Here is a 144,179-nt window from a genome sequence, read left to right as displayed (position 1 = left end):
AGAAGCTTTTCATCCTCTCTACAAGTCAGTAGCTACCTGCAGAAAATTCCAGTCTCTTTGGGCCCAGTGACCACGTTTACAATGTAGCAAGAAGTCAATGCCAGTCAATTGTATATATGTGAATTATATATCAACAAAGCCAATTTTTTAAGTCAATGACACAAATTGGTAGGGGAGGGGGCTGACATACTAAGCATCTAAGTGGAATTCCTCCCAAAAGACCCCTGAAGATTTTCCCAGACCCCTTTCCCACTCCTTATGTATGTTGAAACTGAGAATGGAATTCTCTACTACCAAAACATCCATCTATTGTGGTGTGTTTTTCTCCAGATTTATTTGCAGTTGGAACATATGTGCCCAGACCACCTTCTTTATCTAATCTTCTTCCACCTACAATAAATTTATTAAGAGAAAACTTAAATTACAATATGGATAACTCTCACATAACATTTAACTAATGAAGACAGAGGTAATATAGTGTGTTCTGTCTTATTCCGTTTATATAAAGTTGAAATAGGCAAAACTAATCTATGCTGTTAGACACTGGCATAAGAGTTACCTCTAGGAATCTAATGCTGGAAGGAGTACAAAAAGGGCTTCTTGGATCTTGGTAATCTGTTTCTCAGTCAGAGTGCTGTTACATGGCTGTATTAACCTTGCAAAATCTATTGAGGCAGAGGAGGAGTCAACATGGCGAAGTGAGGGGAGGGGGCGCGGAGATCCCTCTCCCTCAAACACAGCAGTATTGAGGCCAGAAGACTTGGAATTCTAGGAACCTGGGCTACAGACTGACAGAAACATTTCCAGGGGCCCGCAGGGACAGCTTGGCCAGCCATAGGTGCATGAATGCAAATTGGTAGAGATAAAATGGGTCTCATAGGCACGGAGGGGAAGGATCCCCTTCTGTGGAGAGACAAAAGTAAGAGAAAGAGAAGCCATGGAAGTGTAGGATTGTATTTGGACAAGAGAAAAACATCTCTGGACCATGGACAGGGAACAGACAAAATGGAGAGAGAGCCAGTCTCTAACTTACAAATAGTCTTAGGAGTGACGATGCAGGGTTGCAGGACTCCCTCCAGACTGGGGCCTGCCACCCTGTACACAGGCCTGGAGGGGAGAAGGATCCGGCGTCAGGCTTGGTAGCTAGCTCAGAGGTTTGTTGGGAGAGCAGTCCCTTCCCTCAAGTGCTGTGGGAAGGTACATTGCCACTTCAAAGACAAAAGATCCTGCAGGGGCCCACCAGCCAGAGGCCCTTTGTCAGCTGGGCAGAGTGGCACTACCCTAGAACCAAGGCACACAAGCAGGATCCTTTGACAGCAGGGTCTGAATCCCAGCTGAGCACCCAAGAGGCCCATGACACTGTGGAACGAGACAAACTGGCCCGCTCCCGCCCTCATGGTACTGTGAGGACTGCTTGAACAGTGTGGCTTGAGACATCTGGTCAGGGGAGGAGAGACTGGGGTGTCACCATTTTTCTCCCCATCACCAAAAAGGTGGCGCTTCAGGGAACAGGGCAGTGGGCCCACAGTGGAGGCAGGGCTGCTTACACCAAACCCCACCCCTCCGTGCCTGGTAACTGCTCTGCCAGACCGAGACTGACACTGACCAAACCAGAGGGCCCCTCCTCCAGAACCAGCACAGCCACTGGTTCTGTCATCAGACATCCGTCCAGCGGTTTTGCATTTTCTGACTTGATTCTTGGTGAATTCTTATTTTATATTTATACATATTTTTTCTTTTCTTTCTCTTATTTCTTCCCTTCTCTATTCTGATTGTTGGTTTGTTTAAGCAGACATTTTTAACCTATTCTTTTTACGCCTCTTCTTTATCTCCTTCTTCCTTATTTTCCTCTCTCTCTCTCTCTCTCTCTCTGGATTAAGCTGTATAGTTTCTCTAATTCTCTGCCTGGTCAATTTCTTTTCCTTCTCCTTGCCCCTGTCATTTCTCTCTTTGTATGGGATAAGGCTTCTTCCACCACCACCCCCCTTTTAAATTTTTTCCAGAGTTACTTCAACAAACAAATCAAAGCACACCTGGTGGAAGGTCCAAACCACCATTACAAGTAGGGAGATAAAGCAAACAGAATCACAACAACAGACAGCACGCAACACACTCCCTTCCTCTGGAAAGGCCAGGCCATAGACAGTGTATGACCCCTTTTTAATATAGTAGTGTTCACAGGTGCAGGACACATAACAAGCTATTAAAACAAATAAAGGACAGAAAACTGGGGCGCCTGGGTGGCGCAGTCGGTTAAGCGCCCAACTTCAGCCAGGTCATGATCTCGCGGTCCGTGAGTTCGAGCCCCGCGTCAGGCTCTGGGCTGATGGCTCGGAGCCTGGAGCCTGTTTCCGATTCTGTGTCTCCCTCTCTCTGACCCTCCCCCGTTCATGCTCTGTCTCTCTCTGTCCCAAAAATAAATAAACGTTGAAAAAAAAAATTAAAAAAAAAAAAAAGGACAGAAAACTAGCCAAAATGATGAAACCAAAAAATTCTCCTCAAAAGAAACTCCAGGAAGAAATGACAGCCAGAGAATTGCTCAAAACATATATAAACAATATATCTGATCAAGAATTTAGAGTAATAGTCATAAGACTAATAACTGGACTTGAAAAAAGCGAAGATAGAAGATAGCAGAGAATCTATTGCTACAGAGATCAAAGAACCAAGAGATACTCATGACAAATTAAGAAATGCCATAAATGGGGCCGTCTGGGTGGCTCAGTCAGTTAAGCATCTGACTTCGGCTTAGGTCATGACCTTCACAGTTCACGAGTTCAAGCCCCACGTCAGGCTCTGTGCTGACAGCTCAGAACATACAGCCTGCTTCAGATTCTGTGTATATGTGTCTCTCTCTCTCTGCCCCTCCCACACTCATGCTCTGTCTCTCTCTCAAAAATAAATAAACATTAAAACAAATTCTTTTAGGGGCACCTGGGTGGCTCAGTCAGTTAAGCATCCAACTCTTGGTTTCAGCTCAGGTCATGATCTCACAGTTCATGAGAATTCTCTCTTCCTCTCTCTCTGCCCCTCCTCCACTCTGTCTCTCAAAATAAAATAAACTTTAAGAAGAATTTTTTTTAATTTTTTTAAAAAGAAATGCTATAAATGAGATGCAAAATAAACTAGATGCAGTGACAGAAAGGATGGAGGAAGCAGAGGGGACAATAAGTGAAAGAGAAGATAAAATTATGGAAAATGATGAAGCCAAGAAAAAAAGAGATAAGAAAATGCTACACCATGAGGGGTAAATTAGAGACCTAAGTGATTCAATGAAATGTAATAACATTTGTATCATAGAAGTTCCAGAAGAAGAAAGAAAGAAAGTTTATTTGAACAAATTATAGTTGAGAACTTCCCTATCTGGGGAAGGAAGCAGATATCCAAATCCAGGAGGCACAGAGAAGTACCTTTAGAAAAAACAAGAATAGGTCATCACTAAGGCCTATCATAGTGAAACTGGCAAAATACAAAGATAAAGATAGAATTCTGAAAGCAGCTAGGAACAAACAGCCTTTAACTTACAAGGGTAAACACATAAGGGCAGTAGCAGACCTGTCTACTGAAACTTGGCAGGCCAGAAGGGAGTGGCAGGAAATATTCAATGTGCTGAACAGGAAAAATATGCAGCCAAGAATCCTTTATCCAGCAAGGCTATCATTCAGAATAGACAGAGAGATAAAGGCTTTCCCAGACAAACAAAAACTAAAGGAATTCATGATCACTAAACCAGTCCTGGAGGAGATCCTACGGGGGACTCTGTGAGTGGAAGGCTACAAAGACTACAAAGGACCAGAGACATCACCACAAGCATGAAACCTACAGATAACACAGTGAAACTAAACCCATGTCTTTCAATAATCACTCTGAATGTAAATGAACTAAATGCTCCAATCAAAAGACATGGAGTATCAGAATAGATAAAAAACCAAGATCCATCTATATGCTGCCTACAAGAGATTCATTTTACACCTGAGGACACCTGCAAATTTAAAGTGAGGAGATGGAGAACCATCTAGCATGCTACTGGAAGTCAAAAGAAAGCTGGAGTAGCCATACTTATATTAAGAAAAACTAGATTATAAACTAAAGATTGTAACAAGAGATGAATAAGGGCACTATATCATAATTCAGGGGTCCATTCATCAAGAAGAGCTAACAATTGTAAATGTTTATGCCCCCAAGTTGGAAGAGCCCAGACATATATATCAATTAATCACAAACATAAGCAATCTTATTGATAATAATATGGTAATTGTAAGTGACTTTAATACTCCACTTACAACAATGGACAGATCATATCAGCAGAAAATCAACAAAGAAACAATGGCTTTGAATGATACACTGGACCAGATGGACTTGACAGATATATTCAGACTTTTCATCCAAAAGTAGAATACACAGTCTTCTGGATTGTATGGAACATTCTCCAAAATAGAGATCACATACTGGGTCACAAAATGGCCCTCAATAAATATAAAAGAACGGAGATCATACCATGCATATTTTCAGGTCATAACGCTATGAAACTTGAAATCAACCACAAAAAAAAACTTGGAAAGCTTCCAAATACATGGAGATTAAAGAACATCCTACTAAAGAATGAATGGGTCAACCAGGCAATTAAAGGAGAAATTTTAAAATATATAGAAGCAAATGAAAATGAAACACGATGGTCTAAAACAGCAAAGGCACTCCTAAGAGGAAAATACATTGCAATCCAGCCTATCTCAAGAAATAAGAAAAATTCCAAATACAAAACCTAACCTCACACCTAAAGGAACTAGAAGCAGAGCAACAACAACAACAAAAACAAAAAATGAACAAACAAGCCTCAAAACCAGAAGAGAAATAATAAAGGTTAGAGCAGAAATAAACAATACAGAATTAAAAAGAAAAAAAAAAAAAACAGAACAGATCAATGAATCTAACAGCTGGTTTTTTGAAAGAATATACAAAACTGATAAACCCCTGGCCAGACTTCTCCAAAAAGAGAGAGAGAGAAGACCCAAATAGATAAAATCATGAATTAAAGAGGAGAGATTACAACCAACACCCCAGAAATAAAAACAATGATTAGAGAATATGACAAAAAATTATATACCAACAAACTGGACAACCTGGAAGAAATGGACAAATTCCTAGACACCCACACACTACCAAAACTCAAACAGGAAGAAATAGAAAATTTGAACAGACCCATAATCAGTGAGGAAATTGAATCAGTTATCAAAAATCTCCCAACAAATAAGAGTCCTGGGCCAGATGCCTTTGTAGGGGAATTCGACCAGACATTTAAAGCAGAGTTAATACCTATACTTCTCACATTGTTCCAAAAAATAGAAATGGAAGGAAAGCTTCCAGACTCATTCTATGAAGCCAGCATTACCTTGATTCCCAAACCAGACAGACACCCCACTAAAAAGGAGAATTACAGGCCAATATCCCTGATGAATATTGATGCAAAAATTCTCAATAAGATACTAGCAAATCAAATTCAACAGTATATTAAGACAATTACTCACCATGATCAAGTGGGATTCATTCCTGGGTTACAGAGCTGGTTCAGTATTTGCAAATCAATCAATGTGATACATCACATTAATAGAAGAAAGGATAAGAACATATGACCCTGTCAATAGATACAGAAAAAGCATTTGACAAAATACAGCATCCTTTGTTAATAAAAACTCTCAAGAAATCTGGGATAAAAGGAACATACCTTAACATCATAAAAGCCATATTTGAAAGGCCCACAGATAATATAATCCTCAACAGGGAAAAACTGAGAGCTTTCCCCCCGAGATCAGGAACATTGAGGGTTGTCCACTCTCACCACTGTTGTTTAACACAGTGTTGGAAGTGATAGCCTCAGCAATCAGACAACAAAACAAAATAAAAAGCATCCAAATTGGCAAAGAAGAAGTCAAACTTTCACTCTTCATACATGACATGATACTCTACATGGAAAACCAAAATGCTCCACCAAAAAGCTGCTAGAACTGATAGATAAGTTCAGCAAAGTCACAGGATATAAAATCAATGTACAGAAATCGGTTGCATTTATGTACACCAATAATAAAGCAATAGAAAGAGAAATCAAGGAATTGATCCCAATTACAATTGCACCAAGAACCATAAAATACGTAGGAACAAATCTAACCAAAGATTATAAAAGATCTGTATGCTGAAAACTATAGAAAATTTATGAAAGAAATTGAAGAAGACACAAAAAAAATGGGAAAACATCCCTGCTCATGGATTGGAAGAACAAATATTGTTAAAATGTTAATACTACCCAACGCAATGAAAGAAATTGAAGAAGACACACAAAAAAATGGAAAAGCATTCTATGCTCATGAATTGAAAGAACAAATATTGTTAAAATGTCAATACTATCCAAAGCAATCTACACATTCAATGCAATCCAAATCAAAATTGCACCAGCATTCTTCGCAGAGCTAAAACAAATGATCCTAAAATTTGTATGGAACCACAAAAGACCCCAAATAGCCAAAATAATGTTGAAAAAGAAAACGAGAGCAGGAGGCATCACAATGCCAGACTTTAGCCTGTATTACAAAGCTGTAATCATCAAGACAGCATGGTATTGGCACAAAAACAGACACATAGACCAACGGAATAGAATAGAGAACCCAGAATTGGACCCATAAATGTATGGCCAACTAATCTTTGACAAAGCAGGAAAGAATATCCAATGGAAAAAAGACAGTCTCTTTAGCATATGTTGCTAGAAGAACTGGACAGCAATATGCAGAAGAATGAACTTGGACCACTTTCTTACACCATACACAAAAATAAGTTCAAAATGGATGAAAGACTTAAATGTGAAACAGGAAATCATCAAAACCCTAGAGTAGAAAACAGGCAACAATTTCTTTGGCCTCAGACGCAGCAACTTCTTACTTGACATGTCTCCGAAGGCAAGGGAAATAAATGCAAAAATGAACTATTGGGACCTCATCAAGATAAAAATCTTCTGCACAGCAAAGGAAACAATCAACAAAACTAAAAAGCAATCTATTGAATGGAAGAAGATATTTGAAAATGACATATTGGATAAAGGGTTAGTATCCAAAATCTATAAAGAAGTTATCAAACTCAACACCTGAAAAACAAATAACCAGTGAAGCAACGGGCAGAATATATGAATACACACTTTTCCAAAGAAGACATCCAGATGACAAACAGATGCCTGAAAAGATGCTTAAAGTCGCTCATCATGAGGGAAATAAATCAAAACCACATTAAGATACCACCTCACACCTGTCAGAGTAGCTAAAATTAACAACACAGGAAACAATAGATGTTCCAAGGATGTGGAGAAATGGGAACCCTCTTGCACTGTTGGCAGGAATGCAAACTGATGCAGCTGCTCTAGAAAACAATGTGGAGCTTCCTCAAAAAATTAAACATAGAATTACCCTACGACCCAGAAATTGTACTACTAGGAATTTATCCAAAGGACACAAAAATGCTGAATCAAAGGGGCACATGCACCCCAGTGTTTATAGCAGCACTATCAACAACAGCCAAATTACAATAGCCCAAATGTCCATGAACTGATGAATGGATAAAGGAGATATGGTACACACACACACGCACGCACACGTGCGCACGCACACACCACACACACAATATTACTCAGTGATCAAAAAGATGAAATCTTGCCATTTGCAACAACATGGCTGGAAATAGAATGTACTATGCTAAGCTAAATAAGTCAGTCAGAGAAAGACAAATATCATATGATTTCACTCATATGTGGAATTTAAGAAACAAAACAGATGTACATAAGGGAAAGGAAAGGAAAAATAAGATAAAAACAGAAAGGGAGGCAAACCATAAGAGACTCTTAAATACAGAGAATAATCTGAGGATTGCTGGAGGGGGTGAGTGGGGGGGATGGGCTAAATGGGTGATGGCCATTAAGGAGGGCACTTGTTGGGATGAGCATTGGGTGTTATATGTAAGTGATGAATCACTAAATTCTTCTGAAACCAATACTACACATATGTTAACTAACTTGAATTTAAATAAATACATATTTTTATATATGTTATTGAGTGTGTGTGTGTGTGTGTGTGTGTGCGTGTGTGTGCGTGGAAACGAAACAAAAATACATCAAGAATGGTTCCTATGTTTATTTCTGGTATAAGCAGCTGAAATAGAAACCATGGCATCTTAGTTTTGAGATTCAAGTATGATTCACTTCTAATCACATATCACTTTGATTCACTTATCACTTTGATAAGCTTAAATTACTTGTGTTATATTCCTAAAACTAGATCCTATCGCCTCCATGTTCAAAACCCTTAAATAGCTCTCTTGTACTTATAATAAAAAATGTCAAAATCTATAACATGAGGGGCGCCTGGGTGGCTCAGTCCGTTAAGCGTCCAACTTCGCCTCATGTCATGATCTCGCGGTCCCTGAGTTCAAGCCCCGCGTCGGGCTCTGTGCTGACAGCTCAGAGCCTGGAGCCTGTTTCAGATTCTGTGTCTCCCTCTCTCTCTGACCCTCCCCCATTCATGCTCTGTCTCTCTCTGTCTCAAAAATAAATAAACGTTAAAAAAAATCTGTAACATGATCTATAGGCCATCTATGATTTGGCTCCCACCTATCCCGTATCATTTTCTCACAACACTCTGCCTCCTACTGACAACACATACAGTTGTATAGTTTTCTTTAGTTCTATAAAATGTCAAGATCTTAGCCACAAAGGGTCTCCTGCATGATGTTCCTTCTGTATAAAATTTTAATTTCCTTCCCCACTCTCCACTTCTTTATCTTTTAGTACTCAAATTATATATCATTGTAACAAACATATCTTCAATGACTCCCCATCCCCAACTTCCATTAGGTCCCCTGGTTAGTCTTCATATCTTACCTGTGATAATATATTTAAGTTTACATGTTTGTCTCTCTCCCACTCTAGACTGAGTTAGTCTAGATTAACTAGACTAACTAACAGTGATGTCATTTATTTAATTCCTAAGATATATCTAGTACCTAGTACAATGTATAGTGTACTCAAATACTGAATGAATGAATGAATGAATGAATGCATACAGGAAGAAGAGCAGATGTGAGGGGAGAGAGATTTCAGGTTGGATATTTTTTTATGTTTATTTACATATTTTGATGGGGGGCCGGCCAGAGAGACAGGGAGATAAAGAATCTTAGGCAGCCTCCATGCTGTCAGTGCAGAGCCTCATGCAGGGCTCGATCTCACAACCCTGAGATCACGACCTAAGCCAAAATCAAGAGTTGGACACTCAACTGACTGAGCCACCCAGGAGCCCCAGGTTGGATATTTCTAATGTGAAATATCTATGCAATAGCCAAGGAGAAATGCTAGGCCAACAGATAGAACTATCTGGATTTCAGAAGAAAGATTTAGGATAGAAAGATTGATTTGGGAGTAATCAACAAGTCTATGGTAACTTAAGTCACCCAAAGGTATGAGAATATATAGACAGAATGAATTTTAAACATTTTTTAATGTTTATTCATTTTTGAGAGACAGAGAGAGAGAGAGACAGAGAGTGCGTGTGTGTGTGTGTGTGTGTGTAGCGTAGGGGCAGAGAGAGAGGGAGACACAGGACCAAAGCAGGCTCCAGGTTCTGAGCTTAGAAGAAATTTTAAACAGAAGGGGAAGGGAGGCTAAAACTAAAAGGACAATCAAACTTTTATTCAACATAGTACTGGAAGTCCTTACCAGACCAATTAGGCAGGAAAAAAAAAAATAAAAGCCATTCCAAATTGGGAAGGAAAAAATAAAACTGCTGCTATTTGCAGACAAATGATTTCATATATAGAAAACCCTAAAGACGCCATACACAAAAAACTATTAGAACGAATAAATGAATTCAGTAAAGTTACAAGGTATGAAACTAACATAAAAATCTGTTTCACTTTTATATACTAACAATAAACTATCAGAAAGAGAAATTAAGGATAATCCCATTTATAACTGCATCAAAAAGAATAAAATACTTAGGAATAAAATTAACAAAGCAGATGAAAGACCTGTACACTGAAAACTGTAAGATACTGATAAAAGACACTGAAGATATAACTAAATAGAAAGATATTCCTTTCCCATGGACTGGAAGAATTAATACTGTTAAAATGCCCTATATTACCAAAGCAATTTACAATTTCTTTTTTTTTTTTAACGTTTATTTATTTTTGAGACAGAGAGAGAGAGACAGAGCATGAACGGGGGAGGGGCAGAGAGAGAGGGAGACACAGAATCGGAAGCAGGCTCCAGGCTCTGAGCCATCAGCCCAGAGCCCGACGTGGGGCTCGAACTCACGGACCGTGAGATTGTGACCTGAGCTGAAGTCGGACGCTCAACCGACTGAGCCACCCAGGCGCCCCGCAATCTACCATTTCAATGCAGTTTCTATCAAAACTCCAATGGCACTTTCCGCAGAAAAAGAACAATCCTAAAATTTGGATGGAAGCACAAAAGATCTCAAATACTCAAAGCAATCTTGAGAATTGACAACAAAATTAGAGGTATCATGCTCCCTGATTTCAAACTTTATTACAAAGCTACAGTAATCAAAACACTGTGTTATTGGCATAAGAACAAACACATAGATCAATGGAACAGAATAGAGAGCCAAAAAATAAATCCATGCATATATGATCAATTAATTAAAGACAAAGGAGGCAAGAATATACAAAAGAGAAAGGACAGTTTTTTCCATAAATGGCATTGACAAAACTGAACTGTTATACACAAAAGAACTTATACACCACTACCTTACAGTATACACAAAAATTAACTCAAAATGGATTAAAGACTTGAATGTAAGACCTGAACCCATAAAACTAGAAGAAAACATAGGCAGTAAACTCCCTAATATTGATTTTGGTGATGACTTTTTGGACCTGACTCCAAAGGCAAGGTCAACAAAAGCAAACAAATGGAACTACATCAAACTAAACAGCTTCTGCACAAAGCAAACCATCAAGAAAATGAAAAGCAAACCTACCTAATGGGAGAAGATAATTATAAACAATACTTCAAATTAGGGGTTAATATCCAAAATATATAAAGAATTCATCCAACTCAATAACAATAATAACAATAAACAATCCAATTAAAAAACTATGGAGGATCTGAATGAACATTTTTTCAAAGAAGACATACAGATGGCCAACACTTACATGAAAAGATGCCCAATATCTAATCAGGTAAAAGCAAATCAACATGACAATGAGATATTACCTCATACCTGTCAGAATGGCTATTATCAAAACAAAACAAAACAAAAAATAACAAACATTGGCCAGGATGTGAAGAAAAGGAACCCTCGTGCACTATTGATGGGAATGTAAATTGGTGCGGCCACTATGGAAAACAGCATGGCAGTTCCTCAAAAAATTACAAACAAAACTACCATATGATCCAGCAATTCCACTTCTAAGCATTTATCTGAGGAAAATGAAAACACTATGTCAAGAAATAAAGGAGTAAACATGAATTCCCATGTTTATTGCAGCATTATTTACAATAGCCAAGATAGGGAAACAACCTAAGTGTCCACTGATGAATGAATGAATAAAGAAGATATGGTATATATACTTATGAGATGTGGTTATAATATAATACATAGTATATATATATATATATATATGTATATATATATATATGTATATATATATATATACATATATATATATAATGAAATACTACTCACCCATTAAAAAAAAAAACGTGAAATCTTGCTATTTGCATGTGACAACCTAGATGGACTTTAAGGGTTGAAGGTATTATGCTAAGTTAAGTCAGACAAAAACAAATACTGATTGATTTCACTTATATGTGAAATATAAAAACAAATGAAACAAACTCATAGACACAGAGAACGGATTGGCAGTTGCAGGGATGTGCAAAGAGGATCAAAGTACAAAATTCCAGCTGTAAATAAGTCTTGAGGATATTATGTATAGCATGGTGACCATAGTCAATAATATTGTATTGCATATTTGAAAGTTGCTAAGAAAGTAGACCTTCAGGGGCGCCTGGGTGGCTCAGTCGGTTAAGCATCCGACTTCAGCTCAGGTCACGATCTCGCGGTCCGTGAGTTCGAGCCCTGCGTCGGGCTCTGGGCTGATGGCTCAGAGCCTGGAGCCTGCTTCCAATCTGTGTCTCCCTCTCTCTCTGCCCCTCCCCCGTTCATGCTCTGTCTCTCTCTGTCCCAAAAATAAATAAAATGTCAAAAAAAATATTTAAAAAAAAGAAAGTAGACCTTCAAACTTCTCATCATAAGAAAAAAAATGTATGACTCTTACGGTGATAAATGGTACCATTGGATGGTTCCATCCATTGGCTTCCATCCAAATGGTACCATTACTGTGGTATCATTTCACAAAGTATACAATATTAAATCATTATGTTGTACAACTAAAACTAATATGTTATATGTCAATTATATTTCAATTAAAAAAGGAACATCAAATTGATAGGAGATAAATAAAAAGTGTGTGTTACTATAACTGTGTGATACCATTAAGGAGATTATAGGCACATCTCATTTTACTGTGCTTCAAGTTATTTTGCTTTCTCAGATACTGCATTTTTTTATAAACTGAAGGTTTGTGGCAACCCTGCATCAAGCAAGTCTATCAGCACCATTTTTCCAAAAGCATTTGCTCACTTCGTGTTTCTGTGCCATATTTTGCTAATCCTCACAACATTTGAAACTTTTTCATTATTATCACATCTGTTATGGTCATCTATGATCAGTGATCTTTGATGTTACTATTGTAATTGTTTTGGGGTGCCATGAACCATATCCATATAAGATGGAAAAGTTAATCGATAAATGTTGTGTGCTCCACTGATTAGCTTTTCCCCCATTTCTCTTCCCCATTCTCTTGGTCCTCCCTATTTTCTGACACACAACAGTATTTAAATCAGGCCAGTTAATAACCCTAAAATGGGTTCTAAGTGTTCAAGTGAAAGGAAGAGTTGCACATCTCTCACTTCATATCAAAAGCTAGAAATGATTTAACTTAGTGAGGAAGGCATATTGAAAGCTGAGATAGGCCAAAAGCTATGCTTCTTGCACCAGGTAGCCAAGTTACAAATGCAAAGGAAAAGTTTTTGAAGAAAATTAACAGTGCTACTTCAGTAAACACACAAATGATGAGAAAGCAAAACAGCCTTATTGCTGATACAGAGAAAGGTTTTTTGTTTTGTTTTGTTTGGGGCTTTTTTTTCTTTCCTAATTTTTATTTAAATTCTAGTTAGTTAACATATAGTATAATATTATTTGCAAGAGTAGAATTTAGTGATTCATCACTTACATATTACACCCTGTACTCAACACAAGTGCCCTCCTTAATACCCATCACCCATTTAGCCCATCCCACACCCAACTCCCTCCATCAACCCTCATTTTGTTCTCCATCATAAAAAGTCTCTTATGGGTTGATTTCCTCTCTCTTTTCCCTCCTTCTTGTATGTTCATGAGTTTTATTTCTTAAAACTCCACTTATAAGTGAAATCATATGGTATTTGTCTTTCTCTGCCTGACTTAATTTGCTGGGTATAATACTATCTAGCTCCATCCACATCATTGCAAATGGTAAGATTTCATTCCTTTTGATGGCTGAGTAATATCCCATTGTATATACATACGACATCTTCTTTATCTATTCATCAGTTGATGGACATTTGGGTTCTTCCCATAGTTTGGCTATTGCTGATAATGCTACTATAAACATCAGAGAACATGTGACCCCTTCAAATCTGTATTTTTGTATCTGTTGGGTAAATACCTAATAGTGCAATTGTTGGATGGTAGGGTAGTTCTCTTTTTAACTTTTTTAAGAACCTCCATACTGTTCTCCAGAGTGGCTGCACCAGTTTGCATTCCCACCACCAGTACAAGAGGGCTTCCCTTTCTCCACATCCTCACCAACACTTGTTTCTTGCATTGTTAATTGTAGCCATTCTAACAGGTGTGAGGTAATATCTCATCATGGTTTTGATTTGTATTTCCCTGATGATGAATGATGTTGAGCATCTGTTCATGTGTTTGTTAGCCATCTGGATGTTTTCCAAAAAATGTCTATTCATGTCTTCTGCCCATTTCTTCACTAGATTGTTTTTTAGGTGTTGAGTTTGGTAAGTTCTTTATAGATTTTGGATACTAACATTTTATCAGATATGTCATTTGCAAATATATTCTCCCAATCCATAGGCTGCCTTTTAGTTTTGTTGATTGTTCCTTTCATTATGCAGAAACTTGATAAAGTCCCAATAGTTCATTTTTCCTTTTGTTTCCCTTGCCTCCAGAAATGTGTATAGTAAGAAGTTGCTATGGCCAAGGTCAGAAATTGCTGCCAATGTTCTCTTGATGGTTTTCTGTCTCACATTTAGGTATTTCATCTATTTTGAGGTTATTTTTGTGTATGGTGTAAGGAAGTGGTCCAGTTTCATTCTTCTGCATGTTGCCGTCCAGTTTTCCCAACACCATTTGTTAAAGAGACTGCCTTTTGTCCATTGGATTTTTTCCCATGTTTTGTGAAAGACTAATTGACCATATAGTTGAAGCTCCATTTCTGGGTTTTCTACTCCATTACATTGATCTGTATGTCTGTTTTTCTGTCGCCAGTACTATACCGTCTTGATGACTACAGCTTTGTAATATAGCTTGAAGTGTGGAATTGTGATGCCTCTAGCTTTGCTTTTCTTTTTCAAGACTGCTTTGGCTACTTGGGGACTTTTGTGGTTCCTTACAAATTTTAGGATTGTTTGAGCTCTGTGAAAAACGCTCGTGGTGTTTTAATAGAGATTGCATTAAATGTGTAGATTGCTTTTGTAGTATAGACATTTTTTTTTAATTTTTTTTTCAACGTTTATTTATTTTTGGGACAGAGAGAGACAGAGCATGAACGGGGGAGGGGCAGAGAGAGAGGGAGACACAGAATCTGAAACAGGCTCCAGGCTCTGAGCCATCAGCCCAGAGCCTGACGCGGGGCTCGAACTCACAGACCGCGAGATCGTGACCTGGCTGAAGTCGGACGCTCAACCGACTGCGCCACCCAGGCGCCCCTGTAGTATAGACATTTTAAAAATGTTTGTTCTTCCAATCCATGAGCATGGAATGTTTTTCCATTTCTTTGTGCCATCTTCAATTTCGTTCATTAAGTGTTTTATAGTTTTCAAAGTACAGATCTTTTATCTCTTTGGTTATGTTTATCCTTGATATCTTATGGGTTTTGGTGCAATTGTAAATGGAATTGATTCCTTGATTTCACTTTCTGCTACTTCATTATTGGTGTATAGAGATGCAACAGATTTCTGCATGTTGATTTTGTACCTATTTGCTGAACTCATGTATCATTTCCAGAAATTTTTGGTGGAGTCTTTTGGGTTTTCTATATGAATATCATGTCATCTGAGAATACTGAAAATCTGACTTCTTCCTTGCCAATTTGGATGCCTTTTGTTTCTTTTTGTTGTCTGATTGCTGAGGCTAAGACTTCCAGTTCTGTTAAATAGTAATGGTGAAAATGGACATCCCTGTCTTGTTCATGACTATGGAGGAAAAGCTCTTAGTTTTTTTCCTTTGAGGATATTAGCTGTGCGTCTTTCATATATGGCCTTTATGATGTTGAGGTATGCCTCTATGCCTTCTTTGTTGAGGGTTTTTATCAAGAATGGATGCTGTATTTTGTAAAATGATTTTTCTGCATCTATTGAGAGGATCATATAGTTATTTTCCTTTCTTTTATTAATGTGGTGTATCACATTGACTGATTTGTGAATATTGAACCACCCTTGCAGCTCAGAAATAAATACCACTTGATTGTGGTGAATGATTCTTTTAATGCACTGTTGGATTTGATTTGCTAGTATCTTGGTGAGAATTGTTGCATCCATGTTCATCAGGGATATTGGCCTGTAATTCTCCTTTTTATAGTGGGGTCTTTGTCTGGTTTTGGAATCAAGGTAATGCTGGTCTCATAGAATGAATTTTGAAGTTTTCCTTCCATTTCTATTTTTTGGAACAGTTTGAGAAGAATCAGTGTTATTTCTTCTTCTTTAAATGTCTGGGAGAATTCCCCTTGGAAGCCATCTAACCCTGGACTTTTGTTTGTTGGGAGATGTTTGATTGAGTCAATCTCTTCGCTGGTTATGTGTCTGTTCAAATTATCTATTTCTTCCTGTTTGTTTTGGTAGTTTGTGAGTTTGCAGGAATTCATCCACTTCTTCCTGATTTCCCATTTTTTTGGCATATAATTTTTCACAATATTCACTTGTAATTGTTTGTATTTCTTTGGTGTTGGTTGTGATCTTTCTTTCATTCGTGATTTTATTTTGGGGGTCCTTTCTCTTTTCTTTTTGATAAGTCTGGCGAGGGGGTTATCAAATTTATTAATTCTTTTAAAAAAATCTCTTAGTCTCATTGATCTGTCTTAATGTGGTTTGTTTGTTTCTGTATTACTTCTGGTGTTATCTTTATTATTTCCCTTCTTCTCTTGGCTTCAGGTTTTATTTGCTGTTCCTTTTCTAGCTCTACTAGGTATAAGGTTGAGTTGTATATTTGAGACTTTTCTTATTTCTTCATGTAGACTTGTATTGCAATATACTTGCCTCTTAGGACTGCCTTTGCTGCATCTGAGAGGTTTTGGACTATTGTGTTTTCATTTGCTTCCATGTATTTTTTTTTTAATTTCTTCTTTAATTTCCTGGTTAACCCATTCATTTTTTAGATGTTCTTTAATCTCCATGTATTTATGGTTTTGCTAATCTTTTCTTGTGGTTGTCTTCAAGTTTTATAGTGTTGTAGTTCTGAAAATAAACATGGTATGATCCCAATCTTTTTGTATTTGCTGAGGCTGATTTGTGATCCAGTATGTAATTTATTCTGGAAAATGTTCCATGTGCACTTGAGAAGAATGTGTATTCTGCTGCTTTAGGATGAAATGTTCTGAATAGATGTTAAATCCATCCAGTCTAGCGTGTCATTCAAAGCCATTGTTTCCTTGTTGATTTCCTGTGTCGATGATCTGTCCAATGCTGTAATTGGGGTGTTAAAGTCCCAAACTATTATTGTATTATTATCAATGAGTTTCTTTATGTTTGTGATTAATTGGTTTATATATTTGCATGCTCTTGTATTGGGGACATAAATATTTACAATTGTTAGCTCCTTAATGGATAGACCCCTTAATTGTGATGTAATGCCCTTTTTCAACTCTTGTTACAGTCTTTGGTTTAAAAATCTAGTTTGTCTGATGTAAGTATGGCTTCTTTGACTTTCTTTTGACGTCCTGGCATGATAGATGGTTCACCATTCCTTCACTTTCAATATGCAGGTGTCTTTAGCTCTAAAATGAATCTCTTGTAGGAGTATATAGATAGGTCTTGGTTTTTTATCCATTCTGATAGCCTATAACTTTGGATTGGAGCATTCAGTCCATTCACATTCAGTGTGATTATTGATTGATAGATATTAATTTAGTGCCTTTGTGTTACCTACAAAATTGGTGTTTCTGGTGATGTTCTCTGTTCCTTTCTAGTCTTTGCTGGTTTTCGTCCTTTTTTCCCCAAAAAGTATCCTTTAATATTTCTTGCAGAGCTAGTATAGTGGTCATGAACTCCTTTAATTTTTGTTTGTCTGGGAAACTCTTTATCTTTCCTTCTATTCTGAATGATAGATCCCAAAGATCTAGCTAACATAATTTATGAAGGTGACTACACTAAACAAGATTCTCAAGGTAGACTAAATAGCTTTCTATTGGAGAACATGCCATCTGGAATTTTCACAGCTTTCAAAGCTTCAAAGAATAGGCTGACTCTTCCCTTGTTAGGGACTAATAGACCTGGTGACTTTAAATTGAAGCCAAGGCTCACTTACCATTCTCAAAATCCTAGGGCACTTAAGAATTATGCTAAACCCACTCTGTCCATGCTCTATTCTATAAATGAAACAAAACCTGTATGACAGCACATTTGTTTACAAGATGGTTTATTTTACTAAATATTTTAAGCCCACTGTTGAGCTCTACCACTCAGTAATATTTCAAAGTATTACTACTCATTGCATGCTACAGAGAAATCACTTGTGAAAGAGTCAATCAGTGAGGCAAACTTCACTGTTGTCTTATTTTAAGAAATTGCCACAGCCACCCTAACCTTCATCAATCACTACTCTGATCATTCAGCAGCCATTGATATTGAAGCAAGACCCTCCACAAACAAAAGATTATGACTCACTGAAAGCTTAAATGATGGTTAGTATTTTTTAACAATCACGTATCTTTTAATTAAGGCTTATAAACTGTATTTTTAGACATAATGCTATAGCACACTTAACAGACTACAGTGTAATGTTAACATAACTTTTACATGCACTAGGAAACCAAAAAAAATGACTCTCTTTATTGTAGTGGTCTGGAACCAAAACCCACAATATCTCCAAGGTATGCTTATACACTTAGCTATAATCAAAACACATTGTGTCCATGAATCAAAATTTGGCAGCAGATCTAGAAGCCATTAAGGGGAACCAGTGAACAGTGAGTAAGTTGAGAACTACTTGTCTCTGAGAGTTAGACTCACCTCAGAGCATACCATATTCTTCTGATTCCCTCTTAATTCATAATTAATGGAGAGTTAACCACATTTTCGCTTTCTATCTCAGGCCCACTCTGCCTATGCTCAACAAAGCCTGCATGATAGCATGGTTTACTGAGTATTTTAAGCCCACTGTTAAGAATTATTGCTCAGAAAAAAATTCCTTTCAAAATATTACAGCTCATTGACAATGCCCCTGGTCACCCACAGCTTGGATGGAGATGTACAAGGAGATTACTGCTTTTATGCCTGCTAACAGAATATCCCATCCATACTGCAGCCCATGGATCAAGGAGTAATTTTGACTTTCAAGTCATTATTTAATAAATACACAACACAAGGCTACAGTTGCAATAGATAGTGATTCCTCTGATGAATCTGGGCAAAGTAAATGAAAACTTTCTGGAAGGTATTCACTATTCTAGATGCCATTAACAACATTCATGATTTACAGGAAGAGGTCAAATATCAACATTCACAGGAGTTGTGAAGTTGATTCCAACCCTAATGGATGACTTTGAGGGGTGCAAGACTTCAGTGGAGCAAGAAACTGAAGATGTGGTGGAAATAGCAAGAGAACTAGCATTAAAAGTAGAACCTGAAGATGTGACTGAATTGCTACAACTCTCGATGACCTTTTAACAGATGAGGAGTTGTTTCTTACGGAGAGGCAAAGAAAGTAGTTTCTTGAGATGGAATCTACTGCGGGTGAAGATGCTGTGAAAACTGTTAAAAAGACAACAACAACAAGACTATTACATAAACTTCACTGATAAAGCAGTGGCAGGGTTAGAGAAGAATGACTCCAATTTTGAAAGAAGTTCCACTGTGAGCAAAATGCTGTCAAACAGCATCACATACTACAGAGAAATCATGAAAGAAAGTGCCAATCATTGGGGCAAACTGCAGTGTTGTCTTTTTAGAAACTGCTCCTGCCACTGTAAACTTCAGCAACCAGCACCCTGGTCAGCAGCCATTCAATACCTGAGGCAAGATCCTCCTCGCCAACAGATTTTGACTTGCTGAGAGTTGAGATGATAGTTAGCTTTTTTTTTCCTGCAGTATTTTTTAAATTATGTACACTGTTTTTTAAGATGTAATACTATTGAATACTTAATAAACTACAGTGAAGTGTAAACATAAATTTTATATGAGCCAGGAAATCAGAATATTCATTTGACTCACTTTATTGTGATGGTCTGGAACCAAACCCCTAGTATCTATCTCTGATGTATGCCTGTATTTCAAAAACAGACTAAATAATATCAAATACTGCAAGAAGATAAGGACTAAAAACTGTCTACGAGATTTAGTGACAAAACCACTGACTTATGATAGCAGTATCAATGGAATGATAGGAACAGAAATAGATTTTCATTACAGGCTAACATCAGTATATTTTGGCTTTAATTCCAGACCACCACAATAAAGCAAGTATCAGAATAAAGCTACCAAAAACTTGGACACTTATGTTAAAAGAGGGATGTTAGGGCCTTTTCTTCTTTTTTTAAAGGCTGGAAGCTGAGCATATTTAAATTATCTGAGATAGAATCAATAGAGTAAGAAATCAAATTTAGACAACTTCTAGAGCTTTATATCCCAGAGGAAGGATGTAGGACCCAAAGCACAGGCAAAGGGATTCAGCCTTAGAAAGGTAATTCCCCTTCTCTGAACTAAGAGGAAAGATGGGGAGAATTCTGTTACATTTGTAGATGGAGGGGGGGCAACAATTAAGGAACAGTTTCAACTTTCTCTGTGAATTAGAAAATGAGGTAGTCTGCTAAAATTGGGTAGAGAGCTAATAGAATAAAAAGTTCACATATACGAGATTTAAATTAGTCACTACCCTGAAAAGTAAAGGAAAAGAGAAAAAAATTTTAGGAAGCATTGTGGGATTATGAGTATGGAAACAATGAATTTCTAATAGCACTAACCGTGTGATTCTATGATTTCCTCTGCAGCACTTGCCCAAGCCAAAATTGAGGGACTATGACTGATCCATGGTTTGTATTTTGAAGAGTACAATGAACAAAAATAAAATAAAATAAAATAAAATAAAATAAAATAAAATAAAATAAAATAAAATAAAATAAAATAAAATGGCAAATAAGTTAAAGGTATTGGCAATAGAACACTTAAATGAAAGTACACAAGGTGGAAAGGCTGGGTAAGTAAAAAAGAAAAAAATTGCAAGGTCCTAATGGAGAAGAATCGAGTGGAAATCTAACTAATGCCAAGTAAAGGTGTGGTGGGAACAATGTAGTGATAAAGCTGAGTAGAGTGAAGGCTGACATAATGTAGATGACATTTGAGAAGTGATTTTCCCCATTGAAAGGCCTACCCAAATATCATATTGTATGCACTTGTTTATGGATAAATTATAAATAGGATCAATTTTATATACTTATTATTAAATCTTAAATACTTTTAAATAATACTTGATTTATAAAATTTAATTATTAACTCAGGTTACCATTAAAAAATCCAAATGCCCTGTTCACATGGTAAGCCACAAAATACTTCAATAATTACGTATTGATTTGAATAAAGCAAAAAGCTAAAAATTCCTGGTCTAGGTCAACCTGTTAATTTTACAGAAAAGGAAACAGGATTCTAGAAGTGAAGTGATTTACCCAAATTCAGCAACTTGCCATAGCAACAGAACTTTAAAAATAAATGGAACTTTTCAGAAAAATGTTTCCTGTATTGAAAAATAACTCACTCCTTATCCTTCTAAATAGAAATATTTCATAATTATCAACCTTTCTTTTAAGAATCTCAGAATATTTGTCACAAATATTTTATCATGCTTAAAAATTACTGTGTTCATCATGCTTATAAATTAAAATATTACACAACTCATAAGCCCTTGCCTAATACACAATTTCTATGAATTTCTTTGCCAAAAATTATCAAGGAAAAATTGATCTGCTCAGTCAACATAAATGATACATTTTATTTACACTGCTGAAGTTATTTCATTTCTTTTATAATCCTCCTCAACATAGCACTACAGCCATTACTAGAAAAGATGAATTTGGCAAGTGAGATGAACCTATTTGTCTTACAAGCAGTTTAACCACTCAATTGGTATACAAAAAACAAACAAACAAACAAACAAAAAGCTCAGAATATGTGCCAGGCATTGAGTTATGCACTGGAAAAAACAAGATAGGAACTATCTTCCATACATAATAGAGGCTAAGTACCTGGTTATAGGAAGGAGCAATTTCAGTCTTCTGATTAAATATTTTGACTTATCCACTATGCTACACCTAAAGATTAAAAATATTATATGTCACTCTACCTCAAGGAATTTTAAATCTGGTGGTGGAGATGAGACAGACAGGCATTATACATACCCACTAATGAGTTAACTGTATCAGATGCCAGAATTTTATATCCAACTGGATGCTGGCCAATAGACTATTCATCTGGGAAATGGACAGTGAAAGTTCTAATCCACCAATGATATCACTATCAAAATATTTTATAATTTTTGCAGTTTTCCCTGTCAGTTTCACGAAGATCATTACTTTATTATCAAATCTCATTTTAAGTGAAGAAGTGCACTACTTCATTTATTCCAAGTCAAACCCACATTTTTTAAGCTATTCCACAAAAATCCAACCTCAAGGGATGGTTTCTCCAGCCTTACTTCTTCCCAAAAGAACATCCTGCAAATTCTTAAAATTACAAAATAAGAATTTCCAAAATGATTAATAAATGAGAGCAAGACCTCCTCTTAAGAATAATACTTAATCCCCATTATTTGTAGATTCCATGTCTGCAAATTCTCCTACTCACTAAAATTATTTTCAAACTCAAAATCAATGCAACACTTTCACATCATTCACAGACAGAGTGGCAAGAAATTTGAATCATGCAGTGCTGAGGTCGAACAATGACAAGTTCTGCCTTCTTGTTCCAGCTCTCATTCTGGAATACTGTAAATTAATGTCCTTCCCATAGCCTATTTGGTCTCACTTTTTTATAATTTTGTCCTTTTTTGTAGATGAATTCCCTGTTTAAAATGGACCCCATACATAGTGTTTAAATGTTGTGACAAGGCTCACAGGAACCTAATGTGTTATTTCTCCTAGGAGCATTGGTTCCAGATTCACTAATTCAGTGTTCATGGTGACTGTTATATAGAGTATAACTACCCCAAATAACAAATGTGACACTTTCATGCATTGAAAGTTAAATAACGTGACAGGGCAATAGAGTTCACTCATCAAAATGAGCTACCACTTCCCAATACTGAGCATTATTCCATGAGAATAATGTCAAATAAATGGTTCAGAAAATAGGTGCTAGGGTTCTAGAGAAGAGACTCCTTTTTTTTTTAATGAAGTTTATTTTGAGAGAAGTTTATTTTTTTTCTAATGAAGTTTATTTTGAGCACATATGGGGGAAGGGCAGAGAGAGAAAAAGAGAATCCTAAGCAGGTGCTGCAATGTAAGCACAGAGCCAGATGCAGAGCTCAAACTCACGAACCACGAGATCACGACCTGAGCTGAAGCTGGATGCTTAACCAACTAAGCCACCCCAGTGCCCCTAGGGAAAAGACTGTTATTCCTATAGTTCAATAGTTTCCCCAGCCAGGACAAAGGTAGACCAGTCTTCTGTCATTAGCTGTAACGTATACAGGCAGGTATCAGAAGCTTAAGCACAAAATCATCATAGAAAAGAAAAAAGTAAGTTCAAAATGGGCAGCAAGTTCAAACATGGTCTTGGTGAATACAAGAAACCGAAATAGAGCCTGTGTCCTGATGGGTCAGAGTTCTTTAAAGGGCCTAAGAGTGGGTTTGACACGAGTGAAGAGAGAATGTAAACTTAAGTGGGTAAGATTTCAATAAGCCACTGTACTCATACCTTTAAATTTTAAAAGTATCACACCCTTTTCATGGTTTGCTCTGAAAAATTATTTTACCCAATTGTGACAGTTTAATTTTGTGTTAGCTAGGCCACAGTACCCAGATATTTGGCCAAATGCTATTCTCGATGTTTCTGTGAAGGTAATTTTTGGACAGGATTAACATGTAGCTCAGTAGACGTTGACTAAAGCAGATTGCCCTCTATGATGTGCGTAAGCCACATCCAAGCAATTGAAGGCCTTAAGACAAATACTGACTTTTCCTGAGAGTTCAATTTCACCAGCGACTGACTGCAGACTCAAACTGCAACTCTTTCCTGAGTCTCCAGCTTGCCAGAGACTCTCTACCTTGCAGATTTTGGACTTGCTAGCTTCCAAAGCTGTGAACCAATTCCTTCAAATCAATTAATCAATCTCTCACCCTCTCCCTATATATATATATTATATATATATATATATATAATATATATATACACACATACATATACGTATATATATATACACACATACACACACACACACACAAATTGTCGCAGTTTCTCTGGAGAAATATAACACACCAATATAAATTTCAAAATGCAAGTACAATATTGAAGTAATTAGAATGCAAGTCCTCCATGTCCTACAAAGGCAGAGATCTATTTTCGGTTCATTGACCTTGGACAATACCTGGCACATCAACAAATGCAATACTTGCTGAATGAATATTAGTAAACATATATTCTCTTAATAACTTCTATCTATTGATTACTCTGTTTCAGGCACTATGCTAGAAAGTGTCTTATCTTTGTTCAGCGTTTTATTCTCCCACAATATCCCTTCAAGAGACCAATTTTAAGTTCCCATTACATACATAGACAAGGAAACAGTCTCAGAGTTTAGGTCTGTTGCCCACAGTCACAATAATTGGCAAAGTGAGCTAAAATTCAAACAAATGTATATATGATTCTTCAAACCTGACTTACAGAAAATAACAAAATCCATAAATAAGGAGAGGTACAAATAAAGTACAAAGATAATTACTAAATCCCAGGCTGTAGAGGCAAACTTAAGACAAATTAACAAAAAGTTGTATTTATCCCAGTGGAAAGTAAAGTCTGGATCTCACTACTAAAAGGGGCAGTACCAGGGCTGGGTGGCTCAGTGGGTTGAGTATCCAACACTTGATTTCGGTTCATGTCAGGATCACACGGTTGTGGGATCCAGCCCCATGTCAAACTCCATGCTGCGCATGGAGCCTGCCTAAGATTCTCTCTCTCTTCCTCTGCTCCTTTCCCCCTGCTCATGCTGTCTAAATAAAAATAAAATCAGGGTGCATGGCTCAGTCAGTTGAGCATCCGACTCTTAATTTCACTCAGGTCATGATCTCACGGTTCACAACACGATACTCCATGAGGAGCCTGGAGCCTGCTCAGGATTCTCTCTCTCCCTCTCTCTGCCCATCCCCCACTCTCTCTCTTTAAAAACATTTTAAAAACAAGTAAAAATTAAAATAAATAAATGAAGGGGCGCCTGGGTGGCGCAGTCGGTTAAGCGTCCGACTTCAGCCAGGTCACGATCTCGCGGTCGGTGAGTTCGAGCCCCGCGTCGGGCTCTGGGCTGATGGCTCGGAGCCTGGAGCCTGTTTCCGATTCTGTGTCTCCCTCTCTCTCTGCCCCTCCCCCGTTCATGCTCTGTCTCTCTCTGTCCCAAAAATAAATAAACGTTGAAAAAAAAATTAAAAAAAAATAAATAAATAAATGAAGGGGGAAGTACCAATGGAACATTAAAAATAGTAAGAAGAATCATTTAACTTACATTACTTACTGCTACATTATCTAATCTTTTAATGTTGATGCCGCTAGATACGTGCATTCACTCCCATAAAATACACTTGATGGCGTGACCGCCGCCATCCCTGACCTTCTGTTGCCGTTCTTCTTATTCTATTTTTCATCATGAAATTCTCATCAGCTTTCACTGTCAAGAAAATAATCTGAGATCACATACCGTGCATGAATGCTTCAACTTTATTCAACATTTGGAAATGAGTCTACAAACTCATCTGCATGTTACGCACAGTACTAAAAAACTGCAAAATATTTACCAAAAACACACGGTTGTGACCTGAATACCCACAATGGCTGCAGCGTCAGCCCAGCTAAACGCTTTTCCTCCTGTAAGCAAGCCACCGCTTTTTCTGAAAGCTCCTCGGGTGTTAACGCAGCTCCACAGCTTCTTCCACCTACGCTCTTCTGAGGTCGCTCAGATTGCTCAGCACATACCCGCTCGGTGCTAAGAAGGTCGCAAAAACCATCACGAGCGCAACGGCGCTGTCCTGGGAGAGAAGACGAAAAGCGCTGTTAATGCCTGCGGCTCCGCGGGCCAGTCCCTCGCGGCCGAGCAAGATCCGCGTCCACCTGCCGACGAGTGTGGCTGTTCTGTGACGCGGGCCTGACGAGGCCTGAAACAGGACTTCCTTTCCTAGATGACCCAGCTTCAACCTGAGAAGCAAACACCTCTTTCTTCTTCCGCCCCCCCCTCGCCCCCCCACACCCCCCCACCCCCCCCCACTTCCCCACCTCCCCACCTTTCCGACCGCTGCACCCAGAATCGCAGGTGCTGCCCAGGATTCCCCGCGTTGGCGGGCAAGCAGCCGGCGAGACGACGTTCGACGGCGACGGACACCGCGCGGCGCAACGACGGCTCTGCCCGTGCCCTCTGCGCACTCCCCGAGGCCTCCCCCGACCGCCAACGGCCGCCCGTCACCGACGTCCCCCGCTCATCCCCGTCCGTCGCGGCGCTCCCGCCCCGGCTGCGCGCCCCTCGCCCGCCCCCGCCGCCGTGAGGCGTGGGCCGCCACTCACCACAGACGACTTGGGGTGCTGGCGGCGGCGGGACTCCGAGCGGGCCAGGCGGCGGCCGGGTTGGAGCCCCAATTGGGTCACACGGCGGCGGGGAAGTAGGCGAAGAACGAGCAGGCGGGGCATGGCGTCCGGTGAAGCGAAGCGACTGGAGGCTGAGGAGACAGCAAGCGCGAGAAGACGTGAAGCGCGGCCCGACGGCTGGAGCTTCCAGAGGGCTGATTTGCGCAGGCGCCCGGGGCCACAGGGGAGACCTCCCCACCGGCTCCGCCCCGCCCCTGCCCCGCCCCTGCCCCGCCCCTTCCGCGCAGTACTCTACTAGTACTCTACTAGGCCCCGCCCATACGCCCACTCTTTACGCTCAGCCGGTTCTGCTCAACCCCCACCCCCCACACACACACACACGTTCGCTTCAGTCCCTAACCGTTTTCCCGGGCGTTCCACCCGGATTCCCCCTCATCCCTGTGCCCGTGGGCTCAATGTCTCTCACCTGTTCGCCCTGCTCAGCCCCTCCAGCCCCACGTTCAGTGTTTCTCAGTGTTCTTCTGGGTAAGGCGAGACACTCAACCCCCTTCACTTACTTCCCTTTGTTTTTCTGCCCTCTCAATGGGCATTACTTCTCATTGGCAGAGGTTATAACATACTCTGTTCTCTAATGTTAGTTATGTTTTCCATTTATTGTCTGTAAATTAATTCTCAAGAATTATCTCCCTTGTGCTGATAATACAACAAATATTCATGATAGGCTCAAATAGAGCCATCCCAGTAGCAAAGGTGATGTCGTCACTAAACTTGTAGCTCTTGAAGGAAAAATAGAACTTTTTTTTTAATGTAATGCTGTAATAAACCTTTACCCATTCTAAAACGATGCAGTTTCTTCACATATTTTAAGTCTATTACACAACTAGCGTTCAAGGATTTCCTTTAATTGCCCAATTCCTGCAAACTGATTATCTTCCTATTTCTTAGATTCCTATTTCATTTTGCTGTAACACCTCCTTAGGCAGTTCTTCTAGGAGTGGTCTGTAGGTGATAAATTTCTTAAGTCCTTGGACATAAAAAAAAAAAAATCTTTGCTTTGCTCCCCACTTACATGTTAATTTAGCTGGCTATAAAACTCTAAGCTCAAAATCATTGTCCCTCAGAATTTTTAAAGCATTATTCCTTGTGTTCTAGTATAAAGCATAACTGATGAGAAGTGTGATGCCAGTACATTTCTCAACTCTTCATTTTTTTTTTCCTTTGAAATCTTTTTAAGAGTCTTGTCTTTGGGCTTGTGAAGTTTCTCCAAGATATGACTAGATACAGGTCTCTCTTCATTCATATGGATTAGTACTGGGTGAAGACATGGATCTTTGGCTCTGGGAGATGTACTTTTTCTTTACTTTTAATCTGAAACACCTATTAGATGTATGTTGGCTCTTCTTTATGGGTCATCTCTGTCTCAACTTTTCTCTTTTGTTCTCTTGTTTTACATTCTGGGAGAGTCCTTTGATGTTTTTCCTCTAGCCTTTCTGTTGAGATTTTCATTTTAGAGTTACATTTCTAACACTTATTAAGTATTTGGGGTTGTTAGAGTCATCTATTAATATTTTATAGATGCACTGTCTCCTCAAATTTCTCTGAGAATATTAATTTCAACTTTTTTTAAAGTTCACTGCTATCCCATGAACAATTTCTGTTTCTTCTAGGGTGAATTCTTATTCATTTTGGTCCTGAGATTTTGCACAACTCTCTTCTGGCCCATGGTTGTCCTTTTGTGTTGACAAATATGAGGAGCCAGATGAATTACTTGGGTTGTTTTCTATCACCAGTCCCTTTCCAAAATGAAAATGCTGATTACATGATCTATGTGTGCAAGCTGAGTGTCAACTGGTGGGAAGGAAGACTTCCTCTCTCACCCCCATGCCAAAGGAAGGTTCTGCTCTAGGCTTTCCAAGGACATAACATGATTTCTTTAGAAGAATTTCTCTATAGCCACTACCTAGGACACTGCCAAAATATGCACAAAGTTGGGGGAGAAGAAGAGGAACAGCAAACCCACACATCCTTTCCACTCACTGTTTTCCATCAGTTCCCTTGAACTTGTGCCTTTCCTCCCACTCCGGGTCTTTGTAGCTCATCATTTAAGTAGCTGAGATGCTATGGAAAGCATCTCTGTTGTTCCCTGCAGCCTCTTGTGTGCTAAGAGCTATGGCTCCTTCTTCTCTGCTTTACCAATCGATAAGATCACATTTACCTTCAATCTTAGGGAAATTCACCAAAACTACATTGCTGATACAGCCCTGCTCCTCCACCTCTTATTTCACTCATGGATTCATTTCCTCTTGTACTTCTTTACTGTCATTGTAATGGGATTTCAAGAAGAAGGATTGATAGATACAGAAGCTCTTCATCTGCCTCAAAGTGGATGCCCCACTTGAGTCATTGGGATTTACTAAATGTCATAGGAAGCCACTAGAGTTTCTAAGCAGGGACAATGTGAACTGATTTCCATTTTTCAATGATCACTCTGGCTGCTCTGTGGAGAAATATGGAGTGAGAGGTCATTGCAGTCATTGATGCCCACTAACCACATGTGTTATCCAATATGACATCTATCAGGCTTATGTGGCTTCTGAGCCCTTGGAATGTGGCAAACACTGCTGAAGAACTGAATTTTTGGTATTATTTAATTTAATTTTAATTTGAAAACTTGATGACTGATTCAGTTATTGAAGAACTTCTATATTGGGAAAAACTTGGATATTTCAATCTACTTTTTCAGCTATACTTTTTATGAAGTCTAAATATAGATGAAGTGTTTTGGATGAAAACTTAGCATCCAAATTGAATTGTGACTGTAACTGCTAAATACAAAAATTTAGTGCCTTAGTCTGTTCAGGCTGCTATAGCAAAGTACCACAGACTGGGGGGCATTTCTTCCTCATAGTTCTGGAGGCTGGGAAGTCCAGTATCAAGGTATAGGCAGATTTGGTGTCTGGTGAAAAGTCACTTCCTGGTTCAAAGACAGCTGTCTTAACGTGTCCACACATGGTAGAAGGGGCATGGGAGTTCTCTGAGACCTCTTTTAGAAGGACACTAATCCCAAGGAGCTGGGGTGACTCACTGGTTAAGCATCCAACTCTTGGTTTCAGCTCAGGTCACAATCTCACAGTGGTGAGATGGAGCTCTGCATCAGGCTAAGCACTGGACGGGGACCCTGCTGAAGATTCTCCCTCTCCCTTTACCCCTCCCCCGCCCACATGCCTGTGTGTGCCCTCACATGTGCTCTCTCTCTGTCTCTCTCTCTCTCAAAAATAATAAATAAATAAAAATAAAATAGGGGCACTAGTCCCATTGGTGGGGGCTCCACCCTTATAAGCTAATCACCTCCCAGAGGCCCCACCCCAAATACCATCTCGTTAAGAGTCAGAATTTCAACATATGAATTTGGGGGAGGGGAATACAAGCACTGAGTCCATTGCATTTAGTAAGAAAAAAGAATGCAGAATATCTCAGGGCACTTTCAGTGGCTCAGTTGGCTAGGCATCCAACTCTTGATTTAGGCTCAGGTCAAGATCTTATAGTTTTGTGAGTCTGAGCCCCATGTATGTAGGCTGACCATTCAGAGCCTGCTTGGGATCCGCCCCCCCCCGCACCCCTCCCCTGTTCAAGCTTTCTCTGTCTCTCTCAAAATAAACAAATAAACTTAAAAAAAAAAAGAATGCATAATATCTCAGTAATAAAGTTTTTATATTGATTACATATTTTATATGATTTAATTTTAGGTATATTTGGTTTAGAAATACACTATGAATATTAATTACACCCATTTCATTTTATTTCTTTTAACATGGCTATTAGACAGCTTAAAATTACACATATAGTTCACACATGTCTTGGACAGCTCTGCTCTAGAATTTTGTCCTGATCAATTCAGGTCCTGAATGAAAGTGCCTGGCCACTTCCCTAACCTCATCTCGCTATCTCCACTCTCCCCTTTGCTGATAGTGCCCAAGTCACCCTAGCCTCTTATATCCACCTAGCTGTTTCTACCTCGCTTGCTTGTCCCTGCCCAGAAAATCTCCCCCACACATTCTCACAGCTCACTCCCTTACATCATTCAGTCCTTGGACTGCCCTGCAAAAAACAGCTCTGACCCTGCCGCCAACTGCTCTCTTTCCCCTTCTCTGCTTGATTTTCTTCCTGGCCCATAAGGATCATCTGAACGTATACGTTTTGTTTGTTAATTGTGTGTCTCTTTTGCTAGGAGGTGAGTATCACAAGGGCAGGCGTCTTGTCTGACTTGCTTACCAGAACACACTCCAAAGAGCACCTCACACATAGTAGGTACTCAGTAAATCTTTGTTGAATGAATGAATGAATGCTCATACCTCTGTGCTCTCTTTTCCTTTCCCTACTAAAGACACTGTCTGGAGAGAGTGGAGGATTAAATGCTGAGGGGTATTATACCCTCTCCCACACAGCAGAGGCTGACAAAATAGGCAAGGAAGGGACTGGATTGTGAAAAGAGAGAATGAACGCACGTGGGAAATTTAGATAGTGGTCATCTCTTTGTAGCCATGAGACTAACCATGGGAGAGCACGGCTAGACAAAATATATTGATGTATGACTGTTCCCAGATGTTTCTTTCCTTCTACAGACCAAAGAGGACTCTGGTTTTGCCCACTCAATTTCATCCTCTACTTTACCCTCCAAGAAAGGTGTCAGAAATACCTTTTGAAGATATCTTTTGAAGATACTTTTAGGAACAATCTTCCGAAGAGTCGAAAAGAAAGAAGTGTGAAGAGTCCTACTTTGTGAGGAAAGTAGAAAGAAAAATGAAGGAAAATTTTGAGAAGGATTGCTGTAGACTGTGTGTCCCCCTTAGGATAGCTGAAAAAATTGAAATGGAAACTTGTAATTTTGAAATTGTTTCTGGGTCACAAATTCTAGGTCTCAACTGACATATCTGAACCTAGACCACATGGTTGATAACTATAAAAGTTACATACATTTAGATCATTTATATTAAACATAAATAAATGTAATTGATAAAAAGCAAAAGTTGTCAGATTGGATTTTTTTTAAAAAGATCCAACTATATACTGTCTAAAAGAAAAAACCATTTTAGTTTTTAATTTTATTTATTTCGAAGGAGAAAGCGAGCACAAGGGGGGAGAGGCAGAGACAGAGAGAGAGAGAGAGAGATTATCCCAAGCAGGCTCCACGTTGTCAGTGAGGAGCCCGACGTGGGGCTCAATCTCACAAACCGTGAGATCATGACCTGAGCTGAAATCAAGAGCCACACTCTTAACCAACTGAGCCACCCAGGCACCTCAGAAACCCATTTTAAAGATGAAGATAGAGAGAGACTTAAAGTACAATGGTGGAAAGAAATATTGCATGCAAATAGTGCTTACAGAAAACTGGAGTGGCTATACTGTCAAAGTAAATATCAGAGCAGGGGATATAGCACAGATGAAGGGAGAACAATTCATGAGCCCCACATTGGATGCAGAAATTACTTAAAAATAAAATCTTTAAAAAGGAACAATGAGCTATCTCCTTACACCTGTTAAAATGGCTATCATTAAGCACCTATGCAGCTCGGTCAGTTAAACGTCTGACTCTTGATTTTGGCTTAGGTCATGATATCCAGGTCATAGGATCAATCTCTGAGCTGGGTGTGGAACCTGCTTAGGATTTTCTCTCTCCCTTTCCCTCTGCCACCACAGCTCACATGTGTATGCTCTCTCTCCCTCTTTCTCTCAAAAAATAATAATAATTTTAAAAATGGCTACCATCAAAAAGACAAAAGAAAATAAGCATTGGTGATAATGTGAAGAAAAGAGAGCCCTTGTGCACTGGTGGTGGGAATGTGAACTGTTGCAGCCACCATGGAAAACAGTATGGAGGTTCCTGAAAAAAATTAAAACTACAACTACCACATGATCCAGCAATTCTGGGTATTTACCCAAAGGAAATGAGAACAGCAATTTGTAAAGGTCTTTATCTGCACTTCCATTTATTGAAGCATTATTTATAGCAGGCAAAATATGAAAACAACCTAAGTGACTATCAAAGAATGAATGGATAAAGAAGATATGATACACACACACACACACACACACACACACACACACACGTACACACGTACACAATGGAACATTATTCAGCCAATAGAAAGGAGGAAATCCTGCCATTCAGAACAACATGGATTGAGCTGGAGGACATTATGCTTAGTGAGATAAACCAGACAAAGGAAGACAGATACTGTATGATATCACTTACACCTGGAACCTAAAAAAGCTGAACTGGTAGAAACGTAGAATAAAATGGGGGTTACCAGGGGATGAGAGGTAGGGGGGAAAAATTATCCACCACAGTTAAGTGGGATTCATCCCTGGGCTGCATGGCTGGTTCAATATCTGCAAATCAATGTGATACATCCCATTAATAAAAGAAAGGATAAGAACTACATGATCCTCACAATAGATGCAGAAAAAGACATTTGACAAAATACAACATACTCTCTGGATAAAAACCCTCCAGAAAGTAGGGATAGAAGGATCATACCTCAAGATTATAAAGGCCATATTCGAAAGACCCACATATAATATCATCCTCAATGGAAAAAAACCTGAATTCTTTCTCCCTAAGGTCGGGAACACAAGGATGTCCACTCTCACCACTGTTATTCAACATTCTGTTGGAAGTCCTAGCCTCAACAATCAGACAACACAAAGGAATAAGAGGCATCCAAATCAGTAAGGGTGAAGTCAAACTTTCACTCTTTGCAGACATGATACTCTGTGGAAACCCCAAAAGACTCCACCAAAAACTGAGCTAGAACTGATCCATGAATTCAGCCATGTCGCAAGACATAAAATCAGTGTATATAAATCAGTTGCATTTCTACACACCAATAATGAAGGGACAGAAAGAGAAATCAAGGAATCAATCCTTATTTACAACTGCACGAAAACCATAAGATACCTAGGAATAAACCTAATCAAAGAGGTGAAAAATCTATATACTGAAAACTATGGAAAGTTTATGAAAGAAATTGAAGAAGACACAAAGAAATGGAAAAACATTCCATGCTCATGGATTGGAAGAACAAATATTGTTAAAATGCCAATACTATCCAAAGCAATCTATACATTCAATATAATCCCAATCAAAATTGTACCAGTATTCTTCCCAGAGCTAGAACAACTCTAAAATTTGTATGGAACCAGAAAAGACCCCAAATAGCCAAAGCAATCCTGAAAAAGAAAACCAAAGCTGGAGGCATCACAATCCCAGACTTTAGCCTGTATTACAAAGCTGTGGTCATCAAGACAGTATGTTATTGACATAAAAATAGACACATAGATCAATGGAACAGAATAGAGAACCCAGAAGTGGACCCGCAAATGAATTGTCAACTAGTCTTTGACAAAGCAAAAAGAATATTGATAGTCTCTTTAGCATATGGTGATGGGAGAACTGGACAGTAACATCCAGAAGAATAAACCTGGACCACTTTCTTACCCCATACACAAAAATAAACTCAAAATGGATGAAAGACCTAAATGTAAGACAAGAAGCCATCAAAATCCTACAGGAGAAAACAGGCAACAACCTTTCTGACCTTGGCTGCAGCAACTTCTTACTTGACATGTCTCCAGTGGCAAAGGAAACAAAAGCAAAAATGAACTATTGGGACCTCATCAAGATAAAAAGCTTCTGCACAGCAAAAGAAACAATCAGCAAAACTAAAAGGCAGCTGACAGAATGGGAGAAGAAATTTGTAAATGATATTTCAGATAAAGGGTTAGTATCCAAATCTATAAAGAACTTATAAAATTCAACACCCAAAAAAACAAATAATTCAGTGAAGAAATGGGCAGAAGACATGAACATATACTTTTCCAAAGAAGACTTACAGATGGCTAACAGACACGTGAAAAAATGCTCGACATCACTCCTCATCAGGGAAATACAAATCAAAACCACGATGAGATATCACCTCACATCTGTCAGAATGGCTAAAATTAACAACTCAGGCAACAACAGATGTTGGCGAGGATGCAGAGAAAGAGGAACCCTTTTGTACTGCTGGTGGGAATACAAACTACTGCAGCCAGTCTGGAAAAAAGTATCGAAGTTCCTCAAAAAATTAAAAATAGAACTATCCTACGACTTAGCAATTGCACTACTAGGCAATTGCTAGTAGTATCCAAAGGATATAGGAATGCTGATTCGAAGGGGCACATGCACCCCAATATTTACAGCAGCACCATCAACAATAGCCAAGTATGGAAAGAGCCTAAATGTCCATCAACTGATGAATGGATAAAGAAGATGTGATATATATACATACAATGGAATATTTCTTGGAGATGAAAAAGAATGAAATATTGCCATTTGCAACAAAGTGGATGGAACGGGAGTGTATTATACTAAGCAAAATAAGTCAGAGAAAGACAGACATCATATGATTTCACTCATATGTGGAATTTAAAAAACAAAACAGATGAACATAACGGAAGGGAAGCAAAAGTAATATAAAAACAGAGAGGGAGACAAACCATAAGAGACCCTTTTTTTTTAATGTTTATTTTTTTTTGAGAGACAAAGAGACAGAGCACGAGTGGGGCAGGGGCAGAGAGAGAAGGAGACAAAGAATCCGAAGCAGGCTCCAGGCTCTGAGTTGTCAGCATAGAGCCTGATGCGGGGCTCAAACTCCCAAGCCATGAGATCAAGATCTGAGCTGAAGTTGGACGCTTAACCAACTGAGCCACTCAGGTGCTCCAAGAGACTCTTAAATACAGAGAACAAACAGGATTTCTGGCAGGGTATTGGGTGGGGGGATGGGCTAAATGGGTGAGGGGCATTAAGGACACTTGTTGGGATGAGCACTGGGTGCTATATGCAAGTGATGAGTCACTAAATTTTATTCCTGAAATCATTATTACACTTTACGTTACTAACTTGGATTTAAATCAAAAAACTAAAATAAAATAAAATAAAAAAATGTTTAAATATTTATTCACTTAAAAATAACAGTAATAAAAAAAATAAATAACAGTAACAGTTGCCTGACTGGCTTAGTTGGAAGAGCAGGCAACTCTTGATCTTGGGCTCCTGAGTTCAAGCCCCATGTTGGGTGTTGCAATTACTTAAATAAATAAAACTTAAAAACAACAACAACAACAGTAGGGGCACCCGGGTGGCTGAGTCGGTTAAGCGGCCGACTTTGGCTCAGGTCATGATCTCACAGCTCGTGGGTTTGAGCCCCATGTTGGGCTCTGTGCTGACAGGTCAGAGCCTGGAGCCTGCTTTGGATTCTGCACCTGCCTCTCCCTCTGCCACTCCCCTGCTCGCTCACAATCTCTCTCTCTCCCTCTCTCTCAAAAATGAATAAACATTTAAAAAATTTAAAAACAGGGGTGCCTGGGTGGCTCAGCTGGTTAAGCATCCAACTTTGGCTCAGGTCATGATCTCGTGGTTTGTGGGTTCGAGCCCCACTTCGGGCTCTGTGCTGACAGCTTGCTCAGAGCCTGGAGCCTGTTCTGTATTCTGTCTCCCTTTCTCTCTGCCCTTGCCCCGCTCGCACTCTGTCTCTGTCTCTCTTAAAAATAAATAAACATTAAAAAAAATAATAATAAACAAAAAAAAAACAGTAACAGCGGCGCCTGGCTGGCTGGCTTATTCAATACAGCATGAGACTCTTGATCTAGGGCTTGTAAATTCGAGCTGCACACTGGTGTAGAGATCACTTAAAAATGAAATATTAAAAAAAAAAGCAACAAACCCAGCACATACTAACATAAATAACATTACGAAATACAATTTTTTAAATAATGATAAAGGAAATGTTCTACTTAAAAAATTTTTTTTTAATGTTTATTTTTGAGAGGGCGAGAGAGAGAGAGAGAGAGAGAGAGAGCATCAGCAGCGTAGAGGCAGAAAGAGAGGGGGACACAGAATGTGCAGCATGCTCCAGGCTCTGAGCTGTCAGCACAGAGCCCAACGCTGGGCTCAAACCCACAAACCGCAAGATCATGACTTGAGCCGAAATCAGACACTTAACCGACTGAGTCACCCAGGCACCCTGGAAATTATCAATTTTTAATGTTTGCGGGCCCTTCTCCTGGGCCCCCAGGGAAACTATAGTTTAACTTTTACTACAGTCAGAATGACTTCAAAGCTTGAGCTCTGTTTCTGCCCCAAGCACACATTGTACATCTGCTTCGTTAGCAAATAACCTAAAAGAAACATTTCAAACTAAAGATAAGAGTAAAAAATCCCCCTAAGTTCCGTTCCCATACCTCCGAAGCCTGTAACCTTGCACAAACTAAAAGCATAAGATAAAGCCTGTAATTTTCTGGAATGTCCTTCATCATGATGATTTGTAACTCTTGATGTAACAAAAAACATATACAACCCTGTATTAAACATCCCTTCTCTGGAACACTCTCTTCCTTGTGAAGATTGTATATCCTGGGCAGCTGTCCTTACTCCACTCTAAGAAAACTCTCCTCCTCTTGGCACCTGGGTGGCTCAGTCGCTTAAGCGTCCGACTTCAGCTCAGATCATGATCTCACGGGTTCGTGGGTTTGAGCCCCGCATTGGGCTCTGTGCTGACAGCTCAGAGCCTGCAACCTGTTTCAGATTCTGTCTTTGGCTCTCTGACCCTCCCCTGCTTGTGCTCTGTCTCTCTGTCTCTAAAATAAATAAACATTTAAAAAAAAGGAAAACTCTCTTCTTTTTTTTTTAAAGAAATTCTAAAAGGTTTGTTCATCTTGCATCAACGATAGTGACAGAAGAGTGGCATTCTTTTACTTTTTAAAATTTCTTTAAAGTATGACCTAATAGAAGATTTGGCCACATGAATTTTCACATCTGCTTTTGCATTCAGTCTATGCTGATATCCCATGTCACGCAGCCTCTGGAAAATTCCACCATACCCTCTGCAGAGAATGAGTGAAAAGGTCAAATATCTTAGCTTTATTACAAAAATAATTTTTGTTTAATTGGTTTTCATGAAAATTAATTTTGACATCGCAAGACCCCTAAAATGATCCAGGGGACTTCTAAATCCCCATAGTTTGAACACCTGGTTACATAATGAATCCCGTGAGAGCTGATGTAATACAGCCTTGACCCATTTCCTGGTCCCAGTTGATTAGTTTAAAGTTGGGTTCCTGACAAATACCAGGCCAAAGAGCCCTTCTGTAGGGATGTTATGCTTGGGACCAGCATCCTGGAACTCAGACTGCTTTATGTGATGAACAGTCTAAGGAGCCATATTTTGTTTTGTTTTTTTCTACCTACAGAAAAAGCCCTTCCATGGTGAGTTAATAATGAAAGCAGGCCACTGAAAAAGCAGAGAAAAGGGACAGAAGGAACATCCAGACCATATTCAAATTCCTGTTTCTTATTGTTCTTAAAGCTTGGGTGAATGTCTTGTCCTTGAGTTTGGGGCCACTTTATTATTTTTTTTAATGATAAATCCTGTTTTTTTTATTTTATTATTTTTTTTATTTTTTATTTATTTTTTTTTCAACGTTTATTTATTTTGGGGACAGAGAGAGACAGAGCATGGATGGGGGAGGGGCAGAGAGAGAGGGAGACACAGAATCGGAAACAGGCTCCAGGCTCTGAGCCATCAGCCCAGAGCCTGACGCGGGGCTCGAACTCACGGGCCGCAAGATCGTGACCTGGCTGAAGTCGGACGCTTAACCGACTGCGCCACCCAGGCGCCCCAATCCTGTTTTTTTTTAAAGTTATCTCTTCACCCCATGTGGGACTTGAACTCACAACCCCAAGATCAAGAGTCACATGGTCTACCAACTGAGTCAGCCAAGGCTGAATGCTGCTTTTTGGTTCAGATTAGTGGTAGCTGGATTTCTATCACTTGCAACAAAAAGAGTCTTAATGAAGGCAATATTACTCAAGTTTTGTCTTCTTGAGGTTCCCCCCCCCCCGCCTTTTTTTTTTTATTAAAACAGAGTAACAAAAAATGCTGAAGTAAGTTAAAAACGATCTCAATGAACGACAACCCTGACTGAACTAATCCCAATCTTAAAAGTTTAGGCTACAGACAGTGCTGTTGATGTGAGAATCAAGCATTTTAGGTCTTCCTCTGTGACAAAAACTTTAAATTACTTCTGACCTTGTCAGTAAATCTGACTCCAAATTCAGCCACGACACAATTAAGCTCCCCGCCTACCCCTACCCCAGGAGGTGGCACTTTTAGCTTCTCAAATTACAGGTACAAACAACCTTCCTCCGTTTAAATTCTCCAAGTCACAAAAGACTAGCTCTGTTAACTCAAACCTCTACAATTTTCAGGAAAGGCGTTAGCGGGCCCTGGATTCAATATATTCTCGGTGACCTACAATATGGGACATTCCTGCTGCAGTTGTATAAAAGGGCATAATTAGAGCCATAGCCTAGAGATCAGGTTTTTTGATTTGTGAGCTCTACATACAATGGACAAGTAATGCACACTCGCCCACTGGCTTCTTTTTAATGTGATTTTTATAAATGTTCATGCTCTAAAGAAACTGGTGTTAGGGTTCTAGAAAAGTATATAATGAATGAAGGCTGCACCACCTCTGGCCCAAACACCTTGACTTCTTCTCCTTTCTAGAAAAACACATTTAATTGCTATTCAAGGACCAAAGGTCTTCGCAGAATGCAGGGCGTCTCTCTGGATCTATTTGTGACTGTCTTTACAATTGCATGACCTCAAAGACAGAGAAACTCAAGTAAGCAAGAAGCAAAAGCAGAAGAGTTACAGAGGTGGGAAAAACATTCCAGAGTGATGCAATTGGTAACATTAGTAACATACTTTTGAATTGCCAGCACAACTGTAATGAGAGATCCAGTAAAAGCCTTGGTCCATTATGATAAAGAGCCCCGAGAAAGAACTGCTGGATTCTTTTTTCAAAAAAATTACATGTGATGAAAACTATTTTAGTTTTCTTCTCCCACCTTTTAGTTCTTAAATTTGACATTCCTCTTCCTCTCCTGAACCACATCCAGAAATTCTTCAATGGATTTCTGTTATGCTAGAATGGAAAGGCATTGGTAATTGAAGCCAAAATATCAAAGGTCAGACCTTCATACTATCATTTACTAGCTGCAAAGCCCCAAAGTTGGTATAATAATATCTCCCTTAAAATGCTGATGTGGAGATTAAATGAGGTCATGTATGTATTAAGACTACTTTGAATGAGGGGCACCTGGATAGCATCCGACCCTTGATTTTGGCCCAGGTCCTCGTTCATGGGATTGAGCCCCGTGTCAGGTTCTGTGCTGACCGTGTGGAGCCTGCTCTGGCATTCTCTCTCCCTCTCTCTCTGCCCCTCCCCACTCACACTCTCTGCTTCTCTCTCAAAATAAATAAAAATTTTTAAAAAGACTACTTTGAATGAATGTTACAGAAAACCTAATAATAAAATGGATTGGCTCACATAAGTGGAAAGGCCAGAAGAAGGACTAGTTTCAAATAAAGCCTGATTAAGTGTGTCTAATGATGTCACCAGGGTGTCAGTTTTTCTTAAGGAACAAGTTAATATTACCTTAAGGCAGATTTCCCTCAGTTAGCAACATGGTTGTGAACAAATACTGGGACTACATCGTCTTTCAGTCATATTCAATGGAAGAGGGAAAGACCCTTCCAGCATCTTCTGTGGAAGAAGAGATTTTTCTCTTCCAGAAGTCCTAGCGAACATTTCACCACATCCTGGTTCTTGATGGGGTTCCATATCCTCCCTGAACTAATCTTTAAAGTCAGGGGAATAGGGGCGCCTGGGTGGCGCAGTCGGTTAAGCGTCCGACTTCAGCCAGGTCACGATCTCGCGGCCCGTGAGTTCAAGCCCCACGTCAGGCTCTGGGCTGATGGCTCAGAGCCTGGAGCCTGCTTCCAATTCTGTGTCTCCCTCTCTCTCTGCCCCTCCCCCGTTCATGCTCTGTCTCTCTCTGTCCCCAAAATAAATAAACGTTGAAAAAAAAAAAAAATTAAAGTCAGGGGAATAGCATTTGCTAAAAAAATTTAAATCAGGCAACCAGGTACAAAACATGGGATCAATCCAACTCAAACCACTTAATTGGGAAAAATGAGGAATTATGAAGAAGGAGAGTGGGAAATGGATGCAGGGCCGTGACAATGTGGGAGGATGATCCTGGAAGTAAGATGCTGAAGAAACTGAGGCAAATTACATCTCTAGGTTTCATGGGGGAAACATATCCTTCCAAAGGATTAAGAACTGGCTGGCATCCTTGCCAATTAGACCTCCAGAATGTTCCATAGCATCTTAAATACTTGAGATTGTATCACCATTACTCATCCTTGCCTTTCCCTAGAGTTTAGGGTTTCTATATCTATAAACCAAATGGTTTAGCTTTGCCCCCCGCCTTTTTTTAACACAATGTTAAAAAATGTTTTAGATTTATTTATTTATTCATCTCAAACTATACCCAACATGGGGCTCAAACTCATGACCCTGAAATCAAGAGTTGCCTGCTCTTCCATTTCAGCCAGCCAGGTACCCCAAGATTTGCCCGTTTTTTAATTTTATAAAATTTAAGATGCCATTATTTAATGTCTCACTAAGAAAAATATATACATTGAACTAAATCATGAGCCAGTGCTAAGAAGTTATACATTGTAAGATGGGGTGCCTGGCTGGCTTGGTCAGTAGAGCATACAACTCTTGATCTCAGGATTGTGAGTTCAAGCCCTGTTGGGTATAGAAATTACTTAAAAACAAAATCTTTAAAAAAAAAATGTAGGGGCACCTGGGTGGCTCAGCCGGTTAAGTGTCCAACTTCAGGTCAGGTCATGATTTCATGGTTTGTGTGTTCAAGCCCCCACATTGGGCTCTGTCCTGACAGCTTGGAGCCTGCTTCAGATTCCGTGTATCCCTCTCTCTGCTCCTCCCCTGCTCACACTCTGTCTCTCTCTCAAAAATAAATAAACATTAAAAAAAATGTAAGACGGGATGCCTGGGTGGCTCAGTCGGTAAAGCATCCGACTTCAGCTCAGGTTATGATCTCATGGTTTGTAGGTTCAGACCCCATGTCAGGCTCTGCACTGTCAGTGTAGAGCCTCCTCGGGATTCTCTCTCTCTCTCTCCCTCTCTCCATTTCCATCTCCCACCGCTTTCAAAATTAATAAATAACCTTTCTTAAAAAATTGTAAGACAACAAATTTCAGCATTGTTAAAAAATGTAAAAAAAAAGGGGGGGCATCTTAGAAAGGATACAATATATGGTATTATCTTGTATGGTTACTTTGTCTCACTTCTTTTCCCCTAATCTTTAAGTCTCTGATTCTCTATTTCTGGTGATAAGAATTTTTTTTTCTTCCTGGGATCGGGAAGACATCTTTCACATCTTTCAAAGTACCAGTCATTCTCCTGGGCACTTTGACATTTGTGTTTTCATTTCACTTAATATTTTAGACTCTAAGAGATCCAGAAAAACATTTGGAAACAGAATCATTATGAGCAAAGCATAAGAAGAAATAGAATTTTCCCTTTTTTCATTTCAAAAACCTGGCTTCCATACTGTATTCCAGAATGGAGCCTAGGAAGGGTCTTCAATGAATGGTTATGTATGGTAGAAAAAGGAAGGAACAGACTGGAGTAGCAGAAAATAGAAGACAAAGTTTTCAGCATAGGTGTCCAGGTGGATGGGGTACCATTTGCTGATGGAGGGAACAGGAAGAGGAACAGAACATAAATTCAGGACTCTTGATTCCAAGTGACAGAAACCCACTGTTCTTACCCACACCCAACAAGTTTAAGATGTTTAAAAAGGAAAGTAAGGGGCACCTGGTTGGCTCAGTTGTTAGAGCATGGGACCCTTGATCTCAGGGTTGTGAGTTGGAGCCCCAGTTGGGTGTAGAAATTACTTAAAAACAAAATTCCAAGAGTTCAAATGATGTCATGACTCCCCTTTCTGTTAAGTTCTCTGTTTCTTTCTGCATGTGATCTTCCTTCTCTCCTATTCCTCATGGCTTTCTCCTCACAGGTAAAAAAGAAAATCAACATTGTCCTTTAAGGTCATAATCCCAGAGAAACAGATTAAGAGGAAACATATCCTAGGATAGCCTGGCAGAAATTTCCAGAAAGGATTTTGATTGTCCTGGCTTGTAGTCACATACCCACTCAGATCTGTATAAGTCTAGGACTTGTGCTGTTCACCACTACTGAATTATCTCAGCACTAGCCTTCCCCCCTCCAGTCTGTCTTCCTGTTTAGACTCTAAGCTTCTCAAGGGCAAAGAATGATTTATTTTTTTTTAGCCTGAGCATTGGCACTGTGCTTGGCACATGGTATTGAATGCTTTAAAAAAAAAACCTGTTGGACTAAATTGAACTAGACACATCTAGACACAACTAGACACATACAAGGTAGATGAATTATAGGGTGGAAAAAATCGTGGAACACCAATGCTTAGTTTCTGTGAAAGCAAATCATACCCAACTCTAGTCTACTAGAGTTCTCTGAATATGCAGATGGACCAAAGGACAAGGTAGAACCAGCAGACCTTATCTGGTATTTGCAAAAGCCTTTGATAGATTTCCACATCAAAGGCTTTTAGGAAAACTACATTACCCTGGAATTTTAGAGTCCTATTGTTGTTGGTTTTATTTTCATTTGTTTTCAAAATTGTGTCTAGGAAACAGAACCAAAGTCAAAAAAGGACGGTTGGGAATAAGTGAGAAAGTGTAAATGACAGGGACTTAATTTTTTTAAAAAAATGTTTAATGTTTATTTATTTTTGAGAGAGAGAGAGAGACAGAGAGAGAGCTGGGGAGGGGCAGAGAGAGAGGGAGACACAGAATCTGAGGCAGGCTCCAGGCTCTGAGCTGTCAGCACAGAGCCCCACACAGGGATCGAACTCATGAACAGCACAATCATGACCTGAGCTGAAGTCGGAGGCTTAACTGACTGAACCTCGGGGCCTGTGATGGGGACTTATCTTATTTAATATTTCAATAAATTATCAAGAAGTGGTATGGACAATGCAATTTTTAGTACAATATTAATATTTTAATATTAATGCAATATTTAGCTGATTAAGACAAAAATAAACTAATGGAAAATACCTTGCAGCACAGCCACTGGCCTTAGCAGTCTTGAGTCAGAAGAATTCAGCCAGGTGGGGTGTTTTGGAGGTCTGAAGGTCTGCAGGCCCCCCATTCCTTTTTTTCTTCAGTGATGAGCACTCTAGCCACCCCACCTCTTTCACCTCCAAGGTTAAAGAAAAGGATAATGTGGAGCACGCATGGACTTTGACCATGCTTTGCCTCACTGAGGGGGCCAAAGATAAGTGTAATGTGGTAGAAATCGTGGCCTGGTGGGGGTGGGGGAGAGGGGAAAGTGGGTGATGGGCATTGAGGAGGGCACCTGTTGGGATGAGCACTGGGTGTTGTATGGAAACCAATTTGACAATAAATTATATGTAATTAAAAAATAAATAAATAAAATAAAACACATTACTGTATTTACTTCACCACAAAAAAGAAATAAATATTTGAATCCAAAAAAAAAAAAAAAAAAAAAAATGGTGGCCTGGAACCATGACCACCAGGAGACTGCAGTCCTTGTGACCAACCTCAAATTGTCCTGCCAACTCAGTTGGCTGACATCTGGCTCCAATTACCTGTAACCTTCTGCCTGAAGTCAGGTTCTGGTCCTGTCCGGATCACCTGGTGGTACTAGATTATTTTTGTGAGCCATGACATTTCTGAAAAAGAGAGAGAAGAGAGGAGTGAGGAGGTGGAAGCTGAGTTGTGCCCAATTTTACCTGCCAAGAAGCAGGGGGCGGGCCCTAAGCCCTTTTTGGTCAGCTAGCTGCCTGCCACATATGCTATGGACCAGATTCCTGTACAAGTGTCAAGAATTTTAAATGGGTCTTCACTGTTGAAGAGGAGGGTTGCAGGTAGGGGAGGTCTTAGGAGAGAAAGGGGCTCATTTTCCAAAGGACCCTAGTGTTCTTCTAATCCTATACCATGCCTGTGGCTTCCCTTTTCTCCAGGAGTGGAGAACTTCTATCCAGTGAACTTCTTAATTCTTTTTAAAGTTTATTTTTGAGAGAGAGAGAGAGAGAGAGAGAGAGAGAGAGAGAGAGAGAAAACAAGTAGGGGAGGCGCAGAGAGAGAGAGGGAGACACAGGATCCAAAGCTGACTTCAGGCTCCAAGCTATCAGCACAGAGCCCGATGAGGGGCTTGAACCTACGAACTGTGAGATCATGACCTGAGCCAAAGTTGGACACTCAACTGACGAACCATCGAGGTGCCCCTATCCAGTGAACTTCTACCCTGACCCTCTCTTCCCATTTGCTATGAGGTTGGAGGTCAGCATCTGAAGCTCATTTTCAACACTTCTCACATTTTTGGATAAAGGTTGGAATAAAGTGGCATGGGGGTATTTTGTTTTGTGGGACTTTTTTATTTTTGCCAAAAAAAAAAAAAAAGAAAAAGAAAAAGGAAGGAAAAATAATGGTAGGTGGCTTGAATTTAGATAAGGTTCAATTATGCCTTTAGGGTTAAGTATTATAACAGCGTAGGTAATAGGAAGTGGCTGTCAGAGTCTTTGCTTCAATTGGATAGGCCTATTTCCTCTGTATTTTCTCACTTTTCTATGTACTTCTTGTCCATTGCCCACACTTGTATGCTCAGTTGAAGAGAACTTTACCAGCTAAAGGAGAATCTGTTTCAGACGAGGGAATACTACAATCTCCAAACCTTCAAGGATTGGGGTAGGAGAGATGTACGGAGTGAGTGGGGGGAAAATGAAGTAATACAGACTGGAAAGAAATATCTTTTCAAGGAAGTAAAGAGGGGATCAATGAGCACAAGAAAGATATAACAAATCTGAAGAAAGTTCAGAGAAGAGCAACTATAATATTCACAGAGATAAAGTCCTTCCATTGAAGGATGTCAAAAAAACTTAAATCCTACAATCACATATGAAATGTTTGGATAAAATAATAAAGGACCAAGAGACGATTTAAAACACCACAAAATTCAAAACTGCTCTTACTTTTCGAAGCTTAGAGGTGGTTTGAGAACAAAAAGACTGGATGTGACTTAGAGAACTTGTTTTTCAAAGCGTGGGTAGAGATTGAAAATGCAAATACCTTGGGGATCCTGGGCGGCTCAGTCAGTTTAGCATCCTACTTGGGCTCAAGTCACAATCACGGTTGGTGGGTTTGAACCCCACATGGAGCTCTATGGTATGGACATGGAGGCCACTTCAGATCCTCTGTTGCCCCCCCTCCTGCTGATACTCCCACGCCACCAAAGTAAATCAATAAACTATAAAAAATTATAATAAACTTTAGGGGCACCTGGGTGGCTCAGTCCATTAAGCGACCAACTTGGGCTCAGGTCATGAACTCAAGTGAGTTCTTGAGTTTGAGCCCCACAGGTGGCTCTGTGCTGACAGCTCAGAGCCTGGAGCCTGCTTCAGATTCTATGTCTCCCTCTCTCCCTGCCCTTCTGATCACACTCTGTCTCTCTCTCTCAAAAATAAATAAATATTAAAAAAAATTTTTTAAAGAAAAATGCAAATACTTTAAGAGGGTTTTAAATAAATTCCCAGAGGACAAATACATCAGGTATTGCTAAGCTCTACTTGGGAACTGTGAGGAGTGATATACCTGGCGACCAGGGTCAAAGTGTCTGGACTTCTAGTCTGGGCTTGCCCACGTCTACTTATTAATGCTGTCTACTTACTAATGTTGCATGTGTGCCTGGGGGCAAACGACTGAGTATTGCTGAGCCTATTTCTTAGCTATAAAACGGCTATAACCTAATACCTGTCCCGACTACTTCAAAGGGTGGATCGGTGTTCAAACGAAGCCACGTATTTAACGGTGTTTTAAGTACTATAAGATGGTGCAGAAACATAAGGTGTGGTTTTTTGTTTTTGTTTTTTCTTTGTTTGTTTTTTTGTTACTGCATCGCTGGAATTATTGCAAACTCCCAGACAAGGGGCATCTAGGAAAGGGCGATTTGGCTCATCCACGTAGCGATCGTGCGCTTTCATCAGTTCTCGTCCCTCATTCACGGACGTATTTTGTTGAGGAAAACTTTTTTTTTTTAACCTGATATAGCAAGTATCAAAGTGCTGTCTGTAAAAGTACCATGCAGCAGTAGTTAAGATGAAGTGCCAAGAAGCCACCGAAACGCCAAGACTGTCAGAAAGGAGTTTTCCGCGGAAGCGCTGTCTTCTTTCTCTTGGACGCGCATGCAAGATGCGCGATCCGTGGATGCCGGCCACCGAATAGCAACAGGAATTGGTAGACCTGGTCGTCCAGTAACGTAGTTATTATAATTCCATTCTGATACATTTAATGATTTGTCACAATCCCCCAGGGTAAGCAGGATGCTGCAACGAGCTTCAAACTCCGAGCGTCCCGCTCTGTGCTCCGAGGCGTGGAGCGGGAATAATGCGCGCGCACTCGGCTTCGACCGCTCCCGGGGCTCGCGAACGCGCCTCCCTTGCCCGGCCCGGCCTGGCGCTCGCGCGCGCCCGCCGCCGGCCCACGTGACTCTAGGCGCGGCGACGGCGGGGGCGGGTGGGGGCTCGGGCCGGCTCCGCAGCGCCGCGCAGGCGCCCCAGGGCCGCGCCGAGCCGAGCCCCTCCTGCTCCCTCTAGGAGTCAAAATGGCGGCGAGGGAAACCTGGAGCAGCCCCGGAGCCTGAGCCACTGACAGGAGCGGAGAGGGCGGCGGCGGCGGAAGGAGGAGAATGGCCGGGGGTGCTGGCGCCGGTGCGGACGGCGGTGCCGGTGGCGGCGGCGGGGGCGACGGCCGCGGTCCCAGCGGCGGCAGCAGCAGCGGCGGGAGGAGCCTCCGGGGTGAGTGTCCCTTGGTGTCTCTGAGACTGGGAGCCGAGGCTGTGCCCGGCGCAGCGCGGGGCGTCCCGGCAAGGAAGGGGCTGTGTCTAAGAGGTGGGGGCGCCGGGCTGGGGCCCGGCCGCCGCGGGAGGCGCCGCCGGCGGGGAGAGGAGAGGGCAGTCGTCCGTCTGGAGCTGAGGCGGCGGCGGCGGCGGACTGGCCGGTCCCCGTGCGCTCCCAGGGGCGGACTGGGCTGTGCGCCGTCGTCCCGGGGACAGAGGCGCGAGGTGTGGCACTCGGGACGGAGAGAGCGACCCGAGGTGGCCGCGACGACGGCCCGACCAGCTCCGGGCTCCAAGGGGCGGGACCCGCCGCTCCCAGGACGCCGGGAAACCGCTCCCGATACTCGGGCGCGTGTTTACCCGACTGCGGGGCTGCGACCGCCCCGGGGTGGGCGTGAGAGCGGCCGGCCGGAATTGGGGAAGGAGCAGGCCTGCCGACGGCTGCCCCAGGGCGGAGAGAAGTTAGATTGCCCGGGTAAGTTACTGTTCCGGGCTCCAACTGGAATCGTGTTTTGACAGGTTGGGAGGGAGACAATACCGACTGTTTGATAAAGGAGTCTGTGCTTGGAGTACTTGAATGGCCCAAAGCGTGCATTTTCAGTGCCTTATTTGCACAGCTGTTCACTAGCCTTACCCCGAGGATGAGAACTTTCTCGCCGTCTTTTTGGAGAAGCTCTGAGGAGTGTTGCTTCCGCTTTGAACCATGATAGCACCTCCTTACATGCCAGCACGGATAATGAGTACTCTGGATTAGGCCTGATGCACAGCAGTCTTGGTTATCTTTACCAGAGAACTGTTCCCTCTGCCAAAACATCTTACTGTAATGAGGAAATAGGCATTTTTACAGAATTACTTAGTTTTTTCCAACGGACAGAATCTTTGGTCTCTGAATAGCATCCATTTCTTTCAGGTTGCTGAAATACTTGACTTTCTTCTGGAAATGTGGAAGAAGGAGTTGAAATAGCAAGAATTATACATGTTAATGGGATCTGTGATTAAACTTGTCCTGGAATTTTTGGAGTCAGAAAAACCTTGAGAGCTCTGGTGTGTGACTTGTTTTAGAGCGGAGAATCTAGGCCCAGGGAGATGACTGACTTGCCGTGGGTCTTACAGCTGGCCAGGGCTTGGGCCACAACTGGGATCTGAGCCTCGCCGCGCCCCCATTTAGAGAGCTCTTTTGGCTGCACTCCTGAGCCTCTTATTCTTCATTGAGAAATGCATTCTTAACCACCAATACTGGTGCCCATGTCTAGGTCCTTGTGCAATAAAGTTGAAAGCAGAAATGATAGAGAGTGCCTCACTCTGATCTGACATTTCATTTAGAGTTTTCATAGGCCTGTAACTATATTTTCACCCAGTTACAGGCATGGTCCATTCTTGCACGCAGTCAGTAAAACCCGTAGGTCAATATTCTGTCCCACAAAGCCAAACCAGTGTTCTGTGCCCCAACACCAGCATTTAAACAAGTTCTTTATATCAGACTCTCATTTTAAGATTTAAAACACCGGTGTTGCATTTGCTAGATTAATACTGCCTAGTTTCCATCTATTTTCTTGTTGAATTACAAGAGTCGTCTTTGCTGTGTGTCATGGGGTAACCTTCAGAAATGCAACCTCAAATGATTCTGATCACATTCTAGTCAGTGAAACTCAACATATCAAAGTTGTACCTTGTGTTCAATGAATTACACTGTAATTAATTGTAATTATTGAAAGTCTGCTTTGCATTTTGCATTATATTAGTTGCTATAGTAGAAAAGAAAGAAGTGTAGTATATAAACTTTGCCCTCAGGAAAGATAAGGTGTACGCTTACGACTCTAGAAGACAATCTAGTACATTCTATGAATACAGAGAATGCTGTAGGTGTTCTGGTTAGAGGGAGACGAGTGAGACTTAGGAGTCTAAAGAACTTCCTGGAACACTTGGGACTTGAGCTAGCCTGTGAGGGTTTAGATTTACAGAGATACTGGAGCAGTTACTCTGTGAGAGAAAAGCGAGAATATGATGTGGAGATTAGCTGTGGGGGGAGGGGAATAGAGGGAAACTAGGATGAGCTGACAACTGAATTTGGGAGGCTAAAAGGAAAAAAAAATCACGCAGTTGGAAGGATATGTGTAGAAGGGTCTGAGTACTAGTTTGAGGAGATTTGGATTTTTATCCTCTTGCGCAAGATACGGGGAGCCTTTGAAAGGTTGGAAGTCCCATATTAATGCGATAAACCAGCAAGATGGACCTGTCTGTGATCTACAGGTTGAGCTTGAATGAGGACAGAATGGAATGAGCCAGCAATGACAGTAGCTGTTGCAGTTACCCAAATATGAAGAGATGAGACCCCAGACTAGGATAGAGTCAACAGGAAGGATGTGTGGCAGGTGTTTTTGTTTTTATTGTGGTAAAATATACATAAACATAAAATTTGACATTTTAACCGGTTTTAAGTATACAGTTCTCACGATCTCGCGGTCCGGGAGTTCGAGCCCCGAGTCAGGCTCTGGGCTGACGGCTCGGAGCCTGGAGCCTGTTTCCGATTCTGTGTCTCCCTCTCTCTCTGCCCCTCCCCCGTTCATGCTCTGTCTGTCTCTGTCCCAAAAATAAATAAAAAACGTTGAAAAAAATTAAAAAAAAAAAAGTATACAGTTCTGTGGCATTCAGTACATCCACATTGTTGTGGAGCCATCACCACCATCCATCTCCAGAACCTTTTCATCATCCCCTACTGAAACCTTTTACCTATTAAACACTAACTCCTATTTCATTTCCCTTTACTCCCAACCCCCTGGCAACCATCATTCTACTTTTTGTCTCTATGAATTTGATTACTCTATGTACCTCATTTTAGTGGAATCCTATAAAATTTGTCCTTTTGTGACTGGCTTATTTCATTTACATTTTTTTTTTTTTAACGTTTATTTATTTTTGAGACAGAGACAGAGCATGAATGAGGGAGGGTCAGAGAGAGGGAGACACAGAATCTGAAACAGGCTCCAGGCTCTGAGCTGTCAGCACAGAGCCCGACACGGGGCTCAAACCCACGAACTGCGAGATCGTGACCTGAGCCGAAGTCGGACGCTTAACCAAATGAGCCACCCAGGCGCCCCTCATTTAGCATGTTTTTAAGATTCGTTCATGTTGGAGAATTTTTCAGAATTTCCTTCCTTTTTAAGGCTGAATACTATTTCATTGTATGTATGTACAGTATCTGTTTGAGTCCACGCTTTCATTTCTTTGGGGTATAACCCAGAAACTTTCACATTCCCACCAGCAGTGCACAAGGGCTCCAATTTCTCCAATTCTCACCAACACTGGTTGTTTTCTGTTATTTTGATACTAGTCATCCTAATGGGTATGAAGTGATTTGTCATTTTAGGCTTTTTAATTATGATTATTTTTATTTATTTATTTATTTATTTATTTATTTATTTATTTATTTATTTATTTTTAAGTAATCTCTACACCCATCATGGGGCTTGAACTCACAACTCGGAGACCCAGAGTCACATGCTCTACTAACTGAGCCAGTTTGGTGCCCCTGTTGTGGTTTTGATTCCTATTTCTCTAATAATGATTTCTTCTTGTGCTTCTCAGTCTTTTGTATATCTTCTTTGGAGAAACATCTAGTAAATTCTTTTACCATTTTTTAATCTAGTTGTTTGCTTTTTTGTTGTTGAGTTGTAAGAGTTCTTTATATATTCCAGATACCAATTCCTTATCAGACATATGATTTGAAAATATCATCTGCTATTCCGTGGATTACCTTTTCACTCTGTTGAGTGTTCTTTGATGCTCAAAAGTTAAAAAAAATGTTTTTAACGTTTTATTTGTTTTTGAGAGAGCAAGAGAGCATGAGCGGGGGAGGGGCAGAGAGCAAGGGAGACACAGAATCTGAAGCAGGCTCCAGGCTGTCAGCACAGAGCCTGACCCTGGGCTCAAACCCACAAACTGGGAGATCATGACCTGAGCCAAAGTTGGACACTTAACCTACTGAGCCACCCAGGTGCCCCGACGCACAAAAGTTTTTAATTTTGATGAAGCCCAGTTTATATATTTTTTCTTTGTTGCTTATGCTTTTGGTCTTATATGCAAGAAATCATTGTCAGATCCAAAGTTATGAAGCTTTCCCCCTGGAAAAGCCATACATTTAGATCTTTGCATGTGGGTATCCAGTTTTTCTCAGCACCATTTGTTGAAAAGACTGTCTTTTTTCCACTGAATGATTTTGGCACCCTTACTGAAAATGACTTGATTATACTGTGCTTGGCTTTATTTCTGAACTCTCTATTCTGTTGGTCTGTGAGTCTGTCTGTATGCCAATACCACATTGTTTTGATTACCGTAGCTTTATAGTAATTTTGAAATCAGGAAGTGTGAGACCTCCAACATTGTTCTAATTCAAGATTGTTTGGGCTGTTTGTGGTCCCTTGAGATTCCATATGAATTCTAGGATGGGTTTTTTTATTTCTCCAAAATTAAAAAAAAATATGCCATTGAGATTTTTTTGATAGGGACTGCACTGAATCTATAGATTGGAGCAATATTGACATATTGATATTAAATCTTACAGTCCATAAACTCCAGATGTCTTTCAATTTATATGTATCTTTAATTTCTTCCCACAACACTTTGTAGTTTTAAGTGTAAAACTTTTAAGTGTAAAAGTCTTTCATCTCCTTGGTTAAGGTTATTCCTTAGTATTTTATTCTTTTTGAAACTATCATAAATAGGATTGATATTTTAATTTCCTCTTTGGATTGTTCATTATCGGGGGCGCTTGGGTGGCGCAGTCGGTTAAGCATCCGACTTCAGCCAGGTCACGATCTCGCGGTCCGGGAGTTCGAGCCCCGCGTCGGGCTCTGGGCTGATGACTCAGAGCCTGGAGCCTGTTTCCGATTCTGTGTCTCCCTCTCTCTCTGCCTCTCCCCCGTTCATGCTCTGTCTCTCTCTGTCCCAAAAATAAATAAACGTTGGAAAAAAAAAAAAAAAGAAATGGATTGTTCATTATTGATGTTTAGAACACAGCTCATTTTTGTATGTTAATCTTTGCATCCTGCAGCTGTATTGAAAGCATTCATTAGTTCTAACAGGCTTGTGTGTGTGTGTGTAATCTGGTTTTCTACATGTAAGATAGTGTCTTCAACAAAGATAATTTTATTTCTTCCTTCCAGTTTGAATGCCTATTATTTCTTTTTCTTGCCTAATTGTTCTGGCTAGGACTTCCAGCACTATGTATATTGAATAGAAGTGGTGAAAATGTACATCCTTGTCCTGATCTTAGAGAAAAAATGTTCAGTGTTTGACCAATGAGTATGTTGTTAGCTGTGGGTTTTCCTTTATTATGACCTTTATTATGTTGAAATGGTTTCCTTATGTTCCTGGTTTGCTAGAGTGTTTTAGCAGGTATGTTTTAATGAAAAAAAGATTCAGTTATAGGTGCTGAGAGCATCTCTAGCCTGGTGAAAGGGAAAATTCTGCTGTCATTGGCAAAGTAACATATTAATGCCCAGTTGGTGTTTTAGGCATTGTCTCTCTACATTTGCAGTCATGTTTTGGCTTAATTCAGTAGGGAAAAGTGACACTAATCAAATAATCATATAAATATATTCCTGAATATAACTATAGTATAATTTTGCTCACAGCTGTATTCCCAGCATCTAGCATAGTGCCAGGACATAGGTGCTCATTGAAGTTATTAATTGATATAAGCAGAAGACTTAAAATTTAACCACATAAGCTAAAAACTATTTGCTTATAATTTTTTTTTTTTAAAGGCAGAGGAGTGAGAGACAAACCAAGAAATAGACTTTTTTTTTTTTATTTATTTTTTTGAGACAGAGAGAGACAGAGCATGAACGAAGGAGGGTCAGAGAGAGGAAGACACATTTTCCGAAACAGGCTCCAGGCTCTGAGCTGTCAGCACAGAGCCCGATGCGGGTCTCGAACTCATGGACCGCAAGATCATGACCTGAGCTGAAGTCGGCCGCCCAACCGACTGAGCCACCCAGGCGCCCCTGCTTATAATTTTTAATGACAAAGTATTTTTATTTTATCTTATTTTATTTTATCTTATTTTATTTTATTTTATTTTATTTTATTTTATTTTAATTTTATTTTATTTTAAGCCATCTTCCCTGAACCCAGTCTTGGTACAATGGTAACAAAACAAAATCAGACTTCTCTGCTATGAAAAGAAATAGGCAAGTGACTTTTTCTAAAACAAGTGTCTTTAAGAGTGAGGCCAGGGGTGCCTGGTTGGCTCAGTTGGTTAAGCGTTTGACTTCAGCTCAGGTCATGATCTCATGGTCTGTGAGTTCGAGCCCTGAGTCGGGCTCTATGCTGACAGCTCAGAGCCTGGAGCCTGCTTTGGATTCTGTGTCTCCCTCTTTCTGCCCCTCCCCTGCTCACACCTTTGCCTCTCTCTCTCTTTCTCTCAAAAGTACATGAACACTTAAAAAAAAAAAAAAAAAAGGCAACATTTTTCTTTTTAAGTTGATGATAGTGGAAATTGCTTATCAGAATCCAAAGTTTCAAAGGGATGCATAACTTAGAAGAAACTTTTCAGGTGCGTGTTGACTCCAGATTTATAATGAAATTCAAATATTCAGTACCTAGTTTATTTGCAAAACAAGTTCAAAATTCTTTTAATGCAAGCTTCAGTGGTTTTTAGTATCCTTTATTTTTTAATTTTTAAAAATTAATTTAAATTTTAAAATTTGACAGTTTTGGGGCACCTGGGTGGCTCAGTAGGTTAAGTGTCCTACTTTGGCTCAGGTCATGATCTCACGGTTTGTGAGTTTGAGCCCCACGTTGGACTCTGTGCTGACAGCTCAGAGCCTGGAGCCTGCTTTGGATTCTGTGTCTCCCTCTCTCTCTGACCCTCCCCCGCTTGTGCTCTTTCTCTGTCTTTCAAAAATGAATAAACATTAAAATAATTTTTTTATAAAAGATTTTATAATTTTTTATAAAAAATTTATGAAAAAATATTTCTTAATATAGAAATTTCAAAAATATATAATGTACTAAGTTATGTAAATTGATACTGAATATGTGTAGTGAACCTTATGTTAAGGTTGGAATAAATAGGAATCACTTTAATGCAGAACATAGAGCATCCTTTACATCACAGGATTCAAAAAAGTCTTTTGAGCATTGTTGGAGTTTTTAGATATAGTTGTTATGTAAAAGAACATTGGACTAGGAATCAAACCTCCAGTCCGATTCTGACTACTGTTTATAGGTTTGTGATCTTAAGCAAGCCCTTTAACCTGTCTGAGGCTTCATTTTCCTCAAGAGTCTGTGTGTGTGTGTATACACTCACACACGTGCACACATGTACGTCACAGTGTTTCACAAAGCAGCTTTGCCACCTTATGTTTGCTCTTCAGTTGTTTCCCTCCCTGTTACTAGTCTGAACTATTTATTGAACATCTACCAACCAAGTCTCTGCCATTTGTTTTCCCACTGTCCCCCTAATTCTCTATTCTCTATATTGCTACCACACTTATGTTTCTAAAAAACCCAATTGGGGCATGTTACTTCCCTACTTAAAAAACCTGTGTTAACCTCCCATTGCTTATAGGATAAAGTCCAAACTCACAGAGTTTGTGGACTGTGTCCAACCTTCCGTTTCCCATCACTCCAGCCTTACCAAGCTGTTTCTTGTTCCTGTGCTTCTGTATCTCATGTGTTTATCCCAGTGCTTGGAGTTCTTTTTCTTTGTCATCCAGGAAACTCTGAGAAGGTGATTCATCATCCACTGCAGGGGTAGATTTTGATTACTCCAAGCCAGGTCATTTCCCTGTAAACTGTTGATTGAAAGGAAGGAGACATTCTTTTTCTGGGGGACAGGACTTTTTCTCCTGTTGTGTATGAACAAGAGAACATGTGACTCCAGTTGCCACTGGCAGCTGTCTTACAACCCCAAGGGATGATGAAGTGTGCCTGGAAGATGATAGAGCAGAGAGAATGAATGTAGGTCCAAGATAACATAATTTTAGACACATACTGTACTGGGGGTCTGGGCCTTTCCCTGCCATGGGACTTCTCCACCTAACAGATTAATTCCTTATTGTTGAAGCCATTTCTTTGGAGTTATTTGCCATCAAAAATCTCTTGATTGATACAGTTGTGTTTATTCTTCAAGACCCAGTTCAAATATGACCTTGACCAGTAGTCATACACTCATTCCCTGAGTACTTTGGCCCACTCTTCCAGCCCTGTTGCAACTGTACTATAATCATTTGCTTGTATGTCTGACTCCTTCATGTAACTCTGTGTACTTTGAGCCTTGGCTTACAGGATGCAGCACAGTGTCTGCTACATTATAGATATTCGGCAATGCATTGTCAGGATGAAAAAGGGTTTTGTAAACAATTTTTAAATAAACATGAGGTATGTTATTATCTTTAAAGTGAAATGGAGAAATCAATTAGACTAGACATGCAAAATGTTCTTTGCTTGCCTTTAATTATTTTCTAAAAATGTTCACTTAAATAAAAAATTTGACAGCCTCGGGGCGCCTGGGTGGCGCAGTCGGTTAAGCGTCCGACTTCAGCCAGGTCACGATCTCGCGGTCCGTGAGTTCGAGCCCCGCGTCAGGCTCTGGGCTGATGGCTCAGAGCCTGGAGCCTGTTTCCGATTCTGTGTCTCCCTCTCTCTCTGCCCCTCCCCTGCTCATGCTCTGTCTCTCTCTGTCCCAAAAATAAATAAACGTTGAAAAAAAAAAAAAAAAAAAAAAAAAAAAAAAAAAATTTGACAGCCTCTCTGGCCACAGTGCCTTGAATTTTATGAAAAATCTAACTTAAAGTAGGAGTCCTGGAAGGAGCAATAATGAATTGTGTTTTTACCCTGCAACTTCCTTCCTTCCTTCCTTCCTTCCTTCCTTCCTTCCTTCCTTCTTTAGGAGGAGACTTGAATGCCAGAACTAACTTTAAGCATAATATGTGTATTTGTTCCCTATATTTTGAAATTATATTCAGGTCTGTTTTTTCTGGGATTTGTGAATTGTTCTTTAGAGAAAAATTCCATAATATACCTCATAAGAAGACCTAATTATTCTTGCCTTCAGACTTTCCAAAAATATTTCTTGCTTGCTTGAGTATACACCGAACTTTTCTGGTAAGAAGAAAAAAAAAAGCTTTGTGGCAGAACTAGATGAGTTATAGCAAATTTTAGTAATGTCTTATGACAGAGAAATTTCTTTCTTTTTTTTTTTTTTTCAGAGAAATTTCATTATAACCTTAATTACAGAGTCATAGTTCTGTCACATGCTTCAACAATAAAGTCTGACAGAAGAGGAAGGGTGGAAAAGGAGAGTTAAAATTCCTGATTTGGTATACTTCACCATTTGTTGGCTTGAGTCAAATAAATGATAGTTCAACATAGTAAATTGTAGTCACAGTAGCCCTCCTCCCTTATCCATGGGGGGGGGCGGGATATGTTCCCAGACTCTTAGTGGATTCCTGAAAGTGCAGATAGTACTGAACCCTATATATACTAAGATCTTTCCTATATGTACATACCTGGGATGAAGTTTAATTTATAGATTAGGTGCACTAAGAGATTAACAACAATAATAACAAAATAGAAGAATTATAACAATATACTGTACTAAAAGTTATGTGAATGTGGTCTCTCCCTCTCTCAAAATATCTTACTGTGCTGTAAAGTACTTACTGTTATACTGCGTATGTGATGAGGTGAAGTGAAGTCAGTGACCATAGGCGCTGTAACACAGCATTAGGCTGCTGTTGACCTTCTGACTGACAATACGCTGCAGAAAGTGAACCCATGGATAAGGGAGACTGCTATAACTATGCTTAAAAATTGTCTCTAATAACTGAATATCTCTTTTAATTATTCTTTTATTGGTTTTGATTTTCTTAACTTATTTAGAATGGTGATCTACAAAATATCTGTAGTGACTGTTCCTAGGTTGTTCATGACTCCTTAGAGATTATCCTTTTAAAATCATTTAAATAGCTAAAAGATAACAAATTTCAGACCATGTGAAATATACATTTTTTTAAATGTTTATTTATTTCTGAGAGAGAGAGGGTGAGAAAGACAGAGTGTGAGTGGGGGAGGGGCCGAGAGACGGTGAAGAAGACACAGAATCTGAAGCAGGCTCCAGGCTCTGAGCTGTCAGCCCAGAGCCCAACACAGAGCTTGAACTCGGGAACAGAGAGATCATGACCTAGGCCGAAGTCAGACGCTCAACCAACTGAGCCACCCAGGCTCCCCAAGATGTACATTTATAAAGTGGTCATTTTATTTAAGAAGTATTTTTCATAACTAGAAATGTTAAGAGAACACTAAGAATATAATAAATTTGGGGTGCCTGGGTGGCAGAGTCGGTTAAGTGGCTGACTCTTGATCTCTGCTCAGATCATGATCTCACAGTTTGTGAGTTTGAGCCCCACATCAGTCTCTGCCCTGGGATTCTGTCTCTCCTTCTCTCCGCCCCTTCCCCACTTGTGTTCTCTCTCTCTCTCTCTCTCTCTCTCTCTCTCTCTCTCTCTCTCTCCCCCCCTCCCCCCCATAAACTTAAAAAAAATTTATATAATTTTAATTTTATTATCAAAAACTCAGATACCTCCCATCCTAAAATTAAGCTATGACTCTCTGTGGTAGAGCCAGAGTTGTAAGAGCCAGGCTCATCTCTCTGCATTCTTTCCCTCAATTTCTAATTTTAAAAATTCTAATGGTTACACTTAAAAGGATGTTGTATAGATTAGTGGAATGTGATGTACTTTTATATTCTTTTAAGAATGCATTTTTAATAGGAAATAAAAGTATCAGCAGGGGACTGACAGCTGCTTTGAATTACAATAGGTTATATTAGAAAAAACCCACATGGGCTTAATAAGATTTTCCTAAGCAAAACTCTAACAAGTAATCTCTATTTTTGGTAATGCAATGGAATTTTATAGAAAAATGGCATTTTAAAAGATATCTTCATGGTAGCTACACTTATCATGGTGAACATTGGGTAATGAACGTGTAGAAATGTTGACTCACTATGTTGTGCACCTGAAATTTATATTACATTGTATGTCAACCATACAAAAAAAGATACCTCCATTTAACATAAATAAAGATGTTTTCTGACTTGACTTTTTTGGTTGGATTGGGGAAATACTGTTTTTATTTACTTATTTTAAAGTTTGTTGGGGTGCCTGGGTGGCTCAGTTGGTTGAGCATCTGACTTCAGCTCAGGTCATGATCTCACACATTGTGGGTTCGAGCCCTGCATTGGCTCTCTACGTCAGCAAGAGCCTGATTCAGATCCTCTGTCTCCCTCTCTCTCTGCCCCTCCCCCTCTCTCAAAAATAAATAAACATGAAAAAAATTAATAAAGTTTGTTTTGAGAGAGAGAGAGAGAGAGAGCATGCATGTGCGCGCGCGCGCACACACACACACACACACACACACACACACACACACACACACACGGTAGTGGGGAGGAGGGGCAGAGAGAGAGAGATAGAGAGAGAATCCCAAACAGGCTCCAGAACTCAACACAGGGCTTGATCTCATGAACCATGAGATCATGACCTGAGCTGAAACCAAGAGTTGGACACTTAACTGACTGAGCCACCCAAGCGCCCTGGGAAATACTATTTTTAATATATGATCTTAAGCTACTAATTACACAGGTCGATACTCTGTTATTTATAATTTGAATTTCCAGAAGTTCTGAAAACCATTTCTTAGGGAGACTCCTTTGATGGCAAACAGCGATATGACATGGATTCATTTCACGACAAAACCTGATCTAAACTAACATAGCTTAGTTTAAATATTTAATATACTTTACTATAAAATAATAATTTGATTATGGGGTGCTATGTTAAATATAACTGAGGTATTTACATAATATACAGTAAATAATCCACATACTCTGTTATCTTCTTCAAAAATAAAGAAAGAAGGGGCGCCTGGGTGGCGCAGTCGGTTAAGCATCCGACTTCAGCCAGGTCACGATCTCGCGGTCCGTGAGTTCTAGCCCCGCGTCAGGCTCTGGGCTGATGGCTCGGAGCCTGGAGCCTGTTTCCGATTCTGTGTCTCCCTCTCTCTCTGCCCCTCCCCCGTTCATGCTCTGTCTCTCTCTGTCCCAAAAATAAATAAAAACGTGGAAAAAAAAATTTATTAAAAAAAAAAAAAAGAAAGAAAAAAGGCTGAATTTTAGAACATATCTAGCTCCAGAGGTTTCTGTCTGATAAGGGATTGTGGACCTGTATTCTGAATAACACTTTTAAACTGGTAATGAACATTAAATACATTTTTTAATGGTGGAACTAAGATCGAAAAGACAGTATAGTATGTAACACGCAATAGTTTAATTCTGTAGATAAAGTTTATCAAAAATGTGGGGAGAATCTATAAAAAGTAGAGTAAGTTCACTGAGTACCTCTTAGGTATTAACTGTAAATAAAAATATATTATTAGGGGCACCTGGGTGGCTCAGTCGGTTGAGCCTCTGACTTTGGTTCAGGTTGTGATCTCACGGTTTGTGGGTTTGAGCCCTGCGTCAGGCTCTGTGCTGACAGCTCAGAGCCTGGAGCCTGCTTCCAATTCTGTGTTTCCCTCTCTCTGCCCCTCCCCTGCTCATGATCTGTCTGTCTCTGTCTCTCAAAAATAAATAAACGTTAAAAAAAATTTTTTAATATATTATTTAAAATTAGATGCCAGAGTAGAGAGAAGAAAGAACTTACTAGCTAATTTCATTATTGCTTGTAGTAGGGAGGTAGAACACAGTAACCAAAAAAGAGGGAATTTGAGGTATTAAATAGAAGTATTAGTAAAGGTGACTTTTTATATGCCCTTTTGGTCCCAAGATTATGGCCAGAGGGATGTCAAGGTCACCAAGAATAACTTGGAGGTTGCCATGGACTTGTTTTAAAGTGTTTTCAAGTCTGACCGAGAGCTCTGACATGTGGGGTAGAAAAAAAGAATAAAGTTACCTATGGGGCAGGGAGGAATGAAATTAGAGTAGACAGGGAGAGCAACTAGTGGTTTTTGAACATATCTTGTTGTGTGGCTTTGACTTTAAACCCATCTAAATATTTTATGTAGCAGCTAAATTAAAAACTCAATGCCTAAAAATCAAAAGTAACATAAATTTACAAAGTGTCTTACTGTTAGTGATATAATCACACAGTAAACTATTCTAAGTGACCCACATACACAGTAATTTGTAGGATATCTTGAGTTAGGTAATATCCTAAGGGTAGAAAGAATTGTAATAAATAAACATAAAGTGATTTTCATTTATCATATTGTTGGTGGTAGATAGTATTGATGTATATGTATTTTTAATGTTTATTATTTTGAGAGAGAGAATGAGCTTGAGCGGAGGAGGGTCAGAGACCAAGGTAGTAGGAGAATCCCAAGCAGTCCCCGTGCTCAGTGTGGAGTCCTGAGCCAGTATGAAGAGTCAGACACTTAACCAACTGAGCCACTCAGATGCCCCAGTACTGACATTTTAATTCTCAGCTGTTTCATGTATACTGTAGGATGAAGTAAAGGAATGGTTATGTAGGCAGCATTGGGAATAGGGTTTTGGCACGTAAGAAGGGAGAAAAAAATGAAAGATTCATGAGATTAAGTAAAAACCCTATAAATCTGAATTTGAGTTGGAAGCATCAGTATAAACTCATGATATATGTGTGTCTGTATCTATGTACGTGCTTATATAGATATGTGTGTATAAAATTACCTATCTGTATACTTAACAGGCACTTAGCTCCCCTAGCACCCAGATTGTGGTTTCTAAATACCGTTTCCCACCGAAAGAAATGAGAACTTCTTTAAAGAAATGACTGATTCCAGGTTTAAGGATAGAAAAATACAAGATATGTCTGGAATAAGATGTAATCCCAGAAAACAAAGAAGTTATCAGAGACAAGTAGTATTGTGTTATAAGATCTCAAGAGCCAATTTAAGTAAGCTTCCACTATCTAAATATGGGGCAATTTGAGCATCAGTAAGGATAACTACAGAGGATTGAAATACATTAAATATATTTAAATTTACAAATACATAAAAATCTTTTAAACTTGCTGATCATCTTTAGAGAATGCTGGAAAGTTCATTGTTTTTGAAAATTAGTAAATACAGGTAAGGAATCATTTATTTTTTCTGCCTTTTTTCTGTAAACCGTAGATCAGACAACTGAATAATGAATTTCTCCTGCAGAAGTATTCCAGCTAATGAATAAAGAGATGATAGAACATCACCATGTTGCAACTCCTAATTAATTAATAATTCTAATTGGTGATCATTGATAATTTTTAATATCATAGACTGAGAAGTAGACCCTTTGTACCTATTGTTGGAATTACACATCACCACCTGTGAAGCAGTCTTGGCAAAATAAACTTTAAAAGTACAAAAATGATCCTGAATCTGATCAAATCACTAGTTCTATCAATTACAGTATTTGCCAGAGAAATACATTAAACTACATCCTGGTGATGCATTTGGCAAAATCTATACTGTGGGAAACTACCAGATAATCTGATATTTTTAACAACAACAACAACAACAAAATTGCAAGGGGGAAAAAGAGTGAGAGGGGAAGGAACATATTTAAGAGACATGGTCATGGAGTCACAGTGTATAGACCTTATTTGGATCCACAGTCACACTAAGAAAAAATAAAGCAGTTGTGGAAATATGAACACTACCTGGGAAATTCATATTAAGGAATTATTGTTCATTGCTTTAGATGTAATAGTACTGTAGTTGTTCTTTTACATCCTTCTCTTAGAGATGTATAAAGAAATATTTATAGATGAAATAATATATGCTGTCTGGAATTTGTTTCAAATAATACAGAGGGGTTGGGTAGAGAATGGATTGGGATATAATGATACAAGACTGTTCACAGATTGATAATTATTGATGGGCAGAGATTGTTTTAGTATTTTCTCTATTTTTGTACACTTTTTCTCATTACAGAAATTGCAAAGGTACCTTCTGCAAAGGATGAAAAAAGTAATAGGAAGGAATGAAAATAGAGAAGTGTAGTCACTAGGGAGGGTTGATATTTATAGAGTATAACCTACAATCTGGAAACTTTTTTTTTGTTTACCAACAAGGTACAACACTAGAGATTAAGATTTATCCCTTAACCGTAATTGAGTGATTAAGTAGAAACTAGCAATTTGAGACTTGAATAACAAGAACAGCAGTCAGTAGACATAGAGAAGCATAAAGAAGACTTTGCTCTTCTGTTCAGAAAGATTGGTATAGGACTGAAGACTTGAGGTGCTTTCTTGTTCAGGAGACAAAACACTAGATTAGAGATCAGAATGCCTGGGATCTAGTTTTGGCTTTGCCATTTTACAATATATTTACTTTGGATAAGTCACTTTTTGCATTCCTTGCCTTATTCAGGGATTAGAGAATGAAGCTTGTCTACATGGAAGACTTGATGTGAGAATAAAATGAATTACTGTGTGAAAAGCACTTTGTAAACTCTGAGTCCCTCTTATAAGATACTCTCACTGTATTCACAAAAAGAATATTGAAAAGGGAAAGACATTGTTTTTCTGTTTTAATGGAGATTTTTTCCATTTACTTTTTAAATTATGGTTAAAAATATATATATAACATAGCATTTATCATTTTAACCAGCTTTAAGTGTACAGTCTGTGGCTTTAAGTACATTCACATTTTATTCAACCATCACCACCATCCGTCTTTGGAACTTTTTTCTTTCCCACTGAAACTCTATAGCCATTAAATGCTAACTTCCTAGCCCCTGGTAACCACCATTCTACCTTCTGTCTCTATGATTTTGACTACCCTGAGTACCTCATGTAAAATAGGATCATACAATATTTGTCCTCCATTGACTGAAATATCACTTAACATAATGTCCTCAAGGTTTACCCATGATGTAGCATGTTGTCAGAATTTCCTTCCTTTTAAAGGCTGAATAATACTCCATTATATGTTATATACCATTTTGTTCATTCATCTGCCGATGGATACTTAATTTGCTTCCACCGTTTGGCTATCGTGAATAATGTTGCTATGAACATGGGTGGACAAATAGCTGCTCGAGTGGCTGTTTTCATTTTGTTCTCATTTTTTCAATACCCAGAAGTATAATTGCTGGATCATATGGTAATTCCATGTTTAATTTCTTGAGGAACCAGTATGGGTTTTTTAGCTAATTATTTCATTGTGCATTTTGCAACATCCCAACAGAGTGCCCTATTTAAGGCTGTATGTACCCTGGGATTCAGGGGTCTTTTTTCTAGGAAATTTTTTTTTCTCCCCTTCCCAAATACTAGTGCAGTTTTTAAATCACAGTCTTCTAAAGGCTTCGACTATATCCAGTGGATCTTCAGAAACAATTTTTGGATTGAAAAGCTTAAAGAATAATTATAAACAGGTCTTTCCTTTTGTAATGTTTATTTTTAAAAAATTACTTTCATTCAGCAGTTTTCAACTCAGTACCTCATATTTGCCAGGCACTGTTATATTTGCTAAGGATTTAATGTTGAATACATGAAGTTCTGGCTCTCATGAAGCTTACATTGTAGTGTGAGACTGTTAACAAGAAACAAGTATATAATTTCAAGTGCTGAAAGTGCTGTAGAGAAAAATAAACTGAAGAAAGGGGATAGAGAATGATGGGATAAGATGGCATGTTGTTTTCTAGAGGATAATTAGGGAAAGCCTCTTTGAGGGCATGGCACTTGAGCAAAGATCTGACTAAAACGAGAGAGTGATCCATGTGAGGACTTTGTGGAAAAGCGTCCCAGGCAAAGGTAATAACAGGCCTGAGGTAGGGGCAGGCAGTGCTTTTTAATGAGATGACTCAGGAGTCAAATGAAGACCTGTCTATCTCAATCAGTACCCAGTATCCATATAAAGGAATGAATTGGTTTAAGATAGCTCATTAGAAAGAAAGTAAGGGAAAACTTAAGATGGAAAAAACGTGAAGGAAATTTATTGGTATATTCTGTTAATGATTCTAGAAAATATCATACATCTATTCACTTGTGGAGTGGAAGATGCTGGCAAAATATTTCTGCTGACAAGACATTCCAATAATGATTACCACATGGAAGACATATCTTCTTCCTCTAAGGTATAATTTTCTTGGCACAGTGAACCCAGAGGGTATTATCTTCTGTTCAGAGAAGGCATAAATGAGACAACTGATAAAGAGAATCTGTTTCAAGAAGCCTAAAAGTCTTAGTTAATAAAATGCTTTAATATCCAGCATATCTTACTAATAGTACATATGACAGTACTACAGATACTGTTAGAGCACATGGACTCAAACATGTTAAGGATTGGAGGAAAGCTTCAATATCACCTTTGTTTCACCGGGCACTATGCAGTAATGGAGTTATGCCAGAGATGGCTTTAGGCCTCAAAAAATGAACAGTGTCAGGGAGCTTGTCTGGCTCAGTCAGTAGAATATGTGACTCTTGATCTCGGGGTTATGGGTTCAAGCCCCACCTGGGCATAGAGCTTACTTTAAAAAAAAAAAGAAAAGGAACATTGTCACTTCTTAAACTCTCTATCTTTTGCAAACATTGATAGGACATTTAGAAATCATTTTCTCAAAAGTAAATGATCATATTGAAAGAATGCTGTATTGTAATAAATATCTGAGGGTTCCCTCTAGAATCGAAAGCTAGGAATATCTTGTTTTTAGACTTCTTCCTTTATGTATGGTGTTTGTATTATTTCTTCCTTAGTATGTCTCTTTGTGTCACAGACTGTGAGTCTGGAATTCTCTCTTGTCCAGCAAGAGAGCAGATGCAGAATTGAATACGAGAGAGGCTAATGTTCTAGAGGAGACAAGAGCCCTGAACCGGAGTTTCATCTCCATATTTATTGAGCACTCAACATCTTACACACATGGTGAATGTGAAGAAAACAATCAGATAGTAATCATTAACTTCTGTGAGTAAGAAGCAAAGGGTCAGCGGGTGAGTGGTATTTGTGATCACCGTACATTGGTACCAATGGAAAGTAATTTCCTGCAGGTGATATAACAAGTTTCTCATTATCCCATTACAATATCTCACTAATCTTGGGCACTTTCACCCCATGATGGTGGCTTTCCACCCTAAGCTTTTTTTTTCTAAACCACTTATGTAAGTATAAGGAATTCTTGAACCTATTTCCCCACATTTTTGGAATGTGTAGCCACATCGGTCCTTTATCCATCTCTTTCTGGGAATTGGCCTCAGCTTTAAATGTCTAAACCCATTTTCCTTGTTACTCCTAGTTTACCGACATGTTGTATGCCCTGTGTTTCTTCTAGGTTCATAGCATTGCTGACCAACCGGTCATGCAAGGTAGAGACATCATCATTATTCCCTTCTTCCTTTCATCATCCCCTCACTGATTTGAGATGTTCTGTGGTAAGGACTTCATAGGGATTATCTCAGTTTTTTATTACTAGATATCCTAAACAAATGCAAAATAGTGTTTGAAGATGCAGACTTACATTGCATAAACAGGGCCTAGAATATCTGTTTCAGTCTTATATATCTGGACTGTAATATCCTCTTCCTGTGTTTCTTCTGCAGCAAGTGGGTAGCACAGGATGAGCAGTGGAGTCAAGGGAGGGGAGAGGAAAAAATTTTACCATAGTTCCAAGAAAGGCCTCAAATAATCATTATGAGGGTAAGAGTTTTGTCTGATTTTCTACTTCTTGTTTTACCGAAGAGTCCTTGTTGGTGCCTCTGCTAGAGGTCTTTCTTTTCTAGCTGACGTTTCTCAAAACTTGTTCATCATCAAACCAGTTTCTTTTACTAGCACCTCTGTATACAAAATTCTTTCTTTCTAACTACAGACTTCAGAAGAAAATTAGGAGGAACACTCTTCATTTGATATGTCAACAAAAATTCTACAAGTTTCAGAATGAGTGGCCCTTATTAAGGTTAATGCCCCATTATAGGTAGCTTGCCATCCCTTTTCACTGAAAATTTAAATGGGGTTTTCTCCCGTATCTATTTGGACTCTTCTATTCTGATGGATGTGAGGAAAAATAAAATTTACTACAGAATTCTTTCTAACTTCTAAATTGTTATTATTTTCCCATTTATAACAACTTAAATAATTCATGGAACCATTCACATGACTATTCCCTTGATGTTCCAGTAGTTTGGAATTTGATGTCCTTAAGAAGACTGCCTTGGATGAGGATACCTTTGAGTGTTTGTACTCATGTTTCTGTTTTGTTCTGTTTTCTGCTCTTCTCCGTGCGCAGCCATTGTCTCAGGCTTACTATCAGGCTCACCCAGCATGTTTATTGTTGTTGTTGTTGTTTTTTATCTCTCCATCTCTACCACTAGAGTCCACAGAAACTCATCAACAAGAAATATGTCCTTGTATTTTTTTTAACATTTTCATAAGTTGTTTTCAGAAAATGTGAGGGTTTTTTTTAGCTTTGAATGGAGTTTATGAGAAATTCCATGTTTTTTCTTTTTAAATTCAGTTGCTTCGAGTATATTGTCTGGTTTCAGCTCTCTTTCTCTCTGTAAATCATTTATAAACTCAAATCTAGACTGAGATTTCTTATTGCCTTCTCTGAATCATTCAGAGCTGCTTTTTTATATACCACTAAGCCAACAGTAAAAAACAGTTGTCCCTGATTAGAACAGCAATTTTATTTATTCACTCAAATATCGTGCGCTTGGCTCAAAACTCGTCTCCCTATCATGGACACAAAAGCACTAAATGACACCATTATCTTATAAGACAGTTGATTGGGCAGTTCTATAATCTGTCTTGGAGGGCCTCATAATCATTTCCACCCTTGGCTTACAGGATCTTTTTCCTAGCTATTGGAGGACATTTTCCCCATTCCTGAAGAGCTACCTCAGCTTGGGGGATATAGCTGCTAGAAGACAGCAAAGACTTGGGGGTCGGGGATGGCTGGGCCAAGCAGCTCCTGCTCTGGTTGCTGTTCACGTCACTGTTCTGGCCCCTGCAGCCTCACCAGATCTCAGTTACCACTGCCAGAGGCCCAGACAAGGGGGATAGATAAGAGCCCCCAGGAGCTGAGAGTCAGACTTCCAAACCTTTTCAACCCTGTATTCCCATTTTGCACCAGTTACTTGGGGAGTATCTTATTCTGAGGTTCTAGGTCTGCGTGAAACATTTTGAATGTGAGCTCTGAGATAAAGGTTGCAAAGTAAGAGGCTTATTCACATCTTCACTGTGTAGCCGCATCGGTCCTTTATCCACCTCTTTCTGGGAATTGGCCTCAGCTTTAAATGTCTAGAAACCGACGGACAGCTATTTCAGAATACCTCAACATCTCTAAGATATCTCTCATTCAGGCCAGGTCAGACCTGGCACAAGACCAGGCCCCTTATGAAAACCCTTATCGTGGGCTGTTTCTGCTTTTCACAGTCCATATTACTTTACTTTTAACATTGTGAAGTAGGCGATAGTGTCCTCATTTGGGGGATTAGGAAAGCCAGGTCCTTATTAACGATTTCTTGGAGTATAGCAAGAATCCTCCAATAAGTCTTCTTGCATCGAGTATCTTCTGCATTCAGACCATCTGGTGGTCTTTTAAAACAAATGTAAGGGTGCTTCCCTCGCACTGTTCTGTGCTTTGCATCGGTGGTTCCCCTGTTGTGTTCTGAGTAAAGGCTCAACACTTTAGTGTGGGATTTGAGGGTTTTTGACCCAGCCCCTGCCCATACACTTAAACATAGGTACTCCTTAGGCCCTAGACACGTTATTTATCAATGTTGATAGATAATCGCTAACATTTATTCACTCGAATGTTGTGTCTACTTTGTGTTCTGGGGTAGTCGGTAAGAAAGTTGAGCTCAGTGCATACCCTTAGGAAGTGTACAGTTTGGTAGAAATACAATCACACTGCAGTGTTAGTGGATAATAGAGGTACAGGGTTGTGAGAACTGGGACAGGGACGCTGACTGGGACTGGACTTTTTCCCATCTATTCATCTTGTTTCTTCTAACGGCGAATGACCTTTCCTTTTTTGCTTGATGCACTCCTATTAATTCTTGAAGGTCTGGCTCTAAACTACGAAGGTCTGGCTTCTAAACTACGAAGCCAGAAGTACGAAGCCAGAAGCCAAAAGTAGCCTTTTCTTAAATTTAATGAGAAATCCTGTTCAGGGTATAATCACCCCTGTATTCCTAGGGCCTGTCAGAATACCTTGCACATGGCACGTGCTCAGAGGTGGGTGGGTGGGTGGGTGGGTATATATGGATGGATGGATGGATGATCAGACATAAACAAGTGTCATCCTGCCATCAAGGAGCACATATTTATTTTTGAGAGAGAGGGAGAGAACACAAGTGGGGTAGGGGCAGAGAGAGAGGGAGAGACACAGAATCTGAAGCAGGTTCCAGGCTCTGAGCAGAGCCAGACATGGGGCTCAAACTCACAAGCTGTGAGATCATGACCTGAGCTGAAGTTGGCCACTTAACCAACTGAGCCACACAGGTGCTGCCAGAAAGATGCTTTTGCTTTGATTTCATAAGCTACCCTTCCAGTTAAGTCATTTTTTGCTTTATATGAGAGAGCCTTTTAAGCACCAGAAGTAACACTGTCAGGTGTGTGCTCACTTCCCACTTCTGGAATGGAACTATGTTTGTCTGCTCTGGAAACTTTGCCTTCAAACATTTTGGGGAAAAAACTACAAAGATAATATTGTCCATAGATACAAGAGCCTTAAGGCCAAGCCTGGTTCTGCAACTTACCAGCTCTGCGACGTTGGGTAAGTAACTAAACCTTCCATGCCTCATTTTCCTAACCTCCCTGTCTTTTTCTTGTGCAAAGTGGGGATAGCAGTAGACCTGATTAAAAAAAAACTAAAGGAATTAATTCATGTTCAATGATTAAGAATGGCTGGCTCATAGTTATTGATCAGTATTATAATTATAATATGCATATATTTCTTCAGGTTTTTTTTTTTAATGTAAGAAGCTAATAACAAACATTTAAATTCTAGCCGTAAGCTTTATACATCAAATTTAAACATTAAATATAAGCCAAAACAATTTTGACAGTTCTGAGATCTGGATGATACCGGCTTGAAGGCTCAGTGTACTACCTTTTGTGTATTTTTGAAATTTTTCATTATACAATTTAAAATCAGAAATGTATAAATATAAAAGTTTGCAAATAACATTTTTTTCTAAATATAAAAATTAGTTTAAAGTGTACTACATTATTTCTGGCAAATATTATAATTTTATGAAATACTCTTTATTTAATTGACATTGAAATCTTTGTATATATTTTATTAATGGTTGATACAATGAGACTTTCCTGAAATGGAAAGATTTTGCCTGTCTAGATTTTTTTCAGATGAAGTCTCTGATGCTTAAAGAGAAATCCAATAATAACTATTTTACTTTACCTGGAAAAGAAATTTCCTTAGATAAGTCAATTTTGAACCTTAGCCATAAAGCTTCAAAAGTGTATGTTTCTTGATGACAATAGTTTTTTGATAGCAATGTTTATAATTCTTTTTTTTTAATTGTGGTACAATATATATAACACAATTTACCATCTTGACCATTTTTAACTGTACAGTTTAGTGGTATTACGTGTATTCATATTCTTGTATAACTGTCACCACCATCTGTCTCCAGAACTCTTTCATCTTCCTCAACTGAAACTCTATACCCATTAAACAATAACTCCTCATACTCTCCCTTTTCCCTGCTCCTGACAACTACCATTCTACTTAGGTCTCTACAATTTTGACTATTCTATGTGCCTCATATAAAGGGAATCATACAATACTTGTCTATTTGTAACTGGCTTATTTCACTTAGCATGTCTTCAAGATTCCTATGTGCTGTAGTGTGTATCAGAATCTTTGTCCTTTTTAACTGAAGGCTGAATAATATTCCATTGTATGTACATACCACTCATGCTTATTCATCCATTCGTTGATAGATACTTGGGTTGCTTCTGCATTTTAGCTACTGGGAATAGTGCTGCTATGAACATGGGAGCACATGTCTTAAAACCCTGCTGTCAGTTCTTTTGGGTGTATAGCCAGAAGTGAAATTGCTGTATCACATGGTGAATCTGATTTTAATTTTTTGAGGAACCTCCATGCTATTTCTCACAGTAGCCATTTCCACAACATACCATTTTATGTTCCCACCAACAGTAACAGAAGTTTCAATTTCTCCATCCTTGCCAACACTTATTTTCTGTTTTATTGATAATAGCAATCCTAATAGGAGTGAAGTGGTATCTCATTGTGGTTTTGACTTGCATTTCCCTATTGATTAGTAATGGTGTTTTTCATGTGCCTAATTAGGTATCCATATACCTTCTTTGGAGAAATGTGTTTAAGACCTTTTCCCATTTTTTATTTAAAAAAAATTTTTTTTTTCAACGTTTATTTATTTTTGGGACAGAGAGAGACAGAGCATGAACGGGGGAGGGGCAAAGAGAGAGGGAGACACAGAATCTGAAACAGGCTCCAGGCTCCGAGCCATCAGCCCAGAGCCTGACGCGGGGCTCGAACTCCTGGACCGCGAGATCGTGACCTGGCTGAAGTCGGACGCTTAACCGACTGCGCCACCCAGGCGCCCCAACCATTTTTTAATCAGTTTGTTTGTTTGTTTGTTTTGGTTGTTGAGTTATAGGAGTTCTCTATGTATTTTGGATATTAATTCCTTATCAGATATATGATAGGCAAATATTTTCTCCCATTCCATGAGGTTATAATTGACTTCAAAAACAAGGTTGACCAAAAGAAAATTGAAGGCCCTTTCCAGCTCCATCACTGTGGCTTCCCTGCCTTAATAAATGTTTAATGGAACAGAATTTTGTCTTTCTTTAATAAGCTGCTACTATCATAAACGCTGTTATGTGTCATTGGAATGTGTCATTGGAATGAGTGGGGTTTGCGGTGCTGGGTGAAGGTCCTCTGCCTCTGTATTAGATGGCCTCAGAGGAGACATATGAGCCTAGTTGGTGGCTTTCTGAACTCCCTTCCAATCTGGTCTCACGTTTTTGAAGAGATCTTCTAACAGCAAGGGTCTACTGCTGACTCTTGCTTCTGACTTAACCGTTCACAGCGTCTCTTTGTTTTGTTGTTTTTAGAATGTATCCAAGGATAGAATTGAAGGTTACAAAGTAATCCTGGCTTTTTCACTTAGTATCTCTGAAATCTTAGGCAAGTTGCTAACCTCTCAGCCTCATCAGAAGTTACTGGGAAAATCAAGTGGGTTAATTCATGTGAAGTTCTAAGAACAGAGTCTGGCATTTTGTAAAACCTCAATAAATGTGAGTTGTTATGTTAAAACATGCTTGGGGAATGAGATGGATGTAGGAAGTCTTATTCCTCTAACTTGGGTTTTAGGAAGATTTTTCTTTTCTTTTTCTTTTTTAAGTTTATTTTTTTTTTTTTGAGAGAGAGCACGTGTGCACAAGTGAGGGGCAGAGAGAGAGGGAGACAAAGAATCCTAAGCAGGCTGCAAGCTGTCAGCACAGCCCAATGCAGGGCTGAAACCCACAGACTGTGAGATCATGACCTGAGCTGAAACCAAGAGTTGGATGCTTAACCAACTGGAGGCACCCCAGCAGGGTTTTTTTGGTTTTTTGTTTGTTTGTTTAAACTTTGTCTTATTTCTAGCTCTGGAAGTGTGAGATTTAGCTGTAGGGGGTTGGCCTTCTTCCCACTTGGCCCCATTAGACCTGGGCTGTACATATTCTGGCATCTCGTCTGGTTTGTACCCCTTTTCACTCTCAAGTATACTGGTGTGATGGTACATTATATGGTTACCTTAAATTTGACAGGAGTGTGGGATTATCATAGTTTAGCATTTCTCTTTTATTAATTGCTTTTCATGAATATTCACAGGTGCCCCACATTCCTATTCTTCTATATCCTTCTATAGTTCTATAACTATAGCTAATAATCAGAGTAAGGAGAAAACATGTGTTTAAAAAACTTTTTTTAAATGTTTCTTTGTTTTTGAGAGAAAGAGAGAGCACGAGCAGGGGAAGAGCAGAGAGAGAGGGAGACACGGAATCTAAAGCAGGCTCCGGGCCCGGGGCTCAAACCCACGAACTGAGATCATAACCTGAGCCAAAGTTGGATACTTAACCGACTGAACCACTCAGACGACCCAAGAAAACATGTTTTTAAAACCCAAAATCCACTTGCCTTTTTCCCCCCTTCGTACACTAACATTTAGTATAAAACTAACCCCCTGCCCCATCCTCATTTTTCAAGCCAGTGTCATACAACTTCACTGGATTTTGGGAACCCTGTATCAGCTTTTTTATTTTACAGATGCTGAGACTCATACATCTCAGTTTCAGTTTATAAAAATTGAGATTCATGGAAGTTAAACATGATTTATCCCATGTAAGTGGTAAGTTAGTGACGACAGTACTCTATCCCAGGTAACTTGATGCCCATTGTTCCCTCTACTGTGTAAAGCAGTAAAAAGTGTTTTTATGGCAAAGGTCAAGGTTTTCTGAAGTGTATCATCCAAGTGCATTATGCTGTATGGGGGCAAAGGCTCCTTTGGATCGTGCGGAATATCTCTTCTTGGAGGGTCACAGTGCACCTTCGCACTTTAAAAATGCTGAATCCTGAGAAACTTAACAGAAACCCATGGGGGAGGGGAAGGAAAAAGAAAGAGGTTAGAGTGGGAGAGAGCTAAAGCATATAAGAGACTCTTAAAAACTGAGAACAAACTGAGGGCTGATGGAGGGCGGGAGGGAGGGGAAGGTAGGTAATGGGTATTGAGGAGGGCACCTTTTGGGATGAGCACTGGGTGTTGTATGGAAACCAATTTGACAGTAAATCTCATAAATAAAATAAATAAATAAATAAGCTGGAGATTTCTGAAGTAAAGAAATCTATCAGTTTTGTTTAGTCCTGTATTTTCCAAGCTTTGGAAAAACTCGTTGGAAATGCTGGTCTAGGTTTTTTTGGAAGGCAGAGAGTTGATTTTTTTTCCTGAAAATATTCTCCCAAGATTAATTCTGTTGCCCTCAGTATCATTTTCCCCCTCAGTTGGGTCAGCTACAATCCCTGGCTTGTTGTAAGCCAGTTTGATTTTGATTGAGATTTGATTGAGATTGGTCATATTGACTGTTAACAGAGGGAGCTCTCCCAGAATGGTGATTCTAGAAAAAGGATTTATCAGCTTTCTAGGGCCATTTGCATCCTGTGGGCCTCTCCCAGTCCCGTAAGCCTTCTCTTTTGCTTTCCTTTCCTTTCCTGCTGTATCATTCAAACGTTGGATTTCATCCTATTTTATGTAGGAGACAGACGAAGCTTGCCTAGAGTGAAAATAACCCTGGAGAGATTAAACTGTGACTTATTCTCATTTCCAGCATCTAAAGACAGTGGATTAGATTAAGAACTAAATAACATACTACCCTGTTCCATATGGCATAGGCTTTTGGTTACTTACTTACTAAATAAATAAATAGATAAAAAATAAACAAAATTGTTCTCTGAGAATTTTGAGAAATATGGCTTTAGTACTATAATTGCACAGTCAGGGTTACCCCCAGGATTTGGAATTGGGGACACAAGATAGACTTAAGGTTTATATCTGATCCAGAAAAATCTCTCCCACTAAATCTTTCCAAGACCCTATGTTTATTTTAGTATTAGAGCTCCAGTAGGAAGTATGAATGTTGCCCCAAATCAGTTCATCTTGAAGGAGATCCCTATTGACTAGGAACTACGAGGAAGAAAGATTCTGTCCCTAAGTCCCAACGAGACTTTTATTTCAAGTCACCTCTCCAGGGTTAGACCCCAGCTGTCCCTGTGGTGCTAATTACAGTGGCAATTGGCCAAGCATCCTTATCTCAGCTTGTGACTTCCCTAGTGCTTGCTGGGTGGTCTTATGTCTCCATTGGGGTGGATGATGTCTTGCAACCTTTGGACGGTTGCTCTAGAATATCTAATTACACTCATTGTAAAATTAACCTTTAAAAAAAAAAGGAAAAAGAAAAAAGACATTTTTGACATGGTTTAAATTTCAGACAGGCCAGTGCAAGAGTATTTTGTGTCCCCACAAACCTTACAGAATTCTCATTGGAAATAATTCTCCTGTGTGTATTTGCACACTTTGTTACAGTGTGACAAAGTGAGAGTAGAAACTGTCCACTACTATGGACATGCTGATTTTTCTTCATCTAGAAGCATGGTGCCATTCTTCCTTGTTTTGTTTCAGCAGCATACTTTGTGCCATGTTTGCAAGTTTGCTCTGCAGTCATTAAAAATGAAAAACCAGGGGCTCCTGGATGGCTCAGTTGATTTTGGCTCAGGTCATGATTTCACGGTTCATGAGGTAGAGCCCACATTGGGCTTGGAGCCTGCTTCGGATCCTCTGTCTCCGTCTCTCTGCCCCTACCCCACTTGTGCACATGCGCTCACTATCACTCTCTCTCTCTCAAAAATAAATAAATGTTAAAAAAAATTTTTTAAGCAGACAAAAAAAAAACCAAAAACAAACGAAGCAATATGTAACTTCAAGAATGAGTGAAGAAGGAAGTGAGAAGAGACCTACTGGAGTAGGGACACTTTACCAGCACTTTTTACCATCTGTTACTTCCACATTCAAAGCTTATCTTTTTGGTAAAGCTCTCTCATTTTGCTAAGGCTTTTATTTTGCGTAATGTTTTTATTCTAGATTTTTTTTTAAGATTTTATTTGGGGGGTGCCAGGGTGCCTCTGTCAGTTGAGCATCCAGCTTAGGTCATGATTCCAGGGTTATGGGATCAAGCCTGTGTTAGTCTCCATGCTGAGCGTGGAGCCTGCTTGGGATTCTGTCTCTCCCTCTCCCCTGCTCACATGTGCGCGCGCGCGCTCTCTCTCTCTCTCTCTCTCAAGACAAAACAAAACCAAACAAAGATTTTATTTTTAAGTAATCACTACACCTAATGTGGGGCTTGAGCTCAACCCCGAGGTCAAGAGCCACAGGCTCTTTCTGTTGAACCAGCCAAGTGACCCTGGATTTTTCTTAATATATTATTTCAAATTTGAGAAAGAATTCTCTGTGCTATTTTTGTGGGTTTTTAAAAATATTTATCTTGGCGAGGGTGGGAGGGGGGGGAGAGCGGGAGAGAGAAAAGAAAAGAGAATCCCAAGCAGGCTCCACACTGTCATTGCAGAGCCCCATGCAGGGCTGGATCTCACCAACAGTGAGATCATGACCAGAGACGAAATCAGGAGTCTGATGCTTAAAAAGGCCTGAGCCACCCAGGCACCCCTATTTTTGTGTTTTAACTAGAAATCTTCAGTGAGAAAAGGACTTAGCCTGTAAATGAGGACACAAACTTGGCTTCTAGGACCCTAATTTCTTTTAATGAATTGCTAAAAGTACCTAATAGAAACTTAAAGCTTTTGAGGAGCTCAATTTGAAAACTAAGATTTATTAGACTTAACTGTTTCTGAAGTTTAAACTAAAGTTAACACAGGCAGATTTAATTTCTGTTTTATAAGAATTGACAACATTTAATGTCAACTGTACTTCAATGATAAAAAATTTTTTTAATTGACAGTGTTAAAAATTACCTAAAACAGCCCCTTCTATAACATTGCTAATATTTAAGAATAGAAAACCGTGAATTTAACTTACACTAAGCATCAGACTTTAAGAAGACAGACTTTGCTGGAAGAAGTAGTTTTCTGTACCATTTAGTGTTTACAAAATAGTGTGTGAAACTCCGGATTCTTTGCTAGGTAGTTCTTCTTACAGAATGCACTGTCACGTCTCTGGCTACCCATAGCATCTGACTTCAGTAGCATGCACCAGAGTAAAAAGTCTAACATACTGTGTTTTCCTTGGTAGGTAGGTGAATTTCAAATAGTAATTTGCTTGTGTGAGTATATGATTTGATTGAAGTTACTGCCACTTTGCATAATATCTACTTTGTAGAAGGATTCCCAGTCTTGAACACTATAGGTAGATCATTCTATGCTTAAATTCTCATATATATACATGTATACATATACACATAAATATATACATATACATATATATATATATATAGTGGGAAAAGATTGAAGGAAGCACAGATGTTAACAGTGATTTTCTTAACCTTGTTTTCCTAAGGTTATGCTGTGTCAGTAGCAGAGATGAAAATAAATTCTAGGAATCTTGACAGAGCTCTTTTTCTAGCAGGTTTTTTGTGATTTTGCATGTGTGTATTTAACTGTATTTGTTAAAACTTCATCCTTCATTATGAGGCTAGATTAACTATTTCCTGGTTGGCTTCCTAATAATTCCAATAATAGGTGTTAAATTGTGTGTTCTCTTAAACCATTATCCCTTTCAGTCAGATAAATTTAATATATCCAGATGCTATACAGATATAGTATTCCTATTAACCCTATTCTCTAATATTAGAGCTTTATATCTTAATGCATATATCTTCTGCTGGCAGCTCTGAGAGTTAAGCTTCCATAGTATGGAATTTACTCTGTAATTGTTAAAATTACCTCTTACTGGTACTGCCTCAGTTAAGTCATCATATCAGGTAATAGCAAGCAATGTATTTAAGTTTATTTATTTATTTTGAGAGAGAGCGTGCACGGGAGAGAGGCAGAAAGAGAAAAAGAGAGATTCCCAAGCAGGCTCTGCCTTGTCAGCACAGACCCTGATGTGAGGCTTGATCCCACAAACCGTGCATAAGATCATGACTTAAGCCAAAATCAAGAGTCGGATGCTTAACCGACTAAGCCACTTAGCCGCCCCCAAAGTAGTATTTTTATTTCAGGACTTCACAAGGAGGATCAACTTCTGGTATCAACCTCTTCAATGTTTATAAATTGCTTAAAATGTTAGATTATAATAACTGGTGGTTGCCTCTAAAGAGTAAAAAAAAATAAATAATTTTTTTCAATTTTTTAGTCTCTACTTTTCCCTATGATTTGAAATACTCTTTCCATAATTATATATTTAAATTAGTCTGATTTGTTACTTTTCATTGCCTTAGAAAGTACATAATTGGTACATTTTATGGCTCAAAATTGCAGCTAACACTGATTCATAATTCAAGTTTAACTATTTGTTTACATTTTCTGAAATTTTTACATGTGAATTTGACAGCATGTCATTTGCAAATAAAAGCAGTTTTCAGTAGCTTGCTTTTTTTTTTTAACTGTGCAATTTGAGATACATTTGAAAAAATGAATAAAATTATTTTTGTTTCATATAAAGAAATGGATGAAAAGAGGCTGCTGGATCCAGGGTTGAAAGTTCGTAAAGGCCTCTGGGATTACACTCTGAAGAACCAGCAGATGGAATGCCTGAGTGACTGAAGAAAATGGGTGCTAATGCATCTAACTATCCTCATTCATGTTCCCCGAGGGTAGGGGGAAATCCTCAAGCCCAACAGACTTTTATAGGTAATGGTTTCAGTTTTTCTGATTTCATTTTCTTTTGTGAATATAAGTAGAATTGTGTCTTCAGTGGTCTTTTTGGATGACAAGAGAATTGAATTGTGAAGAAGTTATTATAGATAATGATTCTGTAGCATCCAGATTTTTCCCCCAACAAATGTGAATCTGGCTTGTATGATTTTTATCCTAACCAAGCTGCTGTAGCACCATTGATCTTTTCTTTGGTGTCTTAACCATAATTGCCATCTGCCCCCGGAAAGCTAGCAATCTCCACTGTTGGGAAAATAATGAAATACATGCTTCTTGTGCCCTGGTCCATTTATTTTCCCCAGTGCAAAGCAGCCTTGGTGTAGTTAAGGAAAAAAAAAAACCAAAACATTTCACAATTATATATGAGTAGTATTCTGAATTTACAAATCCAGTTAACTCTCATTTCCTAAAATTCCATCATTAAAATCTATGATATTTGGGTTTTGATAGCCAGAGAACCAAAAGCATGTTTTCAAGTAAAGAATAATCTGCTCTGTTAGTCTCTGTTCCTTATTTAATATGAAAATGAATGATTTGATCTTTTAAATTTCTTTATAGAAACAAAAGTCAACTTTATTTGAATGGTTCAGGAATGTCTTTAAAAATTTCTAGCGTGAAATATGTGTTAAAAGGAATATTGAAAATGAACGTTAAGAACAAAGAAATACATTTTCATTTGTTTGATTTCCTTTTTAGGGACATCATCCTATTCTCAGCAAGGCTATGGTTGTGAATCGAAATTATATAGCCTTGACCATGGCCATGAGAAACCACAAGACAAAAAAAAGAGAACCTCTGGCCTTGCCACCCTCAAAAAGAAGTTTATTAAGCGTCGAAAATCTAATAGGTCTGCCGATCATGCCAAGCAGATGCGAGAACTCCTCTCTGGGTGGGATGTTAGAGATGTTAATGCTTTAGTGGAGGAATATGAGGGAACTTCAGCCTTAAAGGAGCTTTCTCTACAAGCCAGTTTGGCTAGACCAGAAGCTCGGACATTACAGAAAGATATGGCCGATCTTTATGAGTACAAGTATTGTACTGATGTAGACTTAATATTTCAAGAAACTTGTTTTCCTGTTCATCGTGCCATTTTGGCAGCAAGGTGTCCATTTTTTAAAACGCTGCTTTCTTCTTCACCGGAGTATGGGGCAGAGATCATTATGGACATCAGTACGGCTGGTATAGATATGCCCATGTTTTCTGCTTTGCTACACTACCTTTATACAGGAGAGTTTGGAATGGAGGACTCAAGGTTTCAAAATGTTGATATTCTCGTCCAGCTTAGTGAAGAATTTGGAACACCAAATTCCCTTGATGTAGATATGCGTGGACTTTTTGATTACATGTGTTATTATGATGTCGTCCTTAGTTTTTCTTCAGACTCTGAACTGGTTGAAGCTTTTGGTGGAAATCAGAACTGTTTAGATGAAGAGCTCAAAGCTCACAAGGCTATTATTTCAGCACGGTCCCCATTTTTTCGGAATTTATTACAAAGGAGGATACGGACTGGTGAAGAAATCACAGACCGAACTTTGAGGACTCCCACAAGAATTATATTAGACGAGTCCATTATACCCAAAAAGTATGCGAAAGTTATATTACACTGTATGTATACTGATGTGGTGGACCTCTCTGGTTTGCACTGTAGCCCCTCTGTGGGGAGTCTCAGTGAAGTTCAGGCTCTCGTCGCAGGGAAGCCAAACATGACCAGGGCAGAAGAAGCCATGGAACTTTACCACATAGCACTGTTCTTGGAGTTTAACATGCTTGCACAAGGTAAGAAATTCTAATTTTTAATTTTGATTTCTAGAATTACATATTTGTCTTCCACATTGAAAACACAGCCAGTATGTTCTATGATTTCACTGTTTGGGATATGAGGGGGTCAGTTTTTTCAAATGTATAGTTATGAAATTTGAGAAAGAATCGAAGGTTAGTATTAATGTGGCTGTTCATTTAGTGTTAAAACCAAGCATTCAAAACTAGTGACTAAGAGCAATAGATGAGACGTGAGGCTCTTTTTCCCTAATGTAAGACAATAGGTGTGGGAATGTATAATAACCACCTGCACTCCATCCACACCCAAGCTTTGAACTAGCCTCGTTTCCCAGATTTCATGGTTATTCTTGATCTAGGACTTCTTGGGTAACTTAGATTCTCATATTTATACTCAGTAAGTTATTGATGCCTAAATGTTTAGAAGAATGAATATTTATTCCAAAAATGAAGGTACTCACATTTGGATACAATGTGTTTGAATCAAAGAATTAGGCAGGATTTTGTTTTTTTTTTAAATTTTTAAATATTCTGTATCTTCTTTTCAAGCTCAACTTGTACATCAAGCAACAGCCTACAGTATGTAAGGTCAGTGCTAGACTCCTGTGCCTTCTTCATTTAATTTAAACCTTTTAGGTTAGGATGGCACATTTTTTTGTTATAGGCAAATGAATACATGAAAGTAACATTAAAGAATTATATAGATCCATCGGTAAACATTAGAATCTTAAAATTTCAGAGCTAGAAATCAGCCTTCCACACACAGCAAAGAGAATTTGCTGTCTTGAAAAGATGCATTCTTTGCTTTCTGTGACCATATATTAAAACAAGTTATATGACATGAAATTACTTGAGAAATTCAGCTAATGAGTATTTGCTAAAAGAGCATTAGAAGTTACCAATTAGAAGAAGATGTTAATGGCTGGGGTAAAACACAGGAATTTAATGAAATAAGGAATAATGAAAGCTATGCACATTTTTCTAACTTGAAAATAAAATGTGTGTTGTGTGGCTCAATCAACAAATTAATGGGACTTAGAGAAATGAGATAAAAGCCTCAGTTAAACAACAACAACAAATTAGTTAATACAATGAGAGGAATTATACAGAAGAAAGCATTGATAAACCTGAGTGAAAAAAGTTGTGATTTCTGCTACATAAAGAATCTTTTAAATTATCTTTTTAGCAATAGTACTAATTTAGTATTATTACCACAATCAAAATCGTTAAAATATTGTTAATTTTGTTAACAATTTGTTAAAATTTTGTTAATTTAAAATAATCATTAAGTTAATAATAGTAGGCTATTTTGATGTCAGGCTAGGAAAGTGTGTTCTCAAAAATAACCTAGCAGCTTGACCTACCACTATTTTATTCTATAAAACCAAATTTGTCAGAAAATGCGTCTACAGAAAAATTTGAAGGTTGAAACATTATTCAAAAGATATAATAACCTTTATTTTCTCAAATTGGTTTTATTTTTTGACATGTTTAAATAATAAGAAACTGAAGTGTATTATATACGCTTTGCTGTTTTTAAAAAACAGGAAAGCTGGGCTCCTGGGTGGCTCAGTCCATTGAGCATCTGACTCTTGATTTCCGCTCAGGTCACAATCTCATGGTTTGAGCCCCATGGCAGGTCAACAAGGAGCCTGCTTGGGATTTTCTCTCTCCCTCTCTCTTTCTCTTTCTCTTTCTCTTTCTCTTTCTCTCTCTCTCTCTCTCTCTCTCCCTCCCTGCCCCCCCCCCCACCTCTGCCCCTACCCTGCTCACTGTCTCTCTCTCTCAAAATAAGTGTGCTTTAAAAATTTTTTTTGTAAATGGGAAAGCATCCCTTAATACAGGTTTTTGGGGGGTAGTTAAGTTTTAAATGAAAAGTAAAATTATGAGCCAGCTCTTAGATCTTAGGTAGTACTTCATCTAAGGTTCTTTTATGTTAAGTGAGTTTAATTTTTTTTTAATCATTTAGCTAGAAATTGTATTTTTTAGTACACTTAAAGATATAGAACAACACCCCTTGTGCATGTCTTGGTTACTGTAAAGAAAAAAAAAAAAAAATATATATATATATATATTCCCTTAAACCTGGGTGTCAGGTTTCCTGTTTCCTTTTGTTATACATAATACAGAGTTGAGGTTATTTGGTGTTTTGGTTTTTGCACTCCTTGTAGGCCTTATTTTTCTCCCATGCCCATGGTATTCAACCAATCCTATTAGTGCTTATAACAGACTATACCTTTAACACAGTTTTTACCTCATTTTTGTGGGAAGGAGAATAGTTGGTTGCTTGGAGAGGAATTTTATACCATGAAGTTTAAGAGCTCAAGCTCTGGAGCCAAACTGGATTTGAATCCTTCGCTATCATGTTTTAACTTGCTTGACCTCAGGGCAAGTCACCTGTCTAAGCCCCTATTTTCTCGTTTATAAAATCAGAATAGTAACGTGTAAAGTAGCATTATAAGGATTAAAAATATATAATATTAAGTGATTTGACTGGCACCTGATACATAGTTAGCATTCAGTAAATATTAGCTGCGAAATACTATTCATCAGAACATATTTCATTCATTACCATGTTCTTTTCTAAAGCTTTATGTTTAAAAATAATTTTATAATTATATTAAACCTAATACTAATACTTTATAGATTTTTATTAGGTTATTACTGATTATAAGTTTTTCTTATAATTTTATCACTGGTGAGATGGGACATGCCACTTATCAAACTATTGTAAATGTCTGGCTGTTTGTCATTTTACAATTGGTTTTTCTCAGCAGGAGTTCTACAAGCAGATTAAGCCTGTGATACTCTGAGGCATCTATGGTATCTAATGAATTAGCATCTCTCAGATGCATCCAGCATGATTATATGATAGTTATGTACCATTTTGGAGAAAATTAAGAAAATAGTCACCCAGATCATCATCTGTGATCTGTGATTAAGACGAGGGCTTAACTTCCAGTTAAAAAACACTGTGAGACTAGCCTGTTGGGCAGCTTGAGGGTTGGAGTGTACTGTTCTCATCCTTGTGTCCCCTATGCCTGGGACATGGTGGGCATTCAGTAAATGACTTTAAATTAATGACGGTTACTTTTTATTCCAAATTAGATTTAACTTCAAAAAGTTAAAGCCCAGTTTTAAAAGGAAACAAATTCTGTCAGGGGAGGCTAGGACCTTGAGACTAAATATGTCCTTCAAGATGGAGAGGTGATTTAATGGTTTCAAGAGCATCATAAAAAGAGGCAGTATAGGCAGAGAGCCAGAGTGGTGTGGATAAAAGAGTAGGTTCCTGGCCTATACTGAGAATGTGTTTTATTCAGACAAATAGGCAGTCACTATTAGGGAGGTGGATTAACAGGTAATGCTCAAATTGCTGGCCTGGCATTTTAGGATTAGATATAATTTCACCTGATATCCTACGTAGCAGATTAAACATAACTTTATCTCTGTCTCCTCCAAAGCCCTAATAGGATAGTAAAGAAGTAAAACAAATATAAACCCTCAGGACCAAGATACCTGAGAGGAAAACAACAGAGGAAAAAGGATATTGAAAATTTTGGAAGCTGGAAAGCAAATCATGACTGATTATTGGCTTACCAGAGAGGAGAGGTCTGTAACTCTAGATCCTATAGAGGAGTCTACTGAGGATAAGGGAGGCATTTCACAGGGGCTACTTAGTACTCTAGAAAGAAGGGATAAGCGTGCTGAACTAGAAAGAGATTTGATTTTAAGTCTGAATACTGAATGGATGAACCCTTTCCCCCCACCATGGAATTCACCTTTATAGGTGGCATGTGTCAGAAAGGAATGGGGTTTTGTTTTACTTCATAAAGTGAGCTGGTTTTCTGAGTATGCTGTATTAAATAATCCATATTCTCTTCTGATTTGTGCGATCTTTTATTAAGTTCCCACATAAATATGGGTCAGTGCTTTCCATTTTGTCTCCATAGCCCATTTGTCTGTTTTTGCATCAGTATCACTTGTGCCAGGTGACAAATCCTAACCTGCCCTTCAGTTCTCTTCTCTATCCCCACCCCTCCCCCCACCAAACACAATAAACCTGAGATTTATTTTTTGAAGAAATTGAACTAGAGAGATCTCAGATCTGGAAATAGCTATGAAAGGAAGGATGGGGGTGTGGGGTAAAGCACAAAGTTGAAATCTGAATTTATGTAAAAGCCTACAAACTAAATGTCAAAATCACTCCTCTTCCCTGCTCTAGTCCAAGCCAGGCAGATAAAAGATTAAAAAAACTGGAGCTCTGGCACAAAAACAGACACTCAGATCAATGGAACAGAATAGAGAACCCAGAAACGGACCACAAACGTATGGCCAACGAATCTTTAACAAAGCAGGAAAGAATATCCAATGGAATAAAGACAGTCTCTTCAGCAAGTGGTGCTGGGAAAACTGGACAGCAACATGCAGAAGAATGAACCTGGACCACTTTCTTTTTTTTTTTTTAATTTTTTTTTTTCAACATTTATTTATTTTTGGGACAGAGAGAGACAGAGCATGAACGGCGGAGGGGCAGAGAGAGAGGGAGACACAGAATCGGAAACAGGCTCCAGGCTCTGAGCCATCAGCCCAGAGCCCGACGTGGGGCTCGAACTCACGGACTGTGAGATCGTGACCTGGCTGAAGTCGGACGCTTAACCGACTGCGCCACCCAGGCGCCCCTACTTTCTTACCCCATACACAAAAATAAACTCAAAGTGGATGAAAGACCTAAATGTAAGACAGGAAGCCATCAAAATCCTCGAGGAGAAAGCAGGCAAAAACCTCCTTGATCTTGGCCGCAGCAACTTCTTACTCAACACATCTCCGGAGGCAAGGGAAACAAAAGCAAAAATGAACTACTGGGACCTCATCAAAAGAAAAAGATTCTGCACAGCGAAGGAAACAATCAGAAAAACTAAAAGGCAACCGACAGAGTGGGAGAAGATATTTGTAAACGACATATCAGATAAAAGGTTAGTATCCAAAATCTATAAAGAACTTATCAAAAAACAAAGAGTCCAGTGAAGAAATGGGCAAAAGACATGAATAGACACTTCTCCAAGGAAGACATCCAGATGGCCAACTGACACATGAAAAAATGCTCAACATCACTCATCATCAGGGAAATACAAATCAAAACCATACTGAGATACCACCTCACACCTGTCAGAATGGCTAAAATTAACAACTTTGGCAACAACAGATGTTGGTGAGGATGTGGAGAAAGAGGATCTCTTTTGCACTGCTGGTGGGAGTGCAAACTGGTGCAGCCACTCTGGAAAACAGTATGGAGGCTCCTCAAAAAATTGAAAATAGAACTACCCTATGACCCAGCAATTACACTACTAGGTATTTATCCAGGGGATACAGGTGTGCTGCTTCGAAGGGACACATGCACCCCAATGTTTATAGCAGTACTATCAACAATAGCCAAAGTATGGGAAGAACCCAAATGTCCATCGATGGATGAATGGATAAAGAAGATGTAGTACATACATACACACACACACACACACACACACACACACACACACACACACAAAATGGAGTATTACTCAACAATCAAAAAGAATGAAATCTTGCCATTTGCAACTACGTGGATGGAAGTGGAGGGTATTATGCTAAGTGAAATTAGAGAAAGACAAAAATCATATGAGAACTTTAAGAGACAAAACAGATGAACATAAAGGAAGGCAAGCAAAAATAATATAAAAACAGGGAGGGGGACAAAAACAAAAGAGACTCTTAAGTATGGAGAACAAACAGGGTTACTGGAAGGGTTGTGGGAGGGGAAATGGGCTAAATGGGTAAGGGGTATTAAGGAATCTACTGAAATCATCGTTGCACTATATGCTAACTAACTTGGATGGAAATTTAAAAAACAAAAATTAAAAAATAAAAATAAATAAAAACAAAAACCACAAAAATAAAAAAACAAACCTTGGAGCTCTAGAAATAGTGAACAGCCCAAGAGCATATAGACTGGTGTGGGGACTGATGCGGGGAGTGCCATGATGAAGTTATGCTCAGGAATTACATGGTAAAAAACCAGTTTGCCTTCCAATTCTGCAAAGAAGAATAAGTCAGCAAGCCTGCTTTTGCAACAGAGTTTCCACACAGCTCTTTAGTGCTTCGTTCTTAAATATGAAAACCCATTAAAGTTGAGGAAAACTTCCAAATTGACACACAGATGAGAACGAAGTATTAGAAGAAACCGTTGAAGAAAGCAGAAGAAAACTTCAACAGAAGCAAAATGCCCTTATATAGGGGTCCCTGGGTGGCTCAGTCAGTTAAGCGTCCAACTTTTGATCTCAGCTAGGTCTTAATCTCAGGATCAGGAGTTCAAGCCCTGTGTTGGGCTCTGTGCTGGGCGTGAAGCCTAGTTTAAAAAAAAGGAAAAAAAAAAAGCCCTTTTATAAAAGCGTTCTGTTGAATCAATGAGACATAAATAGGATTCTGTAAGAGTAAAGACAGGAGCTGTTGGAAATAAGGTAGCAGAAATGAAAAACACATAAAAAGATTGAAAGGTAAAATTGAAGAAATCTAGAAAGTAGAACAACAAAGATGGACAAATAGAACTATAGTATTGGTCCAGGTGTAACAATTTAACAAGCAGTGGTTTTAGAAACATACGAGAGAAAATGGAAGAGAAGCCAGTGGTAATATAAGAAATACTGCTAAAGCTAAAGGAATTTCTGTATTAAAAAGTTTTATCCCTTTCTCTAGGGAACTCTAGAGAAAAAGAGAAGATTCTATAGTGTTGCAGAGAGAGAAAAATTAGGTTCCATACAAAGAAATAGGACTCTGAATACTGTTGAACTTTTCAATAGCAGCAGCTGAATGCTGCAATCCAGTGGCATAGTGCCTTTAAAAAGCTGATGGAAAATTATTTTCTACACAAAATTCTATATTTAGCCAAACTGTCAATCAAGTGAAAGGCTAGATGAAGGCATTTTTTTCAGTCTTACTTCAGAAAATTTTTCTCCCCTGCAACCCTACTGAGGGAAGTTACTAAGGATGCATTCCACTAAATCATGAAGTGAACCAAGAACAAGTGTGGGACCCAGAAAATGGGGTCAAACACAGGAAATAAGAAAGGGAAATCCTAAGTACTAGCTGTATAGTAAGTCTAGTGGGCATCAAGTCTAGACTGGACTAGGAGGGTGAAAGTCTCCAGGAACATTAAATGACAAGTGGCATTAAAAGATTTCATGGGGGCAGGAGGGATTCCTGGGTGGCTGTTGGTTAAGCATCCGACTCCTGATTTCAGGTCAGGTCATGATCTCGTGGTTTGTGTGATCGAGCCCCACATCAGGCTCTGAGCTGACAGCACAGAGCCTGCTTGGGATTCTCTCTCCTTCCCTCTCTGCCCCTCCTCAACTCATGCATGAGGGTGTTCTCTCTCTCTCTCTCTCAAAATAAATCTTAAAAAATTTTCATGGACCTTTTGGTGCTTTTATGAAAAATTAACAATAGGTTTATAGAAAATGAAGCAAGTGGGAAAAGTAGAAAATAATACCTCCAAGAAAAATTTAAAATTGCATATGGAAGAAAATATAATTCTAGTGCACAGCTTGGCTCAGCAGTAAGCAGTATTTAAATAGTCCTAATATGAACACTGAATATTGATGTAGTAAAAATTATAACATAGAGAGAGGTAAATATCAGAAGAAACAACTTAAGAATTGACAGTAGTTAGTTGCCTCTGAGGAGCAGGACTGGGAGTGGAAAAGAGATAGGGCAGGGGGGGTTGTTTTTAGAGGAAGCTTTTTATTACCACTAGCTACAAGACTTTTTAAATTACGAGCATATGCTGCTTTGATTACAAAATTAATTTTTTTATGATATGACATCAGTGCTCAAAAGAACCAGAGAGACCTAGATAGGATAGGCCATAATCCTAAGGAACTGGGGGATTTGTCATACAAATCAGTAATGTTAACTAAAAAGATCGTGCTTATCATTTTAGGTTACAAAGGGTTTTTACTTTCTCTCATTTGGTTGTCCTGACAACCTGTCAGTATGGTGGGGCTCAGAGTTGAATAACTAGCCTTTTCTCCAGGTTGTCAGTGATAAGGTTGTGACTCATACCAGCTCTTCTGACCCTAAGCCCAGAAACCAGTTTCCAGGGATGAAAGTGGGAGGCCACTGTAGGCCTGTTTGTAGGAATGAAATAGCAGACTAGTGATTGAAGTATCAACTCAGAGGAGTCTCAGCCATGAACCTGATTTGTGCTGAACCTCTTGGGTAAATGAGGGAAATGTGGGCCCAGCTAGGAGGTTTAAAAGCTGAGCAGGGACCTGGGTAGGTCACCACTCAGACTTTGCTTCAGAGCACTTAGCTAAAGAACAGAGGGCTTTGTACTGAGTAGGCTGCTCTTTCCTGAATAATGTTTCTGTACCAATTATTTGACTTTTGGCTGCCAGCATAAAGACCTTCTTCCTAGTTTTGAGAAATTCCTCATTATGCAGGTCTTGATAGAAGGCAGAGCACACCTCCCAGTGTAAAAACCTAAAAGGTTAAATGCTTGCTTTCTCAGCCTTCTCACTGGTTAATGTTTAAGCACATTACCTGGGCTTTTTGAATAGGAGCTCATAGCACAAAGAAGCAAGGACTATAGAAGGGTGTCTGGCTGGCTCAGTTGGTAGAGCATGCAATGTCTTGATGTCAGGGTTGTGAGTTCGAGCCCTTCACTGGGTGTGGAGATTACTTTAATTAATTAATTTAATTAGTGGCACCTGCGTGGCTCAGTCAGCCATGATTTTGGCTAAAGTCATGATTTCAGGGTCATGATCTTAGGATCTTAGGTATGGAGGCTGCTTAAGATTCTCTCTCTCCCTCTCTCTTTGTCCCTCCCCCATTCACACATGCGTATACTCTCTCTCTCTCTCAAATAAAATTAATAAATACATTTAAAAACATTATTTAAAGGCAAGGGCTATAGAGAATTCTTTCTGTAAGCAGGGTGAGAGCCACAACATCCAGTGGAAAAGAGAGAGGTCAGTGGCAGTGATGCCGATGATGGCATCCACTGTCTCTACACAGAGCAGGAGCTGTAGTGGCCTGGGGCCCAGAGCGACACGGGCTACTCACTGGGCTCTTTCCCTGATGTAGTCCTCAGTGCACAGCCTTTGTTCTTGTTTGTTTTCCGTGTCTGGTCTTCAACTTTCCCAGAAACTATGGGCTAAAGTATCCTTTCAAATAAAGTCCTTTTCTGTTGAAGCCAACTAGAGTTGTTTTCTGTGGTTATAGCTTGGAAGCCTGGTTGATAACAGTACATATATTAAAAAGACCAGTGTATAAAATTCCAAAATAGGTGGCTAGATTAGAAGAGCCTCAAAAAAAGGATCAGGTGTTCGATCACTGCTTTCACAATGATTTTAGCATGCACTGTGTAAACACCTCTGAAAACATGAGCACCTTGGTGAGAATATATATTGATTTATAATTTTCTGAAAAAAATTAGAAAATTCACTCTTTAGAGGAACTATAGGTTTTCTCATGAATTTTAACAACCCATGGCCTACCATAAGAAGGGGGTATATGATGTTTCCTTATTATAAAGACTCTTGACCTCAGAACAAAATAGCCCAGATTATCACCAACATGTACATGCATGCATATTCCAGCTCAGGATATTTTACAGTAGTGTACTTTCAATTGCAGATTTTATTTTTTTAGCTTGATCAAAACTGTATTTTTCAGTCTTTGGAATATGAAATTTACTTACAACAACTCCAAAGTGGACCCTGTAATGCATTGCCCATATTTTTAGTTACAATGTATGTGATTATATTTTTTTTTGAATTAAAAATCTAACAGAGAAACAGCTGAAAGCAATGACCTAATTTTTCCCTTAGCAACTTGGTCAGATTTCAAGAGTGTGTGACTTGAAACAAATGCAAAGCAGTAAAGACTGTCTCCATTCACTGAGCCATTCCTCCCTCTTCCTGTCCTCTCCATTGTCCCCATGTTAACACTCTTCTTGTGTCTCAGTTCAATTGAACTGGCAGTTCATTTTACTTCTGTCTATAATTATTTCCTCTTCAGCAAGTTAGTCTGAATCTACTTCCTAGAGAATAATGGAGCTAAGTTAAAGACCATTATCAACAGATCAGAATAGTAAATGGAGATTTCAGTTAACTATGCAATATAGATGAAGAATTAATCTCAGTTTCAGGAATGCAGTTCAGGTGACTCTCAAGTTCTGTACCTGTAATCATAAGGACACTTAGCACTTAAATTCTTTACTCAAAATTATGAGTAGAGTTCTAAAGCATAATTTATTGCATTTTTTTATTTTAAAACTTAAACCATTTTTCATGTAGACTACAAACTCTCCACCTCTGCCCCTCTGCTCACACTTTTCTTTGTCTTAGAATACCTTTGCCTTTGACCAGTAAATGTCCACGTTCTACCCTACTCTTTAAGACCAAATTCACATGCTACTTCCTTTGTTTCCTCTCAGGCATTCCAAATTAAAAGTATTTTCTACTTCCTGCAAACTTCCAAAACACTTTCTTTATGTTTCTTTTAGGTTTTTACATCTTCTAACTTATTTTGGAATTGTCTTTGTACATGTGTCATTTCCTCTATCAACTAGTGTATTATATACCCCCTAAAGACAGGGGCAAAATCTTAGTCCTCTTGAATCACCCAAAGAACCTAGCACAGTGCTTTTTTGCTGTTAGTGGACTCTGGGTTACATATTTTGAATTATCTTTTTTTTTTTTTTAAGTTTATTTATTTATTTTGAGAGAGAGCGTGCGTGCATGCGCACATGTAGGGAAGGGGCAGAGAAAGAGGGAGAGAGGGTCTCAGGCAGGCTTGGCAATGTCATCACAGAGCCTGGTGTGGGGCTCAGACTCACAAACCGGGAGATCGTGACCTGTGCCAAAGTCGGATGCTCAACCTACTGAGCCACTCAGGTGTGCCAAATTATCTTTAATACCTATGAAAAGTGAGTAACTTTTTCTTTTTAAAAGGGGGGGGAGGGTATGTAATAAATGTTTGTAGAAGTTACAAATAAAATTAAAACACTCTAGGAGATAAATATGAAGCAGTATTTATTTTTATTTTTTTAAGTTTATTTATTTTGAAGAGAGTGAGTGAGCAGGGGAAGGGCAGAGAGAGAAGGAGAGAGAGGATACCAAACAGGCTCCGCACTGCCACAGCCCTACATGGAGCTCAAACTCATGAACCGGGAGATCATGACCTGAGCTGAAATCAACAGTCAGATGCTTAACCAACTGAGCCACAGGTGCCCTTGAAGCATTATTTTTAAAATTAAGTTTAGAGTTGGTCTAAATACTGTATAATTCTGTACCATTAAACTCAGTTTTAAGTTAAATTTCAAATAAAGTTGTCTTATCAACTTTTTATTTTGTTGTCCACTGTTATGTAAATAAGATGTCAGTTGAATTTAAAATATTCTTGGAGGGCTCCTGGGTGGCTCAGTCAGTCAGGTAAGCATCCAACTTCGGCTCAAGCCATGATCTCACTGTTCAGGAGTTCAAGCCCTACATTGGGCTCTGTGCTGACAGCTCACCCTGGAGCCTGCTTTGAATTCTGTCTGTCTGTCTGTCTGTCTCTCTCTCTCTCTCTGCCCCTCCCCCACTCATACTCCGTCCCTCTCTCAAAAATAAACAAACATTAAAAATTTTTGGTTTTAATAATCTTGGAAGCCATTCAAGGCTATTAATCTTTTGAAGCCAGAAAATTTAATCTGAGGACAGTTAGAAGCCTTTTCTCAGCAATAAACAAAACTTTTCTATGCATACTAAAATCCCAAGGATGCCACAGTCAAGGGAAACGGTGAAACAGCGGAAGACTTGCTTGTTTTGGTTTGGTTTGTTTTTCTTCCCCAACACAAAATTTTTTATTATAGTCAAGATCTGAGAGATTTAATTTGAACTTTACAGACATTAATATAATCAGACAAAAGATGAAATGCTGTACTCAGGTCATTATGGATATGAATACAAAACTTTGAACAACATGGGGACAAGGAAGAACTGCGCATTTATTATTTAAAGTGTATATTGAACTCTAGACACCACGAGAATAGCGGAAAGCATCTGCAATGATGCCACCCAGTACAGTGTATTCTGAAGTAGAGACTTGATTTCAAGTTAGCATTTTTTGAACAACATTGCTATTCAAGGTGCAATACCAACGAGAAGAGAATTAAAAGGAGCCGTGTTTGAATGTCACTATGTACCTAGTGTCACGATGGGCACTTATATCTTTTCGTCTTCACAACAATCCTGTGAAGCTCAGAGAATGGGTCTCTCATTTGCTCAGGTTCAGAGATAAATAACAGTACCCAAATTAAATGGTATTTTATAAATATGAAGTCTGTGGTTAGATCTGTACTCCAGTCCTGGCTCTGTCACATGCTAACCATATAAATTCTTCCCGGTTTCTCAACTCGAGCTTGTCTCTTTCTCTCCATTGAAGTGTGGGCATCAAGCACTATGCCTGACAGTTGGGAGGGTCTTAACAAATGTTTTTAAAACTGACTTACATTAACTCTTTGGTAGATAATTTCTAAAGATAGAGCTGAGTTGTTTTCCTTATGCATCATTCGACAGCGTGGTTCCAAGTTTCCAAAGTCTAAAAAAAAATTTACCAGATTCAGACTTTTTTTCAACACGGATACATAGGATTACAATTGTAGGGAACATTCAACATTAGATGGCAAAACAAGGCCATAAAAAAATGGTCCACAGAGCTTTCCCATGGTGATAGACTGCTTGGTGTAAAGTGGCCTTTTCTGAAAGCCCCAACTTATTTTTATTCTTCTGATTCTGCAGTAGTCAAATTTTGGCCACTCCTCTTTTGTTGCCAAGGAATACAAAAATGTAATGCAACCCAAGATGCAGGTTATTTGGGGGAAGACATTAGTGATTGAGGAAAGAAAATGATAGAAGGGAGAACCTCAGCATTGTACAAATATCCTGGCTTTTCAAATTCAGTATTGAGGTACAGAGTTGAAGTTTCTGCCTTAAAAACAAATATTATACTTACCTCCTAAAATATCTAGAGTAGAAGGACTTTGACCAGACACAGGAGTTTTAGAAATGGTGGGAAGAAACTATTCCAAGAATTAAGATGGATTGGATTAGTAATGACATTATTTAGCTATTACTGTGTGGAATACTTCACTTAATCTTTATGGTAACCTGGATGGTAGCTACCATCGCTCTTCCCATTGTAGAGATGCAGGAACAATTGCGTTGTTTCTTCCCCAAGGCCACTTCTGATCAAATCTGCTTTATAGATACATGAATGTGTGTTTCTATTTCACGTGCACATCTTGTTCTGTAGTGTAAATAAATAGTAGCACACTATACATACTATTGTCTTGCCTTTTTCACACTTAAGCTTTGGAAAAACGGTGTCAATACATGTAGAGTCACTTTATGTTAATGTATTTTTTTTGTTTCTAAAAATATAAGAATTGGGGCACCTAGATGGCTCAGGCGGTTGAGTGTCCAACTCTTGATTTCGGCTCAGGTCATGATCTCAGTTTGTGGGATTGAGCCCTGCGTAAGACTCTGCACTTACAGAGCCTGCTTGGGATTCTCTCCCTTTCTCTCAAATAAATAATTAAAAAAAAAAAAAAAAAGATTCACTCTCTCCCTCAGCCATGCACACACGTGCATGTGCTTTCTCTCAAAAAAATAAAAAAAAAATATATGTGATGTACTGACGTTTGGATATTCAGATAATACAAATAATACAAAAAGTGTTTAAGAACCGTTCAGTTTCACTTCCCAGTGAAAAACACTGCTAACAAATAGCGCCTTTTTATAAATATCTTGTAAAGACTGAATCTTACTTTGGAGTATGTATAACTGACCAGAAAGTTCTTGCCTTCAACTATTTTTTCATATATTTAGATGAAACGAAATACCAGTTTCTATTACAAGTTAACATGGGGTGGCCGCACTATGTCTCCACGAAGGGAATGACTTTGATTTATAGAAAGACTTTGAGTTCAACATAAGAGACTCTTAAAAACTGAGAACAAACTGAGGGTTGATGGGGGTGGGAGGGAGGGGAGGGTGGGTGATGGGGATTGAGGAGGGCACCTTTTGGGATGAGCACTGGGTGTTGTATGGAAACCAATTTGACAATAAACTTCATATATTGGGGGAAAAAAAAGACTTTGAGCTCTGTTTTGGTTATCTTCGCTATAACATTTTCGTATACCTCATACGTAGCATTGCTACGTCTGTAAAACTTGTGATATGTGCTTTACATGTCATGGCATTTGAAAGTGAAATATCCACACATCAGAAAGTTGTGCCAAAACCCCCAAAACACAGTTTGCACACCTGTACATCTTTGTTTCTAACCATATTCATCTTCAATCATAGTAGAGTTAGGCCTTTTCCAGAATGGGTTGGTTTTAATACCGTTTCCACTGTCAGTGTGTTTCTTCCTGATGGAAGCTTACATTAAAGAACAATACTGAATTTTGACACTGATTCACTAAAATACTTCTAGAAGATCCATAGGTATCACATTGGTTCTCTAAACCTGTTGATGTCTGAGCTGTATCTAATTATGAGAGGTTCAGAAATTTTTCTAAGCTAAACTGAGATTAGTTTTTGTTATTCTAATGCATCATCTTAACTTCTAGATTGATAGTTTTTGTTTATAAGTGTAAGCAGTAAATAAAAATATAAAGTATCTAAAGTCTTCAGTGTCATGAGCCCTACTTCTAAACTACATTTTGATGTCAGATTTTTAGAGATACTAAGTTAAATAGAAGTGGATGCATACAGTGTTGTAAATCTGATCATTGTAATATGTCTGTAATCCTGAGAGAATAGCAGCGGCCTGAGTCTGCAGCAGACATAGATGAAAATGGTACATTATGGAGGAGAAGGAAGAAAATAACCTGTCAATTCAAACAGACCTTGGTATAGAATTAGCACTGTGACTCCTATACTTTATTTATTTAGCAGACTTACTGTATGCCAGACCCCAAGATTGAAGTAGCAAGTCTTGTAATAAGTACCCAAACTGTGTAAGTGCTCAAGTAGAGCAAAGCACTGTATGAGAGGGGAACACACAGGAAGAAGAGCCCCAGACCTCAGTATAGGAAGTTAGGGAAGGGAGGTCTGAAGAATGAATGGGAGTTAAATAAATAAAGGTTGGATGGGGCGCCTGGGTGGCGCAGTCGGTTAAGCGTCCGACTTCAGCCAGGTCACGATCTCACGGTCCGTGAGTTCGAGCCCCGCGTCGGGCTCTGGGCTGATGGCTCAGAGCCTGGAGCCTGTTTCCGATTCTGTGTCTCCCTCTCTCTCTGCCCCTCCCCCGTTCATGCTCTGTCTCTCTCTGTCCCAAAAAATAAATAAACGTTGAAAAAAAAAATTTTTTTTTATAAAAATAATAAAGAAAGAAAGAAAGAAAGAAAGAAAGAAAGAAAGAAAGAAAGAAAGAAAGGTTGGAGATAAAGGTTAGGCAGAAGGAAAGCAGGTGGAAAGGCCCAGAGATAAATGAGAGCAAGGCACTTTGGGTTGGGATAGGGGGTGCAGAGACAAGAGTGGTGTGGTGAGAAATGAGGCTACAGAGACAAGTAGGGCTCTATAATAAAGAACCTGGTCTACCATGCCGAGACATTTGGCTTTATCCTGAACATAGCAAGTAATATGACCTGATTACATATGCGTTTTCCGAAAGATCTCTTTGGCTGAGATCATAAGCAGCATGCAGACACCATAAGAAATGTCCCAGAAATAGTCTGTGTGTAGGGGGGCAGGGGAGTAATACATAAACAGATATAGTCTATAAATTACACATCAAAAATTGATAATTCTTTTTTAAAGTTTCCTACGATGTGTATTCATTTGTTTAGTAGAATTTTTGAGCACCTATTTTTTGCCAGGCACTGTGCTAAGCTCTTAACTTACATTATCTTCTATGGTAGGTATTATCTCCATTTACAGGTAAACTGACACTTGAAAATGTTGTAAACTGGGTTTATAGCTAGGAAATGTTATGGCCAAAATTTGAATCCTGGTCTTTCCCACTGCAGAGCTATTCTTTCCCATCACTGGGGAAGAGGGAACATGGTCTCCATGAGAAGAAGTCATCTGTGAGGTACATAGTTTGGAAGGGAGTGCACAATTGTGTTAAGAGATAACTAATCAGTAAATATCACAGAGTTTTCTAAAAATCATAATATGGCTGTACCCCAAAAGCTTTGGATTTTTTTTTATTATTAAAACAGAATTGAAGATACTAACTTACTGTTTTGGCACAGTGGGAAATGGTTTAAGGATAGTAACGTATAGACATAAATGGGTATTTTTTGTTTTTAGTTGAAAGGATGTGAACCTCTGAGTTTTTCACTTACTGAGACTATTAGAATTGTTTTTGTTTAACATTTTAACAAATGACATGTGAGTGGAAAGTGCATGGTACATTTGGGTTGTCAGCATTTCTGTTCCCTTTATGACCTTTGACTTGCTCTGCCCCCTCCAGACTCTGCTCTCCTATCCTTACCCACTCCCCACAGATCCCATGCTTGCTTCTGAATTAGAATGCACCAGGATAATAATGTATAAGGAAACTTAATTATAGTAAGAGTTGCATCTTATTTAATCCTGAAAATAATCCAATGAGGTAGATTTTGAGAATTAGGGAACATTTTTCAGATGAGGAAACAGGCAGAACTTCTTGTATCACACAGTTAAAGGGAATTGGGATTGGGTCTCTGGTCAGTCTGACTTGAACGGTGTATCTTGCGTCTCTCTTCTAGTAAGATGCCTGTACATTAGGATATGTGTTCAATTTCAAGATCGGGCAACCTGTAGGTTCCAGAATTAGATCTCCCTGCATTGTAATATAGTGGAGGCTTACATATTATGCAGGGTGTCTGTATTTACAGAACTGACATCCCTGTGAATGCTTTTCCCTTTCCTCGTGCTGTTTTCACCTACCCCCAAAACCCTTAAGCCTATTAAAAATAGCATATTAAACATTAAGTTATAAAGAAAACATTAAAGCAATATAAAGATATACATATGTATCCAAGTGAGTATCTTAAGGGTTCTTAGTCTTGTCTTTTTCCTTTCATGTCTTAGAGAAATCTTTAATCTTTTATAATCGTCTGTGTGCTTTAGCCTCCCCCCTTCTTTACCAGGTTACTTGTTTCCTATCTTCCTCTGTCTATTCTTTCTTTTCACTCAACTTGGGAAAAGCTATCTGAATAAAGAATACAAGCACTCAAGGTACATCTTCACACACAAGCAGCATAAATCTCAGTGATTGCCTCTTTCTCATCAGAAGGGAGTAATGTTCTCAAAGCAGAGAACCTTCTCATTTCCTTTCCAATATTTGCTTGGATTTTGTGGTCAGTGATTGATTTTATGTTGGCACTGAGGGAAGGAACTCCTGGCAACTTCCATAGCCTGATGGTTTTTGTTTGTTTTTGCTTTGATTTTTTTGAATACATATAATATATTCAAATAGGACAAAAGTCAAAATGTATGAAGAGTACTCAGCAAAGAGTCTCCTGTTCCCCCAACTTTTTGTCCCCCACCGCTGAGTTCCCCTTCTTGTTACCAGTGTTACCAGTTTCTTATACATCTATCTGCTGAGGTAGACAATCCAGAGATAGTCTCAGTACATATGTTTTAAAATATATTGAAAGGAAACATAAAAAGATATTTGGAATAGATCTACAGTATTACTAATGCCCTCTGACATTTAGGTATTGCAAGGAACTTGTGAGACTATTAAAAGGGGCAGAAACTTGAAAGATATTCTTCCATGTAGAATATATCTACACTTTATATATGGTACACTTTAAGAGTCTGCTTCTATATTATGTATAGAGGGTTTTTTGTTTTTTTTTTTTAAAGAGAAAGAGCAGGGGAGGGGCAGGGAGAGAGGGAGAGAGAGAATCCCAAGCAGGCCCCAAGCTCAGTACAGAGCCTGATACAGGGCTTGAGATCATGACCTGAGCTGAAATCAAGAGTTGGACTCTCAACCGACAGAGCAACCCAGGAGCCCCAAGGGTATTTTTAATATCTACCCAACAGGAACAACCAAATTCTGAACATTAGCCAAAAGGGTATGAGAAATAAAACCCAGAAAAACTCAACTTGCTTTTCGTCTTTTTTTTGTAGTGAAAATAGATTTTAATTTAAATTTCTTTTTCTTTTTTCTCCCTAGCTTTGAGACATAATTGACATATAACATTGTGTTAAGTTTAAGGTACACAGTGTAATGATTTGATACATGTATGTGTTGTGAAATGTTTGCCGCAGTAATATTGGTTTATGCATCCTTTACCTCACATAGTTAACATTTTGTTGTTATGGTCACAACACAAAGCTGTACTCTCAAAACAACTTTCAAGTATACAATACAATATTAACTGTAGTCACCATGCTGCACATTAGATCTCTGGACCTTATTCATCTTGTAACTAAAAGTTTCTACCCTTTGATCAACATCTCCTTGTTTCCTCCACTCCTCAGCCTTTGGAAACCACCATTCTCTTCTCTATTTCTGTGAGTTTGATGTTTTTAGATTCCACATATAAGTGAGGTCATACAGTATTTGTCTCTCTCTATCTGACTTATTTCACTTAGCATGATGCTCTCAGGGTTCATCCATGTTGGTATATGGCGGGATTTCCTTTTTTATAGCTGAATAATATTCCTATATATACTCACACACACACACACACACACACACACACACCACATTTTCTTTATCCATTTGTTTCCATATCTTGACTGCTGTGAATAATGCTATAGTGAACATGGGAATGCAGATATATCTTCACGATAGTGATTTCATCATCCTCAGATACGTACCTAGAAGTGGATTGCTGACTCATATGGTAGTTCTGTTTTTATTTTTAAGGAACCTTCATCCTGTTCTTGGTAGTGGCTATGCCAACTTATATTTCCACCAACAAAGCACCAGAGTCTCCACATCCTTACCAGCACTTGTTATCTCCTTTTTGATAATAGCCATTCTGACAGGTGTGAGGTGATATCCTATGGTTTTGATGTGCATTTCCCTGATGATGAGTGATGTTGGGCACCTTTTCATGTACTTTTTGGCCATTCGTATGTCTTTGGAAAAATGTCTATTCAAGTCCTCTGCCCAATTTTTTAATCAGATTGTTTGCTGTTGAGGTGTAGGAGTTCCTTATACATTTTGGATATTAACCCCCTATCATATATGGTTTGTAAATATTTTCTCTCATTCTATAAGTTGCCTTTTGATTTTGTTGATTGTTTCCTTTGCTGTGCAGAAACTTTTTACTTTATGTAGTCCCACTTGTTTATTTTTTGTTGTTTGTGTTTTAGGTCTTATTTCTAAAAAATCATTACGAAGACCCATGTCAAAAAGCTTTATTCCTATGCTTTCTTCTATGAGCTTCATTGTTTCAGGTCTTACATTGAAGTCCTTAATCCATTTGAGTTAGTTTTTGTGAGTGGTGTAAGATAGGGTCCAATTTCATTCTTTTGCATGTGGATGTTCGGTTTTTCCAGTAGCATTTTTTTGAAGAAACAAACCTTTCCCCCTTGAGTGTTCTTGGCTCCCTTGTCAGTTAGCCTTTTTTTTTTTTTTTTTTTTTTGCCAAATTATAATGCAACTTTACCTAAAATATTGATTGCAGTTTTTCCTACCCTTCCTCAGGGAAGTGGAAAGTTAGACATGTTCTGAGAACAGACAACTGCAGTAGATCAAAGAAAGGAGCGCTCAGGGCAGACTAAAATGATGAGGACTGTCCCGTATGTCAGAAACTGTGTTACTAAAATGGCCGTAAACTTACTGTGACAAGTAGACCCTAAGGTGACCCCTAATGATCTTAATCTTCTGGTACTTATACCCTTCATGCAGCCCCTCCTCTTAAGTGTGAGCACAGCATACATCTTGTTTCTAGCCAGTACAGTGTGGCGAAGATGAGATGTCATTCCCATGATTACATCACATTTGAGAAGACTGTCGTTAACAGTAGACTTACACTGGAGACTTTTTCCCTTGCTGGCTGTGAAGAAGTAAGCTACTATGTTGTAAGATGGCCTGTTGAGCAGACCTCATGGCAAGAACTTCAGGAAGCTGGGCCTTTTTTAGTCATATGGCCACAAGGAAATGATTTCTGTCAACAACCTGAATGGGCTTGGAAGCCAGTTCTTCCCCAGAACTTCCCCAGTTCCTCAGATGAGAATGCAAGCCCAGCTGACACCTGATTGTAGCCTTCCAAAACCCTAAGCGCCCAGGTGACCTGTGCCCAGATTCCTGACCCACAGAAGATGCGAGATGATTTGTTGTTTTAACCTGCCAAGTTTGTGGTAATTTGTTACACAGTAATAGAAAACTAATACATTATTTAATCTTATGTTATTTTCACATGTCAAAATGGTTTCATATCAATAATTTGATGTGATTTAACTTAACGAGGAGAAAAACAGTAATTTAGATCCAATTCATCACAGAGTCTTCAAGGTGATAATCAGCCACACCTCTACAAAAGACTCAATTCAGGAACGATGGATGGCGCAATTAGCCACAGTCCCAGCTGCTGCAACTGGCTGGAGGCTATAATTGATATTCTCCTCAAAACTGTATCACTCAGAGTTCAGTTAGGGAAGCTGAGCAGCTCTTAGGGGATAAGGGAATTCTAGGAATTGAGCCTCACACAGCCACAGGGGAACCCCGGGGAAGGGAAGGGAAGGGAAGATGGGAACAGGAGGGAAGTAGAATGCGGAGGAGCTAACAGCCTGTCAACCTGAGAGGCCCAGCACTCTAAGCCACTGCCCTGAGGCTGCACAAGGGAGGGGAGCACGTGCGGAGTGGCTGTTTTGTCTGGGGCTCTTCCGTCAAGCATCTGGTGGTGACCTGGGGCTGGTGTAGTCACCTGGGCTGCAGCTGGGAGGGAGAACTGGGCTTGGAGCAGAGGAGAGCGAGGAAAAGCTGGAACCCACGGGCACCTCTGTGTTTGCCCGTCACCACACCCAGTTATGGTGACTTTTAGAGAGGGAGGACTGCTGCTTTTGCCTTCCAGATCTCACACGTTTCTCTTTTGACCAACTTCGCTTGGAACCATATAGGAATGGAGATTGTGGGAAACAGTTTAGTGTTAAGCAAGTTGAAACAGTACAAATTAGCACAGTCTCCCTTTTCTATCACCCAACCTAGATTTTCATTATCCTTTGCTAGTATTTCAGCAGGTCTGGGTGACTTGCCAGGTGTTTTGACCCAGACTTTCATCCCAGAGGTCTCTGGGTTGCTTTATCCACGGTTGCTACAGTTTCCCAGTCTCTGTTGTCACTGTGCAGAGAAACAACAAAGGATGTCCTGGTGAATGCCTTGAATTTCAGACAGACACCTTCCTGCACCTGTTGTATTTCCCCAGACCTAGCATCCTGGTCCAGCATTCTCAAGATCTCCCATGAGCGATCCTCTAAACACTGCCGGTCCATATTGCCAGGTCTTGTAATTCTTGGGAGAAAGAATACACTCCTCCCAGAACAGAAACTGTTTTCTCACTCAGACTGTGATCATGAGTGATCAGATCCTGATTATTGGTTTGGTGCTAGTGAGAGGAGGCAGAGGCAGACCTTGAAGAGGACAAGGCACCTGAAGGGTCTCCTGACAGTTGGAGGCTGCTGTCCTCTACAAGGAGTTAGGAGAGCTGTTTCTCCCACCCAGAAAGTACAGACAAATCTTGGGGTTTGAGATTCCTCACTCATTCACCCAAATATACCCATTCCAGATTTCTGTCACCAACTGTTTCTTTAGGACCCAGATTTTATCTCAGATTTGTTAAGATTTTGCATTCAAGTCTTTGTGAGTCTGATATCTTTAAAATTAAATCTGGAGCCTGAGTTTTGGCATCTGTTCTGCAGCTGCAGGAAATAAGGGTTTTTTAAAACACTGACCTAGAAGTCTTCTGACTTTGACAGAATGCCTAGATTGAGGGGTGGCTAACCTGAGCCAATTGTTTCCTTTCTTCATGTCTTTGAAACCACTTAGCGAAAGCCGGCCAATTTCAGGTCCTCATAGTTCCTAATGTTCCCATTAAGTGTCACCACTCCTACTGAACTGACACCTCACTTAATGAAGAACCATAGTGTTGTCATAAGTGTCACTTACCACTAGGAATGGGGGTCCTTCTTACCAGTTGTTCAGTGACTGATCTAGTTCCAGGGTCTCATTCAGGAATCTTGTTTTGTAGGGCCACTTCTGTTCCTTTCATATGTGGGTGTCTCTTCCCATTCCCCCACAACCCCTACCTAAAACACAGCCTAAAACACAGTCTTGCGTGCCTGTGTTATTTGGTAAATAATCCCCCGAATAGGAGAGTGACCCAGTGAGAGTGAGATCAGGGAGGAGGTAAAGTAGTAGAAGAGTGGCCTTGGGGTGGTTGCCACTGGAGGTGCCAGGGTTTCAGCCCCGCCAGGACCCTCTAAGGCACTCTGTAAAATCTTCAGCGTGGTCCTTCTAAGGAGTGGGAGAGGAGTATTCATCCAGCCAGCTTTCACAAATGGCAGAGTCCAAGGACTGGCAGGTTAAAACCACTGCAGCACAGATCGACCTTCTTCTAATCCCTGTATGTCTCACTCTCATTTTCTGCCTTGGCTCTAGAATTCCGGTTGCCTTTTTAAAATGGAGAAGATGCAGGGTTGATGTGATGGTGGTACACCTTTCAGCCGTGTGCTCAATATGGATTGGAATACTGAGGGAAGGAGACAGTAGGAAGCTTTTCAGTATTTGATGTGTGAGATACTGAGGATTTAGAAAATAAAGAGGCTAATCAAAGTGCATCTTGAAGGAAGAATTGGAGGACACATTGACCAGGTCTGTATGTCAAGAGAGGTAGAGTCGGCACCGCTGATTTAAGACTTCTAGCCTAGAAAAGGGGGAGTGTTAATGGACATACTGGCCCACCGATGTTATTTAACAGAATCCTCAGAACTCTGATGGGATTGTTTCATCCTCTGAATGAGCAAATGAGACCCATGGAGGGTGTACTTTGATCCGCACAGGGTGCTAAGGGAGAGAATCAAGAGTTAGTGATGAAACTGCCTGAATTCAAACCTATATGCTCTTTGACTGCCCTCACTTGCCTCTCTTTTCATGATTCCTTTCCTTGGGAACTGGAATCAGTCCCATGCAGGTTACGTGGAAAGAATTGAAGCAACTTTTTTCTCAACCCTATCTGCACTTGAAGTCTTATTTCTATTTCTGACTGATGCCACTGAAGAGCCACCATGCCTGCTGTAAGGCCAGACTTCCTCTAAATTTAATATACTGTCTGTACAGTACAGCTATACAGGAGCATGGCAAGCTGTAGGCTCCCTCCACCATTCCATTCCCTTCATTCCTTTCTCCTTGCCTGTTTTCTTCCTTTTCCCCCCTCAAGCCCACTATGAAACTCTGAATCTAGAAGCTGCTCGTGGACATGAGCCGATGAAAAGGTTTCCTACCGGTGCTGGTGAAACAAGTATGAGAGTGTACTTAGGAATAATGAAGAGCATGAGAGTGGCAACACAGACAGATCCTGATAGCGTCTTCTGGAAATGTGACAACATTGAAGCTTATCTTAGTTATCAGAGGAACATGAAGAGGGAGGGAAAATGTTGATAGTAAAAACAGAAAGTGGTGCTATTTTACATACAGCAGTAACAGTCATTTGTATTACTCAATGTCAGATTGATTTGCTTATTTCTTTATATCTCTGCCTTGGTCATTCGTGGTATGTAGCTCAAATTTTTGAAAAGAGGCATTTGTGCCAATATCAAGTTTTAGAAGGAAAATATCCTGGTAAAAGAGAATAGAAGAGATGATTAAACAAGTAGGCAATGGATCTGTAAAATGAAGTTTTCACACAAGCCAAAAAAGAAAAATCATGAGAAGTTGACTTCATATTTCATCTGCTAACCTTACAACTATATCATTGAAAATCTGCTACCTGAGCAGAATAAATACATGGGCACCTTTGAGCCATTATATATCTTGGCTACAGATGACTTTTTCTGTTACAAGGAAATTGGTAAAGACTTGTAAGTTCATCCAAAAAGGTATATGGTATATTGGTCAACCATTGCTGTGTAACAACCGACTGGGGAATCTCAGTGGTATGGGACATGAACATATATTTCTCACAAATTTCCAGGTCAGCTAAAATTACGAATTTAGGTTTGCAGTGGCTGATTGCCACTGTGATTTACCAGGGCTGGGTGACTCTGTTCCCACTGCTGCTCATTCTCCTAGGATCAATAAGCTAGCCACAGTGTGTTCTTACCGTGGAAGTGGCAGAAGGCAAGAGTTCCAGTTCCTAAAAGTACTTCTGAAACTTTTTGTCACATCATATCCACTAACCTCCGATTGGTCAAAAGAAGATCTCATGGCCAATTCCAAGTCTTGGGGTCAGAATGTATACTCTGCCCATGGGTGGGGTGGGATCAGAGGGCTTAGTGGTGGTGATTATGAACAGTAATCTGCCATCTCTGGATAATAGTCTTAAGATTTAGGCTTCTAGTTTAAAAAAGATAACATAGTTGTTCTGATTGTGTATTTAGTTATCTTCAAAGAAACACAAATACCAGGGCGCCTGAATGGCTCAGTTAAGCTTCCGACTTCAGCTCAGGTCATGATCTCATGGTTTGTGAGTTCAAGCCCTGCTTTGGGCTGTGTTGCTGACAGCTCAGACCCTGGAGCCTGCTTCAGATTCTGTGTCTCCCTCTCTCTCTCCTCCTCCCCTGCTCATGCATGCATGCGCTCACTCTCTCTCTCAAAAATAAATATATTTTTTAAATTTTTTAAAGAAATATAGATACAGGGGCGCCTGGGTGGCGCAGTCGGTTAAGCGTCCGACTTCAGCCAGGTCACGATCTCGCGGTCCGTGAGTTCGAGCCCCGCGTCAGGCTCTGGGCTGATGGCTCGGAGCCTGGAGCCTGTTTCTGATTCTGTGTCTCCCTCTCTCTCTGCCCCTCCCCCGTTCATGCTCTGTCTCTCTCTGTCCCAAAAATAAATAAACGTTGAAAAAAAAAAATTTTAAAAAAAAAAAAAAAAAAAAAAAAAAAAAAAAAAAGAAATATAGATACAGTTTTATCTCTAGTTAGGAAATGGAGTTAGCAAATTCTGTAGAGAAACAAAAAAGGAAGAAAAAGTTGCCTCTGAGGGTTAATTATTACTAAATGGCAGGAAACAAATCTGACTTTTATATATTGTGAAACTGACATGGGGAAAGGATTCTGGACAGAGTGGTGCTCCTCAAAGTGTGTCTGTGGTAAGTACAGTTATTGAGAGTAAGCATTTAGAAATTCTTTGGCAGTTTGACATTGCCACCATTTTCAAGCAGTGTTTTTACTAAACTGTTGGTCCATGACAGATTAGAAATTTAAAAAGAAGCAAAAACAACTGTTTCTTGACCCAAGATAGTTTGAGAAGAGCTGAGATAGACTATGGCATTCTGCTCACTAGGAATGAATACCAGCACTGTACATAAGTGAACCTTCTGATTTATACATTGGTCTTACAGGGTTTGGTTAGTATCACTTTGTCAACAAGAATCCAATCATCTTTGAGAGTGTGCTGCTCATGTTTTGGGACCAATAAGACTGGTCAGAAATTTACCAAAGAAAGGGCATTGTGTGAAGCCTTTTAACATCTTGCTTGCTGGCCTTTCCCTGTGAGCGTCCTTTCTGCCTTGCTGCTTGCTGTATATACATTTTCATTCCATTATCGATAACCTTGAGAAAATGCAAATTACCGCTAGCTGAAATCCTTTACTGTAATATGGAAATATTATGTTTGACAATATTAGATAAATCTCTTTTTAAAATATGTCTTTTAGCATTCTAGTTTTTTGCCTAATTGTCTTCCTTTCACATTTGTGAGTTAATATCACCATGTTCGGTATATTTATAATGTGCTTTCCTGTCCATAAGAGGAGTGGTTCAAAGTGAAGAGGTTCTGGGGCGCCTGGGTGGCTCAGTCAGTTGAGCGACTGACTTCGGCTCAGGTCATGCATGATCTAGCGGTCCGTGAGTTCGAGCCCTGCATCAGGCTCTGTGCTGACCGCTCAGAGCCTGGAGCCTGTTTCAGATTCTGTGTCTCTCTCTCTCTGACCCTCCCCCATTCATGCTCTGTCTCTCTCTGTCTCAAAAATAAATAAACGTTAAAAAAAAAAATTAAAAAAAAAACCCTTAAAAAAAAAAAACAACACAAAGTGAAGAGGTTCTGATGAGCATTGATTCATGTAAGACCTAAGTTTACAGGCATAAAAAGGGGGAGAAATTTTTAGGCGGGGGGTGGGGGTGGGGGTGGGAAGGCTGTGTTTAGTTAAGTACAACTTTTCTTCCTAGTTGTATTACTTTAAGCAAGTGTATTAATCTTTGTGAATCTTAGTTTTCTCATCTGTAAAGTGGGAATAATAATACCACCCTCTTTGAGAAAGAGTGCTAAAATCAAATAATTGTAAGTAAGTTAAGTACAGACTTGGCACATAAGTTTCAAAAAGATTAGATATTTTTGTTTTTAATTGATTAGCTCCTAGATGTCAGGCATTGTAGAATCACTAAAGTGGGCCCTCTTCCCCAAAGGAGTTCTCAGTCTGGTAGAGGATTCTGACAAATATTTCAGAAATATAAAATAATTTAATGCTATTATATAGAGGGAAATAGGTCAGCCTGGACACTTACATAAGAGGAACATGTGACCTAGGCTTTGGGGAACAAGATCAAGATAGGCTTTTGAAAAGAGGCAACATTTAAGCTAAGTCTAAAAAACGTGGATGAGTTAAGGAGAATTAAGAGCATTACAGGGGTGCCTAAGAGCATTACAGGGGTGCCTGGGTGGCTTAGTTGATTTAAGCCTCTGACTCTTGATTTCGGCTCAGGTCATGATCTTGTGTTTTGTGGGATCAAGCCCCACATCAGGCTTTGCGCTGGCAGCATGGAGCTTGCTTGGGATTCTCTCTCTCTCTCTCTCTCTCTCTCTCTCTCTCTCTCTCTCTCTCCCTCCTTCTCTCCCTCTCCCCCCCCCCCCGCCTCTCTCCCTCTCCTCTCTGCCCTTTCCCCCTTGTGCTTGCTCGCTCTCTTAAAATAAATAAACAGTTTTTAAAAAACAACATAAAAAAGAGCATTTCAGAAAAATGGAACAACATATGCAAAGGCCTGGAGGTGAGAGTTTGGTGGAACTCTAGGAAATGGCAAGTAATGAATGCAGTATGACTGGAATGTAGAATATGAGCAGGAATGGAACTGGAGAAGTTGGCAGGGGCCAGACCATCAAGAATATGTAGTTTGGATTTTATCTTGAAGTTATTTGCAAGCTATTGAATAATTTGTTACATATATAATCTAATTTACATTTTAAAAGATCATCTGGCAACAGTATGGAGAACAGATTGGAAGGGAGAAAGATAGGAACTTTTTGAGGCTATTTCAGTAATGCGGGGAGAAAGTATCAGATTCTGAAATGGGGAGGTGGTAGAGATTCAGCGGAGGGGATGGATTTAAAATAAGAATAGAATGAACAGCATTTGATGGTGAGTGCATGTGGGCTTCAGAAGGAATCAGTAATAGTACTTAAGATTTCTGGCTTTGGTGACTGGGAGGAAGAGGTATCTTTCTCTAAAGCAGGGGTGAAGAAGGGGGGGTACTAGGGGCACCTGGGTGGCTCAGACAGTTAAGTGACTTCAGCTCAGCTCATGATCTCATGGTTTGTGGGTTCAAGCCCCGCATTGGGCTCTGTGCTGACAGTTCAGAGCCTGGAGCCTGCTTAGGATTCTGTGTCTCCCTCTCTCTCTGCCCCTCCCCTGCTCATCCTGTCTCTCTGTCTCTCAAAAATAAATAACAACATTTAAAAATTTGTTCTAATAAAAAAAGATGGGGGGTTCTAGATTTCCCAGAGGAAACGAATTGACTTGCATTTAAGAGGTCTGCAGAAGAGCCCCAGAACTCCCCGGTGGGAAGTTGAAGGGGTGAGTCTGGGAGTCAGGAAGGAGCTCTGGGTTGGAACTATATGTAGATTTGAAAATCACGAGGATGCTTTGGGAGTTAAGGCCACGGGGGACAGATGTGCGGTGAAAAGAGCAGTGTATTCACAGTGCTTGGCAAGTAGGTGCTGCCAGATGAACAAATGAAGCGTGTCAAAAGTACAGTCTCGTTTAAATCTCATAACAATCTTGAGTCAGGAGTATAATCCCAGTTTTACAAATGAGAATATTTCAGGCTCACAGAGGTTAAGGATTTATCCAAAATGACTTTGCTTCTAGGTGGCCAAGGTGCGATTTCAAGTCCAGTATGTTTTGATTTCAAAGGCCAGTTTTTCCTGTCATGTCTCACTTCTTTGAAAACCTCAGAAGTTTAAATATATGATGTTATTGTTAATTCTCTTTCTTTACCTCTGCCAATATCCTGGTTTCATAGGATTGTGATACATCCTTTTCAGTAACCACTTTCTCTCTAGCTTCACTTGCTTCATTCCCAAGCACATCTCTCAGATTGACCCATTCTCCCCAACCCTAGTCCAGTGCCTGTTCACAACAACTCTTCCTCTAGCTACTGGAGGAGGCCTGTCCTCCTCAGTTGGGCATTTGGCTCATAAAATCATGAGAGCTGTCTAGAACTTCTCTGTATTTCTCACTCCTCATTACCACATATACACATCGTTGGGTGTTGTTTACATGCATGTTTCATTGTGGTGGTCTCAGTGTTCCTTCTCAGGATCTCATGTTAAATAAATCTTTAATCTTTAGATGAAATTACTCTTATGTTGATGCTCTGTTACCACTTTTCTCAAAATGATTTTATCTTTGTGATGGAAGCGTCTCGGGTACTATCTGACCTTAGCTCCATATCCAGCATAGGGGTGTGATGAGCCAGCCTTTGCTCCTGCATTTTTCCAGAAGGATCCTTTTATGTTTTTGAAGGGAACAAATCTAATTGTTAGAAATGTCTTAGTATTGAGGCAAAGTCCCCTTCTTTTAACATCCACATGTTGGACCTGCCCTTGGAACAACAGGGAAGTCGGTTATTTCTCCTCTGCCTCATGAAGGTCTGTCAGACATTTAAAGATCACTTCCTGTGTCTCTCCTCAGGTTTCTCTTACATAAGCCAAGTAATCTTGGTTGCTTGGAGCTTTTCTTCTGTGACAGGGCTCAGACTCTCTACTATTCTTTTGCTCTCCTCTGAGAATTCTGGTGTTTTGTCAATGCTTCATCTAAAACACAGGGCACAGAGTAGAACACAACACTCCATACACAGTAGAGCAGTGCAACATTATTCCATTGATTAGGACTCTGTGCTTGAATCTTAAAAGCCTGAGATCGCTTCAGCTCTACAGCAGCGATGTCCCATCTTGCATGCGTTCCCCTAAGGTACCCAGGTAGTATTTTTACATAGGTTGTGGTTAAACTAGCTCTCTCCTGTCATCTGCTGTGCAGTTGATTTTCTTTCATCGAAATATAGAACTTTCTAATTTTCCTGGTTCTGTTTCACCCTCATTTTGACCCATCTGTCTAGCCACTTACGATCATGTCATCCAGTGTGTCTTTGTGTTTCCCAGTTTTCGGTCACCTGGAGATTTTGAAGCATGTTTTCCACATCTTCATTCAAGTTCTTGAATAACATCAAGAAAACAGAACCCACACTCCATCCCCCACGTTAATCAGTGCCACTTCCAAGTGGTTCCCTTAACCACCATTCTGTCATCCATCTACAGCCCTTCATCTTATCTGCAAAGATCTCATTTGCACACTCAACAAATTTTTATTTAGCACCTGCCATGGCAAGAAGGTGCTACAGTGAAGACAGCAGTCTCTGTCTTCTAGAAACATCAAGAAGTATATTGTTAAATGCTTTGCAGAAATCAGGTTACACGATTCTCTATGATGTTCTCCTTATCTGGTACCATATCAGAAAAGGGAATGAAGCTTTATTTTTTGCACTCTGTATTGGCTGCTAATGATCTTATATCACCTGGAAAGGGTGACTATAGTCATTACCTTTCTGTCTTTGCCTTTCATGGTTTCACAGTAATGTTGAGCTTTGCAAGTCTCTGGAGTTCATCGATTCCTTTTCTTTTGGCTGTATCTTTCAAAGCCTTGGGCTCATTAGAGAGCAGCCTCTCTAGCCTCATTTTTGTTGTTGGTAGTGGTAAACGCTTCTTTTTTCCTCCCAAATTATCAGGATTCCTTTTGATTTTACAGTAAACTTAGTTATAAAGAATTTCCGTCCAACTTCAGCAATTTTCCCTTCTATAAGCTTTGTCACTCAGATTTTACTTTTATCTTGTATCAGTATTTTGAAATGCTCTTTCCTAAGGAAAATAGTTGACTATCCTCAGGTTATCTTCACTTCTTTGAGCCCATAGAGTGTCATAGTCACTTTTTTCCAGAAGCCTGGTTCTTTTCACTTAAACTACTTCTTTCTTTTGGGGTGCCTGGATGGCTCAGTCGGTTAAGGGACCGACTTCAGCTCAGGTCATGCTCTCGTGGTTTGTGAGTTCAAACCCTGTATCGGGCTCTGTGCTTAGAGACTGAAACCTGCTTCAGATTCTGTGTCTCCCTCTCTCTCTGCCCTCGCCCACTCACACTCTGTCTCTCCTTCCTTCAAAAATAAATAAAATTTTTTTTTAAAAAAAAAAACCTACTTCTTTCATTTTAATTCATCAGAATTAATCTCAGATGAGCATGAAGTTGCATTATGTTGTCTCTATGCTGAGGGATTAAACTATCAATAATAACAAGTTTGTTTTGTTTTGTTTTCGTTTTTAGAATGATGCAAAGAACAGATGTCCTACTAGTTCATGGAAGATAGCCCACCTGTCTTCCCAGGTGTGGATTCTCTTAGCAGTCAAGTGTCATCTGTACCCTTCCTTTGACTGGCTATCTCCCACAATTGTATCATTTCTACCTTCTTTTCTTTCCCCTTTGGTCCAGTGCTCTCCACTAGAGTATCTTACTCAAAGTGTTGGATTTGCACAGAGATACTTATTTTTTTAAACAATTGTGAAGATTCTCTGCCTTTTTCTGTGGATCTGTCTCTATTGAAAAACAGATTTCCTAAAGATGTTATAGTCTATTGTTACCTATTGTTATCCCATTCTACCAAGTCTTGGTGATTTCCATGAAATTTTATTTATTTCCTTGTTCTTTTTTACTATTGCTACTTTTAAGTATAGTGTCTAACACACTAATGTTCAGTAAACAGTATTTATGATTAATCTTAAGAAGTATTTGCCTTCTCTTTTAGGCTGTGAGGATATCATTGCTGAGAGCATCTCATTAGATACCTTAATTGCCATCCTCAAGTGGAGCTCTCATCCATATGGCTCTAAATGGGTGCACCGACAAGCTTTACATTTCCTCTGTGAGGAATTTTCCCAGGTCATGACTTCGGATGTTTTTTATGAACTCAGCAAAGATCATCTGCTTACTGCTATCCAGTCTGACTACCTACAGGTAATCATTTATACACCTCTCAAATTCATTGTCATCCATATGTGCACCAGAAAACCCATCTATATTCTATTCTCCCATCTAGGGAGATTGGCCCACCCAGGGATGCCCTCTTCAGATGTGTACAGGAAAAGCCTCTGGCTCTCTGGCCCTTTGTGCCCCTGCTGCTATGACTCAGCATTGTGAATAAGCCCAGGTCCCAACCACCTACACCAAAGGGGTGGAGGCAGTAGGCAAGGTCAGAAGCGTATCCCAACAGTGATTTTCTTGGCTTCCATTAATTCACTATAACAATTTATTGGTTCTCGTGGAGTATCAGATACTTAGACTGTAGACAGTAGCTTAAGCACACAGTAAGAGTAGTATTCAATTTCTGAGCCACTCAAATGCTTATAAAAACTCAGTGTGTGTGCCTTTCCCAAGTACAAGAATGTTTTCAACTATTTATTTTTAATCAGAAGTAGTTTTTAGCAAATTCTTGTGTCATTGACTCATATATGTCAATCTAATTTGGTAATTTAAACCAACAATAGGTTTAAAATATTGCAAAAAATACTTTCAAGTAACATATGTTCAAGTTTAATTTTTTTTGGCATTGGTTGTATGAATTTTATGCCGGAAACTATACAACAGTTTTAATGTTATAAAAACATAAACCCGTTGAGCCATTTCCTCTTTCTTTATATTTGTACTAGGAAAATTGTAAAACTGCTTCCATCCCAGTCAGAAACTAAGCGCAGAGGTAAATAATCCACTTAGCACCTGTGATTTGATTGCAGTACAAATGTCGTAATTGGATTTGATTTATTTAGGATCTGTGTTCATTAACCTTGTTTCATTGTCCTGATCCAGACCGCGTACATTATGGGACTTAGTTTGTCAGGTCTTTCAGATTATCGTCTTTAGAAAGCTTTGCATTTCTGCTTATAAGGTAAAAACCTTTGAGAGCAGCCTAGATTTGCTCTAAGATTTTCAGTAAAGTGCAAAAAATGACAGGCACCTTGCCATTTCACAGATTGTGCCTGAAGGGTCCTTCACCAGCCAGTAGCATACCGTGTGCAGATGGCAGTCTCTCTGCCAGAGCAGGTTGCCATTCCTGTTTTTTCTGTTCTTGCAGGAGATAGTAATCACTTGGTATCTGTACACTTTTAGTTTCATCTATTTATCTCCACCTTGTCCCAAAAAGAATTTAAGGCAGCTGTGTAGACACCATACAGAAGAAACAGTAAGTTTAAAATAGGTGAAGAGAATAGGATAAAGACGAACACAAGAATAAAAGATTCAGTTGGAGCCAAGAGGTAGGTTACTGGACAGAACACATGCACAGTGGTCTTGTGTGTTTGGTGTTGGTAGACCACAGCTTTAATGGAACATTTCAAACAGCCAGTGTATAGTGAAATGTGGCTAAGTTGTGCACCGTGTACATTATCACCTAGGTGCAGTCATTATGAAATTTGCCATTTATCTAATTTCGCTAAAATAAATCGAAACCATTTTTTTTATTATAGGCAAGTGAACAAGATATCCTTAAATATCTGATTAAATGGGGTGAGCATCAGTTGATGAAAAGAATAGCTGACAGAGGTAAGCTCAGAAAATTAGCTTATACTATAAGTTTTTTTTACCCAGAAGCATACTGTGTATCAGTCTTGACGGTAGCCACTATTGCCTGGTGAAAATAGAAATTTTTAGTGGAGAAGAGTACACTTTGTTAGAAATAAATATACCAGAGGGGCGCCTGGGTGGCTCAGTCAGTTAAGCGTCCGACTTCAGCTCAGGTCATGATCTCACAGTTCATGAGTTCGAGCCCCACATCGGGCTCTGTGTTGGCAGGTCAAAGCCTGGATCCTGCTTCAGATTCTGTGACTCCCTCTTTCTCTGCCCCTTCCCTGCTTGTGCTCTGTCTCTTTCTCTCTCAAAAATAAATAAACATTAAAAAATTTAAAAAGAAAGGAAGAAAGAAAGAAAGAAAGAAAGAAAGGAGAAAGAAATATACCAGAAAATTTCATTTTACAACTTTAAAGCGTACTTTGAATGTTACCTCTCTATGTGCTTAATAATACATGGAGTATTATATACCAATTTATAGAAGTATTAGAATGAAATTTTTATTTAATGATTAAAATATTACCAAAGCATATTGTTGGTGGAAATGTTCGGGAATTAGATAGTGGTGGTGTGTGTGTAACATTGTCTACACTGGGGACACCTGAGTGGCTCAGTTAGTTAAGCCTCTGACTCATGATTTCAACTCAGGTCATGATCTCAATGGTTCATGAGTTGGAGCCCCACATCAGGCTCTGTGCTAACAACGCAGAGTCTGCTTGGGATTCTCTCTCTCTCTCTCTCTCTCTCTCTCTCTCTCTCTCTCTCCCCCCCCTCCCCCTCTCTCCCTCTCTCCCTCTCTCTCCTTCTCTCTCCTTCTCTCTCCTTCTCTCTCCCTCTCTCCCCCTCTCCCTCTCCCTCTCTCCCTCCCCCTCCCTTCCCACCCCCTCCCTGCTCATGTGCATGCTCTCTCTCAAAATAAATAAACATATATTTATTTATTTATTTATTTATTTAATGTTTATTTATTTTTGAGAGGGAGAGAGACAAAGTGCAAGCAGAGGAGAAGCAGAGAGACAGGGAGACACAGAATCCGAAGCAGGCTCTAGGGTCTGAGCTGTCAACACAGAGCCCAACGTAGGGCTCGAACTCACAAACTGTGAGATCATGACCTAAGCTGAAGTTGGATGCTTAACTGACTAAGCCACCCAGGCGCCCCTAAATAAACATACATTTAAAAAAATTTCTTGCAGGGGCGCCTGGGTGGCGCAGTCGGTTAAGCGTCCGACTTCAGCCAGGTCACGATCTCGCAGTCCGTGAGTTCGAGCCCCGCGTCAGGCTCTGGGCTGATGGCTCGGAGCCTGGAGCCTGTTTCTGATTCTGTGTCTCCCTCTCTCTCTGCCCCTCCCCCGTTCATGCTCTGTCTCTCTCTGTCCCAAAAATAAATAAAAAATGTTGAAAAATTTAAAAAAAAAAAAAAAAAAAAAAAAAATTTCTTGTTTTTTTATAAAAACTTTGTATATACTAAAAGCCACTGAATTATACACTTTACATGGTTAAAATGGTGGGGCACCTACATGGCTCAGTTCAGTGTCCGACTCTTGGTTTAGGCTCAAGTCATGATCTCATGGCTTCATGGGTTCAAGCCCCTGCATCAGCGCAGAGCCTGCTTGGGATTCTCTCTTTCTCTGTCTCTCTCTCTCTCTCTCTCTCTCTCTCTCTCTCTCTCTCCCTCTCCCTCCCTCCCTCCCCTCTCTCTGCCCCTGCCCCCACCACTCATGCTGTGTCTTTCTCAAAATAATCTTTAAAAAAAAAAAAAAGGTTAAAATGGTTAGTTTTATGTTATGTGAATTTTACCTCAACAAAAAAAGATAGGACTACCTCCCAAAAAAGCCTAATGTGTTGTTTGTTTTTAAATTTTGTAGAAGGTAAAGGAAAAATAATGCTTTTGAATGGTTTCCATCTAGGGATACTGCAGAAGAGATGGAAACACCATACGCATGCTCCTTCCCTCAAAGAGTGTTGTGATCCTCTATATAGCAAACCCAAATCAAAACATTTTTTTCAAAACATTTTAATTTAGAAAAATACAGATTTCCCTTTCCTGTCATTTTATGATGGCTGTATCTAATTAGATATACTTTACATATCATGAAGTTCACTTATTTAAAGTGTTCAAGTCATGATTTTTAGTGCACTTACAGAGTTGTTCTGTCACGTTTTAAGGCAAGCTAACCTGCCTTTCACAACCTCTTATTTTTCCTAATTTATTTTTCTGTGGCCTGCTTGAGCCATTAGCAATTCTCAGATGTGATTGTTTTTAAGTTTTTATCTGTTTTGGGAGAGAATCCCACACTGAGAAGGGAGAGAGAGAATCTCTGCACTAACAGTGCAGAGCCCAATGTAAGACTTGAACCCATGAACCATGAGATCATGACCTGAGCCGAAGTCATGTGCCTAATCGACTGAGCCACCCAGGTGCCCCATCAGATGTGAATGGTTTTTTATATTAAAGCCACTACTATTAATGTGGGACTTTTTGAAATGCCAGTATACCATCTGTCCTTCTTATTTGCAGGTTCTATATTTGCAAATTCACCTATCTGCTAAAATTTATTTACAGCCTCAAAATCAGTACCTACAGCACTTTCACGGTCATTTGCAGACATGCTCAGAGTGACAAAAATTTTGAGTTCTCTGTTGCACATGTTCCCAGCTTAAGGTGGAACCGAATGACACTGTGCCTTCTTATTGAAGTTCTCACACTGCAAACAAGGTTCTTTTCGCAGTCTGTTAAGGGCCGTGTTTTTCATATTTTATGGGGGTGTGATCTCACTGATCACAATGGCTTCCAAGTGTAACTTTTAATGCTGTGTAGTGTCCCTAAGCAGAGGAAGGCTGTGATGTGCCTTACAGAGAAACTATGAGTTAAACAAGCTTCATTCAGGTATGAGTGACAGTGCTCTCAGCTATGATTCAAGGTTAATAAATCAGCAATATATATTAATAAGGTGTCTTTAAACAGAAACATACATTTAAAAAAAGGTTATGTCTTGATCGGTTGACAAAATTGTTGGGACCACAGGCTCACAGGAACCTAACCATGTGTTTTCCCTTAGGAGCAGTGGTTCAATATTTACAAAGTGTTTACAATGACTCTATAGAATATGACTACTACAAATAATAAGAATAGATTGTATATAATTCTTCATAATCATTGTAGGCCATGGGTTTGTTCACTGATGTAAGGTTGGTAATGATGAAATGTCATATTTATTTTGGGCAGATAATGAGCATCCTTGATAAAATTTCCCTTAATTTTTTTTAATTTTTATTTATTTATTTTTTTTTGAGAGAGAGAGCACGTGAGCAGGGGAGGGGCAGAGAGGGAAGGAGATACAGAATCCAAAGCAGGCTCCAGGCTCTAAGCTGTCAGCACAGAGCCCAACATGGGGCTTGAACTTGTGAACCATGAGATCATGACCTGGGCTGAGGTCAGACACTCAACCAACTGAGCCAGCCAGGCACCCTGATAAAATTTCCCTTAAAAGTAGTTTTCAGACCAGGTTAGAACGGAAGACTCTTTCACAGGGATGAGAATGAGAAGGAACCTAAGCAAACCAGGCTGCACCTTTTAGTCACCTTTATATATAATGGTTCTGCCCTTAGCTGTGATGTATTTGGGAGTCTTCTCTAAGATTTCATGCCACGACTTTAAGGGGAAATTTTCTTTTTGAAAAGCAATGCTTTGTGTAAGTATGAAGCCAAATCATAGCAAGGCAAGGGAAAAAAAAACCTTTTTTCCACATGCTCGCAACAGTTTTATTGAATGATGCCAGAAAAAGCTTAGCTTTTCAAAAATAATTATTTCTTTATCGCTCTATCCATCTGCCTATCACATGATTTAAAGGCAATGCCTGTTTGCCTATAGAGTATTTGCAAAAAGGCAGCATTTATATTTGTGAATGATAAAGATCTTGTTTTTTAAGAAAAATACAATCCCTAGATTATAGACATGATTACATATTCTCAAGATTTAATTTTTCTTTTTACCTCAATATCATGAGGTTATATGTACTCCAGATCTTCCCCTTTCACTGATACCTAATGAAGAAAACCTTGACTCTCTGCTCTGGACGGTGGAAATATATTGCATGTCAGAGATCAAAGGGTCACTTTTTGCAGTAACATTCCCACAGTAAGAAACTTAGGAGACTATCATAGACATCAGAGTTAAATACAGTGTACATTAGGTTTTGATGCTTTAGATACCAGGTAATTAATATCTTGTTAAGTTGCTGGTAAACATATGGTAGCCTAATGAGTACACTGATAACCTGCAGTGACCAGAAATACCACTTGCCCTGTAGTGCCCTTAATTGTACTAAAAACTGGTCACAGCAATGAGAAAGCTTTAAAAAAAGCCCTTGGTCAAACTAGATTTTAATAGATTGTCCTCTTTTCTCCTTTGAATTAGTATATGGACAATAATTCTTTATTCCTTAGTGCAAAACAATCAAAAAAAGTTATCCTAAAAGTTGACATCATGCTTTTGCTTTGCCGAAGAACATCTCTGTTAAAGGTATTAAGACAAAAAAAAAAAAATGTATAATCCTTTTTAAAGCAGATGCACCTAAGTATAAAGAGTGTTACTGAAAGCGTCCTAGAGAGAAAAGTTTGAATATTTGGATTTGGTTGGAGACTTCTCATTTTCTGTCTCATAGAGCCAAACTTACTGAGTGGCACTGCCCACAGTGTGAACAGAAGAGGCGTAAAAAGACGAGACCTGGACATCGAAGAGCTTAGAGAGATCCTTTCTTCTCTCTTACCTTTTGTGCGAATTGAACACATCTTACCTATAAACAGTGAAGTCCTCAGTGATGCAGTAAGTGTCTTTCTTCATTCATCCCTTTCATGAAAAGAAAATGTACGAAAATGTACAGGCTTATCTTTTTTTTTAATCATCATACATAATTTCTACTAGTAAGAGTACCGTGAAACTGTGAAGTCCACGAGGACAGAGACAGACGTGTTTTGTACCATGTCATGTCCCCAGTGTTGGCCACCGGCACAGTTAAAGGTTGGGTGAATGAGAGTTAAGTGGGGATAGCAGTCTCACTTTTTCAAGAGGATAGTCTCCAGGGGAGGTTACTTCAGCCATTTATCAGCGTAGATCAAGTAGATCCTTATTCACAAAGGAAAGGGTAGAAATTACCTTTGGAGACTTTTCAAACACAGCAATATATCAGGGAGCAGGAAGGAAGGAGATTGGTTCAGTGTGAAAAGGATGATAGAATCTTCTGATTGTACTTTAAAGATTAATGGAGCTGATCATGTTACTTTCATAATTTTTTCAAAGTGAATTTTTTAAACCAGTAATTGCTTGAATTAATGGATGTGAAAAATAAATATTATAAATATTGTATACAAATTGGCTTATAACGTTAGTGCATTGTTTATAGACATAGTTTTTTCAACTGCTCAGAAACATAAAAGTCATCTGGAAAAAACCCGATAAGAATTTTTTTCCATTATATACAAATGTTTTATTTTTTTAATTTTTTTTCTTTCCAAGTCTTTATGTAAATTCCAGTTAGTTAACATACAGTGTAATGTTAGTTTCAGGTATAGAATTTAGTGATTCATCACTTACTACCAACACCCAGTGCTCCTCACAATCAGTGCCTTCCTTAATTCCCATCACCTATTTCACCCCCACTCACATCCCCTCCAGTAACCGTCCGTTTGTTCTCTGTAGTTAAGTCTGTTTCTTGGTTTTCCTCCCTTTTTCCCCCCCTGCTGTTTGTTTGTTTGGTAAGAATTTTTTTTTTAAGCTCTCTCAAAAGAACATAATGAAGAAAGGATAACTCTTCCAGAATTTAAAATACATTATAAAACTCAAGGGGCGCCTGGCTGGCTCAGTTGGTAGAGCATGCGACTCTTGATCTCAGGGTCCCGAGTTAAAGCCCCATATTGGGCCTAGAGCTTACTTTAAAACAAAATAAAACAAAACAAAACAATTTAGATATTTAATCTGTGATGATAGAAAAACAGACGAGACAAAATAGCTGGGAAAAAGATCCTAATTAATACATAAGAGCTAAACATAGGTGAGCCTAGGTGGCTCAGTTGGTTAAGCGTCAAACTCTTGATTTCGACTCAGGTCATGATCTCACAGTTTCGTGAATTTGAGCCCTGTGTTCGGCTCTGCACTAACAGAGCGGAGCCTCTTTGGGATTCCCTCTCTCCCTCTCTCCCTCCTTCCCTCCCTCCCTCCCTCCTTCCCTCCCTCCCCCCCTCCTTCCCCCCCTCTCCTGCTCATTCTCTCTCTGTCTCTTTCAAAATAAATAAATTTTAAGAGAGAATTAAACATATAATAATCTATCAGAAATCAGTGAATCATTGTGGTGCTAGACTAGCTGATGAGCTGGGGGAAATTTGTTTAAAGTTAAACCCTCATTTCACTTGCACACAAAATTAATCCCTGTTAGATTGAAAAATTAAATATTAAATCGAAATATGGAAAAACTAGAAGGAAATGATTAAATATTTATGGTATTTCTGATTAGAAAAAATGGTCAGTCTCACTAGTGATCACACACACCAAAGAAAGCAAAATAAAGCCATAAGTTACCATTTTTTTCACCTATTAAGTCAATAATTTTTGAAATAATATTACCATCCCGTAGGGGAAGCATAGCTGGTACATTAGTAGCATTGTCCTTAAATATTTGGAAATAGCTTAAATGTCTAATAACAGAAAAAAATAAAAGTAAACTATAGTATGACTACTCAAAAGAGTATTTTGCTGCCCTGAACAATAGTCATAAAGACTAATACAGCAACATGAAAAATGTTAATGGAATATAATTTTAGAAGTATACAAAATAATGCATTTTTATGTATTCTAGAATTCAATTCTGTAAACATCCATTTGAAAAATACTGGCAGGAAATATATCAGCATTATTATGGTTGAAATAGGGTTACGAGTTTTTGCCTGTTTCCTAAATACTATCTAATGCTATATTTTATTAGTTAAAAATAATTTTAACTAATGCAGCAATTAGACATTTATTATATTTAATAAGATTAATATTGGAGAAACGATGTTTGGTTTTGTTTAAAACCTAGGACACAAACCAAATTGAACTCTGAATTTGGTTTAGAAAAATACTTTAGAACTTTGGTTTAGTAGAGTTAGAAAATACCTATCTCTGGGACGCCTGGGTGGCTCAGTCAGTTAAGTGTCTGACTTCAGCTCAGGTCATGATCTTGTGGTTCATGAGTTCAAGCCCCGCATCGGGCTCTGTGCTGACAGTTCAGAGCCTTGGAGCCTGCTTGGGATTCTGTGTCTCCCTCTCTCTGCCCCTCTCCCCACTCGCACTCTGTCTCTCTCTCCCTCAAAATAAATAAACATTAAAAAAAAAATTTTAGAAAATACCTATCCCTGTTCTTAATTCCATGCTTCATGCCTAAGTCCCCAGTGAAAGTTTGCTAGTCATGCTGTTAAAACCTTAAAACACTCCTAGTGTGTGTGGAGTGCTTTTACCTCATGACCGCCTCACAACCACCTTAGGAGCTGTAGGTACTTGATTTATTTTCTCCCAGCATAGACATGGAAACAACAGGGCCACCACATATAGATGTGCAGTCTTCTATCTCCAGGGCCATCTAGAAGCCCTTAAAGTGAAGCTCAGATAAAAGGACATGTCTGCGGGGGCACCTGGGTGGCTCAGTCAGTTGAGCATCCGACTTCGGCTCAGGTTCCTGAGTTCAAGCCCCACGTGGGGCTTACTGCTCTCAGTGCTGTCAGTGGTGTTAGCCGGCTTCAGATCCTCTGTCCCCGTCTCTCTGCCCCCCCCCCCCCGACTTGTGCTCTCTCAAAAATAAAACATTCAAAAAACAAAAAGGGACATGTCTGTGGTCATGCAGCTGTTAAATGGGGAGTTAGGGTTTTGTGTCAAGTCTTCCTTCCCCTAGAGCTCCCACCCCTAACCACCATGCAGACTGCCTGTCTCCTTGTACTGTAGATCTAGGCCCAAGATGTTCCTTTGTCTTTTGGGGAGAGGGGGGAGGATGGAATCCATGTCTAGATGAGTAAGGAAAAAAATAGAATTTGGTTTTCATTAAAAGTTCTGAAAACTAGTCCAGCTCATTATATTTGTAATTATTATAGCTCTTCTTTTAAAAACATCTTTCCTCTGTATAGAGAAGAGTGGTAAATTGTAGTACCTTTTTATTGCTGAATTTTTGAAATATTGTTAAACATTAGGAGTATTTTGAAATTTAACATCTGTTCCTAAATTTTTATGATTTATAGGTATAATTACTTATCTTAGTAATATTCTAGTTCACTCAAATCTCTAGTTCATCTAAAAAAATTTTTTTTTTCCAAGATGAAAAGAGGCTTGATTAGTACTCCTCCATCAGATATGCTTCCTACAACAGAGGGTGGAAAGTCAAATGCCTGGTTACGGCAAAAAAATGCTGGAATATATGTTCGTCCTCGGCTATTCTCTCCATATGTGGAGGAAGCAAAGGTAATGAAAATCATTTAAGTTATTAGAGTGCCTTTTATGAACTATAATTTGTGCTTATAAGCACAAAGATATTCATTGTGGCATTGTAAAAAATATTTAGAGATAGCCTAAATATTTGATAATAGGGAAAGTGAAAGTAAACTCTAGTTTACTCACCAGAATAGTTTTCTGAAATGTTTAATTATCAAGCATGTCTTTATAACTTAGTTTATATTAAATTGCATTTTACATTTTTCTTATCTTAGTTGTGTTGCAAATTGTTAATTTGGAAAAAAATTAATTTTACGGAGATGATTGTCAGTATTTTGTGATCTTCAAGATGGGAATAATGTTCTGAAAAGATTGCACACATTTTGTCTTTCTTAAACTAAAGAAATGACACAATTTCTTGCAAAATACTTCTGTAATGGCTTCTGGAAATTATATTTTAGTTTCAGAATATGTACATAAAACTAAGACAGTTTCAGGCTTTCTAAGTAAATTATGTATTATAATATGAAGAACTCCAAGAAAATATGGTAATGTGAAAATGGAATACTGTGATTTTTATTAGCTGTATTTAGCCATGAGAACTTTGAGACAGCCTTTTGAGGAACTAGCACTCTTTGATAGTCAGAAATCACCATTAAGCTTTCTGAAACAAATTAACAGGGAAAGCATTGTTTGGGTATAGAATTAAGTTATCTTAAATTTTTTCTTTTTTTGATTGTCGGAGTTCCTAACTTAAGATATGTGAAAGGATTGTGAGAAGTTAATTTTATTGACTAGATTGATAATCTATCTCTTACTGAGTAGTTGACACTTAAATAGTCTAAAATCGGGAAAAAAGCATAATGGTTGGGTCTCGTCTTTCAGAAGTAAGTTCAGTCCTTTACAGCACACAAGTATCACAGCCTTTGCCAGGGTTGCAGCTGATGATAAAAGGTCTGTAATAAACTACCTCGCACTCGGCTCTGTCTCAGAATGGGGCAGCAGGGAGCTGATCAGATAGTCCTCCTGGGACTTCCCTGTTCCCAGATGGCTGTACCCACACTTGATAGATAATTGCCCTCAGTAAATGTGGAAAAGGTTTATACATTACTTCATTTTGGACATTCTGCAGTTGAAATTCATCTGAAACTAACTTAACAATTGGGTTTATATATAGATCTGTTGAATTTAAAGTTGATCTTCAGTATTTTATATTTTGAACATTTCTTGTTGGATCTGATATTTAGCCCATGTATACCTTGTTTTCTTTATAGTAACTTTAGATATAAATTACTTCTGATTGATTTTATACCTTCCTTCAAATTTCAAATACTTCAATTAAAAGCAAATTTTTCAGAAGGTGATTATTTCAAAGATGCTGCAGAAATATTTTTTAAAAATTAAAGAGGTTGGGACGCCTAGGTGGCTCAGTTGGTTAAATGTCCAACTCTTGGTTTCCGCTCAGGTCATGATCGCACAGTTGTGAGTTCAAGCCCCACATTGGGTTCTGTGCTGACAGTGTGGAGCCTGCTTGGGATTCTCTCTCTCTCCCTCTCTCTCTGCCCTCCCCACTCGTTCTATCTCTCAAATAAACTTCAAAAAAAATTTTTTTAAGAGCTTTTAAAAAAAATTAAAGAGGTAAAGGGGCTCCTGGGTGGCTCAGTCAGTTAAGTGTCCAATTCTCGATCTCAGCTCAGGTCTTGATCTCAGGGTCGTGAGTTCAAGCCCCGTGTTGGGCTCCACACTGGATGTGACACCAACCTAAAACAAACAAACAACAAAATTAAAGAGATAGGAGTTCTTTCTCCTTTCATTATTTTTTTTTAATTTTTTTTTTAACGTTTTTTTTTGTTTGTTTGTTTGTTTGTTTTTTTGAGACAGAGAGAGACAGAGCATGAACGGGGGAGGAGCAGAGAGAGAGGGAGACACAGAATTGGAAGCAGGCTCCAGGCTCTGGGCCATCAGCCCAGAGCCCGACGCGGGGCTCGAACTCACGGACCGTGAGATCGTGACCTGAGCTGAAGTCGGACGCTTAACCGACTGAGCCACCCAGGCGCCCCTCTCCTTTCATTATTTTAAAGCTTCATACACTGGAAACAATAAATTACTTCCCATTTTATATGCTGAAGGTAATAATCTTTCTCCGGATGTGATTTACAGAGATGGTTGACTGATACTCTTCATGTTGAATTGTTCTTTCAGTCAGTGCTGGACGAGATGATGGTGGAACAAACAGATCTTGTGCGTTTGCGAATGGTTAGGATGTCCAATGTGCCAGACACGCTTTACATGGTTAGTACTGCCGTGCCACAGTGCTGTCACATGATGAGCCACCAGCAGATCAGCAGTCACCAGTCAAGCCCTCCTTCAGTCGTAGCCAATGAAATTCCAGGTGAGGCAGTAGCCTTCTGTCAGGCATTTATATTTAAATGAATAATCTGATCATTTTTGTAGCCTTTTTTATATGTGCTCATTCTCTCAGCTTTCCAAAATTCATTACTCATTGTTTTCATAATAAGCTCGGTTTTTTGTTTCATATTTTATTTTCCAGTAACAGGTATATACAGGTTTTCCGGTTAGCACAGAGTTTCTCAACCTAAGCTGTCTTGACATATGCTTTGTTGAGGAGGCTGTCCTGTGCACTGTGGGGTGTTCAGCAGCATCCCTGATCTGCACTCACTAAATGCCAGTAACATGCACACACACACACACACACACACACACACACACACACCCCTTTGTGACAACCCTTTGAAAACATTTTTATGTTTCTAGACATTGCTAAATGTGCCCTGTGGGGCAAAATCGCTTCCTGTTGAGAACCACTAGTTCAAAGGAATTCAGATTTTTCATCACCATAAAGCATTTCTCACAGAAGACTCTTTGAGTTATAAACTTGTATCTTTTGAGTCTAGACATGTCCCCTGAAATGTTATCACTGTTGGTTTCCTAGAGATCCATCCAGCTTCCCAGGATCTGCTCTGTGAATTCTGTTGGTAGTGCAGGCTTATGTGATGACTTTGAGGAAATCGACCATAGATTGAGATATAACTGTTATATCCAAAATTTTCTGAGCATCAGGTGATGTTGACTTTAACCAAAGGGCTCTAGTGTCCATCTTTAAGGTAAGAAAATGCACAGTGATCTGGGGGGGTCAGAGATTTACAGCTCTTGCCAATTACTACTGCAAAATTCAAACACATTGCAAACTGTATAGCGTTATTAGAAATAGCCCCATTCAGGTGCCTGGGCATCTGACTTTGGCTCAGGTCATGATCTCACGGTTTGTGAGTTTGAGTCCTGCATCCAGTTCTGTGCTGATAGCTTGGAGTCTGGAGCCTGCTTTGGATTCTGTGTCTCTCTCTGTCTCTCTGCTCCTCCCCTGCTCACTCTCTGTCTCTCTCTCCTTCAAAAATAAATAAACATTAAAAAAAATAAATTAAAAAAAAAGGAAAAGAACTAGCCCCATTCATTTTCTGCTTATAAATATTGTTTTAATTAAGGATAAATTAAAAAAAAATAACAACTTTTAATTGAGCACATTTTATTCTGGGACTAATGTCTGATCAGTTGTTGGCCTTATCAGATTTGGCCACTAGTGACAAAATACTGACTGTCATTTATTTAAAGTATACATTAGACAACAGTATGAAGAGAGATGTTTCTGTAGCTGATTTATGCAGATATTGAAGCTACAGTAATTAGCCGGTTTTTATCAGCTCAAATTAATACAATTAAATAGCATAATTTAATCTTAGAACTGAATCTAAAAAGCCCAAAGACATTCACAATTATGTATATTCAGAAGAGTAGGACTTGCCTTTCTTGTCTTGCTTTAACAAGACCTGGTCCTGTTCTGGTGTTATCTGATACTTCCCTCTTCCTTGCCCACCACACTCTAAGGAAGGCCATGTAGCTTATTGGAGAAGACTCATGGGCTCATATCCTGGCTCTGCCACTTTTATGTGACTTTGGGTAAGGTTACTTACTTAGCATTAATTTCTTCATCTGAAAAATGGATATAATGTCTCCTTTCTAGTGTTGTTAATAAAGATTCAAGGAAGTCCCATGAGTAAGATGCTTAGGAGTGTGCCTGGAACAAAGTAAGCACTCAGTAAATGGTCGCTCCCTTTCCCCAGAAATAATAACCAGTGGCTACTCTAGTCAGTTTGTCTCTTAGATATAGAAGACTCCATCCTCGACTTCCCACCCTCTCCTATAGCCTTAGTCTAGGTTCCCAATTGGTGTTCCTGCCTCTAACCTTACTCCCATTCTGCCCTTTACACCAGGACTTGGCAAACATTTTCTGGAAAGGCCATTTGGTAGATACTTTGTTTTGTGGGCCATGCAGTCTCCATCACAACTACTCGACTCTGTTGTCAAAAGCAACCACAGACAATACGTAAACAAATAGGTGTAGCTGTGTGCCAGTACAACTTTACTGACAAAACAGGCAGTAGGCTTGATTCAGCCTACAGGCCGTAGTCTGCCAACCCCTGCTTTACACTGTTCTCAGAGCACGCTTTCTGTCACTGCCCTGATCCTGTCCTTCCTTCCCCTGCACAAGGGAGTACCTGTTGTTCACAACATAGAATTTAAATTCCTTATCGTAATATGCAGGCTCATTCGTGATCTGTTCCTACCCATCTTTCTCGTCTTCTCTCTTAACACTACTCCTGCTTGTACCTATGAACCCTGAGTTCGCTAATGCTCCCAGCTGCTTGTGCCATACTGTCACCTGCGTGTTTGACACATGCCTTGTCCTTCTGCTCGAGACACATACCTTCACTCTGCTTTCTTTACCTACCTGGCTTTTCTCTCATTCTTCAAGACTCCACTCAGGATTCCCCTCCTCCAGGAAACCTCTCTTGCCTGCCTCCATCTGAGGTGGGCCCTTCCTCCACGTCCCGTCAGCATCCTTCACATGTTTGCCTTTGTGCCTCTTAGGGCCTGTGCTCTACTGCTTTACTCAGTTTACTTCACTAAAACTAGAGCTCTTCGAGGACAGGGATCATATCTTTGATTCTGAGCACCCCAGTACCCAAGCCCAATACCTAGCACATAACTAGGACTCAGGAACTTATTTGAATAAAAGAATGAATATATTTAAAAGATTTCTGAAATACCCTGAGATGTAGAAAAGAATATATGCAAGTAAAATTTTAGTTAGGTTGTGAACTAAGAAGACAGTTCAGTAACTGTTTCGTATCATCAGCAGCATTTTGAGCACAGTGAAATTTTATTACAACTTTAAAAAATAATTAGAAGCACATAAATTAGTATTTTCCAGGAAATTAAAATTCTAACGCAGAACAACACAGGCCTTCTTGCTTGTGCTCAGTGGGGGACCTTTGATGCAGCTCAGATATTTTGCCTACAGAGTGTTTTTCTTTTTTCAGTTCCTCGTCTCCTCATTATGAAAGACATGGTTAGACGTCTGCAGGAACTACGGCACACTGAGCAGGTGCAGAGAGCCTATGCACTCAACTGTGGGGAAGGCGCCACGGTCAGCTATGAAATTCAAATTCGAGTGTTAAGAGAGTTCGGTCTTGCAGACGCGGCTGCAGAGCTCTTGCAGGTGGGGATGGCATTCGACTGTGTGAAATAGAGAGCCTGTGCAGATGGTATTTCAGACATTCCAGGAGCCCTCCCAGCACGTATCTGCTTCTTAGTGCATGCCCTTTCACTGCCTCATGGGTCTGGGATAGCCTGGAAGTCCCCCCTGGGTAGAGGCGGGGTGTGGAGTAGATGGAGCACATGGGCTCTGGTGGGAGAGCTGAAGTTATAGCTTGGCTCTGCTGCTCACCAGTTAACTTGGGCCACTTAACCACTCCCAAGTATCAGTTTCCTTACCAATAAAGTGGATGTTGTGAAGACAAGAGGTGCTGTATGTAAGCAGCTATGTCTCTTAATACCTAGTAGGCCTGCTAAAAGTTAATGGTGTGCATGCCCATCAAAGGTGAACAAGGAAGCAGAAAATTCTGACCTTCCACTGCTCTCTGCCCCTCGTTGGGTCTCTAGGTTTCGGGTTGTGGCCTACTACCAGACTTAACAGGTCTTCCAGATGCCCCTCTTATTCCTCTCCCCTCCTCTTCCGTATAATAAGAAATTTTTTGCATGATGTTGCAAACCCTGTAAGCACGAGAATCAAAAACTGAATGTGGGGTTTTTTTGGGTTTTTTTGTTTGGTAACCAGCATGGGGAAAAAAACTCCCCTGTTACCAAGTACAGGAGCAAGAGCAGGAGCGTTGGTTTTGCAGTGAAGGAAGAATGTGTAAAGTAGTCTGCTCACAGCCACTAAACCAGAACCTAAAGTAAAATTTAATTTTGTCTGGCCAAGTGATTGAATTTTTTTTGCCACTGACTCTAGACTTGTTTAGCTGGAGTCTTCAAAGGGGAATGTGGTGTGATGTTCTTAGGCAAGGGAGCAGGCCACTTATAGGTTCTTGATTTTCTTTTTTTTGCTGTGGATTCCATCCATGAAATAGTCTTGTATACTATACATTTCTTTCCCCCTTGACATTCTAAACTGTATCTTAATTTGGTATCTTAAATTGCATTAAAGTTTTACAGATTAAGTATTCTTACATAATGTTTATCAAAATGCTCATAAAACTGAGTTATATGTAATAGGTAAGGATTAGTATTTTATAGTTTTTATTTCAGACAGAGTGCAGATGTTTTGTAAGAAAGTTCTAGGAGGATCTTTACTTGTATGCCTTTTTGTCCTTTGGTATTTAATTTTATTTTCTCAGCAGAGATGCATTTGAATTAGGTTTTATTTCCTGCTTTTGCATTATCACATAATCTTGCAGGAGATTACCAACCTGCTTGCTGGAATATTTAGTTAAGCTGTTCTCCTTGATAGCTGTATCTTAGGCTATAGAGACTCCACTCTATCCTTTTGTGCTATTATTAAGGTAAATTTTTCTTGGGCTTCTGGCCTAGAGAAATAATGTTGTGCCTTTTACTCTTGCTGAATGTGGTTTTCTTAGGATCTCACTTAATGCTCTCAGCCTGTAAATTTCTATCTAGAAAATTTGCTGATAAATGTCTTGTTTGTTTAAATCTTTCAGAATCCTCACAAGTTCTTTCCGGATGAACGTTTTGGGGATGAAAGTCCGCTCTTGACAATGAGACAGTCTGGGAGATGTCGAGTTAACAGTACCCCCGCTGCAGAAACCATGTTTACAGATCTGGACTCTTTTGTGGCCTTCCATCCACCCTTGCCCCCACCGCCACCTCCGTACCACCCCCCAGCGACCCCAATCCATAACCAACTCAAAGCAGGCTGGAAACAAAGACCTCCCAGCCAGCATCCTTCACGTTCATTCTCTTATCCCTGTAATCATTCACTGTTTCACTCCAGAACCGCCCCTAAAGCCGGCCCCCCTCCCATCTACTTGCCAGGTGTTAAAGCAGCAGCACCTGATTGCACCAACACCACAGGACTGGGGAGACAGACTGTGGCCACCGCCGCCACCGCCACCACCTCAGCAGCAGTAACTTCTGAGAAACAAGTGGTAAGTTAACATCTCACTAATTTAGGGCAAATAAAATGTTCATGGAATATGAGAGGCGGTTTCCAAGAGCCCTAGTGGGACTCAGCAGTGCCCAGAAGTATGGCCACCAAGCCGAAAGCGTGGACTCCAGGACTATGGAGAGAGGGAGGTAAGGCCAAGTGAGAAGACAGGAAGAGAGGGTGTGTGGGGAGGGTGGTTGGCACCTTCCTTGTCTTTGTGTTCATTGTAGGTACTTAGAAGGGATGATGTTACTGGGCAGTGCCACTGGATGCTCTCGGTTTCACGATGCTCCATTCAAACACATGTCTAGAATCTGCCCTAGCTTCTCTTCTATAGAATCTGCTCTTCTACCAAATGCTTTGATGGGGTAGGAAAGGAAAGTTATTTATAGCTAAGTGTACTGTCAGGAGCAATGTGGCAGAAGACTCCCCATTCAGAAAGTAGATGGATGATCGGCCCTCATGCCTGTGTCGGCCTCTGGCAAGCTCTTCCATCAGGAGGCTCATTTGACTAGGAACCACAGTAGCTAGCGTTAATAGCTAGTAAATTAAGCGAGGACCTTGCTCAGTTTTGCACTAAATGAAAGGTTGAATTTCTGTTTATATAATACCTTTGAAACAAAATAGTGATTTTTAAGTCCTTCTGCTCAGTTACACATTATCAGTGGCCTTCAATAGAAAAACAAAAGAGGGGTGCCTGAGTAGCTCAGTCGGTTGGGTGTCCGACTTTGGCTCAGGTCATGACTTCATGGTTTGTGAGTTCGAGCCCTGCGTCAGGCTCTGTGCTGACAGCTGAGAGCCTGAAGCCTGCTTTGGATTCTGTGTCTCCCTCTCTCTCCTCCCCCACATGCACTCTGTCTCTGTGTCTCTCAAAAATAAACAAACGTTAAAGAAAAAAATTAAAAAAAAGAAAAACAAAGGATACATATATTAATTCAGGGAATCTTTATTAAAATATGGCTTTTGGAGGTGTGCCTGGGTGGCTCAGTCGGTTGAGCGTCCAACTTCGGCTCAGGTCGTGATCTTGCAGTTCGTGAGTTCAAGCCCCGCGTCGGGCTCTGTGCTGACAACTCAGAGCCTGGAGCCTGCTTTGGATTCTGTGTCTCCCTCTCTCTGCCCCTTCCCTGCTCATTCTCTGTCTCTCTCTGTCTCTCAAAGATGAATAAACATTTAAAAAAAATTTTTTAATACAGCTTTTGGAATCTGTGGACTAGTGTACACCTTGGGTCAAATTATATTCTTTCCTCACTTTATACCCTGCTACCTACTCTCCCACCTGTCTTCCCAAGCCCCTAAAAAAAGAAGAAGTGACAGAGGTCGATAGCATTTGATAAGGCAAATTCCCATCCTATTGGCCCGGCCCTCGGTTTTACAATTACAAAGTTCTATTTTTTTTCAATTTTATTTTATTTTTAAGTTTCTTTTCAGAGAGGACAGACGTGCACACGATCAAGGAAGGGGCAGAGAGAGTGAGGGAGAGAGAATCCTAAGCAGACTCTGCGCTGTGATCACAGAGCCTGACTTGGGGCTTGATCCCACGAACCGCAAGATCATGGTTTGAGCCAAGATCAAGAGTCAGACCCTTAACTGACTGAGCCACCCTAGTCCCCTTACTTTTTATTTTAAAAAAAATTCCTTTTAAAGGTAATTTATTTGTATGTTTGTCGCAGTCTCTTTTTTTAAGCTTTTGTTTTTAAGTAGTCTCTACACCCAATGTGGGGTTCAGACTCACAAACCCCAAGATCAAGAGTCACATGCTCCACCAACCCAGCCAGGTACCCCCATTACAGTCTTGATTATGATAATGAGAAATAGGAAACAACCTTCATATCAGCAGTGGGAGAATGGTTAAGTAAGCCATGGCTCATCAGTACAGTGGAATAATAATCTCAAAATTTAGCCACAGATTTATATATGCACTACATTTTGTGAAAATTAATATATGTGCAGAGAAAAAAAAAGTGAGAAATACCTTAAATTGTTAATGGTGATTATCTCAGGGAAGGTTAATGTTTTTGTTTTGGGGGTTTTTTGGCTTCTATGGTTTTCTATATTTTTATCATTCTTAAAACTAAGCCTGTATTACTTTTATAATGAGGAAGCAAAATCAGTGAACATCAGTTTTACAAAGAGGGTGTCATGGGCCTTTTTCTTTTAACCTCTCTTCCTTTATCTCTGTTTGCAGTGTACCCAACCTGTGCTAAACGATCTAATGCCGGACATCGCCATGGGTGTGTCCACACTGTCACTCAAGGAGAGGAGGCTTCCAGAACTGGCTGTTGACACAGAATTAAGCCAGTCAGTTTCTGAAGTAGGACCAGGGCCTCCCCAGCATCTGTCGTGTATTCCACAGAGGCACACACACACGTCTCGAAAGAAACACACGCTAGAGCAAAAAGCAGATGCTCGAGAAAATCAGCAGGAATATCCGGATTTCTATGACTTCTCAAATGCTGCTTGCAGACCTTCTACGCCTGCTCCTGGCAGACGCACCCCCTCCCCTTCGCAAGGTGGATATTTTGGTCCCGATTTGTATAGCCACAATAAGGCATCACCAAGTGGCTTAAAGTCAGCCTACCTACCTAGCCAGACCTCTCCTAAAAAGCAGGAAGAAGCTAGGAGAGAATATCCACTTTCCCCTGACGGGCATCTACACAGACAAAAGAATGAGCCAATACACCTTGATGTCGTTGAGCAACCTCCCCAGCGGTCAGACTTTCCTTTGGCAGCCCCAGAAAATGTTGGCAATGGTCCAGCCCATGTCAGGGGACGAACAGCAGTAGAAACTGACTTGACTTTTGGGCTGACTCCCAACAGACCCTCACATTCTGCATGCAGCTCTGAAGCTCCGGAAGAGAGACCCAGTAGGAGACTGGCCGACAGCGAGTCCCTGGGCCATGGAGCTCCGCGAAATTCCGATTTAGAAAGGGAAGATTCAATAAGCAGGGGAAGGAGGTCACCAAGCAAGCCAGACTTCCTCTATAAAAAGTCTGCCCTCTGAGAGCAACCTCCAAGTCGTCTGTGCCTGAGATGTGAAACATCCCATTTTATGATGTAACCCAACAACTTAGAGACCAGTTTATTGATGCCAGCGAACTCAGTTTCACATTAGTTTATTCTCGTTTTTGTATATACATGTTTATTAGACATGGCATGCTAAGAGGGTTATTTTGAATGCTGCATCTGTCTATTTTGTGTTTGAACAATTATGTGGGGAAGCATTTTTAAGAGCAAGCAAGCTGGCACTTTTTTTTCCTCTTTACAAATGATGGGATTTTTTTTGCACTTGTACATTTATTTTATCTGTGTTGATTTTATATCAGTATGTTACACTTTATTGCCACATTTAAAGGAACTGTATTTTCATACTTTTTTGCATTTTACCTTTCATCTACCAGTTTCCACGTGCATTGGATTGCACACTAAGATGTATTTTCTTATGAAATAGTTCTGTGTTTATTTTTTAATTATAGAAATTCCAAAGAACAGCACATCAAAATGCTCCTCTCTTTTCGGTAATTGTTTTAGTTCAGAAATCTTCCTGCTCAGTCTCCATAAACCTAGTATCATTCTTTCTTACTTAGTAAGTCTTTGGGAGCTGGTCTTCATTCCTCCAGCGGGAGTCCAATCAGGATCCTGAAGTTTTCTGGTTCAATAAAGAACAGAGGAGCAAAGCCTTTTGTGCCCAGGCTTAAAGCTCTTGCTTTGTTCCCAGTGTGGACGCTGTCAGAATTCCTGCGAATGCTGGTAGTATGGATCAGCGTATCACTAGATGAGGTTCTAAAGACATCAGATTTTCTGGAATCCTAAGGCAGTGGAAATAACGAAGTGACTTAAAGCTTGCACTACGGGATTTCTGGTTCTGAGCTTCGACTCTCCAGCTGAGGACTGCTTGCTGCCTTCAGTTGTCTTGCTCTCTGTGGGAAAAAAAAAACAAAAGGGCTTCAGTCTTATGGATGTCATTTGGTGTTTGTAAGCCTATGTTTTCTTTTAAATGTTTTTCAAAGTGTGTCTGAATTTTGGTGTCCTAAAAAAGTTGTTGTAGAACGCATAATGCTTTGTCACCAAAAAAAAGAAAAAGAAACCTTTTTTTTTTTTTCTTTTCCCAGTGAAACACTACATGTCCTACTTGAACTCCATTGGGGGGCGCTGGTTTGGGATTTTACTGAACCACTGAGCACATGGGATCTTTTAAGATCCTCTCCCTTGGAAGGGCAATGTGTGAGCTAAGGACTGTTTTTTTTTCTTACTCTCCAGTGTAAATATATTAGTATTTGAGTTTTTAAATCACTTTAACATTATTTGAGCATTCACTTTGTATTTTTACAAACACATACACACACAGCCGTAGCACTTAGAAGAAAAGAGACTTGCTGAACATCCCCTCATATGAAGGATGTCTGGGAGCCTCTTTTCTGTGTATGTATATATATATAAAACTATGAATCACTCACACTCACTCTAAAACTATGCAGGGCTAGGGAGCCTTTACAAGCTACCATATAAATGAATTACATGCACTTTTAAGTAAATAGGTTTCTATTGGGTGTCAACAACTCTGATTTCTCCCGAAGCTGTAGTTTCTCTTACAGTCTTTCCTACTTCACCCTGTGGATATACACTCAGGAATAATCTGACATTTTAAAAAATCCTAACAGTCAGTAGTCTCAAAGATGAGGAACTCGTCAGTCTATCCGCATACGGCCAACCGTTGCCCCGCGTTGTGCTGCCCGCCGAGTTGGCTGCTGCTGGCGTGCTCATCGATGCCGGCGGTGGTGCGCACTGAGCTCCATGCCTCCCGGAGCGAACACTCAGCCCCTGGGAGGTTGGCTAGCTTCGCCTTTGAGGCTCCTTTTTTTTTTAGAGCTAGAAAAACATAGGACTCTGTTCTCATTTTGAGGAGGTTTGACTCTTTATAATAGATGATGGTGTCTTTTGAAGCCGATCTCATTCTGTCTCCAGAAACAAAACTGTTAATTCCATCATATTCCTTAACGTGTATTTATATACATGTCTTGACATGAATTACTTTGATGTAGTTTTAGATTTCTATTCTGAATTCAGACCGTACCACGCTAGTACCGCAAATAAGAGTGAGTAGAGCTAATCTGGGTGGGAAAAAGCTTTCTCATCTCTGACCTGTATTTTTCAAAATGTTAGATAAGAGCTATTTGACGTCACACGTTCATTTTTCTGAAAATGTATCAAATATTCTTTCATATTCCCCAAACATAAGTGGCCACTGTTCCTACTTTAATTTATGAAGTTTGCTTTTACTAATTTAATAGCTGCTCTGACTAAACTGTGTGTAGAGAGGAACTGACTCTAACCCGTGGGATTGTGGATTGGTGAGACTTTGCAGAAGGTAAGCAGATGTGGCTTGTGTGTGTTCGGGTGGGCGACAGTGGACTTCTGATGTACCTTGTGAGGCGTGGTGGCCAGGGTAGGTGAACAGCTGTGTGCCTCTGGCTTTGGAACCCACCTCTTCAATCCTTTGTAATGCGAACCTGGCACTAAACTCTTCTAATGCTGTTGTACTAAGATAAATGTGAAGCCTGAGTAAGATGGCTCTTAGGGAAAAAAAGCGTATGTAGAATATAAAATTTGGGACCTGGCATGTCACTCAGTTTAGAAATTTCATGAGAACCAAATCTCAGAAAGAATACCAGATCTCCTCTTGAGACCGTGGACAATCAGGCCATCAGACAATCACCTCCCTCGGTTGCCCACTGTGTGACAGTTTAGAGGACTACCGTTTAGCCCCTGGAGCAGAAAGAGAAGATCCATGTTTCTTCAAGATGCTGTTGGTCTTTTTCTTATATTTTTGTCTTAGTTTTGTGATTTTGATGGATAATTTACAAAGTCACCTGTGACTTGAAAAGAAATAGCATGAAAGGCAAAAACGATCACTGAAAAGCAGCCATTTGAGTTTTCCACATATCACGGCCTTTGTCCCATGCCCCTTAGCCTTCTCCAGGCACACATCCTAGACCTAAGCTCTCCTGGCATTTCCAGAACCAGTTGGATCTTGAGGATTTTTAACAAGTTCTTTGTATTTGAGTCTTTTTGTCGAACTGTCTGTGAAACTCTACCTATTCTTGGTTTTGCGTCCTCAACTCTTTTTATTACAAGATTGCCATCCTTTATTGGATTTTCTTTTGGTTGTTTGTTCACATTCTGGCATTGGACCGCCCTTGTCCATTTGAATGAGGGTGATGATGCAGAGTGTGAAGGGTGCAGTGTGGGGGCGGCAGGGGCTCCCAGCCGACCCCACCCCAGTCTCTGGAGGGGAAGGGTTAACATTTCTCAGTAACTACTCAGCAAAATAGGTATTTTCGTGATGTGTCATCCTCCTTTTAGGGGGAAACATGTTTCATGAAACACTTCTAAGACACTTGTTTTGCAATTCTAAGGCATTCATGTTTTTAGCTTAGGAATGAACTCAAAGGGAAATGACTTTTTTTTTTTTAATTATTATTTGGTTGACTTTCAACTTTTCAGTTGAAAGTTACTATTACAGCAGCAGTGATGGGTGCTATTCCCGGTTCTGCAATGGTTTACTTTGTCTACTAAGTGGTTTACTTTCAAACCTCATTACACATAACCTTGCTAAAAGAGTTGCCGTCACACACTAAAAGGTATTTGACTTTTCCACGGACACTGTCGTATGAACAATGTTTTATGAACTGTTAAGTTGTCTTTTTGTCCTGGAGATTGCAATAGCGGTTGCACAATTGTTTTATTGGCAAGTCTTTGGGTTGTTTTTTTTTTTTTTTTCCTTCTAGAAAACCCTCAGACCATGTGTCAGCCTTCCACATTCTGAATATCATAACGCTGTGGCCGTTTCTAGAAAGATGACTTACAAGTGTGTGTCTTGAAAACAGCCTCTCGCGTTGGTGTGTGTACGTGGGTTCTAAGAGACGAGGTAAGCTCTGGAAGCTTCTTTGTGTACTACACGTGACCGTGTATCCGGGTTCCGTGGGCAGGTGGTGTGGGATCCTGCTCTTAGATGGGGTGGCTCAAAGATACAGATTCCTGAAGTCCACTTGCCGTCTGTGTACCACATCTATGCTTCAGAGAGGTGGCATCTTCTACACCACTGCATTTCCTGTGGTTGTGCTGTTACTGCTATGAAGTCAAGTGCCTTCAATGCTAAAGGCTCAGAAATTTTTCTTAAACGGATTTCATGTCCTATGCAAGTGTTTTCTACAACCTGCATAACCAGTACTTTGTAAAACTTGTTTACGCTTCAATTGTACATAGTGTTTTTTAAAGAAATATATAGTATTTTTATTTAGGTACCTCCAAACTTGAATTCGTCCGTGTGAAGCATTGTAAAACGATACATTTCTCTTTTGAGTATCATTACGGTTGTACAAAGGTTTCCACTGGTTCTATTTTTCTACTGTTACTAATAAGCATGTAGCACTGACTTTATCCTACATATAGTTGGCATTTCAAATAAACGGCTTGTATAGAACCTGCTGACTTGGATAGTCTCTTTCAGCCCTGTAGCACGCAGTCCTCAACTTAGGGGTGGCGTGATGGTACCACCCCAAGGGTAGAATTGGGAAGAAAGGTGAATGTCCCCTGTGTTTCCAGGGTTTCAGTCCATCAGGGGCTTTTAAAAATTATAACGGTTTTCTTGGAATACCACATTTTCATCGGAGTCAGATTCATTCTTTTACTTCACTGGGAAATTTCTGAGAGATTTCAGCTTACAAATTGTAGCAAAGTTACTTGCACAGGGGTCTCCAAAGGAAGTTCTGCATCCTGACCGCATGAACCCCCGCCCAGAGTGTGCCAACCACGGTGGTCGGTCACTGAGAGACCCAGATGTGTCCCAAGACTCATAGGTGTCCAAGCGTCCGCACTTTTTTCTTTCAAACTAGGGCTCCTTCGTATTTTTCAATTTGAAAGGGTAATGGAGTCATGATCTTGATGATCTTGTCTAGTTTTCTGAAAAACCATATGTGAAACAAAGTTTTCTAATTCCCATTTTCTCAATTGCTATAAAATCTATCATTTTTTAATCATTTTACTAATAAACTCATTCTAACCTTTCCACCTTCACGCCTTACTAAGGCGATTCTCCATCTTAGGTTTAACTGTGGACTTTCAAGATAAAATATAAGGTGGGGTTTTTTTTTGTTTTTGTTTTTTTTGTATGTGAGCTTCTTAAAAATCTAAAAATGAAAAATTGAATAAGTCAACTTCATTCCTGTGCTTGCAGATGGCCCTGGGACAGCGGGTTCAGGCAGCTCCTTAGCCACATCAGGCCTCGCCTTTCCTTAGGGCACTGAGGAATAGTTCTTGGGTCCAGCCTCCACAGCAGACAGCCAACAGGACACCTATTCTCAGAAACTTTGGACTCTTGCTGGAAATGACTTTTGTCCCAGAAACAAAGCAGGACAGAGTAGTAAGAGGTTATCATGGCTGAGGGGAAGACTGGCTCGACATGGCCCAGGAATGAATGGGAGGCGAAACATGCCAGATTCAACGTGAGGCACTTTATTTTTTTTCTTTAATCAATGAATTAGATACTTCCTTTAATACATGCTATCATTAGTGCTATTTTATTACGGATGAGAAAACCAAAGCACAGAGATATCAAGTAACTTGTCCAAGGTCACACACCTAGTAAGTTAGTAAAGGCCTCAGGCTCAAACCCAGACAGTGTGGCTCCGGAGCCCAAGTTCTGAACCATGGAATTGTACGGCGCACCAGGAGGTGTGGTGGCCCAGGCAGGGAAGCATAATGTGCTGGGGGTGGAGGTAGGCATGAGTGAGGCGTGCATTTGTTCCGCAAACATTCATTTGTTCAATAAGTAAGTGACTTCTAACTGCCAGACAGCTGCTAAGTCCTGAGATGGCAGTGATGAACAAGACACAGCCATGCCCATAACAATTTTTGGGTCTTGAGGAACAAAAGACACTGGATTATTACAGAAGTTAAGGCTGGGGGTCTAACTGGTCCCGGGATTGGGAAGACAGTGTGGAAGTGAGCTGCAGAGTGCAATCAAGGGAAAGCCCGAACCACAGCTCAAGGAGGAGAGGGATTCGGGGGGAGGGTTTCCAGGAAGATGCAGAACCTGAGGCAGGAGGAGTCAGGTCGGCAGAAAGTTGGGAGTCTAATGTCGGTCGTCTGCACTTGGCCATTCTGTGCAAGCTTAGACGCTCAGAGGAAAGGGTCTAAGCTGGAGGTGCTAGGTGGGAGTTGTCTACATATGTGGGCACGTGGAAAGCCTTGGGAGTAGATTGGTGACTACGGGGGAAAGGTTTAAGATGAAAAGAGGGCCCGGGGTGCCTGGGTGGCTCAGCCGGTTAAGTGTCCGACTTCGGCTCAGGCCGTGATCTTGCGGTTTGTGAGTCCCAGCCCCACACTGGGCTCTGTGCTGACAGCTCGGAACCTGGAGTCTGCTTCAGATTCTGTGTCTCCCTCTCTCTCTGCCCCTACCCTGCTCATGCACACGCGTTCTCTCTCCCTCCCTCTCTCTCTCTCTCTCAAAAATAAACATTGAAAACAAAAAAGATGAAAAGAGGGCCCAGGAACCAACTTGGAGGAACTCTGACCTTCACAGTTCAGCTAGGGGGAGCTGGCTAAGGCTGCCTACCAGGTAGAAAGTAAACCAGCATGTGTGTCATTCCAAAGGCCAGGCAGGGCCTGACTACAAACCAAGGACTATGAGGGGCCTGGGTGGCTCAGCTCAGTTGGTTAAGACTTCGGTTCAGGTCATGATCTCATAGTTCCTCGAAGTTCAAGCTCTGCATTGGGCTCTGTGACAACACTGCAGAACCTGCTTGGGACTCTCTCCCTGGCCATCTCAAAAAAAAAAAAAAAAAAAAGCAGGGACTGTGATCTTCAGAATGTAGGAAGTAAAAGAAGTGAAAATCCAAAGTAATGGACACCATGCTCCTACTTGTGGGAAAACAAGACAAAGGAGGTCTGTAATACACCCGCATAGATGAAAAGATGTCCAAGGGGTCTGTACAAATGTTCCCAGGACGGCCTTAAGGGGCGTTGTCAGCGGGTGGGGGCTTAACTGCACACATTTTGTCCTGGTTGAATTTTCAAGTTACATGCATGTATTACCTTTTCAAGCTAATTAAAAGAAGTTAGAGACCAATACCACCCTTCTTGCTGCTCAGAGATTTGGGGAGATAAGGCCCAAAAGATGCTTTGGGCTAGCAGCCCATGGAGGAGAGTGAGGCTGGCAAGGCTGCAGGCTGGGGAAGGAGGGAGTGGGAGGTGAGACGCAGAGACGAGCCTGAGTGGCTCTGGGGTGGGGGCGGGAGAGAGGAGCTACAACACCCCATTCCTAATCCAGCTGCTTTCTGCAGGTGTTCGGAGATCATTCAGCAATAGCTGAATGTTCGTCTTAGAATCCTCAAGGGAACACCAGGGAAGGTTTCCCGCCCCGCCCCTCCCCGATGCCAGTTACCAGAACTTACCATCCCCCACTTGATGGCACCAGGGGGGCAGATGAACTGAGACATCTGGTCATTCCTGGTGTTTGGTCATCCTGTACAGAAGGACACTGGCATGCCACCCACAGGAAGCGAGCCTCAGGATCCCCAGATCCCCGTCACGTTCTCTCTGCTTGTCTGGGTTTGAAGCGCGTTTCCTTTGACAGAAAGGACCGAAGTCAGGGGCAAGGTTCTGCCCTCCGTCACCTGCTAACTTTGCACTGTCCCTGGTCCAAATGCAGCTTTACACATGGCACTGATAATGACACTGGGATTTTTCATGGGCTTCACTTCAGTGACCCCCTGACATGTCCCTCCATCTGCATATTTCTGGCTCACGGACCCCTTTTTATTCAGTCTCTGAAACCTCCCTGCCTGCCCACCCTGGGGCTGCCCATGCACATTTCCTCAGATGCCCGCCTGAACTTTGCATTGGCACCAGGGTGACCTCCTCTGAAGTCTCCCCGGGGTGGGAGCCTCACCTTCTCACAGAGCCTCAGATTTGGAGGCCAGCATCACTGGTCTCTAAACTTTGGGGAATCTACTGGATGGCAGCTGGACTTCGGAGGGAGTGAAAAGCTGAGGACAGGAAACCCGAGGGAGGAAGGGCTCAGTGAGGACAGTCACGGGGGTGCCAACCACGGCACATCCGGACCTCAGGGACCTGGGGTCAAGCAGCTAACCCTCAGGGGCCTCATCCTTAAATGGGGTGACAGCAGTTTACTCGCTGAACTCTGATGGTGGACTTTGTGTGTTTTGCCTCATAATCCTCAAGGCACCCTGAACCCAAGTCTTGTTCCGGTTCTCAGAGCAAGAAACTCCTGCCTCGCAGGGCTGCCGTGAGGTGCTGCGGGCAGCTGCTGCCTTCTGCGCCCTCCTCCTGAAACCCTTCAGCCTTACACTACTCAGCTACGTCAGTATCCTCCGTATCCAGAGTCTTCTCTGGGATGTACCTTAAGTTCCTCCCCACCCTCCGTGCCTGAACTAAATGCAGTTGCTTTTCCCCCTTCTGTATATTCCAGAAGGTGCGCCAAACCCCTGAGAGACCAGAGTGTCCCCACTTCCCACTGCCCCCCACCCGCCGCCCCCCGCTGTGCTTCCTGCCCTGCTGGGGCCTTACCCAGCCCCCTGCCCTCTCCAGCTCCCATGGAGGTCCCTGACCCCTGCCCGTCGCCCAGCCCTGCCCGGCCGTCCCGCCCCCGCAACACCTTCCTCCTCCTCTTCCACCTCAGCTCGGTCCCAGCTCTCCTGACACCCTGCAGCCTGCTCCCAAGCGTGGGCTCCTTCCAGCACTTTCCATGCACCGAGGGTCAGGACGACGGTGGTGCACACTGCCCCCCTCAGTAGCACCTCGAAGCTCCCACCATCTGCCTGCCCTGCTTCCCTTCACCTCGCCCCCACACTGGCTCTCCTTTCACACCCTGAGTCAGCCTGGCTGTTGTCCTCTCCATCCACGTCTTCACCATCTCCAGCCACCTGCTCTTCCATTTCTGCTGCCCACTCTGTGACACACCTTCCCCTTGTCCCCAGAAGGGCTCTCCTCACTTCCTGCTCTCAGGCCCCCATCTTCCCTGTCCAGGTCCTCCTGATACTCCTCTTGTGCCTTTTCTAGAACTCTGGCCTCTGACCTCCCGACTCCCCACTCCAGGTGTCTGCCCCTTTCCCTTGTGCACTTTCTCAGCCGTCCTCCTGGCCAAACTCAACACATAAACAACGGACGTGTCCATATCCTGCGCCTGGACCCAAGCTTTAGGGGACTACTGAAGACAGTCCCATGGTCCCCAGCCCACACCTGCTCTCCCCACCTTCCCAAAGGGCCACCCTCCCGCTTGCCGCTTGCTCCTTGGCCTTGTGGGCCAGATGCCTTCAGATGGACACTCACTCAGCGGTGGCCTCAAACCAATACCCCACCTACATCGCCCACCCCTGGTACGGGGAGGCGGCCTGGCCCCCTGCCCCCTTGGCTCTGGAGCCCACCCTGTCCTGTCTCCTAAGGTCCTCACTTGGTCAGTGAAGCTCTCTCACCTGCAGCCCCTGCTCTGGGTGTTGCCTCCTCACACAGCACTTAGCTGCCCTAGTGTCTCTGACCTTTCAGCCGCACCTCCCAGGCCCACGTCCTCCCTCTCTCTGTCCTGCCCTCCTCCCTGTGCTTCCAGCTGTTTGCTCCCCTCCCTCCCAGCCATCACACCTGGCTTGGTCCCCAACCACCTTCACGTGACAAATTAGGGCGGGCACTGCCCACCTTGTGCCCCCAAGTGGAGGGCACTCGGGAGTGTTCTTGACTGTTGGGAGCTGACGTTAGGGAACAGGCTGGCAAGGCTCTGCCTCGGGCCGGCCTCTTCTCTCCTTCCTCTGTCTTGGGAACCAGCTACCCACAGACGCAGAAACTCCCCAACGTCCTCGGTCAACGGGGAAGCCAGCCCAGCCGTAGAGACCCTGCTTGTCTGTCCCACAGCTGGTGCCTGCCATTGTCTGCCCAATCCCAGAGTTCAGGGTCAGGAGCCCATGACCCCATAGAGAAAGTCATGTTACCCAAATCAGCTTTATGAGGAATGACGGGGGGTAGGGGAGAAACCCACCTATCTTACCTTTGTCTCTTGGCTCAGTTGGCTTAGAGCTTGTCTAGATCTCAACAGACGCTTTTCGTCTTATGGGACTTGGCAACAGTGACCCCACGACACCCCTAACTTCTGTGCCGTGGCTCCTGGGTCCCGTCCCGCCGCTCTGGCTGCCTCTTGGCTTCCCGTTTCTTGGCTCATCTTTTCAACCTTGTTGTTGCCGGGCATCCTACCTCCTCACTCTTCACATTCCTCCCTGTGACGAGCTCATTCATTCCCACAGCTTCCATCACTCAGCCTGCTGATGACTCACAACTCCACCCCTGCCTTGACCCCTGAGCGTCAGGCCCGTTGATGACACCTCTTCTCCGATGCCCAACCCCCCAGCACCTCCCCGTTCCTCCCAAACCTACCCGGTGCCACCACAGAACCCGTGGTCTCTCCCTTGCTCTTGTCCACTCGGGGGCCCCAGCCACAAGGTGAGGTGGAGACCCCGTGTCCACAGACCCCAAGTCACTAGTGGACACTGCAGTCTTCCTTGGACACCCTGGAACCCTACATCCCTGAGACTCCCACACCGTAAGCTCCAGCGGCCTCCCACTTTTTTTTTTTCCAATGTTTATTTTTGAGACAGAGAGAGAGCATGAGCGGGGGAGGGGCAGAGAGAGAGGGAGACACGGAATCCGAAGCAGGCTCCAGGTTCCGAGCTGTCAGCACAGAGCCCGACGCAGGGCTCGAACCACAAACTGTGAGATCATGACCCGAGCTGAAGTCAGTCTCTCAACCGACTGAGCCACCCAGGCGTCTGCAGTGGCCTCCCACTTAATCATGGCGCCACCTTGTGGACTCGCGCTCCCAGCGCACTGACCCTCGCTTCAGCCTTGTCTTCCAGGAGTCTCTTCCCCTGCCCCACCGGGGAGACACGGGGCACTGTCGCCGTGAACGCACGCAGGATACAGAGGGACAAGGTTGCATAAACGTGATCCTCTAGGTCCGGTCGGGCCGTGGACCGCGAAGGTTCAAATGGCAAATATGACAAAAACTGCCGCGCGCAGAGGGGCCGAGCTCACTCCACAAACATGCTTGCGGGAGGGATGAGACACAACAGATGGGATGGTTGTTGTGATGGTTAATTTTATGTGTCCACCTGACTCGGCCATGGGGTACCCAGATGTCTGGCTAACATGATGTCTGGGTGTCCGTCTGTGAGGGTGTTTCCAGATGAGGTTAGCATTAGAAGGCAGGGGCTGAGTACAGCAGGCAGCTCTCCCCGGCAGGGGCGCGGGGTGTGGGTACCCTCTGATCTGTTGAGGATCTGAATAGAAGAAAAAGGCGGAGGAAAGAAAAATGTCCTCTCGGCCTGAGTCGGAACATTGATCTTCTGAACTGGGAGAGTCCGTCAGCTCTCAGCTGCTGGTTACCTCATCAGCTCCCCTTGGGTCTTGGGTTTTCAGTCTTGGGCTGGAACCTCACCACCAGCTTTCCCGAGTCTGCAGCTGACAGCAGATCGCGGGACTTCTTGGCCTCCATAATTGTGTGAGCCAATTCCTCATGATATATACAGATAATATATATCTTATATATGTAAGTGTGTGTGTGTATATACACACACACACACACACACACACAAACACCCAACAGGATATGTTTCTATATCCTATTGGTTCTGTTTCTCCAGAGAGCCCTAATTCAGTTATAAAACTTTTTGATCCAACTATAGTAGAGCTGCACTGAGGAGCCTTCAGGCCTGAGGCAGAGGCAAGAGAGAGAAGCCAGGAGACTGGGCTGTGGGTGGGAGGAAAGGGGAGCATGAGCCACGGGCCCCACAGGAGGAGAGGCAGCTGAGGAGAAGCCCAGGTGGGAGTCTCCAGGTGGGCAGTCAGGGAAGAACTGCTAAGGCAGGTGCCCGAGAGCCTCATGAACCACCCTCCCGCTCCAGCCAGAGGCATCGCTGGGAGAAGACCAAAGATTTGGATGGGAGGTCGGTGGACAAGTCCAGAAGCCACAACTAGCCTTTTTGCTTGGGAAAATACACCAAGGACTAAGAGAACAGGGGATGAGTACCATGCGAGACAGCGAGCACTCTGTCACTGCAGGCGAACCACAGTAAAGTTCTCTGCTACAGAGAAGTCTACTAGTCGCACAAGCTTCAGGTAAGGCTTGACCCAGGCGCTCGATGCCTGAATCACCGAACCTCTCTCTCCTCTTTGCCTTCCATGGTGTCGACTCCCTCCAAAGGCTGACCCCTCCAGTGCTTAGAAGATTGATGCCGGCAGCTGGGAGAGGTGTGATCAATGAACCTCAAACCACATAGCAGGGGCGGGGGAGCAGAGAGCGAACTGAAAACTGGGGCACTGTCACCAACAGCATGGAGACAAGGGAGCTGAGTGGCCGAGACCAGCATAGGCTGCCAGTGAGGCTCATCCGTGAGGGAGGACCTCCTGTCCTGACAGGTGAGGCCGGGTGACTTCCCAGGTCCCTTCTAACCGAGGGGTCCAGTGACTGAAAGCAGATTATCTAACGCCCAGTGGTTCAGGGGGGCAAGTGAGGCACGTTTGGCTTTGGCCCAGTGCCAAATGCCAGGTGCCTCCTCAGACCAAGGCTTGTATCCAGCAGCCACTTCAAGGTGACCTGACTGGGCGACAGCATCACTGGCTGCCGGGAACTGGGTTGGTTTCCTGAACGTC

At 40.3% G+C, this 144,179-nt stretch overlaps 1 protein-coding gene across 9 annotated transcripts; it reads left to right on the top strand.

Annotated features, from left to right (window-relative positions):
• Positions 1-47,113: 47,113 nt before the first annotated feature.
• Positions 47,114-135,948, top strand: BTBD7 (BTB domain containing 7). Of its 9 annotated transcripts, none has more exons than XM_047862757.1 (11): positions 47,114-47,219; positions 77,446-77,633; positions 78,354-79,433; positions 110,684-110,892; positions 112,398-112,473; positions 117,159-117,319; positions 120,833-120,976; positions 123,149-123,338; positions 126,346-126,524; positions 128,023-128,469; positions 130,654-135,948. In XM_047862757.1, the coding sequence occupies exons 2-11, from the start codon at positions 77,552-77,554 to the stop codon at positions 131,467-131,469; spliced, it is 3,384 nt and encodes a 1,127-aa protein (XP_047718713.1). In that variant the 5' UTR covers positions 47,114-47,219; positions 77,446-77,551; the 3' UTR covers positions 131,470-135,948. The 9 variants fall into 9 exon arrangements, 8 of the variants coding, with proteins under 8 accessions (XP_047718713.1, XP_047718715.1, XP_047718717.1 ...); XM_047862758.1 differs by lacking the exon at positions 47,114-47,219 and adding an exon at positions 47,558-47,735; XR_007152980.1 differs by lacking the exons at positions 128,023-128,469; positions 130,654-135,948 and adding an exon at positions 123,900-124,071 and having other exon boundaries at positions 126,346-126,439.
• The last annotated feature ends 8,231 nt before the right edge of the window (positions 135,949-144,179 follow it).

The sequence above is a fragment of the Prionailurus viverrinus genome, chromosome B3, assembly GCF_022837055.1.
Source record: "Prionailurus viverrinus isolate Anna chromosome B3, UM_Priviv_1.0, whole genome shotgun sequence".
In the NCBI taxonomy this organism is placed as follows: domain Eukaryota; kingdom Metazoa; phylum Chordata; class Mammalia; order Carnivora; family Felidae; genus Prionailurus; species Prionailurus viverrinus.
This window is presented reverse-complemented; position numbering and strand designations above follow the sequence as displayed.

Bases quoted from the DNA above. Each gene is read 5' to 3' on its own strand.
- BTBD7 (XM_047862757.1), top strand. From the start codon at position 77,552: ATGGGTGCTAATGCATCTAACTATCCTCATTCATGTTCCCCGAGGGTA. The intron at 79,434-110,683 runs GTAAGAAATTCT...CTTCTCTTTTAG, and splicing joins GTTTAACATGCTTGCACAAG to GCTGTGAGGATATCATTGCT. The intron at 110,893-112,397 runs GTAATCATTTAT...TTTTTATTATAG, and splicing joins TCCAGTCTGACTACCTACAG to GCAAGTGAACAAGATATCCT.